This window comes from Serinus canaria, chromosome 8, assembly GCF_022539315.1.
Source record: "Serinus canaria isolate serCan28SL12 chromosome 8, serCan2020, whole genome shotgun sequence".
NCBI classification, from domain to species: domain Eukaryota; kingdom Metazoa; phylum Chordata; class Aves; order Passeriformes; family Fringillidae; genus Serinus; species Serinus canaria.
Genome location: NC_066322.1, coordinates 21485432 through 21629610, shown reverse-complemented (window position 1 = coordinate 21629610; position 144179 = coordinate 21485432). Strand labels below are relative to the sequence as shown.

Below are 144179 nucleotides of genomic sequence, written 5' to 3'. Positions count from 1 at the left end.
ACAAAACCAACAAAAAACCTAACGAGAAGTCTGTAAATTCTGGCTGTGCTGATGTGGAAATGAGAATATGATTCCTACTTCTGAAAACTCTTCCTTTTTGGCCCCCAGAGGGTTGAATAATCATGACTTTAGAAGCCTGTAAATTGCTTTATAAAAATCAATAATCATCTGCTGAAGGATATTAATTGCACTTTTTCACAAAGGGAAAAAGCTTCATAATATTTTATTGGTTTTTAATGGGCTCTTTGATACCACAGGAGGTAAGTGAAAAGCCTCTTTCTTTTGTTCAGGCACAGATCTAGCTTTTCAAAGGAGCGTATGTACCTATTTGAGTTTTAACTTCTCCCTTGTGTTGCGGGTTCAAATTAAAAGCAGGTGGCGTCCTTTTATTTAGTCCTTCTGTTTTACTTTCAGTGGCAAATATTTCTCTATTATATCATCTTTTCTAAGCTATATTGATGAATGTATGACATCTCTTCTGTTTCATTGCCATGCAAATTGAGAGGTTAACTCTGGGAGTTTGATCTTATTGACACGTAGCAGAAAAAATCAAGCTCCAAGTGCGTCGAAAAGATCCAGGACTGACCTGGCCAAGTCTGATATTTTTTGCTTGTTAAAGTAAGTATAGTGAGTACTCATTTTTCACTCTGCCTCATCTTTGCTTGGGAATAATGAGCCTTTGAGACTGTTTAATGGTGCCATTATTGCATTTTCCACATGCACTGTGTTGGGTCTCTAGGACAGGACGACAATTGGTTGTTATGCATAAGAGCTTTGCTCAATATACATTTCTGTCCACTCCATGCAAGAGGCAAAACCAGAGTCCTCTGGCCTGAAATCATAGAGAGTTGGAGGTGAAAAGATGGTCTTTGCATGGCTGAAGTTAAAAGCTGGAAATTTATAGTTTTTCAGTGGTGTGTTTTGACCCTACTCTCTCTGGGATCACAGTAACAGAGATCCACAAGGACAATGAGAATGTTTTCACCTTTTCCCTCCTTGTGGCACCTTCTTGTTAACAGAGACATGGACTTTACCTGGCTCCTAGGCTGAACCAGTAGGTGGGGTACCACCAGGAAAAAGTCAGGTTAGAGGAGGTGGGTCATGTCTGGCACTGATTGTTAAGCTCATGTTATGTTGTGAACTCAGAACTTTTGTGTGTTGTGGCTGTTGGGACACTCCAGAGCTGAACCATTCTCAACCATTGACAGCTATTTTCATCACCCTAGTGCTGCAGCATTGTGACTTACTTCAGGGACCAGACTTTGAGGACCAAAGGCCACAGAATTTTACCATCTACTGGAATTATAGGAAAGCTTGATTCTCCTGTCTGAAGTAATTCTGGTAACCTTATTTGGCCTTGTTTGGAGAACAAGTTTCTCTAGTATTTCTATTAACAGTGACACAGACTATTTACATATGAGGTGTGCCTGAACTATAGGAAACTTCAATATATTCCAGACAAGTCTAGGCTTTGTTATGGGCAAACATTCCTGGAATGTCTCCCATGGTTGTCAGAGCAACTTACAGCTGTAATCAAAACATTTATCACTCTTGCTGGGTTCTTCTGTTGGCCTCTGCAAACACTTCTTCCAGTAGAAATAAACAAAACATGACCTTTACTTGGAGTGACCCACACCAGTCAGAATACTGACTTGTTGAAGGCAGCCTGACCTGCAATTTGTCTGGCCAAGCCACTGGATGTTGCAGTTGTCCTCTGTTGTCTTCACTGATGTCTTCATTCCATCTCCTTGCTGCTGCTCCACTGGATGAACACAGTTGGTCAGTGGGTTCTTTGAGTGTTAGGAAGGTGATGGGAAAATGTTCTGATGGGTGTGGTTGACCAAGGAAGACTTTTCCTTGTTATTTTTTCTTGTTTAGGTAGAATAGTAAGGTATGTAATTAATCCTCATGGACTGGAAGAATCTCCTGTATGATTTTTTTGACTGTGCAGTCAAATAATCTCTAATGTAGGATTGTCTCCCTCAAGAGTCCATCACTGAACGTCTCCTAAATTGCTGACAACTCTGGAGGTTGTTCCATTGCCTGGGGATTTACTATCACAATTTTTCAAATGCTTTTCTTCCTAAGTGTGAAAATGGTGGTTTTCCTTGTGGTTTTGTGACTTAGTTAGGTTTTCTCTTTTTTTTTCCTCAGTAGAATATGCATATTCAATTTCATGTGGAAATTACTTTTGTTCAGTTGACTCAAAATTTCCCACTCCCATAAGCAAGGGCAGACAAAATATGGTCTAAAAATATTGAAAAAACAAACTAAAAAGCATTGCAAAAATAAATTTATTAGAAAATAAAGCTGCATTAGTATATTAATTAATTGTAGCCTAAGCTTTTTAAAATCAAACTCTATATTTAAATGTGAACATTCACAGAATCATAGAATGATTTGTATTGGAAGGGATCTTAAAAATCATCTAGTTCCAGTTCCTCTGCCATGTGGAAGGACATCTTCCACCTTCCACTAGACCAGGTTGCTCACAGCCCCATCCAACCTGGCCTTGCTTCATTCAGTTTCCCATCATTAAAAGCTTTGTTCACAGATCTCAAGTTTTCCTATGAAGTAATTTAATAATGAAGGAGAGCAAAAGAAGAGAGGAAACTACACCCATCAAAGATGTACTCAGAAGAAGACAGCTCCATCCTTAGCATTCCCTTCAGGGTGAAGATTTTGGTCCCATCCTGCAGGCATCATGTACACCATGGAGCAGGAAACAAACACTTGATTTCTCTTGTTCTCTGCCTTATGGTAGGAGTCCTGCAGAGATTTAGTGGTAAATATTTAACAAGGGGAACTCCCCTTTTCTTTTATGGTCTCATATTTTGTGAACTGACTAACATAATAAGGAAGCAAGAGTTCCCTTTGGTTAAAGCCCTCAGTTCCTCACAACTGGGAATTCTGATCCTCAGCCATTTCCATTGCAGGGCTCTCCCAGTATGCAGTTTGGTTTGCCTCATGTGGAAAACAAACCATTTATTTGGCAGGAAGGAAATCTCACAACTCATCTCAGAATTAGAGGGACAAAAATGGCTTTTTTAACAATCTATAGACAATGCTTTTAATTAATATTGTAATATTTTAATTTTTGTCAGTACTAGAGCTCCTTTAATACTTATTAGCAATCTAACACAGTTCTGTAACGTGCTCATGGAATGAGCTCAGTTCCACAGTAATTCCCACCTTGATGTATGGTACCAAATCCAAGGAAATATTTTACCTCATAGCATTGTATCACTACTAATTTTCAGTTTAATTAAAACAATTGAATGAGGTTGCCATACCATCAGAGAAATCAAATCTTCCTGGGGTGTCTCCAGGTATTCCATTCCTTCTACAGACATTCCATGTAGATTTTTGTGTATATGTTTTCTAGGAGCCTCTGTGTGGCCATCCCAAGCACACAGTGCCAAGAAAGATATTTTTCTCATTGTGCCCACTCTTTCATCTTGGTAGTTAAGAGCTGTAGTTAGTTAAGAGGCCAGAGAAATTCCTGGCACTCACAGGGGGCCTACAGCTATTTAAATGAGCACCTGTGTAGGTATTTTTGTTTTCTGGGAAACCATTGCACAACCTCCATGCACAAGCTCTGCTGGAGCTGGGTGTTTTAAGCACCTGACAAACAGGGTGTTGCTTTCAGCTCAGCGTGGTGTGCAAGCACCAGCCCACACCCTTGGCCTGTGTGGATCCGTGGCTCCTGGGGAACAGAGAGTTTACACCAGGATGAGCTGAGTCTGCAACACAGATGAACAAACTGTCATGCACAGGTTAAAACCTTGCTCACATATGGGTCATGATATATTTACCAATTTCTTGGTATTCTTCTCTACTGTGTGGAAGAAAATGCAGAACACAAACTGAATTCCAAATTGAAATTTGGTCAATCTGCGTGGGTGCTTCCCTGGCTCAAGGCCATGACCAGAGGTGAGATTGTTTGAAATTAGGGTCTCTGGTGTCACAGGGTGTGCGAGAACAATGTGGACAGTTGGATACACCAGTGTCTCATGTTGGTGCTCTTGGGGGCAGTTGTTTTTTCTTGTTTCCTTTAGTACTGTCCAGTGCTGTGAGTGCTGAGCTGTGTTTTTTGTGCTGTGGGTGAAGGGGGAATTTTTATTTTGAAGATTCTAGGAGATAAAAAGGCAAGTATTTTTTGACAGTTCTGTGGTTTGTCTCTAGGCACATTGGGTGCTGATTTTCATTCCTGTTACATCAAGGCAACTGTCTGAACTACAATCTAAACAGAAATTCCTCCAACAACAAACCACTAATGTCACATGTAGTTCCAGTTGTTCACACTTTCTTGTGCTCTGTCTTTCCATGAGATCTCACGTTCCCAACCCACTGCCTTGGGCTAATAGTTTGTAACAAAGCTCAATCTCTAAAATGTCCTATATAAATGGAGAAGGGAAGATCATAAAAGAGAAAGATGAAAACATTTACCACTCCAGCTCCCACACTCAGAGTCTCTCCTGAGTTTCCTGATTCATCAGCCAGTTAGGAGGGCATGCAGTCACCCATGCTGCCTGGCTGCTGTTGCTCTCTCCAATGCTACAGGGTACCATTCATCACAGACTGCTAGCTGAAGGATGCAGTGTCAATGCTGGCAATTGATCCAAGAAAACCTGCACGTTATTGTACCTCACTAAGGGCCCTCTTCTTTTCTGCCTTTCTTTGTAACTGAAAAAATTAACCCGTGAGGTGTTTTTGTTCAGATTGGAACAGGGAAAATAGTACCTGCAGGGGGAGGAAACATTGTGTGTTCAGCCCATCCTTATGTCCTAATCTTTATGTAAATTAAGGGGAAAAAATATTTGTTGTCTTGTGACATATGTGATTTAGAAGAAGGGAGAACTGGAGGGATTTTCAGCTAGAAAGAATATGTATTCCTGTGATAAAACTGAATTACTCAGAAGACAAAAGAGGCAGTTGAGATACAGCATTGATGTTTTGTACCACCATGTGCATTCTTGTGTTAGACCTTGGGGCAAATCCCAGGCAAATTCTGGGGAGGGACAGGGCTAAGGTGGAGTCAGAAATCTTCCTTTTCCTAGGTCAGTAATCCTAAACATAGTTGTTGTTCACAATAACACACTGTACAGCACCTACTCATCCAGACCTATGGGATATTCATGAAGTAAGGTACTATTAAACAGGGGCTCATGCTTTGACTGTGTGTTTGGAAATCTGGAAGTGAGAAAGCAAAGATTCATTATAATTCAGACTCCCTTGGAGGGGGGCAGGAAATGCAGAAGCAGCCAGTCTATAGGGCACCAATTTAAGTCATCCCAAGTCAACCATATCAACGCACACTTTGGTGTCCACTGGCTTAGGTATGTGCTTACCTCCAAGTAATTTGCTGAATCAGGACTGTCAACAGTGTCCTGTCGCTGGTCCCAGAAGGTACAATACCAAAGCAGGAAGTCAGGCAATTTTGAGGGGTTTTCTTTATAGCAAGCATTACATTTTATAGTGGTTTTCATTGAAAAATCTCAGCAAGCTAAGCTACAGTGATTAATTAAATTTTACAGCTACCCTGTGCACTATGTAAACAGTGCATTATTATTTTTTGCTTTAATAAAGAGCAAATGCAGGATGCGGAAAGGAAAGGATTTAGAAGTGTATCTGATCAGCTGGGGTGGCTCCTTCTCTCATTTGTAATCTCCCCTCTGACGCCTGGTAGGATCAGTATTGCCTTTTTTTGGTAACTAGAGTCAGATGGACAGTTTCATCCTAAAAGCTGGAGATCAGAGGTATACTCCTGGACAACAACCAGGACAGATATAAATCTAACCCAAAGGAGAGCAAAGTCCCCTTGTAAATGTAGTTAGGCTTTTTTAGTTCTTTTCTCCCTAAAATGAGCAGATTTTGGAGCTCATTGTAATCAGCATGACTATTTAGCCCCAAGGATACAAGTCTGAGTAGCAGATGTTGGAGGAGCCTTTGTGCCTTACTGCCTGTGGGCTGTACCTCAACATAACCCCTCCTTGTTAGCTCTCAAAAGAGCAGGGATAGCCATTCCTGCCTGCCTGTGGCTGAGGCGTGGAAGGTGTGGGAGGGAGCTCCCACCTGAAGTGTGTTGGAGGAAGGGCATACATGGGGATTCCTTTGGCTCAGCAGCTTCTGTGTGTCAAAGTCCTTGAACAAAATATGCTCTGCCCATCTCAGAGAGAATACAGATTTAGAAAAATATCACCAAAACCAAACAAAGAAAAAAGCAACAAAAGAGGGCTATTGAATATTTCAGAAATAACATAAATGTTTTCTCCATAACCCTTTGGAAACAAAATAAGCATACAACAGAAAACTCTTCTATCTGAGGGAACAGTTCCTGTGCTTTGTGCTGTTTTGAATGAGTCATTAGGGAAACAGCAAATATTCTAAATGAGCATCATGATTCTGGAATGGGTGGGTATCTAGTAGTGGGACTTGGAAAGAGTCTGAATGCAATAATGGAAGGCAAGCTTCACTAAGGTTTTTTAAATAGAAGGGCACAAAGGTCACGCAGAAAAAGGGAGATTAGCCTCTCCCCTGACCAGACACGTGGCTGCTTCTGTACATAGATAATATCCTGTACCTTGCAATAGATTCTGTAAAGTCCTTGCCTCCATGAGGAAAGAGTCAGGGTTTTGGTTTAATCATTGCAAGTGACAACTTCAGCTAGAGTGGCCAAGGAAGCAGATGCACAGATGGGTGTAACCTACTCTCATCCAGTGACTTACTCTGCTGCCTGGGAGCAAAGTGTCACTGCTCATGCTGTTGGTGGGATGCTCATCTTTGCATTTGCCTCTGTCAGCCAAAGGAAACCTCTCCTGGCAGAGCTGCCTGAAGTGTGTTGAGCTGGAAGCTGTTCTTGACATTATTTACATTCAGCTCATTGAATGAGCACACCTGTCACTGGAGGTGGTTTGTGGGCATCTCTGTCTTGTGTGCTCATAGCCAGGCCAACCTGGCCTCTCCAGGCCTGTTCCTTTCTTCCATTGTGTCTACACAGGGTGTTTTTTGCCCTGACTGTTGGACTTTGAGGTACTTCCATAATGTCTCATGCACTGTGCCAGAGGAGCACATGGAAAGATGCAAAGGGATTTCATAAAGCATGGGACAGATAAGTCCTTTATGGTAGTTGAATGCAGTTTTGTCTGTGTGTGGAAAAGCTTTTGTTCTGAATCTTGGTCACTCGTGGTCACAGGTTAGCTGGGCAAATGGAAATGTATCATTGTGGTACTGGTTCAGATACAGAGCCCAGAGCTGCAGCTTTCTTTCAAGCAGGACAGAGGGAAGGAGAATGGCTGGGAGGGTGATGGCAGGCTAACAAGAGAGGTATCAAGGAGTAAAGATCTGGAGTCAGATCCCAGTTTCCATGGGATGCAGGTGTGCCCGGGTGCCTGTTTCTGTTTGCTTTTTTCCACAGTGGAAGCAAGGGGTTGATGGGATTGTGGATACAGGGACAAGCATCCCCCAGATGGCAAAGGACCAAATGATATTGAATGTGGGAGGATTTGGCAGCACTGTAGTGGAATTACAGGTCTCATTTGTCAGAGCTCTCTAGGTGAAGTGCTGGAGTTCAGAGAGACTGTGGAAAAGCAGAGTCTGAAATGTGGCAGAGAGAATGCTGGAAAATGCAAAGCTCAGCCATCGGATTTGATGAGCAAGACTGTTTTTTTGGGAGGGCAGGGAATTTTTCAAGTAGGAAATTGCCACTGAGGTAATTCTGGCCATGCTTTAATACCTTGCTTAACTGAAATATTTACTTAACCGAAATATTATTTTCCATTTTATTTGGTTATGGTCTTAATCATTCACTGTCTTTATACAGTGCTTGAGGCTGAGTTTTACTGAGATGTGGCCCCAAGATGACTGGCACTAAGGTCCAAAAGAAGTGAGTGAGTCCTTTGCCTTTTCAGTAGAAAATTTGTGAGAATTATTTAAACCTGGAAAACATCAGAGAAATTAATATTAAATGTTGTTTATGAAGTAAAAGATGGTTCTCAAAGTGTTCTCTCCTGTTCGCCTTCTATGCTAGTGCTGTTTTAGGGATGTGACTGCCCAGACATCTCTCACATCTCAGGCACTGCAGGGCTGAACCTGGAGAGATGTGTTTGGCATCACAAGGCTGTGTGACCTCTGTGATTTTTGGATCTAGGTTTCCTGGACAGCTTTGGGAATGCCACGCTGAATCCTTTTTCTTGTTCTGAATTGGCTTTGGCTGCTCAGAGCCTGGTACGTGGTACCATCTGCCTGGCTTATTGAATGTGTGAGGGTGTATAGCTGCTCTGGAAAAAAGGGACATATGGAAAATGATATTTGGTGAATCCCAGGAAAGAAAAGTCACGGGAAACCACCTAATTACCAAGGCTTAATAGCCAGTGAATCGACAGTAAGGAGCTTGGTCCTGAGGTCCTGTGGCATAAATGTGTGATTACGTTAACGCCCCACTGCTACTGGGATACTTTTGTGTTTACAGGCCTTTCTCCCTTATTGCTAGAGGCCTTCAAACCCCAGATAGTCAAAATCTCTATTCAGTGCTGCCTGCTGGGCGTTTAACAAGGGTCCTTGTAACGGGACTCAGTACAAGTACAAACATGAATGAAGAGTGCAGGGGCCACCACAGCACCACAGGCTGCAAGGTAGCCAAATGGAGGCAGCCGCAGAAAAGCAGGATAAAGTAGACAATGACCCTCGGCGCCTCAAGGCATTGCTTCAAAAGGTGTCAACACCAATTAAATTGTAAAGGCTCTGTCAGCTTCTGAAAAGTTATCTAGGCAGGGACAGAAAGTACAGAATCAAAGGGGCTGCAATGAGGTTTTGTGTGTCTGGCAGCAGAGCGGGCGTACACATGCTCCTGGCAGTGTGGGATCCGGCTGGGAGCCTCCCCAAAAGCAGAGCCATGCTTGGGGTGGAAAAGAGGCAGGACAGTCAGTGTGGGGTCTCCTGTGCCACTGGTTTTTATCAACAGTGTGGGGAGTGTTTAATAACATGGACCAAGGTTGGTTAAAGAAAAAGCTGAATATTTCTCCGCCGTCTCAGTCAGGGGTTCTTACATTTGAAAACTGGATGCAGTGTCTTTCTTGATAAATTCTCTTTCTGTCTGCTCTGAGCATTTTTAATTTGCTTGTAATAAATAGCAGCTCTCAAATTTATTTTATTAATTGCTGTATAAATTTGCTCATTAGAAAAGGAAGAGGTGTTTTAGCAACTAATTTCTTTTTGTGGTTGGATATGTATAGCTCCTAAATTTTCAGGCTGCCTTTCTCCTTTACTCATGGGACTGTGACAGAATCCCATCCTGTTCTTTAAATGAAATGGTTGTAGGTGCAGGATGGAGGTACACATAGGCATTACTCTGTGCCTTATTGATGAGGCTGTTGTGATGCACACAGATGTGTACTGTGGTCTTTTCAGTGTGACAGCCAAGCTGTGGAGTCTAAGCCACAATGAAAGGGGGTAAAGACTCAGTTTGGTGCTCATATGTGGTAAGGGGGGAAGAAATGTGTGTCTTCTGTGTGTAGTGCCTAAATTTCTGTGCAAGAATGTGAAATGCTTCATTTATAAACTAGTTTAAATTGTCTGTACTAAAACAAAGCTTCTAACTCTAATATTTATTCTTGTCTTTTGCTCATAACAAAACTGCAAAAAGCTGTTTATGCTGTCTTTAAAACCCAATTTAAAATGGGAATTAAACCAAGAAATTCATATTGTTTTTAGTCTTAGAGTTTGCTCATGAAGCATTGTTACTGCAATTAAAATGGCTGGGTGATGTTGATATTAACTCATCTTTGTAGGTTTACACAGCAAATCAAAAAGATGGTTCATATTTTTTGTACAGTGACTCCTAAATATGTTATTTTGCCAAATCCTCCTTGGTATTGTAACAAATTGTTTAATGAGAAAACCAATTTGGGAGGAGGAATCTGAGTTGAAAGGTTTGGGAATACTGTTCAAATTAAAAGATATAGAGCTAAGGGCTCATTGCTGCATAATTTTAAAGCCTTTTCCAGAAAAGTATGAGAGTTGATGACAATAATATAAAAGCAACAATCAAATTTGCTGGAATACATTCCTCTATCTACAGACAATTTTTTTTTTCAGTGACTAGAAGTCTGGATGCTGTTTATTTTTAATTATCTGATTATTATCATGTCTTTGGAATTCATAATTTTTAAATGTCCCAGTGCCTGAGAAATCAAAAGGGTGCTTTCTGATGAAATTGAAGGAGGTGTCAGAAATACTCTGAGTGTCTTTTTCTGGATAGCAGCTCAATTTAGCAAATAATATAATCTTTTGAAACTTGAGCAGAAGTACTGTGGGGGTGGGTGGGAAGTCAGGCTGTATGTGGCAGTGTTAGGCAAACAGCAGAGGAAGGATGCTGAGGATCCCCTTCTCTGGCCTTGCCAAGACCAGACACTTCCTGGTGTGTGAGAGGAGAGCAGGTGTATTTTGTACCAGCTGTGAGGATGATTTCTCAAGTGTTTTGGGCAGTCAGCCATGCCCCATGGCTGTCCCAGCTGTGCCAGTGGTGGCAGCAGCTGGCTGGCCCAGCTGAGCAGCAGGGTGGGCTTTGGCACAAACACCCAGCTGATCTCCAAAACCCATCTGAAACTGAGCAGCCCTGACAAGGGAAGATCCCGTCACTTTTCCTTCTCTTATGGAAGAGCTGGCAGGGGAAGCTGGCCTTGGCAGCAAATTTCTCTCTGTGTGTGGGGATTTCCAAGCTTTGCATAGGAGTCAGGACAAGCTTTTGGCTCTGGCACCACACTGCATCTGAGGCAGCACCCCGTGCTGTAAGCACCTGAAATGCACAGGGAGCAGGAGCTGTGAGTACAGCTGTGTGCAGGCAGCTAGGAGGCTGGCAGGGAAACTGGAGCATGCTTGGACAGGTGCTGATGAGTATTTCTCCCCAAATGATGATGAAAGTGTGGCTGTGCTTTGTGTGGGGAATGAAGAGAGGGATGTGCCAGGGCTGCCATGTCTGCAGTTATCACAGGTGCTGCTCATGAGTCCCTCCCTGTGTAACTCACAGGGAAAGGGGGATCATCACCCCAGCTGCAGCTCAGTACCAATTTCATCCTGCCCATTTGTCAGCTGTTTCTAGGTAGCCAGGTGGGAGTGGAGAAGTGGGATTATTTCCACACTCCCTCTTAAAATGGTGTATTGAAAATTGCTGTCCTGTGCAAATGGGGAGAGTTCTCTGCTGCTGGCTCTGCTGGCTGGCTCAAAGGAAGCACGGCTGAGAGCTGGGCTGTGCTCCTGTCAGCCTCTGTATTCAGGAGACAGCACGGATCCTGTGCCTCATCTCCAAACTCCTCTTGTAAGCAACTTGTAGCAGGCTTCTCCAGTTTACAGGAGCAAAGGATTAGTGAGCAGAAGGCCACTGGATTATGGTAGAAGAGTAAAAATTTGTAAGGTTTTGCTGAGGTTTGGGGCAGAGTTCCTCAATCTAATGCTGGTTTGCTTTGTACTGATTAATTTTTAATGTGGAACAAAAGAGCTGAGAAGGAAGATATCATTTCCATATAGTGTTTTGCTGTATAAAGCAAAAGCATTGAAGAATGGTGAGAGCGTCAATTTTGTTGGTAAATAACATGATCAGCATTGCAATTGTTGCCCTTCTGTGGACATAGAAATTGTGCAAAGAGATCATGATTTTACTTCAAAGACAGAATGGTGCTGCTTCTTTTAAGAATTGTCACGGTGTGGGCATTCCTTGTGATTTAGGAAAGCTCCTCCGTCTGTCCTGGCCTGGGAGGAGAAGCAAGACCGTGCTGTCCCTCGGCCGTTGAGGGAGGGACTCCTGAGCGTCCGAGGGCTGCTCCCAGTGCCCTGCCTTTGTGCAGCCACGCAGCACAGAGCAGGTTTTACATGGCTGAATGCATTGTAAACTCTGTCACTTCAGGGTATCGCCCACTTAAACAACATCCTCATCATTTTTCTTAGGAAATGATCTGAGACAAAATATTGAATTATTTAGAGTACCGCTGGGAGAGGGAATTGATTCCTTGCTGTATCAGAGAGAAATAGCTGCTCTTTTGAGGCTTGATCCAAAGCCTGGAGAAGTCAATGAGAATCTTTCCATTGATTTCAATAGGCTTTAGATCATGCTCTTATTCACTCATCAGCTATTTCTCTTTAGTTTGAGCAAAACAATGCAGCCTTTCCTTGCAAGATACTTAGTTTGCTGTACCTAAAGAGAAATACATTCTGTCCTGTTCTGCTGAATATAAAAATCACTTATGGCTTGCCAAAATAAGTAAGTAGCAAACAGCTTCTTAACACTGCTGAAATTTAAATTTATCCCCTATGCATTTAGAATTTTTCTAACATGTGCACAGCTACTTGCATATGTACATTTTAAATTCAATATGTGATCTTGTGATAACGTTTTCTTTCTTTGCAATGAATTCCTCTTGTTTGGAATCAGAAGATGCATCCTACTTTTCCCAGGCTTTCACATGTGTTTCAGCCTCTTTGCTACCAAAGGAAAAACTGGAGTAGGCTTTCATTAGTTTCCACCTTCTATCCTGTTCCTGGGAAAGTCAAAATGTAGCATCTCCTTTGGAGAGCACTCAAATTTTCCATTTTGACACCAAGTCTGAAAGGAGCAGCCAAACTAGGCAGGGCTTCTGCAGCTGCCAGCAGCTTTTCCAGCAGCCTCTTTAAAACAGAGATGCAAAAGTTATTTTCTTGAATGTCTGACTTACACCCTCTCTTTTCTTGTGCTATGCATATTTAACCAAATTTAGCCACATGCAAAAACCACCATTCCTAAGTGTGCTTTCACAAGGGAGCCCGAGAACAGATCCACAGTACAATCTCAGTTTGTCGTCTATATAAAATGACTCAGAAATGGACCTAACACAAAATATAGTAGGAAAATAACAGTGAGTGCTACACTCCACGTTTGAGCTCTCAGGTTGTACTGGAGTCAGGAGCAAGGTGGATCCCTTGTTTACCATGGGCAGTGTGCCTGCTTCTGAGTGCAGGCAGCAGAACACACCTGAGAGCTCTTCGGAAGTTGATAGAAATCCAGCATAGGGTGCAATTAAGAGAAGGTGACAGCCCTGAGTTGTGCCTCAGCCTGCAGGGATGGCTGAGGGCTTGTGGCAGGGTGCAGCTTGGGCACTCTCAGGGCAAGCCTAAACCTGGGGAGGGAGCCAGAAACCCCAGCCAGCAATGGGCTCTGCAGCAAGAAGCAGGGCTTACAGAATTAGCTTCTGTTCTTCAGGAGAGCAATCTTTTCACTTTAATAATTTAATGTTTTCAGTAGGTTTTGCTTCTTATCTTGAAGGAAGTATTTTCAGTTATATAATTGTTCTCTCATCCAGAGGGACTCTAAACAGCATAGTTTTAGTATGCCCAACAATGTTTTTCAGAAAAGGGGTTGTATCAAATTGTAAGCATTTCAGAACATAAAGAAATCATGAAAGCAAGATGAGGATATCACAGCAGGGACAGAGACAGAGTGTAAAACCACCACCTGTGAAAACTGCTGCTTTTGGGAGCTATCTCCACCGTCAAAGGCTGGTGAAGAATTGCGGACCCTTTAAAGATAAACAATTGAAAATATTGTTGATATTGCCCTATGATGCCTACCTACATGTAAATTAATGGGAAGACTGGGCTGGGTTGAGGTTATTTTTGTTTTTAAGATGTGTAAAGTGAAAGTTGAAAGAAGAGAAGCAGAGGGTGGTTTCAAAAAAATGCCAGCTAATTTTCATAACCAGAGGGTTTCTGTCCAGGAAGAGGAAAAATAATAGCTTATATAAAATTTTGTAGCTTTATAAATATTTAATCATACCAAAATATCCATCAGAATTGATCACAGAACTGGTAACAGGAGCACATGTAAGTCTTGGTACAAGTTCTACTGAAGGTACTCTGATTATCACAGGTACTCTGATTGCTTGCACTGATTTTTCAGGGAGGGATGAGAGCAATGGAGATATTGCCCAAGATTTTGGGAAAGAAACCAAGATATTTCAGTTAGCAGTCCTTCCAGCTTGGCAGTCACAGGGCAAGGCATGGAGGCTGTACTACTGAGAAATGTTGCTGAGAAATTCTAAGAGTCATTTTGGGGGGAATTTATCAGCTCCCTTTGTCAGTGAACTGTATCCCTCTACTGAGACCTAGCAGAGAGCCTGTTTTGTGTTTCAACATTTCTGATGCTGCAGAGAGTGGATTGTAGCCTGTTAGTATGATATAAGCATGTTAATAGCTTTATCAACAAGAAGGGAAAGAAATTAATCCTCTTTGGATAGAATAATTAATCTTTGAAACCCTAAACTTGCCAGGATGTGATTATTTAGGCAAATGAATCAAAAAGGGTATAAACTGTTAAATAGCACAGTAATATTATAGAAAATTTAATTTTCAATGATTTTAAATAAACTCTGAACCAAACACATTTATTTAAAAAAAAATTCTTCAGCATTTCAGATGATGGTTATTTCTGTTAACCTCTTTAAATCTGGAACTTACTGGCAGGAACCTTTGTCATTTTTGGAGTTGCTCAAATCTGCTTTCTCTTTAAGTAGGTGATAGTTTAGCAGATAAAAAAAGAGTTTCTTTCCAAGAGTAGGAACAGGAGCAGTTGTGGCATGAGAGAGTGGTGGGTTTTTTTCCTACTCCATTCCTGCCTAAGCTGTCTCTTTCCCCTTGCTGCTTCCCTTGCACTGCAGTAGAGAAAGCAGAACAGCTTTCAAAACAAGCTGACAAACCTGGTCTCCAAAGCAGGCTGCCTTTATTCTGAGAATCATTTTCTGCTAATTAATTGACTTTTATTAAGAATTTTCTGTCCATGCCAGTGACTAAAGTTTGCAGTATTTGAATGAACCGTTCTACACGGATACACAGGCAGACTGAATTTAGAGCAAAAACAGCTTTATCATAAAACTGAATTTACTATTTCCTTGAAATATGAGAGTAAGAAGAAGATTACCAGACCAAAAATTTGGAGACATCTGCCTGAGTTTATGGATAACCAGTAAAGAGTCAAACTGAATTTCCTGGGAGTCAGCAGGGCTGGCTCGGGCTGAGCCAGCCTGGTGCTACGGCTGTGCTGAAATCTCTCTGGATAAGAGCTCGAAGGATGGGAAGCACTTGAGTCTCTTAACAGCACAAAGCCAGAGCTCTGATTTGTTTGCTTGTAAAATTTCTCCTTAAAAAAAAAAAAAAAAAAAAAATCAGAGCATTCAGTGGAGCTAAAAATCTGTCAGTGACTAATATTTTTGTAAATACAGAAAGAAATGAAAGATAATATTAGACTCAGAGATGTCTCATCATTTCTTTCTTTCTTTCTTTCTTTCTTTCTTTGACTGTATTATAAACTTCAACAAAACTGTGATTAGCCCCGGTTGTTTGTATATTTTGACAGCTTTATATATGTACTTTGTTATCCATTTGTCAGCTTATAACATTAAATAAATGAGCTGAAAATGGGGTATTTATTTTAATACTCCCTATTATACATTTATACTCAGTAAATTGGAAAGCTATCTGGGCCTTTTTTACTGTGTTTTTAGGAAAGTGTTCCTCCCAGGACTCATGGAAATTAACTCTTTGCTTAACATTTCAATTTTAGATGGAAATGTTAACCAAACTAGGGAATCTAACAGAAATTTTGATAGGGATGAAATTACTTTTAGTTCTTTCCTTCCTGTATAAGGTTAAATCTTACTCTCATTTAGATTAAATATATAAATGCCTCCATATGAAAATGAACCGTATTGATTTTGGGGTTTGGGGGGTTTTGGAATTTTTTGCCTGTAGGAAAGAAATTATATGGGGAAGGTTTAAAAATCCCTTGTTGAATAGATGCTTCACAATTAACAGTCATGATTTTGCCTCTGAACAATGGCTAGAATTCTGCATTATGATTGTTGATTATAAGAAAAATTTTTGCTTCATCATCTGTTTCCTTTTATTGTCTTATATGCAGTTATTTTCATTAGAATCTACAATTAATGAGTTTGCTGAGTTGAAATTCCTTGGTCGTGGGAAATATTTCATAATTACAAACATTCATATATCTGTCCTCCTATCTTTGGCATGTTCAGCCTAAAAATGTTCCTTATTATTTGTTGATTAATAATATTCAGATTTGGTTGGGCCAACACTGCTGACTTAGACCCACTGCCATTTTCAAAAATATGACTCTGAATTTTTTGCTGCTGGAGTCCATTTCTGGAAGGAGACCTAGATCATTAGCTGACGGGAAATGGCATAGTTACATTGAAAACAATTTTCACTAATTGATTATCTGGCTGATTCAATTTCCAGTCTTGGCTCCCACTTGGACCAGATGCAGTATTATCTCTCAATATAACTCATGGTTAAATTTTACTGAAACTATATCCCTATGAAATTTCTGTCTGTGCAACAGACTTAGTATTTATCTATCTATCTTGTTAAAATCTAAAATAAATTGGGGCAATCCCATCCCACATTCAGGAAAGTGTCCTATTTTTGGTCTCCATGCCAACTCTCTGGAGAAGTGTCTACTATTTTGTACTATCATTATGAGTACAATCTCTTGTTACAGATAATAAACCTGCTCTCCTTTATATCACCATAGCCTATCCATTTAAAAATTGTTTCATTTTTACTACACTAATGTTATTCTCACCATCTTGGCAACCCTGGGATAATAGCATAAATCAATGAATTATTATTTTTGTTTAAGGCATTTCTAATTTTTAATTAAAAAGAAAAGTCAGACTCTTGCTGATCACCTACAGGATTGTGACTCTCCATGGTTACCTGTCACTCAAAGAGATCTAGCTCTGAGGAATGCTAATTAGCACTGTTAAAGCACTGGTAATTGAACTGTGGAGACAGCCTGCAGAAGGAGGCTGTTTGCATTCAGCACTGCTTTGCCATTTAAATGGACGAGTACAGTCATGAAGGTACGGTGGATAAAAGCGAAAAAAGCACTCAGGCTGTAATTTTTCATTTTGACTTCAAAGTTGTTTACCAAAGTGTTTCCTAGAAACGAGTGCCCGCACCAAAAAAGTGTCAGGCGTAGCAACTTCGCTGACAACCTACGCCTAAAAAGTGCACAATGCCCTTCATCTCCAGCCTCCCTTGGTGCCTGCAGCAGCTGCTTGGAGCACTGGAACTCGAGATGCTGCCTGGGATGACCCACGCTGCTCCCCACTCAGGGCTGCCATTCTAGGCCAAAGATTAAATAATAAGGAAGCACCAAATTGAAAACAAGCCACAGAAAAACCCTGAAGGAAATTAGTGTTCCCACTGAGGTTGATGACTTTTCCAGATATTTCTTTGACTCCCAGTGCTGTGATATCCACATGTCCTAGAGTAAGGCACCTTTACGGGGTTTTTAGAGGCTTGCTGAGGTGAGGTAGGATGTCTCTTGACACAGTAGAAGTGAAACTCAGGGGCAGGCTGACTGTCTGGCACCTTCAGATGGGTTGATTTTTCTCTGAAGATAAATACTTAGCATCTCCTGAATATCTAAAACTTTTCTTAAAAGCACTCCAGAAGTGAGGTAGCCATGTCGTGCTGATCTTTGTCATTTCTTTGCTTGTGTGATCTGTGTTTCTTTTTCTGTTGTACAGCTTAATGTCTCAAACTTCTCCCCACACCTTCAAAGACTTTTATGTTTCTTTAGTTTAGCAAATATGAACAAACTGATTCAAAGTATGAAGCTGTACAGTGCAACACTTACATGAGTTATGCATTTAGATGCTTTGGGAATACTGATTTTAAAATGTGTCATTCTGCTAATAGAATCATAGAGTATCCTGTGTTGGAAGGGGTCTACATGGATCATCAAAGTCCACCTCCTGGCCCTGCAGAAGGCAATCCCATGAATCACATCATGTGCCTGGAAGTATGGTCCTCATGGATGAAATCCAATTTTTTCTGTTTGTCAGGTAAGGGTGTGCACATTATAATACCTGCAAGGTCATGAACTGGTCATTTGATTAGGTGAAGTGAGTATTTGCAGCATATGACAGTTATACTTTAATAAGCTATGAATATTTCAGAGACATACTAACTTAAGTATTTCAGGATACTTTTAAGTAAAAAAGCAAATATATGATAAGGCAGGAAGTTTCCAGGTATTATCACCACTGACAACTTAAATTTGAAATCTCTTTTCTCTTGAGTGGAAGACCTCATGTATACTCAATGGATGAAACTGACTTCAAATCTCAGTGAGTCCAGGACTTCACGGAGACATTTCAGTGTGTGAAACTGTCCAATGGGTAGCATGCGAATGCTGCCTCTCTGTATCCCCAGCTTTGCTTTTATTTATCAAAACCTGTTCCTGTATGAGATGTTCCAGTGCTTTTCATTTTAGTAGCTTTGTGGAAAACAGTATGGATGCACATCTTCCATGTTATGAGGAGATAAAAAGGTTGATATTTTCATGTTCGTGTGCTGGCACATTCACCATGTTTTTCTCTCACTGATGTTTCACAGGACACATCGTCTCTTTTAGGTGCTAACTGTGGCCTTTGCCAGCTGGGTGGAGAGGGACACACATACCTTTTCACACGATTTACACTTTGCTATTCCAAGATACTAGGGAAAAATTCACATCCCAAGGTGTTCTCAGGAGTATAATGGCAAATCACTGGCTTTTAATCTGAATCATCTTGGGTTGTTGCCTTGGGAGCACTGTCTTTTTTCACTTATTTGCAGGTTGGGTCTGGAAGGGGTAATGTCTTCCTCTCGTTTATGTCAAGCTGTTATTTGCTTAGAAGTTTCTCATGACTCTTTGTCTCTGAAGCACTTCTTCCATGCCAGGACCCAGTGAAGCGTGGGCAGGGTGCAGCGTGTGTTGAATACAGGGCATTGCACGGGCTTCAGACCCCAGTGAAGGGCACAGCCGAGCTCTTGACTGGTCATTTTTAGCATGGCATGGTTCCCCCAGTGGTGATACCAGGCTGAGCATCCCCACTGTGGAACTCCCTACCAGGAATGCCTCAGGGGGCTGTGGAGCTTTGCTGCTTCTCACCATGACTGGGCACCTGCTGGAGCCTCTGGCAGCTGTGCCCGCATCCCTGTGCTGGCAGGCACCTGAAAATCAGAAGGAATATTGCCCCTGTCAGTTAAGCCAGCAAAGAAAATCACTCTCAGAAGAGAATGTTCTGACTTAGCTACTCCAAAGAAAGGCTTTTGCCTCATTTTGATGGTCCAGGCATCCAGCCCTCAAATACATGACATTATCTATCCCCTGATTTTGAAAGCCTCCTAGTTAGAGCATAGGTTGGTGCCTATGAAGACCATATAGAACCTTTCCTGGGAATAGGGCTGACAAAGGAATGAGAGATGCTGTGTCGGGGTCTCCAGAGGCACACGGGCTCCCAAGGGCCAGTCCTTGTCTGGCAGGTGCAGTCTCTGCAGCCCATCGTGGTCTGGAGCAGTGACACAGCACAGCTCTTGGGTTATGGTGAGGTGTGGTTTTTGAGACTACAACAAAACTGACCTATCAGCAAATAGACTTCAAAGTCATTTCAATCAGATAGTGACCTACTGCATGTCCCAGTCATTCTAGTAGGGTGAGCTAATGTAGAAAGACTGATTATTGGAGATCTGTGACTACTGCAGGTCACCACATGCATCTCTGCAGCACTGCCAGTAAAATGCCATGTTGAAACAAAGAACTTCTTCCTCTGTGGCTTGAAGGTAACAGTATTGTATCAAATGTGGTTTTGCTCTTCCTCACCTGTCTCCAGTTAGACTCACACAAAGGACCTGAGTTTTGAGCTCAGGTAGTTTCTAAGTTTGCAAACCATTTGCAACTGTCAGTATCAGGTGCACTGAGCAGAGGAGCCATAATTCTGTGGGGAATGTGGTAATGTGGAATGCTGGAGTGATAAATATCCTGTTTATTTTCAACAGTGTTAAGAAAAAAAAAATTTGAAATAGGAAAATTAGACAGTGAGTATTAAATTGGCATTTTGCCTCTACTGACTTGCCAGAAAAAACATTGGTGCTATTAACAAACCCAAAGGCAAAAAGAACAGGTGACTTACCTGCTGTCACTCAGCAGGTGAAAACACTGCTGAGACACTTGTCCTAAACCCATGCCCAGTCCATTAGCTCAAGCTTCCTGACATGTAGGCTGTGAGCAGAGACAGATAATAGGAGCAAAAAAAATATCTGATGATTCATTATTTGTATCTGCCTAATCTTTTCCAGGGCAGAAAAGCCTTTCGCTCCTCAGAACTTGTCTGCAAAGGGATATTTGCTGTTATGATTCTGGCAGTGTAATAATTATATTGCATTCAAAGCAATTTAGTCTGAACTGCAGATAAGTACTTCAGTACTAAAAGCTGCAGCAGTGTGACTGTAGCAGGTTAGTGCCCTGTTACAGGCAGGATAATTGCCTCAGTAAATCTCCCCTATGTTGACAGACTCTTAGACAAGTCGAGTGTTTCTCATAAGTGGCCACATCTCAGAGCACCGACAAGCCCCCAGTGCCAGTGACACTGACAGTTGATTTTTGAGCAGTGATTTATGCAGACACCCCTAAAGCAGCACATGGCTGGATTTCACACCCACAGCGTGCTGTATGGTTGGGTGCCTTGCTTTGGGAATTGGGCAAAGCAATTGCATACAATGTGCTCCATAGAACAAACCAGTACAAAGGCACAGCTGTTTTGCACGAACAGTGATTTTCCAGTACTTTTTGCACCAAACGAAAGGTTTTGGTGTGTCCATTTTATTTGAATGCACAGAGGATGCTGAAGGCTGGATCCTTTGCTCCTGTAAATAGGCATTGCTCCATTCTCTTTGGTGCCTTTGTGTTACGCTGTCACCTGATAACATTTGGTTTAATTCTCTGGCAAAAATCTATAAAAGCCTTCTGCTTTTTCAAGTGAACACTAAGTAACTGTACCAGTTCAAAAATAGCTTAATATGAACACTAAGAACCCTTTGTCTGCTAATCACAAACAAACCTGAGTTTAGTTACATGTATATTTGTATTCTCGTATCAGTGTAGTTTTTGGAAACAGTGGTGTTTGATGTGAGCTGGGCTGAATTTCTGTGCAGGCACCCTTAGCTGCCCTGTGCAGCAGTGCTGCCCAGGGGCCTGTGTCACATCCTGCCAGGCTCCAGAGAGCCGTGTGCCTCAGTGCTGGGGTGGTTATTGTTCGATGTGCCAGCCTGATAGAACTTGTTATCCTCTTCAAATGGGGTTTACTCCAGCAGGGAGAAGGAAGGTGCAATATTCAGAGCTTCTGTGTCCCTCAAACTATTGCTTTTTGGGGTGTTCATGTGATGGAACAAGTGGTTCCTTGTGGATGATTGCTGAAGGCTGCTGGGCAGCTGGAGTTTGTGGTGATGTGCTGGGGGATGCAGCTGCAACCAAAGTGCTGCTCACCATTGACTGCTGTGCTGTGCCGGAGCAGGGACCCCAGCCCCAGCCCCCTGGGCTTCTGTCCCCCAGGAGCCTTGTTCCCTACCAAAGTCATCAGGTAGAAATGTGTTACTTCAGCAGGTACTGGCCCTGCTGAAGTAACAAAGCCACTCAGTGCAAAAATATTTGCATTGTGTTGTGCCGTGTGGTTAGAGCAGATCTCGCCCCATCACCTTTATTACTGAAAACTTTAGCCATTTGATTTGAATATCACATTTCCTCTTCTGATTGTTAAGCCATTCCTAAAATAGACTTGAAACCAATTTGCAGTTTTGTCCCTGGAGCTCTTACACTGCTTGTGGGACAAAGGGCTTTGTGTCAAAGAGATATCTACCTCCAGCACCAGGCTCAAAGAAAAAATGATAATAAAACACTTTAAGGAATGCATTTCACAGTTTATCCTTGGTGTGAATTGTTTCTTACACCGTGAACTTTTTGGACCGTAGGGCTGAGAATTTTGCTTCAAGTCTGTCATGGTTTACAGCCAATAAAGATCTCAGAGCAGACATGGCAAAGCTTCTGCTCTGAACTCCAGAGAACGTGGAAATGGAACTCTAATGAGTCCGTCTGTCCTGTGACAGCTTTCCCAGCAAAACAACAAACTGGCCATGCTCTGGTTGTGGACTGGAAACCCTGAGGGGATACTAATATGGCATGTACTCACTTCCTGATTAACCATACCTGCTGAAAAAGCTTTTTTATTCTTGGGATCTTATGAATTGCTCCAGTCTGAAGGATTATATTACAGAGCAGTTCACCAGTATGGCATTTCCTGGAACATATTTAAAGAAATATAGTGCAAGTGCATATATTGGCATAAAGTCTTCAACCTTCCTGTAAATGAAATATTACCAAACCCAGAAAACAACCCCTACAAAGAAAAAAGCCCCAAACCAGTAAGGGTCTCTGAGGTGTCTAAAACTAGGTGTGGACTAGGTCATAAAGTGCATTTTGTTAGTATGATACTCTCAGCTTGCTTCTGAAATCAGTTCAAATTGCTGTTCTACAGCTATGTGTTTCTGGGTTAATGCTGACATTAGCTCAGTGTTCCATTCAAGGAGTTAGATGCTTCTTTGCAATGAAATGCAGAATTTTGGCAAGCTGTCCACAGCTCTGTGGTTGCACATTTTTAAGGTGTCCATGCCTCTCAGGTTGAATTCAGTAGACTCTGGTACTAATCTGAGCGGGAGCTCCTATGGTTTTGTGAATATATTTCAACCCACTGGCTGTTCTACATCCTGGATACCTTTGAAGGATTGTTTTATAACTAGCAGATAGATATGAAGCCTTCTGAGGCTGGTGCGATTTGTTTTCATCACCTTCTGTGGATGTCTCTGCTACCAGGTGACTTCTTTCCTCCTGTGCTTTGTGCAGTCTTGCAAGAGTAGGTGCAGTAAAGCAAGGGCAGCTGCAGAGGTGAAGGAGTGTGGGTTGGGAAGGGCTCTGGAGGGACTGTGTGTTTTGGAGCACAGAATGCAGACAGAGAACTTAAAAAGATTTTCAGACTTTAGTTATAAATCAAAATATGTAAGTAAGCTCTTGAGAGAAGGTCCAGCAAACAAAGAGCTGTTCACAAAGAAATATCTGCGATAATTTTAAACTGAGGGAATAGAAGAGAGCTGTGGGTTTGGTGTGGTTGCTTATCACCAGAGATAGTGGCTAAATTGCAATACAGTCTGATTGATTCAGCCTTGTTTTCTTCATGTGAAATATTAATGAAAATTCACACATACCAAGTTTACATTTGTCAGATAAAATTCTCCCGGAATTACTTCCTGCACTTCTAAGGGCTGAGCAGCAGTGCTTCCAGTGAAAATACTGCTTCGGGCTTGAGACCAGTCATTGCAACTCTCTGGTATTATAGAAGCTATCTAAACTACAGCCAGCTGCAGGTACAGAAAAACTGGCAGTATCAGCAGTTCAGAAAGCTATGGAATGGTGCTAAAGGCATGTCCCTCTCTGCTGAGGTGTGGTGGTGGCAGCAGGGGGGTGCCAGCTTCATGATTCCCCCATGGGGTGCAGAAGCTGTGCAAAGGGACATGTGTTCTGGAGATCTTGAAAATGTGTTTCAGTCACTAGCCTTTCTGGCTAAACAAAATCCCCAGTGATATCCTGCTAGTGACACAAATTATGTTAACTTACCAAAGCCATGCCAGAGAGTTTAGTTTTCTCCTTTTAAGCAGCTAGTTTTAAAAGGATTGTATTCAACTTAAAGCTGGGAGCAAATTGCATAAAAAACCTGTATTGGTGAGGAGAAGAGCATAAGGGAAACAATCCCATTTTGATAATGAATGAAGTAAATATGAATGAATGAAATAAATTATTTAATACTGCTGCTGATCACTTTTTCCTGGCAACTGCATTGTGTAACATCAGCTCCCTCTTTGTTTGAGCAGAGCTGCAGATGCAGCTGGTGTATTTCAGGTGTACTCCCAAGCAGGTGGTGGCTCCTGTTTTGTAACTTTCTCTTTTGTTTTAAGCAGGCACAGGATGCTGTTTTAGTGAAGATGTTGAGCATGGCCTACAGACTCTTTGGCACCAACTGAAGATCATTTTTTGTACTGGTGGGAGTTAGAGGCCTCATGTTTCAACTAAGACCCCAGAGTCCTTGATATCATGCAAACATAAGTGTCTTCCTTCTACATGGGCACAGCCCTGTGACCATGGAAATCATTAGAGGAACCTCCTTGCAAGCTCAGAGGTTTGGCAATGGAACATTGGCAACAGGACTGTGCCAGTTGTCTGTGGCCTTTCCTGTCCCAATGTTTTGAAAGTTAGTAAATAGTGAGGAGGAACAGGAGGATGGATTTATACCTGAATGGATTCATACCTGGAAGCTCTTTGGAAATTGGGGCACAGAGAGACTTCCTACAAATACAGTTAGTTTTCTAATATTAAGTAATTGCTATTGTCACTTCCATTTTACAGGCAAGAGATGGAGAAGCTGTGTAAAAATTCAAGCTTACCATTGCAATGTTCCTTACAGAGCTGAGAGCAGATCATGAGACCCCTGAGTGTTGTACCAAGCTGAGGGATGGTCCAAAGAGGCAGGGAGGTAGTGGCAACACACTATCAGAAGAGGCATACAGAGCTGTAAAGTGAGCAGTGTCCATCATCCCCATGCATTACTAAGTCGAAAGGAGCCAGGAACTTCACAGACCTACAGCCAGCCTGAACCATTGCTCCACAGAAGTAAATGTTTTTCATTCAATATAAGGAAGCAGTAGGTTACTGTAATTGTACCTTGAACTTATTTACCAAGACTTGGAAATGTTGTTCACTCTTGCACAGTCATTGTGCCATTCCCAGCACAAATCTGGGAAAGGCAATATCAAGGGTTAAGTTTCCCATCTGATTCAGACCAGGGGTTTGTCTTCATGTCTGAAGCAAAGGTGGTCTGGGAGGATATGGCTATCCTCCCTATGGCTATCAGGCTGCTACAGACAGAGCAGACCTCTAGTTTTCCCTTTTTCCCCACAGTTCTTTCCCTGTCTGTGGAAAACTTAGCTTTACCCTGGCATTAGGCCTGGAACTGTCGTTGTGTCTCTCAGGTGACAATCCAAAATCTCTCTTTACTGTCCTCCCAGCCAATATATCTGCCATGGGTCCATGTAAGCACAGAAGAGCATCTGGAGGAAAAGATGTTCATGTGCAGAGGGCTCTGCTGTGGTGGTTTGGGCACATTGTTGAAAGGGCGGGTGTGGGTTCAGGGTGCCTCCTGTCCTTTGGAAGAATGGAGTTATTACCGAGTGTGTAAGTGGCCTCCACAATATCCTTTGATTTATAGCAAGCAGTTATTTTCCTTTCTTTAGACCACTTGGAAGTGAGCTAGGACAGCAGAAAGGCAGGCAAGAGTTATGCTGTTTACAGAAAGAAAAAGTTAAAAAAAGTTGAATTCAAAGCAATTCTACTGTTGTTTTCCAGTCCAGTTTTCAGACTGGAAACTGGCTGAAAAGTGACTGTGCATCTGGACATGAGGTTGTATGGCCCATGATTTTTAGAAGAGCCACAAGCGATTTTGCAGGTTTTCCATCAGAGTGTTGGTACAGACGGCAAGACTTCCACAGGGATTTGCTCCAGGTCTTCCCCTGTGCCTCTTGCAGGTGTCATGGGGAAGCCTGGAATAGCTGAGCCTCAGGGATGATTTAATTCCTTGCTTCTGCCCTGTCATTTAATCTGCCATTGTTCTGCCTTTTCCCTGCGAATATGGCTTCTGACAGTATGTTTGCTGCCTTCTCCATCAAGATCACTTGTGCCTTTCTCTAGGGACAAGTGACATAAAGCCCTTCTTGCTCAACAAGCAGGGCCCCTTGTGCTGCCATTACAGAGCTCTGACTGAATGCAAAACCCAAGCTGGTATTGCTCATACTTAATCAATTGTGTCACTGCTGAGGTATTGGTAATTCCTGAGTTGTGCCTGCTAGGCAGGCTAGGAAAATAGTAAGGAATGGTCAGGAAGAAAAATCACTTTGCAACAACAAGACGTGCAGAGTCTGAAGTGGTAAAAATTTATGGCATCTGCTCCTTGGGCCTGAGACAAGATGACTCCATGCAATGCAAGGTAAGCTCGTCTTTTTACTTTTGTGCTGCTTTCCTCTCTAAATTTCAAACATCAGAGTTTTCGCTTCTGTGCCATGGTTGAAACTGTTGATTGAATGCTTTCTTCTGTTGGGAAAATTTCTGGTTTTTGCATGGTAGGGCTATTGCTTCTCAGAGCAATACTTCTTTACTGAACATTTTAATTATTGCTTATTGAGAAGAGGATGAATGGAGCTTGAAGTCCATAGCACTAAAGCTACCCACAGAGAACCTAACTGTGCCTGTTACTGTGCTTAGATGATGTCAGCAGCATACCATTTACCTAACCCATAAATGTCACTGATGTGATTTGTGCTGCTGAAGATGATTTGGGGAGAAATTCTAACATGCAGCAAAAGAAAGAAACCTTTAAGGAACAGATGGACAGGCAGGATTTTCACACTCACTGTTCATATGCAAGAGCACAGAGAAGCCCATATTTAAGGCAGCAGATTTCTGCTGGGGCTGAGCACATCTTGCACATCCTTTGGCACCTGTGCCAAGGAACCACCTTCCCATGGCACGTTGTGCCCACAGCAAAGCCCTGTGTGAGCCTGGTGGGCGTGAAGAGGTGCCAGGTGGGTGCCAGCTCCATGCCTGCCAAAAGAGTCATCCTGCCAGCAGGCGTAGGGATGGCATGGCTGGGCCAGGGGAAGGGCACACACCCAGAAACACCAAAGGGCTCCTTTGAGCAGAGCTTGCTTCCTGCCTCTGCTGGAGCTGTGGGCTCATGCTGGGCTCCTTCAAGGATGTAGGGCACTGGTGAGGGATATGGGGAGGCTGCCTCTACCAGCCTTTGAATTCCAAGTAGAAATCTTGCTGTTTGAGTGGAAGAACAAGTCTTGCAAACTGTTGTGCTCTTGCCTCTTCTCAGCCTGTGGTTCCCTGGGTGGGCTCAGACCCCTGTGATTCTGAACCCGTGCTGCAGCAGCATCTGCAACTCTGCCTGCAGCTTCTCCCTCTGAGCTCCCTGCTGTGCTGCCCCTGGGTCCCCCTTCCAGTCCAGGGGAGCCTTCTACTTCAGAGGGACTGCTCAGAGCAAGGGGAGGTCAGAAGGAAAGTTGGGATATTTTTGATTTTTTTATTTTTACAGTCACACAGTCAGCCATGAGACAATGTAGGTCAGTGTCAGGGCAAGGCTGGGGACATTACAGGTGTAGCTGCTCTTTGTGCATCAGGGTGTCACACAGCATGTTCCACAGCCCATTTTATTTTTGGAGGGGTGGCGTGAGGGGAAAGTTACACCCTCTGAATTTAATTCCTGATTTATGTGTGTCAAGTTGAGTATATGGTTTTTTTTCCTTCTGTTTTCCCCCCTCTTTTTAGGGGATAAATTTATACTTTTTTCTGGTCTCCATCCTGTTTGACGAATTCATGGTGCCATCTGCTGATTAGAGATGGAATTAGCACGGAGTCCTGGTCGGGGATAGCATTCTGCACTACAAAACAGAACTTAATTGTGATTAAACAACATTTTTAAACATGGAAAGCAAAAAATACCTGGACTTTGTTTTCCTCACCAGAAAAGCTCAGCACCTCTAAAATGCCTTGACAGCTTTGGCATGTATTCCATATATATACTCCTTCGGAGGTACGGATCTTATTCCAGCTCTTCCTGTCTCTGGAGGAGCTGGAATAGGATACATACCTCCAAAATGTCATTCCAAAAGCACACTGGAGGCCGAAGGATTTCTCCTTGCCCCTGTGCTCAGAGCATTTGTATACTTCTGCCCCTGCTCTTCCCCTCAGATTGCTTTCAAAAACATTTGAGCTTTTCAGAAAAATGGAAGATTATGTTTTTTTCCCTTTAAAAAAATAAACAAAACAGCAGTAATAAAACACAGCAGATCAAAATGTATGCTTTGAATTTGTTTGTGAAGCAGACAAATTCTTTCCCTTTTTATCTGAAATCAGCAATATTACACAATATGATCACATGGGCAAATCTGCAACTTAAAAACCCCAAACAAGCCACCAGTGAGTGAGGCAAAACTGATCTTGTCTTTACATAGGTTATTTCTAAATTTCAGATTTCCAAGGCCCCAAACCTCTTGACTGGGCAACAAATAAATAATTTGCTGGTTCTACTGATGGTACATGAACAGGGATGAGCTTTCCTCCTTCAGATCTCTCCTCCAGCTGTCTCATGCTATTATTGTCTTTTCTTAGCTGACTGCTCCTTCTCTCCCAAGCTATCTATTTCTCCTGAAGCAGCCGGCTCTTCAGGAGTTTTTTTCTTGTCCCCAGACAGATGCATAGCATCGCCAACCTAAGAGTCTGGCAGTCAACCTGGAAAACAGGGTATGGGGCTAGAGTTAGAGATCCAGGACACCTCCATCCCCAGGTGGCTGTTGTCTTTTGACAGGCTCTCTATGAAAAGTGAGCAATAGAAAATGTGTGGGAAGCAATGGGAAGCATCCTTAAAAAATATAAGTACTTCACTGAAAGCAGAAGAGCTGAGAGGCTTAATTGAGATAATTTTGTCTTTGCTTCTGAAGTATCTGCTTACTTTTCCTTAAGAAGAAAACACAAAATGTACTCAAAATGGCAAACATTTTCCACATACGCTTTTAAAGCACTGCCCCCTTTTTGTCCTTTTTCTGTAAGCACAGTGATTGCTCATAATAGCTTGCCCGTGTTCCTAAGGTTAATAGATAAAATAGATAAGAGATAATAGTGTTCCATGTAGCGGTGCTTTAGGGAATACTGTGAATATTGAGGTAATTGGGGAAGTCTGTAACGGGGAACAGGGGGTCACTGAAGAGAAGTCAAGGTAAGATTAGAAAAGCTGAGCTGCAAATCTCAGGAATACCTGATAAAGGTCAGAACTAGAGGCCACCGGATCACTTTCTCTTGAAATACAGAGTCAAATGAAAAAAGGAGAGGGTAGGACTAGAGCAGCACCCATTATTTCTGACATCTAATTATTGTATACATTTTGTTATTTTAATAGGATTAGCCAGCAGTAATGGTAAAGCACAAGTCCCTTCCCTTTATATACCTGAGAGATTAGTCTGCCTACCAGCAGTGCAGTGGCATGCTTAGAGATGGGCATAAAAGATGACGGATTGGTTAAGAAATAACTTTGATGGTTTCCTTATCTCTTTGTACAATTAGGTTCAACTTTGAACAAGCTGTTAATGGCAGGTGGTGTTGAACCAGCTACAAGTAAAGAACAGGCTTGAATTATGCTATAAATGAACAGCCAGTATTTACATGAAGCATGTTTGGAATTTGGAGGGTCATTATTTTTAATCCAGGTCAGACCTATTAAATTAAAGTCTTTCAGTAAAAACAATGTAAATGGGATTTTTTTATAATGGCCCTTTTTAATCCCACCCTAGGGATAAACACATGGAATATTTTTTGCCTTCTAGTAAGTGTAAGAGGGGCAAGTTAGAATTACCTATGGCTTCTCAGTTCAAAATGTTCCTCAGTCATTCTGTTGTATCAAACCCCATACAAACTCTGTTGTTTAATAGGAATACTTTGTTTGATGACTCCTGGGTACCAGAGTGGTGGTGCAGGACTGCAGCGAGGGTGGGACTTGGAGCTGAGGTCAGAAGGGTGGATGGTTCCTGTCTGCAGGAGTTTGTAGCACAACGTGGCAACAGATGAATGGGACAGTCAGAAAACAGACTGAGATGCTGTTGGGTAGTAGCTTCAAAACACTATTTGTTTTAGGGCTGCCATGCTCTTTTAGCAGGATTACTAGGAGTGTAGAGAAGGAAAATGAAGCAATGTGATGCGTGTCTATGATGACTTCCTGTTAGAGAAGGAGAAAGTATGAAGATAATTATTTGGAAAAGTAATTAGAGGATATTGGAAACTGGATGCATAACTCAAGTGGAAATTAAGGAGTTTATGGTAGGAATAAATTAGGGTACACATTAGACATAAAGAAAAACAGATTGCACTTTGTGTGAGAAAAATGTTATCACTGATGAAAGTGATAAGCCAGTAAAGTTTTGGAGGGCCTTATTTTTGGTTTTTTTTTTTACTCTTCACAGTGGGCACTAGTGACTGTGCCAAAGAGACTAACCAAAAAACCATTACTACAGCATACCTGCACTCCCTTAGTGAGATACAAATGCTTAATTTGAGCAAAGATCCTGTGAAAGGCAGATGAAATCTGTATATAGAATTATGAAGAGATGACTTCAAGTTTTTCAGTTATGTCAGCAGTGTGATCTTCGTAAATAAGCCTTCTCTGTTTTATTAGAAAAATTACACAAAAAATAAAGGCTACCCCAATGGTTGGTGACAGCCCCCACTGTGCATAGGAGCCGTATATTGCACATCTAGCAATTTCCTTAGGGTAGTAGCCTGAGGCTTTAAGTCAAGAACTGGACCTCCTACAAACCCATGCTGTTGGAGTGTGCCTCCTCTCGTTTATAGGTCTGTGTTAAGATTGCTCTTTCAATTCCCAGCTCTTCCATAGGCACGCTGAAGTCTGAACACCAGGAGTAGCCTATAAGGTCAGCAAATGCCTCTGTATGCACCACTGATGTTCTTTTCTCCACAAACATTTGTAAGCACTGCAGTGCCAGCTCCTGGGCTGACTCCTGCCCTTGGCTGCTGTTGGTGCTCTGCATGCTCCAGTCTTACACTGGAGCTGCTGAAGGAAGCAGGGCACTGAAACACAAACTCAGGCAGGCTCGTTAGGTTACATGCACCTTCACACTGATCTTCACCTTACATGGACCTGAATTTACAAGGCAAAGGAATAGTTAAAAGTCTTGGAGCCAGTTGCAGAGGAGTGAAAAAAAGAAGAGGCGCATTAAACTTTGTCTGCAAGTCAACTGTAAACTGCATAGTGCCATTTTTGTTGTTAATGCTGTGAATTTTAATTGCATGCTGGCTTAACTTGTACACATTTAATCTTACCTTTTCCATATGGAAATAGAGAATGAATCTCAAGTTTAATTTAAATGCTGCACAAGATTTTGAGGAATGCTGGCATCCATGTTCATATGTGGGATACAAGCTTGCTCTCCATTTCAAGGAGAGGAAAGATATTTTCACTCTGAGGTATATCAGGGACTTGATTTTACTATCCACAAAGCAATTAATAACATATTAATATATATGACTACATTCGGTGTTTGCTGACAAGTCCACATGCTTCTGTGTACAACATATTTTCTTCTGAATACAACATCCTTCTTAACCACCAAAGAGTACAAATATTGGTCTTAGTGCTTGAACAAGTCACATGTCAAACCTGTGAATCATTCCTAAACACCATGCTTTACTGTGGAATTGCTGAATTTCTGTGCAGATCAGAGCTGTGACAAATTTCTATGTTTCACTGAACATGGCTGTATCCATTTGTTCTGTTCAAGCAGACTTAATCCAGAGAGTATTGCAGTGTTTCAGAATGAGTTCTCTTTATTAAAGCTATTCACATTGAAAATAATAGAGCAGCCCAAGTTTAAGCTTGAACTGATTGAAAAACTTTTCATGGAAAATTCTCTCAGAAAGTACCAGTTTTCCTGAGAGGCACTCCCACTTTGAAATTCTCTTTAGTTCTCTGGTGTACCCTGCAGCCCATGTCATTGACAGTGGGCTATTTGGGCAGCAGAGAGCCTGCACACAGACCTGGCACAAACTGTGACCATGCACTCATCCTTCTTGTGCCTTGTTAGGCTGCTGACCCTCTCCATCACAAGGTGTTTTTCTTGCTGAATCTAGTTTCAGATAGGAGCAATAGCATCAGCAGAGCAGCAGATGTGCTGGGACATTGTGCAACAGCACAGCACAACAAGTGCCTGAGACAGATGCAGAGCTCACAGATTTTCACAAAACTGTGTTGAGTGCTGCCCTGTTGGTGTCATCTGACTTACAGAGATTCCCAGCAGCTGACAGTCAAGCCTTTGGTGGTTTTCTCACAGTAGTTATACATAAACAAAAGTGTGGAAGGAATATTTCCAGGTCTAAAATCCTTTATGGTGAATATTGGCCCTTTTAGGCAGTGATTAAGTGGAAACTGGTGAATCACTCAGGCTTGAATTTGACACAAAAAAGTAGAAAAGTAGTTTTTGTTTATTTTTCCAAGGTAGATAAATACTTATGTTCAGAAAGAGAAACTGAATGAATAATGAAAATTACTTTAACTTCTTGAATACAAAGGATACATATGGGACGTATATATTTGTTCATATATATAAATGTATCAGTCGAAATTGTAGAAGTTAGTTGGAATTGGAAATGGGTGTACTTATGGAAATGGGTGAGGATTCTCTAGACTCTTTACCTTGGAGTAAATTATTGTCTCAACGTCACTTTTGTGGGTGACTCCAAAGGATGTGAAAGAAAAATGGTTTAAAAACAGGAGAAAAGTGCTGAAGGCTAATTTGCTTACTCCAGAGCTGAATGGAAAAGGCATTAGGGAAAATACTGTGAATGGATTTGGCAGCCTGTGCCATAAGAAACATTACCCGTAGCACATGCAGACAGAGCAGTTAAGTGTTAAGAGGAAACAATACTTTGTTTTTTTTCCTTGAAACTCATCTTAGTAGATATGTTGTTAAGAAGTGTAAATCTGTTATAAGACACAATTATTTAATTTATTAAACATTCTTTGCTGCTGCTAACAGCTGGGAAACCATGTGTAAGAGGGAAAACATATCCTCCTGATGCTTGGGGAGCTAGGTTTTTGGAAAGTCAAGGCTGTGTGTTCATGGGCTGATAGAAACAGCAGTGTTGATATGAGGTGCAGGGCAGCCACCCTTGGAGAAGAGATATGGATCAGAATTCATGGCACGAGCAATTCTGAGCACCCACATGCCCCGGCAGTCTCTCCTTGCTGCTCCATCTCTCTTCTGCACTTGGAGCTGCCTCCACACTTCACCCTTATTCCATTTAAAACACAGGTATGAGTCATCCTGCTGCCAGCAATGGGATTGCTCATTTCCCGTGAGTAAGTCTGCATGGAAACGACACTGACACAAAATGCTAGATTTATTTGCTGAAGACACACATGGTTAGATTACAGATATGTTAGATATCTGTTTTTATCTATCAGTCTCTTTTCTATCATAAATCAGTGTCACAGGATTGTTAAATAAATATTTACATGAAATACATAGAGAGGGTTATACAAATTAGGTTATATTGACATTGATCTGTTTTATATTAATATTTATGCTCTTTGGTTTCTTACAGGTGAATTATAAATACTGTGTTTCTTAAAGCAAGGTTTATTTAATAGCAAGTTTTGAGGTAATTTTCCTGGCATATTTTGTGGAAAGTTTGTTTTTGGAGCACAGCTCTACTCAAAAATCCTGTATTTCCAAAAGTGATATGGAAATTTGGTAGCATATTGGAGTCTGATGTCCCTGGAAATAAATCAGATCTGCGGCCAGAGGAACTTCCAGGAATCATCCAGAGTCAGGTAGTTCAGTTGTGGCATATCTTTCATAAAAGAAATGAGGAATCTCAGTAAGTTAATAAGCTTGCGAGTCATCAGATTTTCCATATGCAGTCATGTAGTGCAAATGCAATAGAGTGTATTAATAGTACTCCAATGTAACATTTTCCAAGTGTTTTGTAGTAATACTGGTTGGGTCATGTACTTCTAACAAGCATTAATGTTCCTCGGGGAAGACTCAGAGTATAAGTGCCTTATAGTACCATAAAATGTGAAATAATCAAATCTGTGAAGGACAGGCCACAGTGAAGCTGACAGGAATACATGATGCTTGTGTATTGTGGAATAGGAATTCCCTCTATTTCAATGAGGAGCTGGAGGAAATTATTTTGAAGAATATGCATTGTATATATGAAGCAGAATGTGATTTCACAAAATGCTCAAATTTCACAAAATGCTCAAATTTTCTACTTAATCACTGTATTTCCACTGATGGACCACATGGGCAAGGTTGATTCTTCCTTTTGTAAGAACTGTTCAAATGTTCAGCTGTTACTGTTCCCATGTCTTTAATTGATGGCAGTATTACCTGTCTGTCAGTATAGCTAACAGCCAGTGCTGCTGCAAATGATGGAAGGTATAGCTTAATAGCCTAACAATGTCTATAAATTTCAGCCCCAGACTCAGTCTGATGTCTGACCCTGTCCAAATTTGTACCCAAAGTTTGACTTTGTCCCCTGCTTCAGGGATACCCAATATATCCTTACACACAGACATCTTTCTTGCTTTGTCTGCAGCTAAGAATGCTTCTGGGCAAGGCTGTGAGTGAAAGTATGGATCTGCAGGTTCACATCTCCTGTGATTGTATGTCATGGCAGTCTGTTGTCACCTGCCCTGTGGTGGTTCCTGTTGCAGAGCATCCTGTCCCAACTTAGAGGGAAACATTCCTCACAGCCCTGGAGCTACAAAATCTTTTAAGTCAGGGACTGAAATACTTTGTGCTGTTAAAACTTCATACACACACACTTATACCCTACATATGATGATTTACAAGAACAACTTATGTTTTACAGATTGTATGAACTTCCAAGTATATTTTAATATGGAAAAATTTCAGTTAATATCATAATCCATATAATGGATTAACATCTGGTTCTGATTTCCCAAACCTCGGCTTCCAAACTCTTCAGAAATTAATGGGAAAGTCAGTAGACAACTTCAGCACAGAGCGTAGTATTAATTCTTCATGTCTGTTTCATTTTACTTTATTTAGACTTGAAAGATATTCTGTCTTACTGGCATGAGTTCAGAGATCTCCCCTCATCACCCATGAATGAGAACCACATCACTACATCCTCATATATTATAACTCAAAGGAGAATTTTGAGGGAGAACAGCCAGAGAAATTCAGCCCAATCCATGTCATGAGTTGTATAAAACAGTTCTTGTACTTTCTACTTTCCAAAGGGGATGATCCTTTGTTGTTATTTATGACCTAGTTGTTAATTGAGATACTTGAATCAGTGGATTTAGAATTAATTGATTAATAGAGGTCTTCATATCCAGACAGAAAGAGCCTTGTTAACCCCTGTCCAGTGAAGAATTGGGCCAATCTAGGAAACTCAGGTTTGTTGTTTCAGTCCTAATATGTCATGCTATGGGAGTTCTTCAATGGTAATTATGAAACAAAAGAGGAAGGTTTCTATAAGTGCTATCTATGTGTGGTTTTCTGTGTCTTAAAATGTTTGTGTTGTGACATGTGAGATATTGCCATTTTATTTGGCAACTGCATTGGTGCATACTAGGTAATACAGTGTCAGGGCACTGTGAGGACTGGGGGTTCATGTGGGTCTGGGAATAACCCCAGGAGATGAAAGGGCACTTGTAATAGTCCCTGGGAGGTGACTGCTAATTCAGAGTAACCATTTTTACCTTTCTTCAATGCATTAAAAAAAATTGAAATTAACCATCATTTTTTTTCCTTTTGCATGGAACAATTATTTGCCAATATCATGAGTATGTAACTGTCACATATGAGATATTTTGTGTCCTTATAAACTCAGCATGTGCTTTCTTGGCACCCCAAAATTCCATTGCTGCAGCTGGTAATTTACACTCTTCATTTAATATAATATGAAGTCTAGTTTGACCCTTACCTCTATACATCTAAAGTGATGGTATGACCATTTTTATTTTTTTTTTTTTTATGTCCAGAAGTAGGACTGAATGTAGAGGAGAGTAAATGCTCAGAGTGCTAAGGCTCAACATTTTTGCATGTTTAGTAATGATAGCTGGAGGCAAGGATGCTGAGGTAGCCCAGAGGGAACAGAGCAGTCCTGAGCACTGCAGTGAGACCCTGTGAGGTGTTAATGTCCACCTTGGTAACCCTTTAGGCTCACAGATATGTGTTTCACAGCTGAGCACTGCACTGGGGCTGCAGCCATGACCCAAGCTGGAGGCATGTGCCCCTGGACGGTGAGACAGCCCTGACTGTCCCCAGCTGTGCAGGAAGGTGTCTGCATTGGGTCCTGCACATGGGCTGGGACTAGAGTGCCTTCATCCTCTCAGTAAATCAAAACCTGTCACACATTGATTCAAAGCCCTCCTAAATAAATGAGCCTTTCAGCTGGTGTCAATAGGATTTCTAGTTTCTTTCCCATTCCTCAGCATCCTTGGGTCCCCAGAGAATATAATCAAGCACAGGAGACTGTAACAATCAGGGCTTGGAGATTATGTGGTATCCAGGCACAGTCTTGAGGAGTCGTGTTTGCTGACATTAGGTTGACTACAGCTTTACGGTCATTTTACACATGACAGCATGTCAACTGTGTAAACCTTGCTGGAACAGGAGATTGCCTATGACTAGCTGCTGTGAAATGGAAATGATTTGTCTGTCTCTACATGGACTGAAAATCATGGCTACTGTTTGCTAGTCATTGCTATTTCTCAAGCTTCTAATTTGGTGTAATTTTGTAGTGGAGACAAGGCATTAAAGGAGCTCAGAGTGCAGGTGTGTGTCAGATCCTCACTTCATCAGTGTCTCCCATCAGCCTCCCATCAGACTGAATGGGCTTCACCTTGAGAGCACATATCATATTGTATTTTCACAACTTCAGTAGCATTTATTCCAAGGGAAATCTGTGCTCCTGCACAGAGAAGTATTACCAAGGGTCGCTTAGAGTAACAGAAATGAGCTGTAGCTGATGTGATTTCTGGTGGACAACCTGTGGATTTAGGATTTAGCATAACTGGTGTAGAGTTTGAGCCCTTGGGTTCCTGTGCTTTCAGGGTAACTGTATGGAAATAATACATGTGCTATCCTGCCCCTTGAACCATAGCTATTTTGTAAATAATGATTATGCCTGTTCTCATTTTTCAGACTTAACAAAGCTATATAAAGTTTGTGGTGTAGTTAAATTTTAGTATAATAATTTAAGTATGGATTTAAGCATAGTTTTTTACAAGTTAACTACATTTTGCTTTAAACTAGCATAGAAAAATTGAAAATGCTTTGACCTATTATTTTTGACCAAAATCAAATGTTCCTGTATGGTCCATATCCTGACCACTCCGTGTGTCACAAGAAAAACAGAAATGTTCCATTTTAGTTTTTTGTGATATTCTATTTCATGTAACTTGAAGTATAGTAAAGATTAGGATAAACAGACCTTATGCAGCATAGCATCCAAGTACAGAAAAATTTATAAGACAAAAGGAACAAAGACTCCCACTGAAAACCTGCTGGTGTCAAATAATCATTTATTTTGCTGTTGTTGATTTGCCCCTGCCTAAATGACAGGGGCTTAGCTACAGGAAACAATATTCCAACAAATGCTTGTAAAACCCTGTATAATTCCTGTCACATCAAAAGCCTGTGTGAAATTGTGTGCTTTTGGCTTCAGTGCTCTTTTTTTCTCACACATACAGAAACAACACATGAGGAAGTATTTATGCTTATCAAAAAAGAAGGCTACTTTGCTTTGCAAACACAGCACATCAGTGAATCTTAAACTGCAGGTCTGAAGTTTGGGTGAATTTCAGGGCTGATGTCAAATATTGTGCTCAAGAGCTTTTTCATCATGCCCTCCATGTTCCTGTGGTAGCTGCTTGTGAGGTTTCGGATGGCTTCTGTTGTTTGCTCTTCTATTTTGGCAGAGAGGTTACCTTGGGACCCCATTACCTGAAAAGCAGAAGACCTCTGAGCAAAATGAGAGGCTATATAGAACCATGTTTATTGTACTTTTCTTCATCATGTAGCACAAGCATAACACAAACACATCATAGTGCTTCTGAACAGTGAGGGTTTGATCTGGGTTCAACTGTAGGCATAAAAACAGGATTAAAGGCAACTCTCATATGCTCATTAGCAATGGGAATCTCCCCATGTAATGAAAGTTTCCCAGCTCGCTGTGGGAAAAACATTGTGTATGTTTTGTCTCTTATATGGCTCGTTTTAATTTGTTTTCTATTTTAATGACTAGGCAGCTAAGTTCTATCACTATGTGCCTTCATTTGGCCTCACTGAGAGTGCCTGTGAGTGCAGCTAAGGACCAAACATGGAAAAGCCTTCCTGAAAATGCATAATTACAGTTTCAGAGTACTTGAAATGTCTTCAGCAGTTAGTGATGTATAACCCTCAACAGGCCTCAGACAAGGTCTTTTAATGTTACATTTTCTTATCTGGCGAAATACCAGACAGCTTCTGGCACAGTTAATATCAAGACATTCGCTTAGAATTTAATTGACTCTGGACTCACTGAACATTTTAGCAAGGTTATGTTATAAACAGATGCACACATTCCATATCTGTGACTTTGCTCCTTCCTCCCCCATTGCCCCAACATCCCTTGAATTCTTCCCTTATGGAAAAGTCCTTCAGATACCAGCAGAGAAATTGATTTCCAGCTAAAGAATTCCATGAGGGGAGAAGAAGACATTTCTGCATGCTGGCAGAGTAAGAAAGGAATAAGTAACATATTATTCTTGTTCTTGCCACGGTTCTCTGGGGTGGACTAGCAGGTGGAGCTAACCTATGATATATTAGTGGGGTACCTAGAGCATGACCAGAAACAAGGGAGGGGTCATTAACTCTATTTTCTGTGTGGTTTCAGCCCAACTTAGCCCTTAAAAGAAGGAAAAGCATCCTTTGCACAGGCCACCTTCCCTGTTCTCTTTATCAGTACCTGGCAACATAGTAAGACATTTGTCCATAATCCACATGTCAACCATTTTTCAGTTTGGAAGAAATGTAGGTTGTAGACATAATAATAAGTATTAGGAAAGGATTATAGTTTTTTATAATAACTATTTTTAGCTGACATTTTATTATAACTTTTAGACAAGTTGCAAGGGTTGTGTGTGGGAAAGGTTGTACAGCTTAGACCAGATTTATGGAACTGAATTTTTCCACTGGGGAAAGTAACCTTCTAGAGATCCCAGATGGTTGCATGTTATCCAGACACTAAATACTTTTGAAAAGCCTCAAGAAAAGTATTATAATTTTAAGAAGAGCTTCTGCAGAACTTCTTTTTCAGCTCATGCTAATGTCATTTGAGATAATAGTCTTATATAAACTCTTACTCTTCTATACATTTTTCTCTCTCTTCTTCAGCTTCTGAATTTGAGGACCTTTTTCTTGTAGAATGCAGGCAGTGCTGTGCTTAGCTTATGATTTTTGCTGACCTTGAAGGTTTTTCCCTTATTTTTCACATACAGGTTTTATGCTAGTGTCATTTCAAAGCTGATAAAATAATTACATTGGCTCAGAAGCCACAAAATTCAGAACTAGGCTGCACGTCTCCAAAGTTAGGTGACCTCTGAAAATAAGTGAAAAAGCAAAATTGGTTTGAGATCCAGGCAAAAAATTTTGCATGTTTTGAAAAAAGCTTTTCATATCATTATTCTAACCTCAATCTTTATTTTTCTGTTGCTGTTCTTAATTCTAGATGGATATGAAGCCTCCCATAGTATGAGAAAATTTGATCCTGTTTGGATAAAAGTGACACAAAGTAGGAGGAAGAATGGCATTAGAGGAGACTGTGACAGAATTAAAAATACTTGTGTCCAAATACCCAAGAAAGTAAACTGAGCATCAGAGCTTCCCTTGCACTGCCTTTGCTGGAGCTCCTGACTGCCTCCAGACACAGGTTAATAATGATGGCATTTGTCTGGGTAGGTGAATGTGCCACATAATGGGGTCAGGGAACATGGAGGACTGCAAGGATCTTGTACAACATGCTGTCAGTTGAGGAGCAATATGTGCTCTGTCCTGCTCGTGTGAAACATTCCGTTGACAAATAGTGGCCCTTCCCTGCAGCTTTAATTTGGTTGTGGTGAAAAAATGGAGTTCACAAAAAAGCAACATCTTTACTCTTCTGCTATCAAAACCTAGAACAAGAACTCTGGCTTGACTGAAAGGTGAACAGATGTTAGAGGTATTTATACTTTATTTTGGTGTCAGTAAACAACAGAAACTTCACACTTAAGACATTTCTACCTGGCCTGCCTGTGTGACAGAGTGTCTGGGTGTTGGCAGGGTATGATACCAATACTTTGTGTGTATAGATGTTTCTAATTGTTGCAATCCCTGCTGGAAAATGTTTTATGTGAAGTGTGACTGAAATGACAGGTTAGTAAAACAGATTTTGTTTCCTCTCTTTGTTGTGGTTTTTTTTTTTTTTTTTTTTTTTTCCCATTTCGTGTCTGCTTTTGCACAAAACTTTCTTTGTCTTTGCACGATACAACCTGGGGGGAAAAACAAGAATGTCGGAGGAAGGTCACCTGGTGAAAAGAGAATGGTTTGTGAATTTCATGGAAATACTAGAGAAAAATGCAAGGTGCCATAAATGTATAAAATGGCTTTATTCAGATAGGAAAATATTCTGTCAGACCACTTTTACTATAGAAACAGTGAAAAACTCTAAAGTTTTGGTGACTTCAGTTGACAAGGGATGCAGTATTATAGGTAATGAACAGAGACAGCTGAAGTGGAACAGAAATGGAAAAAAACATTTTAAACTTTTGTTTTTACTGACACATCCACGTTACTGAATCCTCCAGTTTCAGAATGGGAACTAGGTCTGTCTGTGGTTATAGAAAAAGGACCAAAAAGTATTTTTCCTTAAGGGACATACATCTTCAAAGCATAAACATGAATCAAATATGGAATCTGGACCATTTTAGTGGTGAATGTCCACAATTTCTTCTACAAATGCATTCAAAGCCTGTGAAAAAGTCCAAATGAAGCATATAGACACTGTAGATGACATCTCTGTGTTTAATCAGTATGATTAAACCATACTGGTTTCCAGGAGTCTCCAGGTAATACTCTGGGAAGCAATTTGGTTTACCATTGAGCAGTTTGGTAAGGCAAAAGAACACATGCAGGTTTCTTACTTACGCTTGTTTCCTTGCTTCTAAATTCCTTCTCCCTCTGTAGTCTGTAGTGGTCTATCTCAGCTGTGGCTTCTTCCTTGGCCTGCTTCAGCCTTTTACCCTTTCCTAGAGGGGCAAGAAAGAAGCATTTATTTCATACCTTCCCTGTATCCCCAAAGATGAATCTCTCCAAATCAGAGATATTTTAGCTGCCATAGTAGAACACTGACTTTTCTGAAAGTCTTGTCCATCAGATTTATTTGCACAAGAATGGTCAGAAGAGACAAAATGACTTATTTAGAATACTTTTTGATTGCTAGCCAGTCAGGCAGTAGGTAGCCCTCTTCTGAGACTAACTTCCCGTGCAGAAGCACACATCAAGTGAAGAGCTTCTTGGTTTGCTGACAACAGAAGTCTTTTTGCAAGTAGACATCTTCCTGCAACACAAATGCATTTTTTTCTAATCACAGCTTGGTGTTTAAATAAATATATCTCTTTTCTTCATCAGCAATAGTAGCAGCCAGATAACAGATTTTAGTTGTCACGGATGGGAAAAGACGTTATTCTGTAAGATTTCCTGTATTGATTGGTTGCCAGAATCCCTTCATCCCACACCAACTGGATTCTGCTTAGAGCTGGCAGATATCCAAAACAATGCACGATGTCTTAACCACTACCAAACTGAGTTGCAACTCTGAGGTTTTGTCCTTTCTTCCCCCACCCTTTTCTACTAACCTTTGTTAAATGCAGAGGTGGGTGACTAAGAGAAGGAGGTCAATTCTTTGCCAGTGCACAGAAACCATGAAAGGGATTAATATTATTTTTCTTTTCATTTTAAACAAGGTGATCTATAAGGTGACATCTAAAGGTGTAGTGGAAACTAGAGCCTTCCTCCTCACCAGGCTTGCTTGCATACCTAATTTTGTTTGCTGTGAACAGTTTGTTTTAGGTAAAACACTATGGGTTTATCAAATCAAGAGCCTGAAAGTCACTGCAGGACTGGACATAAGGTCCTTCCTGGATCTAGCAGAGTTGTCATGTAAAGAACAAGAGTAATGGTTTGATGGAAATGTGCTGTTTAAGGTTCTACATGAAGGAGCTGGCAAGCTTGTCATAAAACCCCTCTGGGCTTCTCTGTCATTTATAAAGTCAGTAAAGTTGCATGGAGCTCCTCAGGATTCTGCTATACTACCTTGTGAGGAAACTAATTTTTAACTGTACACCTCTTGCATGGAATGTTGGTATGCTGTACTTGAGACACCTGGGCTGGTGCTGATTTTTGGGGTCTCTTTCTGCTGTACAGCTAGAATTTTAGGAGCGGGGGGAATAAGGCTGCTCCCTTTTCGTAACAGGAGAAATATCTTCAGTTGCTGAAAAATTGCTTAGTTGCTTAAATTAGGATATCACAAGAACGTGAGAGTGGCGGCCTAGGCAGCTGAAAGAGCCATCTTGATCTCTTGTGGCACACTGATTTATTTACTTATGGTAACAACCTATTTAACACCACTGAGCAATAAGAACCATTTTTTTGGCTTTTTTTTTTTTTAAGACTCTAAATTCAAGCACAGAATACAAAAGAGACCTCTCTCCTTTCTTGAAATCCTAGGAAACATTCTTTGTCTAGGCTAGGAAGATGAACTTAAATATGTCTCATTTTCTCTCCCTAAACTGTTACACTGGTTTGGTTACACCTGAGCTGGGTTCTCAAGCCTTATCAGATGTGTAATATAGCAACTTGCTCCCACTGAGCATGGCATAATGAGGGAGCTGAAGCTTGGGAGAAAGACTGTTTTAATACATCTGAGATTCAGCAAAAGCCTTGGTAAAATACCTGAATCAGCAGGAAATTACTTCTCCAGCTGATTGCTCCTTCCAAAATAATTATCTGCAGATCGGTGAGTAGAAGCAGAGAGATGCACAAAATGGGAATTACCTTTTAAGTCTTGATTCCTAGACTGTTGGCTTATTGTGGAACCTTGGGGGTGGCATGTACACAGGCTTTCTACAGGAAGGAAAAGCCTACTGAGGAACTAAATAGCTTTATTGACTCCCAGTCCATCAGTGCAGGGCTCTCGTCTGTGGGAAATCATATTTCTCACAGTCCTTCTCCCATTGAGCCACTGTACTTATGTATAAAGGGGAGAGAGGCAGTTTTAAACCTAGTGGGTACTTTTCCAGAGTTTGTATTTGTTTGAAAAAGGCTGATTTCCCCCAGCTTCTGCCACTCACTGTATGAAGTGTTGGGACCAGGATGAGTGAACTGACAGATCTGTGTAAGAGCCTGACATAAGTCTGGACAACAAAATTTGGAACCAGGTTCAAGTCTGTATTTTGAAGTTTCCCTTATTCTCTTCTCCAAATTTGGAGCTGATCAGCCTTTTGTAGAGTTTCCACTCTGTAGAGTAGAGCTGGGGGGTGATTCTCTGGAGCTGGCAGTCAGGGGGAGTGACTACGATGAAGCTTTGCCAATTTCACCAGCTGAGGAACTGGATCTCTATAGCAAATTAAATTATTTCAAAATCAGTGGGATTTTAATTTCAAATTCCATCTGGGGGGCCATCTGTAGTAAATATGTTGCATATTTGGCCACCAGATAGATAAATATATCCATCTAAAATGCAGAAAATGGAAAGAGATTAACTACAAAACATCAGTTCAGTTGCCTCTGACAATGTAGATAGTGAACCAAAGAGTATATGCATACATACGTGTCAGCTCTTGACAGTGCTCTGCAGTAAGCACAATACATAGGGTGTCACTGTAGGGTGACAGTCCTTTCAGTTTTCCATGATGCTTTTAGGATTGGCACAGCAGGAACCTGCTGCTTCCTATTTAATTAAGTGGAAAAGCTGTGAGTAAATTACTGCTAGTCCAACAACGTTGTGGACAGAATCGGCAACTGCCAACATATGCGATGGTGCATATGCTGCACCTGATTAAGTTAAGCAGAAACTAGAGCTTAACCTGCTGTCCCACTAGGGACAAACCAAAATTAATTAATCAGTCTGTTGTTAACCACTTCTCTGCTACTGTAGTTGTGCAATACAGGACTGCCTTTTCAAAGCCTTACTGATCTGCTGGGCTGGTTCTCTGCAGAGCACAGCCAAGCTGAAATCAATCAACCTTATACAATGAAGGGTGGTGGAGCACTGAAATTTGGCCAAAATCATGCAAAAAGATGGCAAGAAGTGCAGGAGGATGGGCAAACCAGCCTGGCCCTATGACATTTCCTTAGGATCACAGAGGTGAGGTACAAAAAGCCCCAAATTTGAAGAGATTTTTTTGCCACAAAGGTCATGCTGTGGGGGCCAGGATTTCTGCTGGCTCTATGTTCCTCCTACTATCCTTGAAGATGGGGAGCAGCAAAGCAGCTGTGCTATGCCTGGCTGCTTTGTCCACAGCCTATAAGTTTTTAGGCATTGTGTTAAATTGGCCAAATTTTAAAAAACTTGCTGTGAGCAGTCAGCACTGTACAGGATTTTCTTGCCTAACATGGGAAGGTGTTATTAGCATGGAGAAAGGCTATATTCTTCTTTCTAGGTATTTCTGTGATGTTAACGAAACACTTTGCTCTGGTTAGATCCACAAGAACTGGTGTCTTTTAGGTTATTGGAGTTCTTTAGAGCTTGTAAAAAAGACAGTAGGAGGCAAAAATGTTGCATTCTAATTTGTTCAAACACTAAGTTATCTTACTTTCTAAAAACTGCAATGCTAAAATTGGAGTTTTGTTTTCAAACATATCATCTAGGCTCCTAGCTGAATTTCTGCAGAGAAATCAAGTCATTTGAAGAAGCTGCCAAAAATTAATCATATTTTCTTAAAATAGAACCATTTCAGTTGTCTTTGCTAAATTGTCTGGAAAATGGGATTTGGGGATGTGCATTGTGAGAAAACGATTTTGTACTTTTAATAAAATAGAGGCAGCTGAGCATTATGTATAGCTTTCTCAGTAAATAAAATATGTCTTGGATATTGTCCAAGAGAGCGCCATGGATATAATTCTGTTTGCAATATCTTATTTTGATTAACATTTGGTTTTAATCTGATTTTCTATAATCTTTCATCTGAGTTTTCTTTTTATTAGGCATGAGAAATTCAAGGGGATATATAAAAATCTATAGGAGCACGAGTTTTGCTAAGCCCAGTGTTCATGACATATTTGTTTCCCTTGGTTTACCCAAAAGGATTTTCAGGAATTGATGTCTTGGCGCTGACAATGCTCAGTTATTTCTGGGATCCAAATTGTGCCTAAAGTAAAAATGATAGATAAAGCAGAACCATGTTCAAGAGGTCAAAGGATTGCAGACTGGTTTGGCGTGTGTTTAATCAATCAAATAATTTCAGCCTGGCATGTGTTCATTTAATTAATTATTTAAAATATTAATAATTTTTCAGGTATAAATGATATCAGCTAATGATATCATGCCAGGGAAAAGGGTATTGAGCAAGGAGTAAGAGAAAGCATGTATAGAGGAGCTTTAGCATTATATTTTTGTTTTGTTTAGTGTGTATCAATATAATTTTATTTGCTAATTGTTTCAGTTACTTCAAGTGGCTTTTGCATTACTAACAACTGCACATATGTCAGCAAAACCTAGGCCCATTAACTGTTTATATACAATATTATGTGTGTTCACACTACATTTTGATTGGTTATGTGAGTATCAACTGTAAACACTGAAGGCTTTGCATCAGGGTAGTTTTGCTAGTCCCATTTCCTTGCAAATGCCTTTTCCTGGTGTGTCCCAGAAACAAGCTGCCACCTGATGTCCCAGTGACAGCACAGTGGCCAGACCCATCTGTGCAGTGGTATTGTGCAATGCCTGCTAGGGGCGACAAAGGAGGTCACGGGGCTGGGAGGGCTCAGTGCTTTCCCTGGCAGCCCAGACCTGCAGAGTGCAGGCCCTGAGCAGCAGCTGCTGATCCCTGCCGGTGCCAGGTGGATCTGAGCTGCCCATTCTGGGGTGAAGCAGCCCCTCCCTCCTTGTTCCACCCAGCTGTGTGTGCACAGGTCAGCCAACTGCACTGCACAGATCTGTTGCATTTCATGTATTGCCTTTCAGCTTAGCTTTCATGCTCAGAGACAAACTCTGCAATCCTTTGTTTTGGTCTAACTGCAGAATCAGTGTGGGGAAGAGACTGCTGAAGTAACCCCAACTTAGAATAGCCAGACTTGTCTCTAAAAGAATTCCTTTTGCCCTTGTCCCACAGTATTTAACTTATGCTGGCATAGTTATCTAAGGTGGTGTAGTGACAGTGCTATGAAAAATACTTAAATTAGGGACAACATGGGCATTTTGTTTTGTAGCTTCACTGCAAACTTCTTGCAATGTCGAATATAATGGTGGTCTAGGTAGAATTATACTGGTATATTACATGTAATGCTTGGTTTAGAGCAAAATCCAGGGTGGACTTATTTAAACTGGTTGCCCTTCATCAGCTAAGTTTGGAAATTCTTGAGGTTTTCCATGGAATCACACTGAAGTGCTGAGGCTGGAAGGAGTCCATAGGATGCACTCCCTGATGCAAGGGCAGCTTAATTGGGGCCATATCCAGTGGGTTGTGAATGTCTCTGAGAATGGAGATTCCCCAGCTCTGGGCAGCCTGTTCCTCCCTCGCTGCCACTGGGTTGTTTTCTTATGTTTAAATTTTTGTGTATTGAAATCTTAATTTTCCTTAATAATTTTTGCATTTTTATAAATGCAAAAAAAAAAAAGTGATCTTAAAAGTAATAGAAAAGAAAGCCATAGTGATATCTTTTTACAATGAATAATTTTACTGATAGCAAAATTCTTAATAGCTGTTTTCCTGTAGCTGGTTAATAACTCCTACTGGTGTGTTAGTGTTGAGGTAAACACTGGCAGTGGTTTAATTCAAGTTTCTGACTCAGAGGTGTCTGAAGATACTTGATCTGTAAGAAATCCTGTTCTTATCACAAGCACTCCAAGTGAGGCTGAGGTGGTGACAAGGGAGTGTGTCTTTTGCAGAGCAGAGTAAATGCATCCATAACTGTGTCTGGATTCTGCAAGACATTCATCTTTGGTCATCGCTTTTATGTTATAATTACTCTTTTCATTTTTGGAGTTTCCTAATTTATGAAGCTTCCTTTTTAATTGACTGTTATAGAAAAAGCTAAAGTGACTCTTCTGGTTTTAAAAACAAGCAAAAATGAAATTACAGAAACAAAACAAACCCACAAAACAAAAAATAAACCAAAAAGCCCCAAACCCAAAAGTAATCCACTTCAAGCTAAGGCCTGATTCTGCAATCTGTGTTCAGGCCAAACTCCTCCTTCCACTGAGGCTATGCCTTTGCAGGTAGTGTGCTCTCTTGCTTTGAGGGGCAGTGTGTTTCCTCTGCCCTCCATGAGAAGGGAAAAAACCATCCCTCCCAGAGCTCCTAGTTTGGCTGTGTAAGAGGTCAAAACACTACTCAACTATCCCTTGCCTTCAGGTTTCTGCCTGAGAGGTCTGTTTTATGAAGGTGGGAGGATTTGTTTTAATCTCTATTGTGTCTGCAAGGCACAGGCAGTGCCTGGGTGCTTAGGGAGGGGACTTGCCTTTCTATTTATTTTTGTGTGCTGCTGTACAAATTGATACATCACACTAAAGACTAATGAGCACAAACCAAAGCTGATTCACGTGCAGAAGGGATATGGAAACTACACAAATTATTCTGTTTAGCTTCCATTCCTCCCTGGAAAACAAAATATATTCCTATAATTGCACTCTTGCTCCACATGACATCATTGTCATCCATTTTCTTTGCATTCTGCTGCTGGTTTCTGAAGCAAGATCACTCCGGAAAACAGTATTAATGTTTCAGTGCTAGTGCAGGTCAATGACTCATGTGGTTGTACCTGCACCCAGGAGAATAATTGCTTGTACCATGTAATAAAACTTTGGTGAATGATCTATTACAGTACTGAGAGTGCTCATGGTTTTACTGTGACTTGGATTACTGTCAGGGTGTTGAAGTCTCCCCTTAGTTTTCATATAATTTTTGAAGCCTGGGTTCAATTACGAGAAGTTACTGGATTTTGCAAGTAGAGAGGAACACAAAAAAATTTTTAGCAAGACCTGTTAAGAAAAATCAAGAGTTTGGAGTCTAGTCTTCTAGAGCTGGCATGTAGGATTTTAATTTAAATAGCAAGGCAGTAATGGCATGATCAACACTGAGATAAAGGAAGAACAAATGCAGCTGACAGGATGAATATAACAAAGAAAACATTTTTTAATGTAATAAGGCACATGCACACATAGGCACAAGAACACAGGGTTTTAAGCAAACTCTGAATGTTCAGGTTTGAGTTAATGCCTGGCTGCAGTCAAGGCACAGTACTAGTGCATGTATACAGATGAAAGAATCTTTTCCTGTGAGCTACTGTAATTCTGAAGGGCTTGCACTTGAGGAGTACAGTAAAACCAGGCCAACTACTTACTTTTTTTGGCTTCCTCCAGTTTGTCCTTGGCACGTTTTTCTGCCTGCAAAAGCTGCTGGATTCCCTGAGACTGGCTGGTCATGCTGCTTGCTGGGGATGGTGAACTTCTGTGGAGACTGGAGCTCAGAGGGAGTTTTATACAGCTGCCAGGCTCTTCCTTGTGTTTTATGTTCTGTGTGTTATTGCAACAAGCTTCCAGATTGTACCAACCCAGCTGGCTGTGCCTGGATTGCTGCTGGGCACGCAGGCCTGGGAGTGCAGTCAGAAAATTATGGCAGTGAGGCTGAAGGGAATGTCCTCCTCTCCTCAGGGTCACAGAGAACTTGAAGTCTCTGATTAACACACTGGGGCAAAAAAGAGCACTTCAAATGGCTTATATTTTAATGGGGATTTTTTTTTTTAGGCTCTTATTTCTGAAGCAGAGTACAATTAATCTTGTCTAGGAACTGGAGGGAAAAAATATTTTCTTGGCATTTTTTTAAAATAAAACTTCCCCACAAATGAAGAATCAAGTTCATTCAACAATTAATTTTGGTTGAACACCAAAAACTGCTTGCAGGCTTCTGTTTAATGTTACTTCTTAACACTACTTACTAGGGTTTTCACTTTAAAAAAATTTTTCAATGGGAATGAATTCACTGGGGACTAAAGTTTAAAAAAGCATTTAGTGATTGAGGTATGCTCTTGTAATCTGCCATGACAGAGGTGACTGGAGATGAGATGGAGTGAGAAACTCTGGGATTAGCTCTAAGATCCAGACTCTTGCAAGGTATGAACGGTGGACTAGGTTTTACTTTCAAGTCATAACGCACACAACAGTCAAATGCTTGTGTGTGGCTGTAAATGCTCATCCCATTCCCTACAGAAGGAAAGAGCGGTTTGTGAGCTACTGCAGGAATAAGCAGCATGTTCATCTTCTGAATCCTCATTAAAAAACCTAAAAAATCCCACCTGTTACAGGTGCTTCAGCCATTGCATAGCAGAGGAAATGTCACATTGCATAATTAAGATAGATTTATTTTTTGTAAAAAAATACCTCACAGCATGAGTAAAGTATATTTATTACAGGCTCTTGATAGAGCTCTGCCAGGACTGGAGGTCACCTCCTGGTATAAATGTTTTTTTCATGCTGCAATTTTATACACATAGTTATGTATTTATACATGTGATATGATTTCTGCATAATTATGCATAAAATACATTTATATAAAAAATATTTGGTGCTCTCTGTTAATGGCTCTTATTCTAGGGCCTTTTGTTTTCTGGGGCTTCCTAGGGCAGCTGCGTCATGCTGCTACTTTGCTGTGCTAGGCTGTTACCTGATCCTGACAAGGAAATGTGTACTACATGAAGTAGTCTATGAAGGCTTTTTTTTCCCTGCTAAATAGCTGTAGGTTTGAGAGAAAATGGAAGGAGAACCCTCTGGCCCTATTATTGTCCTTGCCAGTGCCCTGAATGACAGCAGCACTGAGATCTGGAAAAGGAGTTTGTTTTGTTTTCTGTTCTAATGTTTCTGTGCTAATGTTTCTAAAGTCAAATTTCACTCAAGCTCCGCCTTTCTTACAGTGTACTAAACACTGAGTTTATTTCTTCATCCAGAAGCTGTGTGAGATGCCTGCTCATCTCCAGCACTGAAACCAGAGGTTCACTCTGGTTCACTCTGGACAGCAGACATGGCACTGTTTTTAGAAGATATTAATGTATAGCCTTGAAATTATTTTATTCAGACACAGAAGAAGTGATGATCAATTCTACAGAAAATGTGGAAACTGTAGAGTTAGAGAGCCATTTGCCACTGTGATTCAGCTACGAGTGATATTACTGGCAGAGAAAAGCAGAAGTGGAAAATGAAAATAAAAAATGAAGAGATCTGGTTTACTTGGGGCAGGAAACTTGAGCTCAGAACTTTAAAGCAGAAGTTACTTAAAAATTAAATAGGAAGTGGAAATGTCAGGCTCGTCTCAGACATCAAAAGTATATCCCTTTCCAGGCAAAGGGTCTTGTCAAGCAAATCTCATGGCAGCAAGAAATGTTACAAAACTACTGGCAAATTAAAGTGCTTCAGTTTCTGGACTTGGCTGAAAGCATTATGGGTGAGACCCCTTGAATTTTCAGAGCAGTTCTCAATAATTATAGTATTTGGGCATCACTAAGGATCTGAATTTTGACATTTACAATCTATTAATTAATATTTCACAGAAATTGGTTCTCTATGATGAATTTTTATGGGAAAAAGATAAAATCTTCAAGAGATTATGAAGTTCTTCCATTGTGAAAAAACTAATATATTCCTTGGGCAGATCATTTGAGCTGCACATGTCACAGTTCACACTTCTAATGTTTTTCTGACTTTAAAAAAAAGTCTCAGTTTATAATTTTCCTTGTGGCTGGTTTCCATACAGTGGGGTGGTATGCCATGCTGGCCCTCATGGCATCAGGCAGGTACCAGTGCACATCTGCTGGGGAGAAGATGATAATTTATTTTGGCTGGTGCTTATACACATTTTTTTAGACTCCACACGAAGTATTGCCACTACAGAGCTAATTTCAAAGCTTGTCTGATGATGTTGGTGATGACCTCAGACTATGCTGACATGGCACCTCTATGTATTCCCCCTCATGGATAATTCATTAAAATAAAGTAGGTTGAGCCATGGACTGGCCAAACAGGCTCCTACTTCATCACGCAAACCAGTAAGAAACTTCTCTGTGTCGTAGTTGCTGGCTTTCTTTCCAAGTCAGCTCCAGACTCATTTAATTAGAAAAGAGAAGCTGATGTGGTGATTGGTGATGGGGGCAGGAGAGGTGTTACCAAAGTGAGAGAGGGCAGAGAAAGGAGTTGTTTTTTTTTTTTTTAAGTCTCTTTTTTCTTCTCAGCATTTTGTCTATCTATCTTGGCCTCCAGAATTTCCTGAGCCTTTTCTGGTTATCCCAACAGACAGAAGGGAAAAATGGGCTCAGTTCTGTCATTCTTACTCTTTCAAAGCAAAGCTGTAGAACAAGAGCTCTTGAAGAGTGTTACAAGGGATAAAAGACCCTGCTGAGCTCTCCCTGCTGACCCACAGCTTGAACAGCAGACACACTCTAAATCAGGCATTTTGAGTTTTGATGCAGACTGCACAGCTGCTATTTTATCTCTGCAGTGGGAAGGCCAGGGCCAGTGGCTGAATTCACCCCAGGTAATTCAGATTATTTGGAAAAAATCTGCTTGCTGTAACTCAGATTGAGCCTTATCTAGCACGAGTTTACCACCTTCTCAATCCACCTACTATTGAGCAGTAAAGGTAGTGCTGTGGCATCCTTTTATTGTGGTTGAAGTGTGCACAGACTCTCCTGCATGTAGGAGGGCAGCAGGCAGGGTTTCCACTGAAACGTGTTGAACTTGAAGGTCTCCCATGCATTGTGTCTGTGGCTGTACTTCCCAAGGCAAACACTTTTGAAATCTCTTTTTTTTTATAATTAGGAACCGAATTCTTTCCAAATGAGCTGCTATGACTGCTAAGTAGCACACTCGGCTCAGGCTGCAGCTTCGGAACAGCAACATTGATTCACTGATAAAGCCTTAAGATCAGCAGTGTGCCAGGCAGGGCAGCTGCCTCGGTGCTTTGATGGGTCTGAGTGCCTTTTGTTTCGTTGCTCTAGAAAGGCCTAAGTGAGGAAAAGCCAGGTGCACACCTGCATGGCTTCCTGCAGCACAGTGGGGACTGTTCCTCCTGAAAATAGAGCACCCTCTGATGCAGTAGGATCTGTCATGCTGAGAAAGAGAGATGGGCTCCTGTTAGCGTCAATAGCAAAAGGTCTTTGTACACAAATTGGTAAGTATGCCATAAAAATCATCACACATATCTGAAAATCCTGGCTTTTTCTCTCTGAATTCAAAACCCCTGTTTGCTTACATTAGAATAAAAAGTTATTAACTTTGTACTGAAGTTATAATTATGTCTGCAAGCTAAGATTCTTGCAGCAGCCATTTTCTAACACTGACAGTTTGACTCTGATGACATCACCACAGCTGACTTCAGCAGCCTGAATTTCACCCATCAGCCTGAAAAATATGTGAACAAAAAGGTATGCAAAGATGAATAAATATTAAAATATTGCTAGAGGCAGCTTGCTGCCACACTGTCTGGGTGAGCTTATTGACTGCTGGCCAAGTCTGCAAAACAGCCCCAGCTTCAGCTGGTATAGCACTCTGATGACCCTATATTGAACACTTACTTTAAACCAGCTCATATTTTTTCCTGAATGTAGCGTGTGTCTTAATGGAAGTAATTTTTTTTGCAGCTATAGGGGGTTTCACATTTAGAGACTGCCAGTGTGAGCTGTATATTTAATTACTTTTCCTAAAGATCTCTTCAACACCCAGGAGAAAAGACACTTTTTTAATTCTTAAGTGTCCTTTTTTTTTACAGTCTCACTACTCATGTGATAATTCAGCTAGAGCAAATATTAATTTTAAAAAAGTGCAAAAGAAAATGCAGCAGGAAAAAAGCCATAGTTTCTGTGTCTGCAACTTCCAGCCTAATTTATAATTTCACTGTCATTATGGTTATTTCCTATTCTCAGTTTATGGTGTGATCACCTCAGCCAGCAAATCCCCAGCCAGCAGATCACAGACTCCCCCACAGTGGCATGGGGGAGAGAATCAGAAGAGCAATGGTGAGAAAATGTGTGCGTCACGGTATAAAAGCAGTTTTAAAAAGGAGGAAAAAGGGTAGGAGGACACAAACTGACCAAAAAGAAGTCACCTCTGACCTCCCACAAGCAGACCAGTGCCTAGTGAGCCTCCAAAGAGGGAGTACCCAGTTCTGTGGCTGAGCTGGCACTATGTGACACCCAGCACCCCTCTGGGCAGCCCGTGGTGCTGTCCTGGCTGTGCCCGCTCCCAGCCTCCTGCCAGCCCCGTGGGGCACAGAGCTGAGGAGCAGGGAAAGCCCTGACACCCTGCAAGCCCCATTCAGCAACACCTCCGACACTGGTGTGCTATCAGCACAGATTTAGTTGCAAGCTGGCAAGGTGCAGGTTGCGATGAAGCAATTAACCCCAGCCTCAGCACACAGCTTCATTTTAAGGAGTTTTTTTTTTTCTTTCCCCAGTGCAGCTATTTGCTGTCTTCTTTCCCATTCTTCTGCACCATGACAGTGCCTCTTCCCTTATTATATTCTTTATTATATCCTCTCTATGATTCTTCACATTGCTGCCTTTCCCAAAAGAAGTTTGTAACGTCACCAGTGTATTTGTGCACGCAGGCAGGCAGGGAGGGGAAGTGGAGAGCCATGTAAGTATATTTTGAACTGTGTAGGCTAACCAGCAACTCATATCTGTGTCACAGTTCAACATTCACTTGAAGAAAACTGAGTGTACTATATCAGAAAAGTTCAGCTCTGTCTCAATTTAGACTTGACAAGATCAACAAAGATACCAGAAAGAAAATGGTTCAACTTTGCAGCCTAGAGGAGCTGAATCTGTGGTCCTCTGCATTGTACTTAGGTGCTGTTGCTTTCTGTATAGCTTAAGGTTGTTTAATCAATTTTCTAACTTCTAACAAAATCTTAATTTTCTACTCAGTCTTTTCATTGTATTTCATTCCAGCTCTGTGCAACACCAGGTTAAACTAAAAGTGAGAAAAAGGAGTAAGAATTTCCTTTCTTGTAGTGAAAGTATTAATACCTCAATAGGAAGAAGGAAAGTTTATTTGGAAAGGTAAGAAAGAAAAGATGAGGTGGAAAAAATGAGAAATACTGGCAACCTTTCCCTTAAGACTAGAGTAGAAGTTGCTTTAGCTAAGGTACTCTGTAAATTTTCCTGATACAATTCTGAAGGTGAATGGGGTGTTTTTCTCCTTACTTTGTAAAATCAATTTTTAATTAGTGCTCCTAAACACTACCACTTTCCACTGACCTCCAGGATTTTTGATGTAATTAAAAAATAAAAATAGAACTTATCTTCCCTTCATAAAAGAAATCAGAACATTAACTAATTTTAGCCTATCCACCACTTTACATCACGTCTCTGGTATTTCTGTTCCTTGTTTCTCTTGCTTGTCACGTGGCTGTGAGAGTAGTGAGTCTTGTCTCAGGCAGTTCCTCATTTTAGAGAGGGAAAGATTTTTATTGTCAAGCCTTTGTGCAAAAAAAGTGGAAACGCTTTCTTTTTTTTTCCTTTTTTTGCCATCCTCTTGGTAGCTTATAGGGCCTTGGGTTTCCCTTTGCAGAAGGTAATTCTGCTGGTGAGGATCTCTGTGTGATTTAAGGTAGAGCCTCTTACAGGCTTGAAAAGAAGGTCAGAATTCACGATTAGTTCTGCTTTTCTTTCAAACACTCCACTTGCCAGCACCGGCAGAGCATGTGAAGCTAAGCACCACTACAGCGTGTTAAACACGTCCGGAACCCGGCTGCCCACAGGGCTGCGTGCGGGGCCGTGGCTGCACCTCCCGCTCGCCTTCCCCTGCCCGGGGAGCCCTTTCCGCTTGGCTCCTCCCGGGGCCGGGCCGCTGGGCAGGAGCGGGCAGGAAAGGCAGCCTGGGGCTGTCCTGCTGGGGAGGAGCGGGCAGGGAAGGCAGCCTTGGCCTGTCCTGCTGGGGAGGAGCGGGCAGGGAAGGCAGCCTTGGCCTGTCCTGCTGGGGAGGAGCGCGCAGGGAAGGCAGCCAGAGCCGGGGCCGGGCCGGGCTGCCGGCGCTGGGAGCGGGGTGGGAGCGGAGCTGCGGGAGCCGCCGCAGGCGAGCGGGGCCCTCACAACACCTCCCTGCGGAAGGACCAGGCTCGGCTCCGAACCGTGCTTCAGCCCGGGCTTTTTTGAAATTCTCCTTGGCGTGGGATGGGAAGTAACAGGAGTGGTGATCCAAAGATAGGTCAGAGGTGGTTGGTGTCGTTGTCCTGGAAGTGCAATAGACTGAAAAGGTGCATTTCTGACAACAATTATGCTTACAACGGTGAGCCGTGGAGCGTGGGCCACCGTGGGAGAGCTCCCTGTGGGCCTCCCTCACAGCTCCTGCGCGGGGAGTCGGCTCTGTATTTCTGTGGTTATGGCACAAAAGTTCTAGGGGTCAAACTTTGTCTGGGAGAACAAAGAGGAACAAAGATTTTACAGAAGAACATTTTGGAAGATCCTTGTCTATCCCAGGGAATATTTTCTGGCTCTACAGAGAGCCACAGGATTTTTGCTATCACACAGCGTTTAAAGGGGAGCCTCACTGCTATCTGTGCTATTTCGAAGTCATAACAACAACGAGCTGAATAACTTTGAAAAATCAATATTTTTTAATGTGAAATGGAACTTCATTTATATGCAGTTAATATGAAAAGTTTGCTCTAGTAAATATGTGGTCTGATAGGAGCTGCTGGAATCAAAAATAAAGGCAAATTATTATAAATTTGGCAATTCTGAGCAGCTGCCCTTTTTATCTTTGAAATAAATGTCTGGATTTTTTTTTTTTTTGAAAAAAAATTAAATTAGGCTACTATGAAAGCACAAAAGTAGTCTGTCTATTTCTGTCTGAGGATATTGTGAATATTTGCACTGCTCTTTTTTGACGGTATGGGTAATGGCAGAAGCAGCATGGATTAAACCTTTCTCACAGAGCATGGCATAGGCTGTAATAGAAGAAAAAGTCATTGCTTTGAAAAACCTCAAAAGCTACATTAAAAAAAGAGGCTTCATGCTTATGGGTATGGTAACCCTTCATAAAAGGCTACACAGTCTTGGCTCTCAAAACACTCTTGAAATTAAATTAAATCCATTGAAATTCTTTAGTAAAGGCCTAAGAAGTAATAGCTTTTATTCTGTCAGTGTACCCTACTGGATCTTTCCCTTCCAAGCCACCTGAGATCTTCCTCTTAATAGCAGAGATGATTGTAGACTTGTGTCCCAGAATCCACAACATTACAGCAGTTCATCTGTGCATTTCACTTCTCCCCCTTTCGAGATAGGGGGTGAATACTGTATGCAAAGTACTGAGAGTCTCAGAAAATACTCTTTTTCTGCCTCTTTCTGGCCACTTGACTCCTCTTCACCTTCAGAACAAAACCAGCTCTGCTTTTATGAAATAAGCCGTGACAGTATGAGCAGCCGTTCCTGCATTTTGCCCATGCCAGCAGCTGCTCAGGGCCTCATGCTGAGTCTGACATTCAGGCAGGTTTCTGCTCCCAGCTGCAGGTGTAGCACTCCAGCCCTTTTGCTCGCTCCTACAGCCATATTTTTAATGAATCCCATATGGGAAGAAGAGGGACAGACATGGTGATGAAAAGACAAGGCTTTCACTTTGCGAGCTTCAGTGAGGTGCAGGGGCTCACCTGCATATGTCAAATAAATGTTGTGCTACAGTGTCAAGTGGGGATGTTGTGCAAACTGACTGTAATAGCAACAGGTTGATATATTTTTCATAATGTGCATATTATGTCCCATATCCTCCAGGAAAAAACCCCAACAGGAATGTGTGCTGCTACCCTGGGGACTGCTCTGAAGCATTACTGGTAAAGCACTATAATTTCCTTGAAATTTCCAGGTATAAATTACCCCCTCTTATTGTAATATCTTTGATGTCAGTGTTTTCTTCCGAATCTCTCACATTTCTGTTTTTGCAGCTCTGCAGTATGTGAAACACCTGTTGTTATAAGCAGTGATGATACTGAAGAAATAACAAGGCTCTACAGCATAGAAACCTGTGTCAATAGGTATGTGAATTAACGGGTAGGAGGGGAGCTGACGGTAAGTTCAGAAACCTGACTCTTTACAGTAACCTTGACTTCCTCTATATAAAATTTTGCTGGTTTTAAGTTTGCAGGTTAAATATATAAAGGGATGACTTGGCTGTGGGAACTTTCCCCTTTCTCAGACAGTATCTGATAAGCTTGCTACCAACAAATCAAAGGTTTGTGTGAAAATATGCTTATGCCTGTGGTTAGGTGTGTGTTATCCTGTTATTTGGCTTATAAATCTTCATAGCAGCTTTGCAGCCTACCTTGTCAAAGAACCTGTTTGTTTTAAAAAACTGACCTAAATAATAATTTTGCAAGGAAAACCCCCAGAGTTCTCTGCAGGAACATGTTTTGAACACATTGATTCCTACTCAAAAATGAAAGTGGTTTAGTTCCACACCTACCAGCAGTTTGCTTGACCCCTGAGGCAGCAGCAAAGAGGCATCCTCAGCCCCCAGGGTCAACAGCCATGAGTGCTGTGGCATGACAGGGCCTCTACTGCAGTCTGTGGACAGCCTTGTCTGTGCCCTGGCCTAGAGAGGATACAGAAGTGACTCAGTCCTTTCCTGTACCCCATGATGTCTCTCTGCTTGTCTAACAGCTGCAGGTAGCAATGGGGAAAAACTGTTGAGGTTTCATTTTTAAGGTTTGTTCAAGGCATATAAAGAAGGAAAACTCCACATGCATCTAGGCTGTAACTGTTAGAGTTGCTCTCGCTTGCACTAATATCCATGTGGGGAAATTGAGAGGCCTTATGGGCTGTATTTCTTCATCTGTAATCACCCAGAGCTCAGTTAAATGTTTTCAGGCTCATGGTTTTCAGTCATGTTACTGAATCACAGGCTCTGCACAGCAACCATACAGCAGCAGGCTTTAAAAGTCCAGCAGAGCAAAGTCTAAGTACTGGGGAATGGCTTGAAGATGTCATTGCATTTACTACAGTGATTACACAGACTCTGAAAGTTCATTTTAGTAGTAGCTGAGGTGGCAGTAGGCCCTGTGTTTGGAGGAAACCCTCATATTAAAAAGAATGTTTCACAGCAGAAGTGTTTCAGACTCCCATGTGAATACGAAATAGGATCCAGAATGGCATCAATTGAAGCCTTTGCTTCGCTTTTAAAATTTCAGAATTCACCATCTAAGTGTCTAGAAGAAACAATGTCACTTCAGAGTCCCAGAATTTCAGAGCTATCTTGTTAATTATGCTGAGAATAATTAGGAGATGCTTGTGACTGTAATCTTTCTGGTCAAATAAGTAGTTTTTGCATCTACAGAACCTTTATTCTTTCATAGCTTTGTATGCTGAGCATACAAAAATTAAGGTTTTTCCTTCAAACAAAGATAACTGAGCAATCTGAACCTCATTTTAGTCTGATATCTCAGCTTAATTTTCAATTTAATGATGTTCAGAAAGTTGCTCAATGGAGATAGATTATGGTGAATGTGTAGAGAAAAATATTTTTATATTTTTTCCCCTTCAAATATACAACGTGATTTTAAAGAGTTTCAAGCAATCAGTCAGAGTGATTGATTTATTGGGAACTGATTGATGGTCATTATTTGAATTATTTGAGATAGTTTCAAAAATGAATACAATTTTTTATTTAAATATAGATTCCCTGTTACTGAAGGAGGTGAATGGAAATGAATTTAGATATTGAGTAGTCTTATCTGACTTCTTGGATGTTCTTACCACATGGACAAGCATTGCCAGATTAAAATATATTATTGTATGTAGGCTGAATGATTCTTCAGTGTTCAGCGGGAAGAGATTTCTTTGATGAAGTCTAGAGAGCTCCCAAACAAAAACACCAGACACTCATTCTACCATGTTTTGCAGTGTGGGATCTTTCTTCAGTTGATACTGGGCAGTTAGGAATCAGGGAAGAATCTTCATTAGATGTGTGGTGGTTGGTGTGAGCATGTGCTCATGCATCATGTCCACAGCAATGTTGATGAAAAACTCTACCAGTCTTACTCTGTTGCAAAAATAATTTTCAGTATCTAGCCCGCTCTCTGAAACATCTTCAGGATGATTCCAGAGATAAGGAGAAACATAAAGGTGGGATTCAGAAGGCAAAAGTTGTTCATAAACTAGAAGGGGAAAATTCTTTTTAAAATCAATAAAAAACCCCCAACAAAATAAATGCATTGATCACTTTGAACTACCTAGCTAGACCTGCTGCTTATTTCTGTCTTCTGGCTGTTCTACCCCTCTCTTCCTGAAATATCATTTTAGTGAGTTCACAAAGCTGATTTAAAGCATAAGACACCATGGAGTCCTATCTCAGGGAAGCCTTAGCTGATGATAGCAAAGAGTGTGTTGGTTTCAATGTATTCTAACTAAAACTAAGAAGGATGGGATAGGCTTCTCATCTGGATAGCTCTGTGTGGAATGGTGCATGAATATGCAAGCAAATATATGTGTCTAAAGAGACATAGGTTTAGTCATATAAATGTCAGAAAAAGCTGCTCAAATACATGGTAATAGGTTTTTAGTGTTTATTTGGTTCATTATAAATACAGATTTTCTTTCATATGGACTGTATTTTCAAGTTCTTTTTCTTTCTGTCCTTCACCTCACTGAGTATTTAATTTCTTTCCACCTAAGACCAGCAGGAAGTCTGTAAAATTGTTTTTTTTTTTTAGAAAGAACTATAGGATTTGTTCTATAGTTTTAGTGTAGGTGAAAGAAATAATGTATTTTTTTGAAAAAAACCCCAAGGAAAATGGGGACCATTTTGTTTAATACTCCACCACTGTTTTGAGTAATTGCCTTGTACAGTTTGCAAGTCTTTCCACTTTATGTAAATCATTAACTTCTGGAAATCCCTTATAGCTGTGAGGTGGGGCCTTTTGAAGGAGGTGTTCTTTTGAAGGTTCAAGGGTCTCTTAAACACACATTTTCTTTCTTCAAAGTAAATCTTGTAGCCTCCCTGTCACAAATCCTTCTTGTTAGGAAATTCTGCTTGAAGAACTGTTTGAATTTCAATATCAAGTATTTCAAACAAATACATGTAATGCCTCAATACATATTTCTTAGGGTCAGTCAGTGGCCCTAAATGAGAAAGGGAACCTCTGATAATTTGAATTCTATTCCCAGCAACTCTTTGAAGAAAAGAATAAAATAAAATCTGAGCTTTGTTTATAGTTACTCCTGAAAACCAGGAAGGGGGAAGTAACTGTAAAGTAAACTTCCAATTTTTGAAGCTGCTTTCTCTGCTTCTTTATTCTGTGCTCCCATTCCCTCTATTTTTGTAAGATGAGTGAGGAGTGAAAAACTGTAACAGAAAATAATGCAGTAACTTAAAGGTAGGTTTTGGTCTTGACTCCTAAACAGAAGGAAGAATTAAGTATAAGCATATGTGTTATTATCAGTTTAAGCTGTCAAGTGAATAACAGTTAGATTTGAGTTTTCTGTAGTGAAATCCTGTTCTAGAAAATTTTAATGATTGCAGGACAAGTGGTCTGTTTACACATCACTGAAAAAGTGAGTCCATAAGACTGTAAAGCATTTATCTCTGAATTTTTATTGAAGCTAAGAATGGATATTTTTCTTGATATAAATTTGAAAATTTGGAAATGTTATGATGCAAAGATTGTGTATGCTACAAAAGGTACTTGTAAAATTTGGATATGGAGAAAAAGAATATCATACTCTCAAGAAATTTGCATAATAAAAGCTAGAATTTTGCTCAGTGTCTCTGCATCTGTGGATGTGAGGAAGTGCATAGCTCATCTTGGTTTTAAAGCCTTTAGCTATGAGACAATTAAGGAAGAACTTAGATTTCTTAAAAGATTGTCTGGTTTATGTTATGAGATGATACAGCTCAAGGACACCTTGTTAAGAAAACCAGAAGTGTACTTCTTCTTTAAGTCCAGCCTCATTTTTACAGTCAGGGTCTCCAGGAAACAAAATCGTAAATCTGGAATGTTATAAAATACTTACCCATAATTCAAGGTCGGGTTATAAATCTAAGTTGCCGTGTCTCTTGCTAGATATATATTTGCTCTGGTTCTTAGAGCTAAAAGCTTTCAAGAAGAGACCCTTTAAATGCTATTGACATTAATTTTAGCAGCAAATTTGAACATGACCTTTGCTGAGCTGGTTGGTATGAGCTGCTTGAAACAAGTATATGCTCAAAGGTTTTTGTGCAGCATGGAACACAAAACATTTAAAGGATCCTCTTTGCCTGACAACCCTTCCATAGAAAAATGGCAACTATTCAGCAACTTCATCCATCCTTTCATACTCATATACATGTATGTACCTGGAGATACACTGAGAATCCTGTGGATCATTGCCCTTTTGGAACACTTCTTGGGACTTCACAAATGCCTGTGGAGCTGAGGGTAGAGCACAGAAGCCTGACATCTAGGTGGAGCTGGGTGTAGTAAAAGCACATTGCATTGTACCGGTGTCTGTTCTTTCTCTGCTCAGATTTGTACCAGCATCCTACTTGCATATGCAGAGCTCTCAGTGACCACCTCTTCTTGCTCCATGATCTGCTTTTCTTCTCTGCTCTCCTCTTCCCTCTCCTCTCCTTCCCTCCCACTCACAATTGCATTGTTCTGCCAGAACACAAGTGTGCTGCACAGGGCTGGCTGCCAAAGGGTGCCTTTCTCTGAGCACTGCTATGTCCAGGGACAGCTGGGGAGAAAAGAAAGCCTCTGTCAGTGCTCGTCCCCAGCTTTGGAGAAGGGCAACACAACTACCAGTGTACATCATCAGTGATGAAAGTGTTCAAATTATTCCACATAACCCTGCAGAAATGGCCATAAAGTGACAGCTGTATCTTTTTAAACAGAGGAAACTCAACCTTACTCTTCAGCAGGTAAGGGGAGGAAGAGATACTGGTAACAGTGTATACCACAGGTAGATTAAAATATGTGATTGAAGTACAAGATACACTGAAACACAAAATGCATCCCATCAAAGGTGCTGCCCAAAAGGGTTTTTGGGAGGGCTTTGTAGTGGATAATTTTGCTCCATACAAAAGTCCTATCATGTCAAAAGGGAGGTATTGACAAGCTGAAAGAGCAGCCAGGGGCCAGGAAGAGTGAGAGATGTGCTCTCAGCACTTGGACTGGACAGAACTTCGAACGTCTGCACACTTCTGCAACATCTCCCCTGTCCCAGAGCAGGGTTTGTAGGTCCTGCAGCACCTGGGATTCAGTGTCAAGTGTGCTTTAGTTCAGTGCAAACTTCAAATCACCCTGTGTATCATGACAAGAGCTAAGAAAGCAGCTTATCAGTTGAGGAAAACCTGAGGCATCTGTCTCTCAAAGTTTTGCCAAATCTGTAATATAGTCTTTAGATGAGAATATGCATGGTATTTATCTGTCTCTGTACTTTTCTGCTTTCAGTAAGAAAGTGCTGGCACCTGTGACAGACAGATTGGTGAAAAGGAGCTTGGTACCTCTGATGTACAGAATGAAAGCTGAGATATCAGATAGGTTGTCCCCAAAGGATCAATCCTTTCATCCAAACAATCCAAAGATAAGAAGGCATGCACTCACCTCAGGTGTTTCAGTATGTTAAACTGAGGTTGGGGATTGAGGGCTGGGATATCAACACTGCTGTTTTCAGCTCCCAGAGTATTCCTTACTTCAGGGACCCACAGTGGGCTGCATTAAAATGCCTTAGCTGATGTCCAGAAAGTCCATCTGCAAAGAGAGCTACCAGAGACAACATAAATGAAATTATAGCTTCACTGGTGTAGCTGGAATTTCACTTAGCTGGAAAAGAAGGTTCTATTCAGTTCCTCAGTTATGAATTTTTTACAGCTCTGCACCATTTCTGGGCTTTGGTAATTATCATACAGGAACCACAAAGTGAAACCAGCTTGAAAAGCTGATTCACAGGCCAAGTTGAGGCAAGAACAAGAAGCAGCAGTCAGAAAATTTTTATTGTTTTTCAGCTATAGCTTTATTTGGTCTAATAGTCTTAATCTGACAGTCTTGAAAAACGCTGCTAGTGACCTTTCCCAACAGTAAAGTTATTAAACATATCTGATGTTGCAGTTAAACAAAACTTCTTTCAGCTACATACATATTTTACAAATAAAAAGTACTGTCAGTAGTTTAAGTGGGTATTTGTTGGGATTCAAGATAAATAATCTATTTGAACTTTGGGGTTTTGTTTTTCCTTTTGAGCTCTTACTTGTTTGTCTAATGGTTGTAGGTGGTTTGGATGATTGGTAGATAACTTATAAAACTGGTTTCACAAAATTTAACTATTGCAGATCATGAAAACCAAACTATTTTGCCCCTTAATTAGTCTGAATGTTAATGAAAGCATAGAACTATTTAAAATAGGTAATTAAGAATAGATGCATGATCTTCAGAGAGACCCCATGGTTATACAAAGAATATGTACATTTTCAGCTGCTCAACTGTCTAACATGAGCTAGGACATGTATGCAACCCAGGCTTTCTCAAAACTACTTTTTCTACTTCCTGTTACCTCTTGGAGTAGAGCAGAGGCCATTGTGGAAGCAGCAGAGAAAAGCTCTTCCCACCTTGTTTTTGAACTTCTCTTTTCTCACCCTGCTCATGTTCCTCATGCAAAAATATGCTTGGAGCTTGTTTTCCTCAGGACTGGTATTTTGGTGCCCAAAAATTGTAGCAGTATGTGAAAGGTATTTCCAGCTAGAAGAGAGTGAATGTAAGTCTGACCCTACAGATTCATGATTCAAGAAGGTGAACTCTCTGTGAAGAGTACTCAGACATTTCAGGATTTTTTTTAAGACTGATGTGGGAAGTTTGGAGAAGGGAAGGTTCTGAGAGCAAGGAATAGCACCAGGGATTCTTTGATTAGGGACAGTGGGTGGCAGGCAGGTCATGTTTTGTTTGCTATCATCTGTATTTAATTTATTCCTGTTTACAGTAGAAGAAGGAAAGGAAAACGAACATGTTATTTGCTTTTTTTTTGAAAAATTTGTGAATCTGTATTTTTCCATGGTCTCCTTCCCCTAAAATGACAATGTGCTGATAGAGTGGGTAAAGTCTCTCAAAAAATTCACCCCTCCAGAATGTGTGTCTGTTGATCAGAGTGGAGCAACTTTCTGAACCTCAGTAAACTGAAAATTAAGCTGGGATATGAAACTAAAATGAGATTGATTGCTCAGCATAGCTTTGTCTCAAGGAAAAACCTTACATTTTGTTTACCAGGTTGTAGGTTTGACAGACTGACTTGGTTCTAGGAACCAGCACTTTATTTTTGGTTTGCATCAAAACAAATTTTAAATAATGCCTCTGTATTTTAACACAGAATCTCATGAACTCTAAAGAGGATCTATTTATGAGAAGAAGACAAAAACAGACAGAGACTCTTGCTAAATAATTGTTGCATGAAGTTTCATCTTCTGTGATATTTCCTAACGTACTAAGTGTAGGAAGTAACACTTGCTATAAGGCAGAAAGAGGATGTGCAAGTATTTTATGCTGATCTGGGGAGTGAGATTACATTACCAAGTTGGTATATCAGCCTGAGCTTGGTATGGGAAAAATGAGCAGTTCTTGCTAATAATGTATGTTGCCAGCATTTTATCACTTTTTAGAATAAAACTTAAGAAACAATAGTAATACTATGTATTTTGCTTTTTTTTTTTTTTTTTTTTTTTTTTAGAGAGACTAGATTTTTGGCAGTATATAAATGAGCACATACTATAAAACAGTTGTGAAATTGTGGTGTTTCTTAGGGTCCTGTTTTATAAGAAACATGGTAAGGCTTTTGTTTCTTGAAACAAATGAATCTGATACTGTTTTGCTTCTCTTGTGATTCAGTGGTTTACATACTCTGAGAATTCCAGGTGTTTGGGGAATACCACAGCATGGGATTACCAACTTCCCCTCTGCCCCTGCCACCATCCTTTTTTGGTTATTTTTGGCTCTTCCATTGCACTATATGCACAGATTGTATGTATTTATAAGGCCTCAGCAGTATGTTTCTTGAGCTTTGTGACCCAGTTAAAATAGGCAAGTTGTGCTAAATGTCTTCGAGTGCTTATTATGAAATGTCTTATAGTGAAATAGAAATTAGCTACAAAACCCAAATAACAAAAAAAATCTATTTATTTCAGTGCTTGACTTCTCAGTGCTGTCTTTTCTCTTACCTGTTGTAAATCACTCAAACATTTGCTTGACTCTGCCAAAATTTGTCGTGCAGAAGTCTACTGTTTATGATTGTTATTTTAAAAGTATATGTCCAATATTTTTGCACCTCTGTTAGCTGACTCTAATTATGCCCATTAACAAGAAGTGATAAAGAAATATTTTCAATTACATGAATGACTTTTGCATTCCTCTTTTTCTTTAAAGTTTAGAATTTATTGCCTTTGCTAAATATTCTGTTGTTTTTTTAGTGTGAGAATAAACCAAAACATCCAGTGCATCTTTAGACAGACTTTTTTTTTTATTTTCCCAGAGTATCAGCACTATGAACTTGTGACATTTTAAGATGGCTTGTAATGTGTGTGAAACAAATGAACTGAATGGCTTAGAGACATGGAAACAGAGGGAGGGAGATACAGACCCTGATGTACAAGGTAAATAAATCAGTGGGATCAGTTTGAGTTCCTAACTGTTTCAAAGTCAAAGATGACTATTGTGAGCTTAGATTATAGAAATTTTCCAGACTCTTGTAGATTTATAGCAGTAGTTTCTTGACAAGCCACTGAAGAAGAAGTAATGCCTGCCACATGCTTATCCTTGGAGACATCTCTCTAACCCTTTTGGACAGCCCCAGAGAGAAAAATCTGTCACAATGTGTCGAAGGGCAGGAGATGGGCTATCAGAAGATGACCGACAGCATCACTGTGAGCAGACCAGCCTTCTAGGTAAAGATTTGTGGTTTATGCTTATAAATACCTTGCTCAAAGGCATTTTGTGCTTCTATACAGTAATGACTACAATCAACTGTGGGACTGCATGTCCATCCAAAACATAATCATAGCTGGGATGTTAGAAAAACATTTGCTATAGAGTAATCCTATGTTTTATTGGAAAAATGCATACAAATACTCTTGGCTATAAGCACTGTCATCTGACAAGATAGTGAAACACCAGGACAACTTGTAGACCCCAGCTAATAGGCTATGACAATCAATCTGGCACTCCAGGTGAGGAGCAGTCTGGGTGGAAGCAGGATACAGTGGTGGAAGCAAAGAAAACAGAAGTTAAAATCACTGAAGATACCTGCTTGGGAAGAACAGAAGAGGGGACAGAGAACTCACAGAAAGCAAGCTGATCTGCTCATTTACAGCAGAGACTAGAGAGCAATTAGCTCTCTAGTCTCTGCTGTAGCACATTGTAGGATATGCAATATGCCGTAGCATATTGTAGGAAGATAGCCCGAAACATGGAGTCAGTAGCCTGCCCTGACCCTGGTCCTGGTCTGCTTCAGCTGAAGTTGAGCATTAAAAAAAAGATGAAAAAAAAAAAGCCCACCTTGTGTATTACCTTCAGAATAAACAGACTGGTCTTTATATTTGGTGTAGGGCATGCAGGAAGCAATGTTCAAGAGATAAGGAAATACCCAGTGACCTGCAATGAAACCAGAAAGTAAAGACTTTGGAAAAGACTGTAAGCATTTTCTACTTTTTCTTTGTGGGTTCTTTTGTGCTGGCAGGTGCTATTATTGCTTTACTCGTGTTCTGTCAGGCCTTCTGCAAACATAGCCCAACTGTGACTTTATGGTGCAGGTAAGACAGCATTTACTCCAGAGTGTTATGTAATTAATTATAATTCTGCATATAATTTGGGAAAATTAACCAGCAGGTATAGTACCAAGCCATCAGCAAGTAACCAGTTTAGCTGAAGGCAGGGCGGATTTTGTGAAGGTGATATGGGAGACCCTGCACAGAGGGAGCTTGTTTAGTACTTCCAGCTGGGGTGGTATTCCTGAATTTCAGCCTGATTGTTCAGAGGACAATGCCCGGCCTGGAATTCAGCTCCCTGCCCTTTGAAATTGTGGTTCTTCATTTGTTAAGACAGTCATATGAGTGCCTTTAGAACCCAGAAGTTGGTACTAGGAAATGAAACTGGGGGGGGGGGGGGGAAGGAGAATCGGACTAAGAGGGGGAAAAAATCTGCCACTGCTGAAGAGCTCTTCAGAATGAGAGTTCAAGAAGTGGTCCAGGGGAAGCAAATATTCAATTAATTGTCATCCCTTGTTTTCATTTGCCCTTTCAAAGTGAATCGTGGAAGGATAAAAAAAAAAGATGCTATGGGTAAAAATGATTATTTGATGTTTTATAATATAAAATTATCTCATTCACCAGGCAATATTTGAACACCTTATAAAAAGCTAAATCCTGAGCTGTTCTCAGCATCCAGCACTCATTCAGAACCAGGAGGCAGAGTAGTTGTTCAGCACAAATCTAACAAATCCCAGTTCTTATGGTTATGCTGACACTGTTTAAGGGTAGCAGATTCTAAGTGGGCATGATAAAAGCAGCTATTCAAGAATGTTCATTTCACAATAACTGAGCCCACTGTTATCCTGCATTGATTTTATGTGTAAGCAAGAAGTAGGTGCCTGGCACTTCCAACAGCTTCTTGTAGGTTTATTGCTCATTTTGGGCCAGATTGTGCAGAGTGCCTCAGGGATACCAGAATACGTTCTCTGTCCTGAGCAGGTACAGCACAGATCATGCAGGCAACATATGAAGTGAAGATGTCAAATCATCATTGCCTGAGGGTTGATAGCAGCAGAGCAGTATGCTTGCACAAAGAGCTCTATTGTTTACTCTTGACCTTAAAATAATTTGATCCAATATGACACTTTAAGTAGAAATGTTTTCTTTCTTCAGGAAATAGTTCTTGGCAATTGAAAACAAGCCTGAAAAAGTATGTAAAAAATAGATTCCTTAGCAAATGTTCAGTGAAACATTGAGACTGTTATATGTTTTCTAGCATGAACAATGTTTTCACTGTAAGACTTGTCAAATTAATTTTACTGGATAAAATGCATAATGCAGGTAGCCCCCTTGATTTAAACAAAGCTGCCCTTGGGATAAATTTATCCTCTGTCCCTTAGTGTTTGCAAAAGCATGTGACTTCAGTTTCTGTGAACTGCTTTATTCTGATATGCAGTGTGCTGAGCATCACTGTAACTGAGCTGAGTCATATGAGATTACTTCAGTGAAAGGGAAATTATGCAAAAAGAAATCTGCATTACTTTAAATACAAACAATGTATGGAGTATGTAGAATTTTTTTTTATTTAGTTACATGCTTTGTAATTTATTCTTTCAAGGCCTCTGAACAAAAGGAAAACACAGGTGAGTTCTTGAGAATACATTGTTTGAGAAAACTAATTCATACTACATTTTGTAAACACATTAGCACAAAACAGCATTAGGTTTAGGTACCAGTGAAGAACACTATTGCCTGAAATAATCCTCCCCCTCCACGCCATTATACCCTCCAAAAACCAAATAAGTCCCAGTTAAAATGCTTTGTGATGCATACCAAAGTGAAACCATAATGACTTTGATAATCTGGACTTGGAAGGTTGTGTTGTGGGAGGAATGTGAATGCAGCAGAGTTATCTGGCTAAACTCTTAGGGAATTGAACACAGGGTGAAACTGAGCAGCATGAAAACATATGAAGAGTGAACAAACAGAGTGAGGTTTCACTGGCATCTTTCAGTCCTGCTTTCTGTGTTAAATGTGTGGCATTAAACATGGTGAGCACCAGTGGTCATTAGTGGGTGGCACAGGCCCCGTAGGTGTCAGAGTGCAGGGGAAGTCTGGCTCTTGGTATCTGGTGGCAGATGCAGGGTGGGCCAGTCTTTGGGGGCACCCTGTGACAATCCAACCTGAGATACAGATTTATTTGACTTGTGGCTTTATCAAGATGCTGTTTATACCATGGTTACTGCTACTGTTGCCTTGCTTTAATCTTTCCAGTCTATTTCCTCCTGGCTCAGTAGTACCAGGCAGAGACAGGGAATTGTTTGGGGAACACTCTTGGAGTAGAAAAAGGGAATCTCAGAGAAATATCTCATGGTTGAAGATTTCATGCTCTCCCTTCCTGGAGGGTTAATAGTGGTGAGCTTCATGGATGTTCTCTACTTTGCTCTTCCCTTCACTGGAATAGGAAGCAGGTCCTTAGCTTCTCCCCAAAGAATAGTAAGGTATTTTTTAGCTGCATTAGCTTATGGTGGAGTTTTTCTGGGTGTGTCATGCATGTGTGCTTGCTCTCTCCCTCTCTCTGTCACACCCTGCAGTCTGATGCCTCTGGGCCACACCCCTTAGAGCTACAGAAACACCTCCTGGTAGAAAGCAAGTTAGCAGGGACTGTGGAGGCTATGAGAGACCTTGGTGTCTCAGCTAGCTCTAAGACTGTTTGGGATCTGGGCAGAACTTTTGCACGGTCTGGCATCAGTCACTGAGCAGCTACAGCAGTTTAGTTTGATGTCTTATGAGAGGCTGTGCATGTAGATGGGTGTGTGGAGCGTTTTGAGGATCACAGCTCCTGGCTCCAATGCTGTGGTCTTACTAGCAGTGAGAGAACCAGACTATCCCTCCCAGGTTACCCAGGGGGATGAGTACAAAAGAGAAAGACTTCCAAAGAAATGGGTAACTTAAGCAGCTGCACATTTTTAATGTCATTTTAGAAATCTTTATTAATACAAGTGGATGGTTCTGGCTTTGATTCTTTCCAGGACAGGGGAAGGATACTGCTCTGGTTACATACTGACATAATCATGTTGGCCAATTAAAAATTCAGGCTCTGTCCTGAGAAAGGGTTTATTTTAACAGTCCATTGTTTAATGTGCAAATAGATTAAATTAATTCTCCCCTCAAAGGGAAAGTTTTGGGTTTAACCTTGGGAAAGAAGATTGCAGTTTTTATGTCTGGAAAAAGACTTCACGAGTTCTAACAGAATCACAGAATGTTAAAGGTTGGAAAGGCACTTGAAGATCATCCAGTCTCAACCCTCCTTTAGTGAACAGGGATATCTCCCACTAGACCAGGCTGCCCAAGGCCTTATCCAACCTGGCCTTGAACACTGCCAGTGTTTGGACATCCACAATGTCCCTGGACAACCTGTTCCAATAACCACCTTCACACTAAAGAATTTCTTCCTAATATCTAACCTAAATTTCTCTTCTTTCAACTTGTACCTGTTATTCCTTGTCCTGTCACTACAGTTCTTGATGAAGAGTCCTTTGGCTTCCCTCTAAGGCCCCTTCAGACGAGGTCTTCACACAACTTTCCCAGCCCCAACAGCCCCAACTTTCCCAGCCCCAACAGCCCCAACTTTCCCAGCCTTTTTTCATAGGGAAGATGCTCCAATCCTCTTATCAACTTTGTGACCCTCCTCTGGACTTGCTCCAACAGTTCCGTGCCCTTCTTATGTAAATTTGTAACTTTGGTCATTAATTTTAACAGCTGATGGTTTATGGTTAGCAGTATATGTGGAACAGTGTGTGATGTTCTCACTAAATAATAGATAGGGCATGGTGCAATATTTCAGCACTGTGCAAGCTCTGTAAATATCATACAGCCAGAAACATCCATTCTGCAGGAATTTGTCTTGGGGTCACAACTAGAGGAGTTGAGTGAAGATTGTATAAAACTACCAGGGAAGGTCAAGTGAGAATGGAGCCTGGTTCTCTTTGAGAACCTTTATGAGAAATTCTTCACAGGATGTCATGCACTCTGCTCATCAGATGCACGTCAGCCATGCTGGTATGCTGCTTTTGTCTACAATAAAAGGGACTAAGATTTCAGGGCTGTAGGCAGTGTATGGCTATAGTCCAAATTTAATTTGTGACAACTCCAGGATGATGAAGTTATATCAAAATTAGTCTCTGGAGATTCAGAACAATATCATTGGATCAGTTTTGTTCTGAACAAATTTATAATATAATTATTATTGCAGCCACTTTGTATGGAGATATACTGCTTAATGAAAGCTAAGATTTTGGTCTGTGTTGTAAGATTTGACTCAAAGTTGTAGAAGATCTATTTAATCTGACGAGGAGTTTGATTCAGTCATGTCATTTGTGAATTATTATATGAAATTTTGCAACTTTTTCCTGTGTATTGTCCGGAAGTCTGTGAAGGACTTATGAATAGGCAGCACAAAGGTATTCTCTTTCCTTCTTTATCTGTCTTATGGCAGGGTTCTGCTGGTTCTTTTAGAACCTTGGATATTTTCAATAAGAGAAGCAATTGAACATTTCTTCCCCTTGTAATCTGCTATATAAGGGACATGTTGAGAACTGCCTCAGTGCATGCAGTGAGGGAAAATGTCTTTGCTGTACCTTGTATTAAGTCCATGAAAGTGACAATAATTGTCCTGCACTGTCATGGTAAAGAATTGTATTGAGTTCTCCAATTCTAAACATTACAGAAAACAGAATTGGACTGCCTCTATCCATTTGTTATGACTGCCAGAAGAACATCCTTGTAGAAATATTCAGAAATATATCCCACCAAATCCCAAAATAGGTAGGGTTGGAATGGGCCTCTAGAGATCATCTAGTTCAACCCCATGTCTAAATGGTTTTCATTTAATCATCAGTTACTTCACCTGAAAATGCATTTTTATGAAGGCCTTGTTGTCAGAACAAGGGTTTTGGTGACTCGTGGTTAGAGTTTCTCTTTCTTTCAACAGAAATCTCAAGAAACATGTATGGGAATCTGTGAATGTGTGCAGAAAAGTGCACATGAAGGGAAAAAAATGACTTTGCTAAATCCAGTCCTATGAAAAGTGAAGTCTTGTGTAGCTCCTAAGTACAGAGGGAGAAATAGCTGAAAATAATCTACTTTAGTTGAATTAAGGAAGCTAAGTATTACTGCAGGAACCTAAGAAAAACCCCTTTGACTTCCTGGAAACTGAAAGAAGTTTTTTTGAAGAAGTAATTCAAACATGTCTCTGACATCACTACAGTGCATTGCGACTTTGCGAGTGGTTAGTTAGGGTAACAGAGGAAGCAACTCCTTCACAGATAAGCAGGCAGTGTAGTGTATGTGCCCAGTTAGTCTCCTTCTGGGTTCAAGTTTTGTGAAGAAATTCTTTTGCAGACAGATAACATTTATTTTACTTTCCAGAGAGAGACACATGCTGTTTCATAAGGATACGCCTGATTTCCAGAAATAACCATGTTTTTGTGGCTTAAACTCTTAGCATTTGGTGTTGCATTTCTGGGACAGGATGCTTTTCTCAAAGGTAGGTCGCAACTGATCTTTCTTTCTTTCATTTTGGTCCCTCAATTGTGGTGTCCTCTGTAGATGTAAAACCAGTGGAAAGCTTTGCAAAGTGCAAAAATACCATCCTGGTTCAGAAATTAGCATACAATTGTATGCAGTAGTCAGGAAGACTGGTGCATCATGTACAAGGCTAAAATGTCTCCCGCGTGGTCCCCTGTGAGAGTTAGATGGACCATTAAAAAAAAAAAAAAACCACATTTGTAGCTGAATTTCAAAAAGAATACATTTAGGTCTTCTATAACCTGTTCCATGTAGTTTTCATCTTCAGCTTCATCTCACGATGTAGTACTGGTTTTCTGTGTTTAAATTCTTCAAGAAAAAAGTCTTTCCATCAATGTTAGCCACTCCCTGATTACAGAATCTGCTTACAGTTCCTCAAGTTCTGATTTTTTTACTTTATTTTTAAGGGGGTTAGTAACAAGTTCTAAAAGTTGTAAATTGATCTCTACTATTGGTAAATTACTTATTTTGTAAGACATTATTTATTTACTTTGTAAAAACTGCTCTTTAAATAGTCTTTGGAATATTTAATTACCCCACTGCTGGTGAATTTGTTGCTTGACTTTTTAAGAGAAAGATCGAGCTCAAGAGGATGATCTTGCAAAACATGTTAGATGTTACAGATAAATAGAGTAGCAAGAAAAGCAATTAGTCTTGAGGTAATACTTAATATAAATAAAATATTTCTTTCTGTTCAAGAAAATATTTTCTTCAGGAGAAAATGCAACATTTTGATGTATCTTCCATCAGTTTAGCTAGTAATGTAATTTGGGATAGTTGATGGCAGACACAAAGTGGCTTGAAATATTTTTTCTGAAATGGCAGCCAGTTATATGCAGGGCTGAAATATCTTTTCATTTACATTGAATTTATTCATACTTCTACCCTCATGTCACTATAGTAACTCCAGGTTTATACTGATGTAAGCAACAAAATGATCTGCCTTTAGTAGATAACCAGCTAAGAAGAGCATTTGAAGCCTGAGCATTAGTTCTCTTGTCCCTCAAAGTCTCTGAACAGAGACAGCACTGCATAAATCTGGTTGATAGCTGCTGGAGATTATAAGAAAACAAGTGAATGCTGTACTGTAGAGGAAAAGAACAAAATCTCTTGCTTTTCCTGTAGTTTTTTTTTCTTATCTGCTGTCCTACTTTCCATTTTATAAGTCCTTCTGAGACTTCCCACTGCTACCTTTTCTCCAGAAGAGGCAGGTTACTGTCTGCTCTCTCAGCCACCTCCACAGTCACTCAACATGTTAGCTGACAGAGAGAGGGCTGGAAGACAGAGAAGTGGGTAGTAGCATTTTATTTCAAGTAATAGTTATTTTTCTCTGTTCACACCCAGTAGTCTGACTTGAGCCCAGTTCATCCCTGCATTTTCTGAACTGAAGAGCCTCAAGGAAATAGTTTAACTTCTCTCTACTACACTTAATTAAATCTCATGCTGTAGTATCAAGTATACAACACCATATAGGCCTTGTTTTTAAGATGTAGTTTGGCAGAGATTGCATCTTCTCTCAGGGTGACAGCGCCATTATACTTCATATTTGCTGTGCAGATTGCTCTGCCTTGTGGCCAAGGGACACTGGGCAGTCTCCTAGGGAGGGGTTTGTTAATGGAGGAGCAGCATTTTGAAAGAGTGGTGTAGGATTTGGCTTCGTGGCAGTCACTTTTCAGGCACTTGATTGTAAGAGTTTGGTGGGCATTGGGACTTCTTTTGTTATTACCAAAATTATTTTCCAGCAGCCTGTTGTACCTAGTGATTTTTAAAACTTAGCAGGAGAAATTTTAAAGTTGTCTTACTTCCTCCACAAGCTCAAACATCCTATAGAACATCACTTATTTCCTGTAATCACCAAGCCACATTTAAGAGTATCAAACTACATTAAACCAAACAAAATAGAAGAAGATAGATTCTGCACAAAAGCCTTTTCACTGTGTAAGTCCCTCAAATAAAAAGCATGTATCCAACTAATTTTTCTGATATGAAAGAGATATGTGGTGGTAATCAAACACCCCAAAAAAACCGACCAGTACCCCAAAGCTCTCTCCCAAAAACCCCTAACTCGAGCCAAAAAAGCCAGAAAAACATCTTTGCTTCCCTTTAGAAAAAAGAATTGCTTGCAGAACAAGCACTGTTTCCATTAGATCATTATTTCAAGTTCCCCCCTCCTCCACAAAAGTTTTAGCAATTTGACAGCTTTCAAAAGCTTTCACCCACTTCTGAGCCACTTCCTTGATTTCAGGAAACTAAATAATTGCTTGATAGTTTTGGGTGTGACTTATTTTTTCTTTACTCAAGTTAAAAATATCAAGCTTCAGCAGGCCCTCTGTGCTGGTTTTGTCTGGGATAGTGCTAATTTTGGACACAGCAGATAGTATGGGTTTGTGCTGAAAACTGTGTTGATAATAGAGGCAGATAACCACCACCTGACTTCCCATCCTTTAGTGTAATACACAGGTGCTACTGCAGAGTGTTCATAAGATGTCCACCACATGTCCAGTGAGTCCATTGAGTCCATGACTTTGGGCTCTGTGTTGTTGTAATACTCAGGACAGGAGAGGTGGTTTGTTTTGTGGTTATTGGGCAACAAAGCCAGCTCAGTTTAGGTTCCTTGCACTTGCTCTGTTTCTTGTGAGGCTTTTCTTCCATAGGTTTGGGTGGTTCTTGTTGTAGTATTTCCTATAATATGCAATTCAAATCATGGGTTACAACAATTTAAAGGTATTTCTACTACAATCTCTTACCCACTCCCTATCTGGTTTAACATTGCAATGAACTCTTCCCCTGCCATTATTCCAGCTTGGATTTACTCATAGACTGCAGTCTCTTAGGGCTGGACGTACTCCAAGTGGAGCCTTGTCTATGAGGCAGTCTCTTCAGGGACACACCTGCTGGTCTATGGCTTTATCCACAGCCACAGAGGCTCTGAGGGACAGCTGTTCCAGCACAGCCCTGTCCATGGGCCTTAGTGCCTTTGGAGATAGACCTGCCCCAGCACGGCCTCACCCACAGCCACTGTCCCCTCAGAAAGCAAACCTGCCCAGGCTGGCCTTGCTCCTGGCTGCAGTCCCTGCAGGCTGTTCCTGCTCTGCTGTGGTTTTGTCCATGGCTACATGATTTCAGTTGCTCCAGCACGGCCTCATGAACAGCTGCTAGTCCTTCAAGGTGTACCTGCTGCAGCACGGAGCTGGCCATGGGCCCTGACACCTTCAGAGGTGCCCCTGTTGTGGCACTGACACAGCCATGGCCACAGGCACTTCCAGATGTACCTGCTTTGGCATGGAATTATTCATGGCCAGGGAAGCTTCAGGGTATCCTCCTCCCACCTGGGCTCACCCATAGGTCACAGTCCCTTTGACTCAAGCTCACACTGGGGTTCCAGCATGTGCAGTACAGCAGCACAGAAACAGCAGCGATGCCCCGACCATGTGCCAGTCCCTGTGCATCACCATGGCTGTCCTCAAAATGTCCCCAAGCACAGCAGAGGGAGGGGATCAGCAGCACAACAGAGGGAAAGCATAAAACAGCCACAGATGAGCACTGCACTGATGTACTGGAAGGCACCAAGCCCAGGGCAAGCACAGGAGTCTGCCCAAAGCAGCCAAAGAGCAATAACAGCTATAAATTCCATCTAACACATTCCAATCAAAGCTGTTATCTTGAACCTTCTGAGCCCCATGTTGGGCATCAGAATGAACTGTTGTGGTTCAACCTGAGCTGGTAACTCAGCCCTACATAGCTGCATGCCCACTGCCTCCCAGTGGGACTGGGTAGAAGAGTAAAAGTGAGAAAAATCATGGGTTGAGATAAAGACAGTTTAATAAGTAAAGAAGAACCAAAGGTAAGGAATTTATTCACTGCTTCTTCTGGGCAGGCAGGTGTTCAGTCATCCGCAGGAAAGCAGGGCACCATCCCATGTAATGGTTACTCAGGAACAAAAATGCCATCACTCTGAATGTTCACACTTCCTCCTTCCTTCAGCTCCCAATACTGAGCATGATGCCATATGTAATGTCTCTTTGGGCAGTGGGGTCACTTGTCCCAGCTGTGTCCTCTCTCAGCTTGTTGTGCACCCACAATCTCCTCCCTCAGTGGGGTGGTATGAGAAGCAGGAAAAGCAGAAAATTGACTGTGTAAGCACTGCTCAGCAGTAATGAAAACATCTCTGGATTATTGACCCCATTTTTCATCACAAATCCAAACATTGCCCCAAGATAGGAGATGTGAAGAAAATGAACTCTACCCCAGTCAAAACCAGCACACACCTGAAATTCTGGTCATGTAGTCTCCATGCTCAAGAGTAGTGCAAGTTTCCAGCTGGAAGTGTTGCATTTTATTTTCAGATAGCTTATCCTATGGCTCTGATTTTCCATGAAAATCTTTTTCACAGGTCGAAATTGTCTGGCCAACTGAATTTTCTAAGCAGTGGGACTTAGTAATATTTGTTCATTTTATGTGTAGGATAAAATATAAGGGGAATTGCTCTGGCAGGAGAATGTATTTAAAGGTAGAAGAAAGTGAAGACTATCACCGCTGATGCTGTCCTCTTAGAGATGCCCTACTGCAGGTTCTGTTTGAGACAGTTCTTTTTTGTTGTACTGGTGCACTCAAGGGTTTCAGAAATGCATACCCCAGAGTCCTGCACTCACGAATAGAGTCCTGCACTCAAATTTACAACAAATGTCCTGCTTTACACGCTGTGCACAACCCCAATGCTTTATTCCCAGTGAATGGAGGCAGGGAGTGGTGTGCATGCAGGTGGCTGGCAGCTCTGCTCACTCCCTGGGCTGGCCAGACACAACTGCTGAACTGGAAGCAGTTCAGTTTCATTATGGTGTCATACCTAAGCTACAGGCAGGACATAAGTTGGTTGGAGCTCAGCAGAACAACTGGCTGAACAACTTTGTTTCTGGACTGAAATTAGATACAGATTTGGACTAAATATGTGATTGATTTTTTTTTTTTTTTTACTCATTAACCTAGACTGTTCAAACATAACAAGCAGATGGCTGGGTTGTTGTCACCGACATAGTTTATGAAAAATCCTTTACTTAGGAATTTTCCTTTCCTGAGAGCTGAAAAGCCTCAGGAACAACGGTAAACAATTCTTATCTGCTGCTGTGGAATGCCACGGGAAAATCTGTGATTGGCCCCGTCAGACTGTTTGCAATTAAGAGCCTATCACAATTCACCTGTTTGGCCCGTCTCGGGCTGAGAAGACTTCAGTTTACACATTCTTTACTATTCTTAGCTTAGCTTTGTAGTGAAATCCTTCTCTTTATTCTGTTAGTATAGTTTTTATATCTTATATATCATATCATAATAAATCAAGCCTTCTGATGCATGGAGTCTACTGTCTCATCTCTTCCCTCCTCCTGAGACCCCAGAAAACCGCTGTAATAGGTTGTGGATGTGCTGTAGGTATATCTGTTGATGCAGACAGGACAAGAGACATTGGTTCTGGACTAGTGAGTCTGTCTTACATTGTAGGGAAAAGACAAGTTCTAGTCATTTTTATTCACTCACATCAGTATATTGATATACTAAGAATATTTTACCCGTATAGACCTAAAGCCAAAAAAACTCATGCAGAGACCAGTTCTAAAGAGGGTCCAGCTCTTGGTGGCTTCATATTTGGAACGACTTGTTTAGTTTAGTGGAACCTTGAAATTTTAGTTTCAATTTGGTGAATTTATATATTAAGGTTCTGAAGAACAAATCAACAGTAAGCATGTTAAAAACACTGTATATATAATGAAATAAGGCAGAAGAAATGGGGGGAGGAAACAGGATGAAGTGACTTTCCAAATGTGCTGAGTGTCAGGAATCAAGCTCTGTTTTTCTGACTCCCATGACCTCTCTTCAGAACTGCCTGCTAGTCCAGTAGCATTTGTATGCATTAATCCAGCAGCAGTCTCCACGCTGAAGATGGGAATACATTGTATATATTCTGTTTTCCTTTGCTGTGCAGCTGCATTGTGGTATTTACTGTATCCTGCTAGGAGCTAGGAGAGAACAGCAGGCCATGGAAATGTTCCTTCTCTGTTTACATTCTCTATCTGCTTTAAGAGTTAATATTCATAAGCATAAACTTGGTCCCCCAGGAAGGCAGAAGAAATTCACCCACGTTGAACTCTGCTGACATGGCTTCACTTTACTCAGTCAACTACCTGGTGTAGTTAGCTCAAGTATCTCTGAAGTGTCTGCATGTCAGAGAAGGGCAGACTTAGTCATTCTGCCTTCTTTGGGAGGCTGTTCCTCCTCTGCTGCAGTCCCAGGGTGAGAACCAAAGTGGGGAGAGCACAGCACGGGGGTGGCTGCAGAGATGGAATCCAAACCAGCAGAGGAGTGAGAAGTGCTGCAGGAAGGTGTGAAGTGCTGGACAAGGCTTGCTAGCAAGAGTTCAGCTTAGGAAGGTGTGAAGTGCTGGACAAAGCTTGCTAGCAAGAGTTCAGCTCTGTGGCTGTGAGTTCCTCTGAGCCCCAGCAGAGGCTGTGTGTTACAGGAGTGCATGGCTTGGCAGGGCTTGCCCGGGTGTTTGTGCCTGCTCAGAGCAGATGGGCTCACCGAGCTGGCTGCTGGCACTGTGACTGCCAGCTCTGCCTGTGAGACAGCAATTGTCCCCAAGCTCTGCTGCTTTCTGCATCCTCCTGAGATACCCATCGCTCACACTGATTTATCTTAAATCCTATATAACAGAAATCAAGCAGGTTTTTTCTTTCAGACAAACTTATGAAGTGCATCCAGTATATTTTGGAGGAAGTAGTTGACTCTCTTCAAAGCTCAGTTTAGGCCCTAAAGCACTTCTGTGGAAAAAAAAAAAAAAGAAAAGGTGAGAAGTTTTAAAGAGTGGCAAAACCCTGACTTCCTCCTGTAAATATCAAGATTAAAATAACAGATAGAGTTACGAAAGTTGTTTGTTTTCCTGCAACTTGACTGTTCTTTTAGCCCGCATGTCCTGATGTATTTCCAAGCTATCCATGCACTTGCAAACAGGTCTTTTTCACTGGTGTTTCAGTAACTGTTTCAGCATTTTATCTATTTCTAGGCTTTTTTCCCTTTCAAGTGAAGCAGTTTGGGGCCTTCAATGCCAGGATTTTAGAAACTAGCTGTGAGCACTTCAGTGCTAGCTTATATTATCCATAGTGTTGTATAGCTAACAGGATCCACTTCTTTTCTTTTATACCACTACTTTGCAGTACTGTTCTTGCAGTTATTCCCTCTGTGTCAGTGCCTTCTCGGCTGGCCTGCTTGCTTAGGTTTCTATTCTTTAGTTTCAAAGACTTCTCTCACAATCTGTCTGTTCTTCATTCATAATCCCACTGCCTTGCAAAGAGCTCTAGAGGTACCTTTTTTTAGGGCATGAATGACTTTTTTGTTGTTTCAAAAATGTGGACTCCACGGAGGAATATTTTTAATTGCCTTTTGAAATAGATTCTTTTCCTGACAGTAAGAGAAATAATCAAAATAGCTGTCTAATAGAAAAATGAAGCCATACAATGAAGCTCTTTGTAAAATATATAAGGAAATAGTAGTTCGTTAACTGGAGCATATGTCCTGTATGAGTTGAAAGATTTTTACACTCAGAGAAGTATATAATACAGAACTCAACTGAGATGTTACAAAAGTACAGGGCTACCATTGCCTTTACAGATAATCACCTACACTGAAAAACTGAATTGAATATTTAAGATAGTATTAAGCCTTGAATTGTTTATGGAGGCTTGTAAGTTAAGATTTATGTAGGGGAAAAATAGGGTAAGATAAACAACAAAGTAGAGTCAGGCTTCTAGAATAAGATCTAAGAGACAGAAGTCAGCTGCAGTCTAGGCAGTCTCAGAAACTCCTGGTGTGAAGTGTTGCTTTCATTTCTCCAGACTTCAGTTTCATCATCTGTCACATTGAAGATAGTAACACTTACCTTGCCGAAAATGCAGAGTTCTAATTCCTTAATTATTTACACGTATGCCTGTGTCTTGCAACATGAAAACTACCACCAGTTAATGTGATGAAACTGGCTGTGCATTAGAGTATTTTGGGTGGAGGATCTGAGCAAAGAAAGCAAAAGTATGGGGCAAAGGACTTGTACATAAATTTATACCTTTTTCTCAGTCCTAAGGCACAGGTATTGTCAATGGGGAGCTGATAGTTTTATGCTGAGTAAGAACAACCCATACTGTGCTTAACCCTAGCAAATCTGAAATTCTGTAAAACATGATCACATCAAGTGTAGTTTCTATTTTACCCATTATTGGGTGAAATATCTGAAGCTGGTGAATGAGTTCTTGAGACACCAGAACAGGACCACCAGCCTTTTATTTCCTGTGTCAGTGGATGAGCTGAGGTGTGCTAAACAGACCACAGCTGCAAAAGGATTCATGTTATAAAGAATCCTCCACACCTAAGGGTAAATACAATAGGAAGCCTGTCTAGTAAATTAGGTGTTTTAGGAGTCTCAGTGGTAGCAGTTATAAACCTGAACAACTGTTCTAGAGAAGTGCAGGCCAAGTTGACTTTGTCAGCATATAATATAAAATCGTACACTCACATAAGCAAAGGAAAGATGACCAGTGCTGCTACTGCAGCAGTTTGATTAACCTCTTAAGATAGATCTTTGATGTCTAAAATGAATGCAAAATCACATGTGTACACATCTTAGAGAAACCTTCCAGTTTTAATGAGTTTTGGATAGAGTATCTGGAGGATTTCTTTATTCATATCATACTTTTTTGGAAGACTTTAAATGATGAAACATATTTTTTAAATTATGTGGAATTTTTTTTTACTTGGTCCCTGATGGCAGTAAGAGATTATTGCCCTAGATCTCTTGTATGCAGTACACAAGGTCCCTCCTCCCAAAATGCAGTCTGTGAATATGCATGCCTGTGCAATGTGTGTGAGTGGAAGGGTTATATTTGGGAAGGTAATACCTCAGACTGTCTAACAAGTATAGAAAAAAGCTTGACTTGGTTTGCAGCTTCATTAATGCTGCTGTGCTCAACTGTGCTGCCTCAACAGAAGTGAAAGATCTTTCTACATCCTGCACACACCTGCAGTCTGGTGTCTTAGTCTGAGGTAAGAAATGTGGTTAAAGTTTGAGGGAAAGATGTGAAAGAGCAGAAAGAAATATGCGTTAGTAGACATTAGTAGCATTTCTGATTTTGCTGTCTGTCTGCTAATGAAATGACAGAAATAAATGTTTCTGAGAGACATCCAATATTCCTGCTCTTAGAAAAAAATGTATGAGTAATAACAGTTTAACCCAGTGTCAGCTTCCTCTCTACAGTTTAGAAGATTTACAGTGGAATGGTGCTGAATACAAGGGAGGCACCTCAAGGAAATGAATGTAAATTCTGTAAAGAGTTATATAACCTTGACAGTAACGGATCAAGGCTTTGTCATATTCAGACATGAAACTTTCATAAAATCCTGTGTTGTTTGGCTTGCCAAATTTAGCATTTTTTACTTTTCTGCACACTGATCGGTTTGGCCATGAGGATTTTGAAGTGATAAAATAGTTTTACTGTGTACTAATATCATAGTAAAACTGTCATAATTTTACTATGATATTATTTATAGAAGCATACAGTTCTGGAACTCACCTACAGATGCCTTTTGAATCAACACATGATGCATTAAATTAATTATAAATCACAGAACAGTTCAGGAGAAAAATGCCAAGATATGTGGATCAATTGTTCCAAAAGTTAATAAAAAAGCAACAGCTGCATTTGTCTTCCTCCTGTAATTAATGCTGGGTTCAATGGCCTGCTAAGATGCAGTTTAGCACTGCCCTGAATAAATAGACAAATGTTTGGTGCAGTAGCTGGTTGAAGTTTTTGTGTTAATATTGGAAAGAAAACCATTTACAATGTGGATGTCGTCAAGTGTGTTGTCATTGCAGGAGAGTGCCTTAAATGGCAAGGGAAGGACTTGCCTGCAAACCATGGCTTCTAAAAACCACACTTTTCACCAAGCAAGGGAGACATTTTCATAACAAAATGCATGTCAGAAATGCCATTTTCAACTGATCTCACTGCAGCTGATGCTCTCTGTTTCTCTTCACAACAGAATTGCTGCTCACCTGAGTCTCACCTCGGTGGTGACGTCAGTGGAAAGTCTGGAAAGGCTTTTCAGTGTCTTACAGAATTTATTTTATAGTTCTGGTTTTGCTAGTTTGGGTTTTGGTTTTGGGTTTTTTGGGGTTTTTTTCCCCCTTCTTTTTTTTCTCTTTTCTCTCCTTTAAACCTACTTGGGGGTCTTGGACTCCAAGTCCCTGAGAAACCTGTTTGGAAGAGATATCCCTGGCTTTGACTGTGAGCTCCAAAACACTCAGGAAATGTTTTTACATAGAATAAAGTGATCAGATTTTCAGAGGACCTCCATGTGTTGGTCACTGAGACAATGGGAAAAATTGTGGTGTTCAGCTGCAAGTTAATGTTTTCTGAAAGTTTTTCTGGATACTTGGAAAAGAAAGAAAGAGCTACTTAGGAAGTCAGGAAGGAGTTGCTCCTCTGTGTGGTTGTGACTATCTTACTGCTCTGTTTATAGGAAGGCTATTTTCCATAGCTGTGGTCTTGCTGGGCCAGGTGCTGCACAAATGTAGGATGAAGTATGGTCCTGTCCTCAAAGGATTTCTGATCTGATTCTGAACAGCGTGGATATTTCTTTAAAGGGAATGCTATAGAGGTGAGAGGAAAGACTGATAATGGAAAAAGTGATAGCAGCATATGTGGCCAGCCAGAGAACTTGCATAATCTCCTGTGCTATTTATTTCCTTTTCTGAGAAAGGGACATACAACACCTCAAAATATTCAAAGCAACATACAATACATTATTCCCAGGATTCAAGATAAACTGTCCTACACAGGCCCATGTATTGCACATATCATCACACTGTGCTCTTAAAACCTTTATACATGGCAAAAAGTGGTGTAAGTATTCCTGGGATAACACTTTATGGTAAAACTACTGTGGGTAAAGAGGTAGCTCTTCTCTTGCTGCGTGGAAACCAAAAATCAGGTCACATGCAAAGGCACTATATTTATTTGCAATGATTATTTTCTCCAGCTGTTTAATCCTTTCATTAACATATTGCATTCTCCCATCAGAGAGTGAACTACAGTAAACAAACAACAGAGTGTGTGGATGATGTGTTACAAACACACACACATGTCTGGTATGGGAGAGCATGTAATCCCACCCTCCTGATTCTCAGTTCTTGTAGCTGTTCCTCTACCTGCAGCAGATGAGCTATCATGAACAGCATCTGGATGTGGAAGAGAGGTTCCACATTCTGTTCTGTTCAGTTCAAAAAAATTTCAGGTTGCATTCAGCACTTTCATATCTAAGTGCTCATAAATAGTAATAACAATAATAAATTGTTTTGACTTGTGATTGACCTAGCTGATTTATTTAGACTGTAAAAAAAAAATCATGTTTTCTGATTATCAGAGCATGAATTCTGTAGATGCAAGATCTGGAGATACAAGCTCTGCAATTAATTCAAGTGTGACCTGGATCTGTAATACAGTACAGAATATCTTTCTACAGATATCTACTGAACACTGCTGAGGGTTGGGGTGTTTTGGTTTGCTTTTTGATTGTTTGGTTTTTGTGGAATTAATTGTTTTTAATTTGCAGTGTGTGATTTCACGGTCATAAGGACTTTTGGGTTCTAGATGGCTGCAAGTTTTAGTGAAAAGGTTTTGTCATGAAATGTTAAGCATTTGGAATGGGTCTGTTTGCAAATGCAGTAGTTGATCATAAGATACAGCTGTAAGCAGAGCCTTGAATGGAGATGCATTGTGTAATATGTGTGTAATAACTGTTTACTAATATAATCTTTCTGTAAAATCTGGTCTCTGTCTGTTATGACAGCCTTTCCTCGAGATAATGAGTAACCATAGGGGAAAGAAAGCAGGTACAGTAACCCTACACACTTTTAAAAAATTGCTTTAGATCTCTAAGGTAGTGTCTGAAGAGCACTGCAATGATTGAGTGATAAAGCTGACATATGGCTGATACCAGATCTTTGCAGTGGTGGTGGATGCAATCAGTATCTTCACTGAAAGAAGTTCTTCAGAACTTCAGAAAGGGGTTTTTCCTTTACTGGATTCTCTTTTCTGTGAAGAGAATGAAAATCTGTTCAGTGTTTTATATCTATGTTGCTCAATGCTGTGTTGCTGTGCAGTTCAGGCCATATTTACAGAATTGCTACTGAAAACTTTCTACAACTAGAAATACTTGTTTCTTTTTCTATTTTTTTGAAGCTGCTGCTGCTCATTTTCTCTAGCTAAGTGCAACACACATATAGATTTCCATACCTGTGATGATAAAATGGCCCAAAGAGAAGATCGGTCTAATAATCAGAAAAATTAACTGAACTTAGGGGTGCTTTAAGGAGAGGGGTTCTTGTCTCCGATTAATTTTCAGTTTTGAAAGGTCACCACTTTTGTCAGTCAGACTGGTATAATTAAGAACCTGTTAAATGCAGACCAATTAATGATTGCTGCATGTAAATTTTAGTGTGAGTACATTTTGTAACATCATACAAGAATTCGGTGATGAGATCTGGAATATTAATCCTGTTACCTAAGCCACCATTTCCCTACTTAGCTGTAAGATCTCTGTGTTCTCAGGGCTCTTTGCCTCCCTCACTTCATGGCTCAAGCACAGAATCAGCTCTGCAGGTGAAAGACATCTTCACCACCTGTTCTGGAGCCGTGTTCTAAGCCAGACCAAAAGAGCAGTCTGTGATCGTGGAAGAAACCTCTCTGTGGATGTTCAGCAGTGTTAGGAAAGGAAAAGGACTGGTGCTTTTGCACTGGCAATACAAATAGATATTTGCCAGCTCTTGAGTAATTGCCTTTGCTCCCTAGACAATGACTTTTGGAACAGCTTATGTGTGTATGATTTTATTATAAAAAGCAGTCTTGATGCTGGTAAGCATTATTTATTAAAGGAAATGCAAAAGAAAAGAGCTTTGGGACACTTGTTCATCATAGCAATTTGTCACCTCATAGAGCTGATAGGAACTATTTCTACTTCATAAATGGACTTCACTGCTCCTTTCTGAATATCTTACTGTTCCACAGAGCTCAGAACACTTTAGCAAGTAAAAGCTTTGTACTTTATAAAAAGTCATTGTTTTCTTTCCCTGTAAGTCAGGGAGTTTCTCATGAAAGAAGTAAATTAGTACTGCAGGCACAATCACCTTTTGGCATTAGTCTAAAGAGGATGAAAACCTACTGGCTTATCTCCAGCATTTCTTCAGTGATAGCATTTTTTTCGTCCTTTTCTCTTTTTTGTCTTTTCTTTTTTAAAACTAGTGCTCAGTGTCCCATACTCATACTTTCTCATAGCTGTCAGAACTAGTGCAGAAGTCTAGTTAGCCCTTCCTGGCTGATTTCCTACTCAGCCCTTTGTGCCCTGCCACCAGCTCCAAAGCCAGGGAAGAGCTGATTGGAGGGCCACAGTGGAAGAAGCTGTGGAATCTGCTACCAGTGTAATTCTGAGCATGCTTGGAAACAGTCATGGAAATAATGCACTTCATTTTCTTAGTGGTTATATCTGATCTGTTTTGAGGGAAGAGCACTAACACTCTTGAACTGATTCATCAGGATAGGTAGCATCTTGTCTCTAGATGAGTATGGAAAGTTACCTGACCTTTGATGGATATTTTGATAAAAGCAGACACACAGGCCTAGGCCCAGTTTCCAGGAAGTGTAGGCAGAACATTCTCATTCTTCCAGTCTAAGAAAGAGTATAGGCAATTCTTACAGGTGTGGGGGGAGGAATTCTGCTCAGAGAAAGGATTATAGTGCCTCTTCAGAAGATTCTTACCCAGAGAAGCTCTCATGTTTGTAAGTTTTGCCTAAAACAACATGGCTTATCTTTAAAATCAGTGTTAATAATGTTTCAGTGTCTTACTTATTTAAATCTGTGCCATTAAAAAACCAGAGTTATTCACTAGTTTAAATTTGGTCAAATTTATTAGGATTCCTTATAGAGAATTTAAACTACATCATTTATCATGCCAGAGACACAAGGCTTGATCTCTTGGCCACCCCACAGACACCATTCAGGATTCACAAGCCATGAAAAGTATGTATTTGCAGAAATCAGATCACTTATTTATTTCAGTAAGTGCTGATAAACATTATTTATTAAAGGAAATGCAAAAGAAAAGAGCTTTGGGACACCTGTTCATTATAGCAAATTGTCACCTCATAGAGATGATATAAAATATTTCTACTTCATAAATGGACTTCAGTGCACCTTTCTGAATATCTTACTGTTCCACAGAGCTCAGAACACTTTATCAAGTAAAATTTATTATTTCTGTGTTAAACAGAATAATTCAGATAGTTGACTTTAAAAAGGTCACTTGAAAAGCTGCTGATCAAAAAGAAATGCTCTGGAGCTTTTGCTGAGTAAGAAGCCAAAAAAAAAAAAAAAAAAAAAGGATCAGAAGTGAAGACAAAAGAAGGAGCATTTTTTACTCCAAACATTGAAGTTGATTATTTGTGACTGTAATTTCATAAAGGAAGTCACATTCTTTGCAGCAAACTGAAGCAAAAGCCATATTGAACAACCCAAACTGAGAGTATAAGACTGATTAATGCATGAAATGAACCATTAATTTAATGAACCCTGTTGGTCAATCAGCAGCATGGTAGGAGGCCTGTACATCACCTCAGCCAGCTGCAGAAATCCTGGGTCAGCCTTCTGCATAAAGTACTTGTCATCCAAGTAAGGGTAGACATGAAAACTTGATGTGAAATTCAGCAAAGATTACTGCAGGAGGACTTGAGGGCATTAATTCTTCTTCCTGGGAGATGATTGTTTCATCTTCAACAGAAAATTTCTGCCTAATTCCAGTCAGAGGTATCAAATTGAGCACAAATAAAAGAGTTGCTTGGACAGTTGTTTCAGATCATAGGGTGGCATTTTTTAATGAACGTGAGCAAGAGTAAATCAAGACCAGAGTAATAACAGTGATGTCTCAGTAATTTTATAGCAGGGCTCAGTATGTTCACAGTTCCATTTATTTTCTGATCTGGAATTATTGTGGCATTGCAGGAGGCAAATGCAAATGAGAATTAACATGATCAGGGTGATGGTAGGTCTTAGTGAGGCAGATTGTTATAGAAGTAACCATGTACCTTTCTTGTGAAATAAGTCCAACCCCCAAATCAAAACAGCTGTGCTGGTGATGCAGAGTCCTGATCCAGGACTTAAGTCAGAGTGACACATTTCTTTGAGTCCTCTTTCAATCTAAGGGACTGTAAAGGCCTTTTCACTGGAGGTGGAAGGTGCTGCAGAGTGTCTGTTGCAGTGTTGGTGCAGTCATAGAGGAAGATAAAAAGTCTCACTACAGGAAATGTGATCATTAGGGAAATGATCTGTCACAAAATTCATTGTGATGCCGCATTTCAGAACAAAAAGTGCTTCAAAGCTTTTGGCTCAAAAACAAGCTGAAACCCAAATCCCTATGACTTCTTGTCATATAGAGACAGGAGATTTCACTCATAATAATCCTGGGAATGGCTGACAGTGTGTGATGCTGAGTTTTTGAAATGTTAGATGTTTCTTGACCACAGATTCCATCTAGATGCTTCACAATGCAGTTGCTGGAGGAGAAACCAATTTGATTGCAAATACATCCCAGCTTGGTCCCTCTACTCATTATCTTTATGGTACACTTGCTTTTCATATTCCTGCTGTTGTTTTAATATTGAAAATTCTTTCTGAATTTCAGCTCTTTCATGATTATTTACTAAATATAATTAGATTTAATATTGTTTTATTGTCCAGTGCTTGCAGTCTTACTGGTGAATCTTTCTAATATGGTTTTGATGGACTTATTAATATAATGATCAAGTTGGCAAGCACCAGCCCAGCTTGTGCCTTCTTCATAGGTGAAGCCTTGTTATGGGGAAAACAGAGGAAGTAAAAAAAAATTGCTTAGTTTCTCAATTTGGATAGGAGTTGTCTGCATGCTACAGAAACAAAAATGAAATATAAACACCACAGTGGGCATATTTTCCACATCTAGGAGGTTCAAAGGATTCTGTGGAGATGCAGGGGTTGTTCATCTTCTGAAAAAAAGTTCTGACCACTTTTCTGCTTACAAAGGTTAGAGGCATTTCAAGGGCACACCCAGGTCCATTACACTACCTTTGTGCTGTCAGCAGATTAACAATTAAATAGAATGAATTTTCTGTATTTCTTTCCACTGGCATTTATGATCTGTCTGTCAAGGCAACTTTATTGAAATCAACTGATTTTTGCTGTTTTCTAATATTTGTAATTTTGTTATGCAGATAATATTTTTTATTTAATAATAAGGGTTTTTTAATGCAAATTAGAGAAACTGTATTAATAGGGATCTTTTCAAAAAGCTTAATAATGCAAACCATGAAAAAATAAAAAAAAATCCATAAAATGATAAGGTAGGAGAGGAGAATGGTGTGACATCCTTGCCTGGCTGTCAGCCCTCTGGCTGTCCAAGAAGTCATCCTGACACATGTGGCTGCTTCCATCTCTCCTGCAGATTTAGGCTTCCTTCATGTAGAGCCAGTGTGGCAGATGGAGGTGCTTCCCCTTTGGTGTCAGGTGCTTGGTCTGGACCTGCAATCTTGGTAGCATTGTCAGGATTGTTGGTATAGTGATATTCATCCATTTCTACTGATGCAAGAAGGATGGAACTTGAGGCCATTTGGATGCCTTTCATCATACTCTAAGGCAGTGTGCAATTTTTCCAGTAATTGATTTGCTCTTGCTGTAGTAAGTCACCACTTTTTACCTTAAAAACCCCTATGACTTGGATTCATGTCATGTTTTAATGCTTTTTGATGCTTTTTCACACATAATATATTCTACTTTAAAAAAGCACAAGTAACAATGTGTAGCTGCAGTGATTTGTTTTAATGGTCTGAAAAATCCTCCATTCCCAGTGCTTGGGAGTGCACACTAATTGAGTTTTCATTCTTCTTTATGAGGACAAGGCACACATTTGTAGAATCTCACTGCAAACACCATTAAGTTAGACTGGAAATTGGGCATACAAAGAAACAGAGTTAATTCACTCAGTTGTATCAAGCTCCCAGCATACCTAACCAAAGGACTGCTTGCACAGTTTAAGGCAGTGGCAGAGATATACCATGAAGAGCTTCTGTATTATAAGTAGTATTTGGAGTTAGTATTGTAAAAATACATGCACAGTCAGTATTGGAAAGTGAGAGATGTGAGTATGTTACATATATCCAATGTATTGAAAATGTATATGCTATCTTCTGGGTGTAATTTAAACAGTAAAAGTTACATCTCCTTTGAAATCCCCAGTGCTATTTCTGCAGAATATGAGCTCCAGTCTTCTCTGGGACAAGAGTTTAAAAGTTAGCTCTAGGAGAAAGCATTTTAGAATGTTAGGAAAGAAAGTATACAAATATAAACTGAAATCCTAGAACCTGTCAGGAAATTATGACAACACTGTGCATGTGTGTGCCTCAGGCTAAATGGAGAGGGAGCAGTAAAGTCAGAGAAAAAAATAAAGGCTGAGTGTTTGTGTAGGTAGTAGTGGTTTTCTGAAGATGAAAATCCATCTACAGTGATACTAACTAAAGATTATATCTACTACTGTAGATAAAATTCAAAGTAATTATTACCAAAATGAAGAAATTAATTCAGGAAATCATATAAGCCATAATTAATTAACAAATTATTCCAATGTATGAGAAAGGCTGTGAATAACTCGATGGGTCTGCTAGATTGTTAAAAAATACTAGAAGCAATAAAACTGGAGACTAAAGTGCCTTTTTACCAAGTTTTCATGCAGTCAGCCCCAGAGAGGTTCCTGTTCAGTGCTGGAAAGTATAAGGCAACAGTAGAAGGCAGGGTTGGCTACAATCTATTAGTAATGTGAGGAGATGGCCCAGCAGTTCAGGAGCACAAGGTGTTTGCTTCTGGGAGCACTTGGGAAGAGCAGAAATGGGACCTGTTGCCTTCTTTTTTTCTTTTTTTCTTTTTAAACTAATGCTGGATTTTCTTTTAGGAAAGAAAAGCTTATGAATAAGCTTATAAAGAAAGCTTGTGGATTTTGTCTTTGGGAAGTAAGTTTCAGAGCTGAATGGTGTGGAGTTCACCCAACGTTTATTGAAGAACTTATTAATATGAAATTCCAATTTAAAAACCCAAACAAAACAACAAAACAGCTGCCTGAGCATCAGCTGCTGTTGTAGAGGTAGCCAGGGGATCATCATTTCAGTAATGGTGGCTCTTTAGATAGATCAAATGAAGCTTCAGTAGTTAAAAAGACTTGAAATAATAATAGCAGAAGGATGAAAGAAAAAAGTGCTTTGGATGTTTGTACCGGGCAGCTCAGCTCATCCTGGCCCAGAACAGTGTCTGGGTATTCTGTGCAATGCTCACAGAAGGGAAATGACAGCCTTTGTTCTTAGATATTTGCCATCTCATAGTGTACCATAGTGTACCATGAAGTTTGTGTCATTGTGATGGTTGCCTGTGTTGTGCTTTGTAGCTAAAAAAGCACTCTAAAAATGAAAAAAGTAATGAATCATTAGGGCAACTACACTTTCTGGTTCTTTAGTTTTGCAAAATTCTGTGTCTTCAAACGCTGTAGGCTGAAGTGTTAATGCTTCTGTACATTTCCATCATTCCTCTTACCTCAGTGAGGAAGTTTACTCATTTGTGGGTTGACAGCCTTGCCTGGGAATGGGAAGGTGCTTGCTGGCAATGCAAGCTGAGAACTGCTTTGCTAAGTGCAGACCAGTGCTCTGCTAAATGGAGATAAAATTCAAGCACCCACATCCTGTCACACCATTTAGTTCTTGCTGACTGCCATATACCAGGAAGTTGAAATAAGTCTATTAGTTCCAAACACTGTTAAAAAACAGCAAAGACTAAAAAGTTATGCTTGATTTGCCTTGTACTGTGTACAGGTGAAAGTGTGCCTTGGGAGCTTAACCCTCTGCTCATGCAACTCTTCCTGGTGGTGGCAGAGGAGGAGCAAAACCAGCTCTGGCTACTTCTCTGCCATATTAGGTTTGAAGGTGAACAGGAGTAAATTCACAAAACTGGTAGCTAATGGAACTCTTCTTGTACATCTGTAATCATTATTTGCTGCCAGTTCCTGTGTCTGTTACCCTTCTACAAATGTTGAATATGCAGCTTAAAATTATTGAAAAATTCAATTGTGTTTGATTTTTTAAATACATACATGTTTCAGATGAAATTATTGACAGGGAAGTAGGCATTCTCCTTTTATTACTCTATAATGTTAGCAACTTTAATTAAACTTTAGCAATAAATTATTAAATAGGGCAGAGTGGGTCTATTTTGGAAATTCTTCTGAAATCAGTATGTCATTTAAAAAGAAATACAATTTTTAATTGAGCTTCTTGTTTTACCTGAAGTCAAACCATATTATCCCAGTGAAAACTGGTCAAGACCAGGAAGATAAACATGGTAATATGGTTATGCCTCACAGGCTTGCTGGGCAAGCAAATCTGAACTACACTCTCTGTAGGAGACAGACCTAATCCTTGTGATCTTACCACCTCTGAATTTCAGAATTTCTGATCAAGTTGGCAGAGACATAGCAAACCATCAGGGCTTCCTAAATGGCAGTCTGGGTGGTGGGTCTGAAGCAGCTGTCAGTTCCTAGTGAAACTCTGGTGCAAGTCAGTTTTTGACTACTGAGTTAGACTAAACACATCTTTCAGATTGTGCTGTGGAGGCACCATCAGAGTTGTGTTTCCTGGACTGTATTGTAAGCTGATGCACAATGATAAGATAATGAGGAGCCAGGCAGGTAGGGACCAGGTTCCTGAACATGAGGCCATTGCAGTTTAGAGGTCGGCTGCTGAAGGAGCATCGAGTCAGGAGCTCCTACATTGGCTGGCAGCCAGGGCAGGAGGCAAAAAAGAGGGCAGAAAGCCGCCAATCACATACAGCTTTTGCAGTTTTAAGCTGCACAACAGAGAGTAGCATTGTTGGGTGGATGTGCAGAAGGCACTGGAACCCTGCAGCACCTGCCCCAACCCCCCCCTCTGAGCCCATTCATGTGTCAGCCATGCTTCATAAGCTGTTGTCAGTTTCAGCATTAGCACAGAGCCTGGGAAGGAAAGGAGGCAGGCATTTTGTCAAACTCATACTACAGACCAAACACATATAGCAAGGGTTTTATCTGCTTTTAAGTGTTAAAATAATTCCCCTGCCCCTTCCTGCTGAGGTGGTGGACTGCAGTGGGTTTTATCTGCTTTATGTGATGTCTCTATATCTCTGCCAAAGCAAAACTTAGAGCAGACTAATGGATAAATACCAGCATTGTCTCTCAGCTTTGTCCCATAAGGTCTGAAGGCAGAAACAAGACAATGGGAACCCTCCCATAGTTAAGCCACTCAAACCTAACCTGAAGCTGATTTAAATTGAAAAGGGAGTTAGATGGTGTGGCTGACTGACTGTGATGAGTCATAGCCAAAAAGGACAAGATTCCACAGTACAGCAATGCCAGGCAGAGAGGCCCCTGAACAAGCAGTAACTCAACTACTGGCGGAAGCAGGACTTTTTACAGCCGCATTCAGGAGTGCAGTGCCAAAGCTCATTAACTTTGATGAGGTAAAAGATGACTTTCATTAGCAGCTGCCAGTAACTTCAAACTGAAAGACAAAACAAGCTTGGCAGTTAAGCTGTTTTAGCACTGTGCGCCTTTGCACAAGTAAAAGCACTTGCACTTCTGGCTAGAGGGCCAATGCTCTGGCAAAAGGCCGGTATTCCTCATGTAATGTAGACTAAAGCCATGGTCAAGTAGATTGCAATGGTTCTAATGTGAGAAGTTCCTCATGATACCAAGTGCTGTGGGATCCCACTGAGCCATCAGCAGCTCATCTCTGCAGAGCCAGCTCCTGTTTCTGCTAGTTGCCAATCACTCATGATGTGGGATTGAGCAGGGAGGATCTCAGCTCAGTGTTGGAGATGTTGTGGACATTAGTGGCATTTCTTGCATTCATTGGAAAATTATTTTAATAAGTTCTGTTTCCATTCACCAGAGAATCCTGTTCCTTTGGCATGGCTGTTGGCCCCATACATGTGCCAAAAATGAATTGACAGCCTTTAATTCAATTTTCTTTTACACCATCTGCTATGGCCCTGGAGGATTAGCTATTCTACCCTAACAGAAACACATTATATCCTTGGTACAGGGTTCCATTCCCTGATCATTGTGTTCCTTATTTTCTTGAAAGTTCAAAAGTCTTTGTAAAGCTTTCTTTTGACCCTGTCAACCTTAAAAACAGTCGGACACAACTTTCATTGCACTATTTCAGACTGCTTTATGCTCTTGTCACTGCAGATAATGTTCGTCTGTCCTTAATTTCTTTCGGTCTTGCTTATGTAAATGTATATAGAGAACATATTTTATATCCAAAAGGAAAGAATGATCACAGTGTGTTAACAAGGCAGAATTTATTATTCATCAGCAAATGAGCAGAGCGTCTTGACCATGGAATTTCTTGACCCATTATCCTTGATCATGGAATATCCTACAAAAGGATCTTATGTGGCAAAATGGAAATCCAGAAAGTAGAGTTTTACTCGTTTTGTAGATTTTTCGAAGTTTCTGCTCATGAGAGTATTCTTGATTATCCTGCCTAAAATGCTGCAGTCTGTCTTTCTCAGTTGCCTTGCTAGTGTTGGGCACCATTACAAATGGTGTTTCATATTTTTAATATGAATTAAACTACCTTGAAAGTTTCAGTTTCAGCATCAAGTATAATGAAAACTGAAAAATTTGATAAAGAATTTGAGTGAGGGTGCTGTAGGTTGTGCAGGGCTTTGATCATAGTTCAGTTTATCCAAGTACTCCTAACTGTTTACATGCTGTTATGGAACAGCCCATGGAAATCCAGGTGATCCCACACTTGAGTTGATCTCCATGCACCAAATGGAGGTACAGAGAAGGCTCATGAGCCAATAGAACTGAGTGCTGAATTAAGGACTGTCAGTGCCCACTTCCTGCCTCTGTGTGCTGCTGGGGGGTTATTAAGAGATCTGTTACATACCTGACCCTATAGAAGTCTTGACATACATTATCTTTCTTCAAAAGATGATCTTTTTTCAAGCTATACTTAATTCCTACTCAAGTAAATGACAAATAACAAATTTCTGTGTTTCCTTGAACACCTACCAGAAGGTTTTGTCTTTTTTAGTTTGTTTGTATTATCAATTTGTGGGGCATACATATGAAATGCAAAACAATAGGTGCTGAATAATTTCTTCAAGTGCCTTAGTGTACACAACTGAAAAAAAACTTATATATTTCCATATTAGAAAAAAAAGAGCAGTAAGTTTTACCAGTTCATGTGGCCATGCATTCACCACTATTTCAAACAAATACTGTAAAAGTATAGATTTAGAAAAGCCTTACCCACATTTGCACGTGCTTGTGTCTTTCTGCTTCAACTTTTCCATCTGTCATCACAGCAGACAGTACACACACACTGCTTCCAAACTGCTCCATCTATGGGGATGTGTGTGTACAAACTCATACTTGTGTTACAAATCCAGTTGGGTTTCTGACCACCCACCTCCAAGTGGGAGTTGTTATTGTCATAAGATATGTAATGCTGCTATATACACATTTCTTATTATTAGACATAAGAAATGTTTACAGGTCTGTGATATTTCCCAGCTTATGAATAGCTGTGCCTATATAGAGTGTAAAATTATTTGGAGCATGAAATTGGATGTTCTCTTAACTTTGGCCTGAGGGCTTTCCGTGGGCCCCTATACATTGAAAGGTCCATATAATACTTTTCCTAAATAAATTCCTGTCTAGCATCCTTATCCTTTGATTTTCCTTTTATTTCCCAGACCATTCATTTAATACTTTTAAAATAAAAAAATTAAAATAAAAAAGGAAACTTGAAATGCTGATGAAAACTGCTTGCCACAAAAGATGCAAGGCAAAAGATGGAAGGACAGACTATTTATGTTCTTTTTGCCTTGAATTATTTAAAGAGATACTGAAATCAGTCTTGTTTAAATCTTGAGGAACACAAGCTTTAGATTTTTGCTGGAATGTGGGACACCACAATCCCTGTGAGCAGAGTGGAGTCCTTCCGTTCTGTGCCTTTTTTTCCTGAAACATTCAGCATACAGTCTTTTAGAAAAGGATGATCAGCATAGGATTTAAAGAAAACTTGGATGAACTGTTTTCACCTCTCTTTGCTTGTGATTATCAGGTGTTTTTTTAAATTTGGATCTCACATCTCCTGTTTGTTATAATGAAAATAGCAAATGGAGAAAGAGGAAAAAAAGAACACATTTAAAATGCAGTGAAAGGCCCATTGCTGGGTACCAAAATTACTGATCTGGTTTCAAAAGAAAAATAAAGGAGAGGGGATCAAGAAATCACTTTCACTTAATGTTTTTATTGAATTCCAAAGGAGTTGTGTGGACTCTGCTCTCTTCTGAAATCCATTCGTCATTTCTTTTGACATGACATGAAGTAAGGGCCCCTTCATGACCTGCTCAGCTGCTCAGCTTCCCTGAAGGGACAGAGCCCAGGTTTTGCAATCTAGATTTTGAGATAGTGAGAGACTTTTGTAAGTGTGTGCAGGGCATTCTGGGGAGCTCAAGTTCAAGGAGTTTCTCTCTTTGCAGCCTGTTCCTGTTTATGCAATCAGACGGATGTGGGCATATTTTTTATGTCACTTTCAGATCCCTTGTCTGTGAAATTCATAATTTTATATTAATTTCTAGTTGCAATATGCCATTATCTCCACTTTGCATGGGATGTTAGAGAGACATGGACATGGAGGGTACCTACAGCCACTCATGCAGTTAAATGAGTAAAAAGTGGAATTCCTGTGTAGGTCTTGGTCACAGTTCCAATTTTTTTCACTCTAGCTGAGGACAAGATGGATTTCAGGTCACACATCAAATATAGGACATTTTGATTAATTGAAGTAGTGTAATTTCTGCCTTTCAGAAGCAGAATCCCAGAGTTAACTAAGTTGGGCAAGACCTTTGAGATCATTGAATCTAACCTATGATGTAACACCACCTTGTCATCTAGACCATGGAATTAAGTACCATATCCAACCTTTTCTTAAACAACTCCAGGGAAATAATAAAAAAATGAATGATAAATTTTAACAGGCAGTGTTCTGGAAGATAATGATATGCATCACTGAATGATTTACTTTTCAAATGAGTTTTGCATGAATAATGCTGGTAGAATCTGACCCTTACATGATGTTTCCTATCAGCATGTTGTGTGTATAGATTACTGTGTTTTAAATGGCACCCTAACAAGAATGCAGTTGATTTAGCTGTTGGTCAGTGAATTCTGGCTGTCAGAGTATTTTATTAACAATAAAAATGTTATTCAGTAGCATTTTTGATGAAGGATATTCAATTCTGATAAATTTTGGCCTGAATGTCTGGAGGAAAAAGAAAAAGTGAAGATAGTAGCCAAGTAAAATCAGTGTCCCTTGAAACAAAGGGACATTGCTGGCTGCAGCTGGCAGCCCCGGGAGGGCGAGGAAGCTGCCCAGCAGGCAGAGTTGGTATGGGAATAGTTCTCCACTGAGCTGCACGATTTTTTCCCCTCTGTACTCCCTATGCTTTCAAGAAACAGAAGCTAGTTGTCTATCAGCCAGTGCTGGTTAGGATCTTCTCTTCATGCTGGAAGAAATCTGGGTCATAGAAGATGACTGAGACTAGCAGGATAGTTTAGAGCATTGCTGCTTGGAGATGTGAGGCTGGGACTTCACTTCATGGAGCACAGGGACTGCTGAGGGTCCTGTTAAGCTTGGAGCAAGAAGTCACAGAAATAAAAATGACAGATCACTGGAAAAGGAAATTTTTGTGCCACATCTTTATTCTGATTTGTGAATCTTTCAGAGGCTGAGGCTGTGCAGGCAAAGTAACTGGGCACAATAAAACCCAGCACTGTGACTGGAGATACTTGTGCATTCTCTGCTGTGGAATAGAGCAGCTAGTTTTCTTTAGGCCTGAACTGAACAATCATCAGATTATTCAATTAAAATGTAATGTTTAATTTTGTGAGTAGATAAAGGCAGATCCTCACTCAGATCTTCACTCTGACTCCAATGTGCCCATTTGAACTACAGGACCTGTTCTCATCCAAGAAAGCAGCTGAATCCCCCAGCCCCAGCATTTGACTCTGTAATAGGAATGTTTCAGAAGCACCAAACATCACTCTATCACTCAGAGCAGCACTCCTTTGAGCCAGTTGCCATCTCCTAGAAGTATCAGAAATGTTGTTTTCACAGCAGTGTTTGAAAAGTATGATTTTTGCAGCAGTACTGATTACCTCAGTGAAGGGAAAAACTCTGAGAACGGTGCAGCTGCAGGTGTACATTCACCTGTGTCACTAGGCCAGAGAAGCTCTGTGACTGCAGCTTTGGGGGCTCTGGATTCTTTCTTTTTAAAAAGCTTGATCTTTTTGAAAATCACTGATTAGAGTCCTCACTGATATAATGCTTCCAGTAAGTAAAGAGCTGTTGATCCAAGGATTTCATGCTAATAGAACTCTGAGAAACAGAAGGTATTTCTGATTTCAATAGGCTTTATATTATCAGTGGCTAAAATGCTGATCTTAGAATCCCAGACTCTCAGAAAGACTTGGGTTAGACTAGACCTAAAGCATCATTTACTTGCAGCCTCCCCTACTCTTCAAATGGTACTAAACTGTTTAAGGTTTGAATTTGAGCTAATGAAAGACAGTTTAGAGAAGTATTTCCAGGTTGATTTTGTTTTTTAGAGCGAAGGATCCATTTTCTATAGCTGGCAAAATTACATAAAAAGTTATATTCAATCAGGAAGATGCAGAAAACCAGATAATGCTTTAATCTTGAAGAAACCTAAAGATATCTGTCTCTGAGAAGCAGAGAAGTGAGTCAGATATTTAAATAAGCCGTGGTCCACTGAAGGGCCTGAAATTAAGTTTGCCCCTTGCCTCACACTCTCACCAAGTCAGTCAGTCAGGCTACTCAGCTGTAGCCTCTTTTTCTGATCAAAACTCTTGAGAACTGAGCTGCCTTCTGCTATTCTCCACAGCTTCCCATGACCGATAGAGTCAGCAATTGCAAAAACTGTGGGAGTACAAATTGAGAGGATGATAAAATAGGTTTAAGTTCTTTCCTCCTGCTTGCCATAAACAATACACATTCAGCAAATCCAAAGCCATTCTGTCAGTGCCATTAAGCAGAGCAATATGGAACAAGTGTTTCTGTTCAAGGTAGATGGGGGAAAGGAAGATCAAGGAAGGCTCCAGCAGGGCTGGAAAAGTCATGACTGAAGTTAGAGGAAAGTTAGACTGAAGTTAGAGCTCAGGCCCTGGGGAGCAGAGAAGTTTAGCATGGGAACAACTTGAATCTGGCTCAAGACTTTCTGTGCATAAATACTGAAAATATATCAAGGGCAAAGCAAATAGTAACACAGATTTTTTGCACGTGGCATAAAATTGTCAAACAAATATCACAGCCAATCTTTTATTCTTCATGTATAGGTGTTTTTTAATGACTGGAGAGTACCCAGCATTTCGCAGCTGAAGGAACTGTTACATCAGGGTTTGATATTCTCCTCTCTTGCAGACAATTCACATGGTGACAAGGACTCCCTGCAAAGCAGTTTGGACTTCATCCCAAAGATTGCCACCCCTCACTGTATCATATTAATGAACCTGTACAACTGAAAATAATTACAAATGCAAATGTGATGAAAAGGAGTTTAATAGGGATGTTTCATGACTGCACTAGAGAAGTGGTTTAGCACTAAGATAAGTCTGATTGCTTGGGCATGTGGGTGCTATGGTAACTCCGTTTGCATTTGGAAGCACTTAAGCTCAAAACCACAGTATGCTGCACCCTCTTCCTTTTGAGCAGGGTTCTGTAGAAGAAAGGCAGAAGTAAACAGCATGAGAGAAACCACAGGGCAGCAAGGGCGTCGTTAGCTGTAGCTGTACGAGTGGGTTACTGCAAAGCCGTCCTGTGAAGACTGAAAATGTAATTTAAAGTATGGTGCAAGTGATTGAAATCCCCTCCTTCTGACTGCTAAACACACAATATTCCTGGGTATTTATTTTAGGTTTTCAGGAACTGTGTTAGCAAAAGGAATTTGATTTGCTGCTTTTGGTTTTTGTTCTACTTCAGGTTTATGGTTTTGAGAAATTCCACATATCACTGGTAACAAGTATTACTTCCATTAATGTTTCTTCAGGGAAATTTCTCTTTTACTCTGTGTTTTTATTTTCTTTTGGAAAAATTATACTCCTATGTTTATTTTGCATAATCAGAACCAGAAAAATACTTTTTAAAAAAAACGGTCAGAAATAGTCAACATGTATTGTAACATTGTGTTCCTCCTTGTATCTGTCAGTTGTAAATTCTTAATTCTCTCCCTTTCTTCTGGTTGTTCCCCTTGTACTTGATTGCTGGCTAATTTGAATTTTTTGCCTTCTCCATAGCTGTAAATGCTGATTAATGCTCACAGCTGACTCAGAAGTTGAGGAGGATAGGGATAACTCCGGTCTTGGAAGGTGGAGAGCAAGGAGAGGGATCTAGAACAGGCATTAATTTCAGAGGTCAATTTTCACTAAAAGCCTAACACCACATCCTATCACTGGCTGTAGTTAGAGCAGCACTCACTCCTGAGCTGGGCTCCGCAGGCAGACCACGCCTTCCCACTGCAAGTCAGCCCTCAGCACTGGTAGGTGCTTGGGAACAAAAAGGCCTTTGACTCTCAGATAATGCTTGAGCCAAAGGTTAAAGGGGTAGAAAAGAGTGCCAGGATGAGGCTCTTGGGCAGTGATGCACTGTGTGAAGGAGTTGCTATGGGAGGCAATTATTAATGGACTTGTACAAAAAGAAATATTTTGAGAAATCAGATAGAAACTATTTTAATTATAATTCTGAACAGTCAGAATGACATTAAATCCAGATATCAAAAGCAAAAAGTTGGCATTTCTTAATCAGAAAATTTTAGAATTTCTGTTGAATTAAATTTACAGTTTCAACATTTTATCCCTAATTTCTGGTGAAAATAAATATTGTAAATATTGCCTGTGAAAAAGAAATTTGCTTGATTTTCAAAAAGCAGCAGTTTGTCCAGAAACTGGGAATATTATTAGTTTTTTCTTCCCCAGAATTAGAGATAAAGAATAAAGTGTAATTCTGTAGTCTCTGGTTATGAAAGCATTCCAGCACATGTGATCCCACCTATAAAATTTGAGGGGTCCTCTGTGCTACAGAATTACTCAGATCTCTCAGTGTTTGTTAGTCTATTCTTAAGTGTGCCCAGATTTGTTTATAAAGTAGCAATGGATCCCTTGGTTTTGTGTTTTCAGCAAAAATAACAGTAACATCTCTGGCCCTGATGCTCATTTACTTTAAGGTCTCATTAGCTGGTTCTGGCAGCACCCGGGAGCTTTAAAGTAGGTGTGAATTACATCCTATCCCACTTGAAGTTGAAAAATAAATCAAAGGGCGGCTGGCAGCATTTTTTAAGGCTCCTTGCCTTACTCACCCTTCACCTCCCACCAGGAACTGTTCTTTTTTTGCAATTTGGCGTTGGCTTGCAGGGGAGCTGCAATGTCTGTGCTGTTTGCTAGGAGACCCCCTCAAAGAGCTTTACTCCATCTGAACAAGTAGACCACATCCTGTTGCTTTCTGTGCAGATGTGAAGAGCCCTGACCCTGCTGAAGCAGTGCTGTTCAGCTGTGAAAAGAGGGAAGGCAGAATCTGGACTTACATTGGTTGCTTGGTGTAAAATGCTGCCTGGTGGGGGTTGCTGGGGTCTGTCCAATATACTAAAGGCTGGAGAGATCCTGGGAAAAGGGCAGCAGCTCTGCAGAATCAGTAAGCATTTTTCCTGGCTGCAAAACGTGGCTGCCAACTGTTTTACAGAGACAAGGCTGAGAGGAAGGATTACTTCCTCTGCCCCCTCCCAGCTCTGGCAAAGACACGAGGAGTACAGCTGGATGTGAAGAGCCAGCTGGTGTGGAACCATGCTAGATAAAACACCAAATGCACTATTAGCAGAAGAGCATCCTCCTTCCCACATTGCTCTGTGCTGCGTCTGTGGAGGAATGCAGTCCTGCAGCAATCCTGTGCTCAGAGCAGACAGCCTCAGCTGCTGCCATGCAAGTGTAGCCTCCTGGCCAGTCCAGCAGGAAATTCAAAACCAGGTCCATTTTACTCACGGTGTAAATTAAGCAGCAGAATGGAATTAAAAGACATGTTCCATGTCATCAGCTAATGGATTTCTGCCCCTATAAACATGGTAATATTTTTAGGCTCTTAATGCTGATTCAACAGGATCTCCATCTTATCAGCTGGAGTTTGTGTTATTAATAGTACATGCACACAGGAAATGTGTGCTGGTTCTTCCTGCTGCTCGAGAAGAGATCACACCCTGGACTTCCTTGAAACACATTTTTATCTTTTAACATATTGTAGGTCCCTGTTGTGTTCTGTTGAGTTGCTTGGTCCTGCCAAGGGAAAACATTTTCCTAAGACAGCAAAAAGCTGTCTCCTTATACAATTGGACCTCTTATACAGGTGCAACCAGACCACTGCACTGAGTACAGAGTCAGTACTGCCGAGGTGATGCAGCAGCTCCTGTACCTCCAGATGTGACCCAGAGAGCCTACTGTCCTAGGGGTTTGAGAGGTTGGCTTTTTGTTTTGGTGGCCTGGATTCTTTCATAATTTTTCCATTTGCTCTTCTTGTTGAATATCGAAAGTACTACATAACGCAGTACTCCCATGTTTCACTCACAGGGCTAGTACATCTTTGGGCTTTCAGGAGAGAGAGTGGTGAACTCATTTGTTTTAGGAGTATTTTGTTCTCATCGCAAACCTTTCTTTGAAGCAGCAGCTGCATTCTGTCCACCGACTAGTAGGAAGGAGAATGGAAGCGATTAGCCAGGCTCCCATCTGCCTGTGGGATGAACTGCTGGTTGTACCTTTTTCCAGGGCATGTGATAAAGGCCAGATCTGCTCAAACATTACTGATGAATCATTTGAAATCTTTTAGGTATGTCAGCAGGAACCAACTGGGGGTAAATCAAGAGAAGGGAGAGTGAAGCTTAAAAAACTTACTACAGTAGTAGGAACTTTTTCTATACTCTAATTCTTCCATATGGGTTATCTGATGTTATCCTTGTTATCCTACACATATCATCTTAAGAATTGTCTTATGGTTGGATGCAGTTTAGGCTCTGAGAAAAGTTTTGGGGTAGTTCCCATTTAAACTCAGACCAACTTGCTTAGTTTGGCAATCATCAAGCTTTCATACTGCACAGCATGTGTTTGTGGGATTGGACATCCTCATTTCATTTTAAAGATATTTGTGGATTTCAGCTTTCAAGTTTCTAGAGTTATGATTTAGAGTATAAACATGAGCAGACAGTTTTGTCTTTGAGGTTAACTTGGTTAGCCTGAGGTTAGCTCAGACATTTGTCAGTGCTGGGACATTTTTTGGAAAATAATAGTAGCAATATACCTATTAATCTCAGAGTAACAGAGTCTGGAGTGTTGGGATGCTTCTTGATTTTCCTTCATTTTACCCAGTACATGATTTACCCAGTACAAGATTTCATGGGGAAATGCATTTGCTTTTCTTTTTCAGAGGATTTTTTAGTGTTCTGGTGCCACCTATTGAATTCTTTTCAACTGCATCCTATTCCATTGCTATAATAAAGCATATCAGGGAATAGAATCAGAGGAGAGCAGGAGACCCTTGAAATGCTTAGAAGGGCATAAAACTGCCATGAAGTTCTGTTAAAATGATAGCACTTAGTTATAGGTAGGAAAAAAAGGGCAGTGTCAGACTATTATTTCCCATACTGTTTTAAGACACTGCTCTGAGCAAGGCAGTGGGACCAGGTGACCTCTTGAGGTCTCTTCTAACCTGGATTTCTGTGATTATGTGTGATGTTCAGCTTCTCTCACTGGGAGTGGGCAATAAACCTTTCACTCTACTTAAGCTATTACCATTATTCTAACTTTACAAGAGGGAGGATGGGGAAAATGATTTTCACAGGAAGCTTGAGAAAATGAATGAGGCAACACAACACCGACAAGCTTATGATCCCCCTGATCTTTTATTGTCTCACTTTACTTGGAAGAGGCAATCTTGATGTGTATAATTTTTTCTATTATGTTTGCATCAGAGATTAGTAAATAGCTTGAAAAGTATTTCTGAATGTTTCACTAATCTGAGCAGAGTTTAATTTAGGACTTTGTCTGCAACTTCTTTTATTGTGTTCCTGGAAAAGTTTCTAAGTGAATGTCAATCTGTGACAATGCTCACAGAAAGTTAATATTTGGCTTGAGGTATATTTGATGTGCTAAACCAAAGTAAGATTTGGAAAAGGAGGGGTAATAATTGATTCTTCAGCTAATAAGCCTTTTGAAAAAAGAAAATCACATTATGGAATTTAAAAATTATTAACTGCCAGCTATCAAACACTACATTGAAAACCATGAAAATACATTGAAAATTTATTGCTTATGGTAAATACGAATGGATATGAAGGGTTCCTTGGCAGCTTAATGCGTATAGTTACAGATCATGCAGTTGTTGTAAAGAAATGTTGCAGACAGGAGGTTTCAGGTGCTGAAGGTACATTGAAAGTTCAAAAGATCACCTATATTTTTGTTTCTTATCTGTAACCTCTCTTAGGTTAGGAAGCTTCATGTGCTAACGTTCTGTAACTTTGGAAAGAATGCATGGTCTGTGTTTCAATGAAGGAAAAAGATATAAATGAATTAACATGCTAGACCTGTTAATATAGTGGTTAATACCGTGGCTTCTACACCCATGTTATTCAATCTGTTCTCAGTCTGCTACATTTTAGAGCTTACATTCTTCCAATTAAGAGCAATGTTATTTTGATAGTTTCATATGATTTCAGGCAAACCTCACAGACCCATGTCCTCATCTCATGGACCAGATTTTAGGCAACACCCTTCCCCACTTCTGTAAAGAAATAAACACTGCATTTCTGCTTTTAGCGAAACTTCATTTGACTTCTGTTGATACTTTTTCTGTAAGGTACCAGGCTACTGGCTTTTTTCCAAATTGTCTGTTGTATTAAGAGATCTTGCATAATGTACAGTGCACAACAAATTAAGTTGCTGACTAGAAAAGCATTTGCAAGACTTTAGCTTTTGTGTGCATTCAAATTCATATAACGGCTTAGACACACTTCATGACAGTTCTGAGCACCAAGAAATTCTCACTCCCTGCAGGTGACATTGCCATCACTGGTTGTGTGTTTTTAATGGCTATTGTCAGCCTTCTGAACTGTCCATATGAGGTGGAGAATCCATGGTGGCCACTGAGCAGCCAACACTGCTGCTGCTTGTCAATAAGGAGAAAATCCCTGGAGTCCCAGGGTATCTGCTTATGTTGATCTTCTGTGTCAGAGAGGAGGGACATGGTTTTGATGCTGACACATGAACAGGATACTGATGTATCCCTCACAAGTATGGCAGTTTCTCACATAAACCTGGCTTTTTGCTTTAAAGGTTGAAGGAGTTTATTTTCAAAAGAGTAAAGATACAGCAGTTGCAAAGTGCCATGTAGTGAAGCTGAAATAACAGGGAAATGATAAACAGGGAAGTTCTATCTGAAAAACACATGCCACAAGAAAGAGATAAATAAACATAATAGGAAAGATCTGGTAGAAAAAGAGCAAAAGAAGGAGGAAGGAAGAGCCAAACAGGTGGCTGGAAGTTTGTTGGATGGGGCCCTGAGCAGCCTGATCTGCTAGGTGGCATCCCAGCCCATGGCAAGGGTGTTTCAACTAGATGATGTTTAAGATTCTCTCTAACCCAGACCATTCTGTGATTTTGTGACTGAATACTTGGTATTTTGGGCATCTGGTTGTTGCTATATCCACTAAAGATAACTTAAGAATGTGTAATTTCCTGGGGAAAGCTTAGCTGATATTTGGGAGGAAGGAATGTGTCTTTATATTTTTGGCAAATTCCTTGAAAGTTTAAGTTACACTTTTCCTCTCTCTTCTCTTTTTCAGGGGAGGAGACAACGACCACACCTGATACTGGTAAGAAACAATTTACATGGCAGAATTACATAGATTTTTTTTTTCTTGACAGTTTCTTCTTTCATTTTCTCACACACAATTACCTCACAGAGTAAGGTAATTCACCCAAAAAAATGAAATATGCTGTCTCAATAGGCAGGAATATCAGACAAGTCTGGTTTTGAGTAATGTATTTAGGTATATTTCAAAACACAGCATTTAGCATGAAAGGCACATTCCTAACCAAAAATGAATACACTCACTGGTTGTTCATCTGACACCTGTTGAATTACCTGCATTTTGAATGTTTGATGTGCCTTTGCTTCGTTAAAAATTCCCAGCGTCTCGGTATGGGAGTGCTGCAGCACTGCTCCCTGGTGGTGTGGGCAGCTCTGTCCCTCCTCGGCCGGGCCCACTGGATGGAGCATGACCGACCCTGCTGTACTCTCACCGCAGGTGCCAGCCTCGCACACAGCACGCACTTCTCCCCCAGCACGGCCCCGAGCAGCCCGGCACGCAGCAGCGGCTCCGCTGCCCTCGCCGCACGCACTCCCTCTGCCTTCGGGGATGCTCCTGCAGGTTTGCTCTCTTCCCTTGGAAGCCACGTGCTGCTCTCAAAACTCTAGGGGAAACCGAAGTCGTTCAGCACCAGGGTAGCCTTTTCCAGCTCATTTTCATCAAATGGAAAAGGTGTCTGTGCTTTGGCATGGCGGCAATGCCAGGATAATGTGCAGGACCTGGTATTGGAGGGCTGAGTCTTGCAGCCACCACAGTAGCATCAAAATACCAGCTGCTGTCAACAAGACTGCCCCCAAAGCAAGAGCAGTAGGAATGAGCCTAAAAGAGAATATAGAGACCAGTCAGTGGTTTATAAACAGGGAGATAAATAATGAAGTATAGTAAGAAATACAGTGAGTGAGCAAGGTACATGACCCAGCAAACGAGTGCTACCCAGAGTTGCTGTCTGTGAAACAGCACAAGCACTATTCGTAATTGTGTTTTACTGTAAGAATATAGCAAAATGTTCTAGTTTTTCCCAGTTCACAGATTGTGATACTATTTTTATTTTGACTTCATCTGGAATTATGACTAAGTATTGACCAAAAAATTGTCATTGTACATAGCAAAATTAATGTGTAAGTGGTATACTCCTAAAAATTTGCTTTCTATTTAAATACTCTTTTTAAAAAATTAATATATTAACATCACTTTTCCTTCAGCAGTCTTCTCTAAACTACAAAAATCCCCTAAGAAATAGAACAAAAAGAGAGAAGTGCTCTAGTGTAAGACATTTCTGATGGCAAAGCCATATGGAAGAATGAATTTCACTTTTTAATGCTGATATGTTGTTTATTTTCTTACAGATGATTACAATTCAACATCCTTGCACAGCACCACCTCATCAGTCAACACGCCAGCAGGCACTGGGATCAGCCCCACTCCCAGCTCCACTTACACAATAGGTGACAAACTTGCACACAGTTACCACAGTTCTGATACATCAAGCACAGAAAATGGATTTGAATGAGGCAATTCATTTGGAGTGTTTTAAACCTAAGCATACAAATTCGACATGCAACTGCATTAAAATTAAGGATGTTTTTAGGAACCTTACTAACTTTTTATGAGTAATATTAAAGATACCAGATTTGTTACTTGTTAAGAAAGTGCAAAATGGAAATTATTTCTACATAGTGGCATATAGCAGGAGGGAAATCTGTAAATTATGGTGTAGTACTTCTCTTGTTATTCACAGAAATTTGCCCAAGCAGCAAAAAAGTGTGAATACATCTGAGATCTGTGTGCCTCTGTGTCTTCGAGTGTCTTCCCTTTGGTTTCACACAGCAGTAATACAGTAATTCTTGGGATCTAGTATTACAGTGATTTTAGTTGCCATTGGGCTGTAAGGAATTAGTTAGGTCAGCAAAATACATGTATGTGCTTGTGCAAAGTACATCCAGGAGCTGGACACTTTCCATCTTGAACTGTCCTTCGAGTAGCTGTAGGCTGCTGCTGCTCTTTGACAAACTGAACTTCGCTTTTACTTGTGGGTGTTCTGCCCCTTTCTGTCTTGGTCAATCTCCAGTGGTCCCTCTGTTTGCCCTCTCCTTAGGGCCACCATCCAGCTGGTGACTGCCAGCCTGGAGGCAGACAAATCTAGGGCCTACCTTCTATGAAAAAATTAGATATTGGTGTGTTTTAGTGACACCTTTACCTTGGGATATATTAAGTAACTGTTTTCAGGATGAAGTCCTTTGCTCAAGCTTCTCTACAGAAAATACCAGCAAAAATTTCTTTTGGCTGTTCTGGTGTAAAAGTAGTCACTAAACAATCGATACTGTTGTATAAATCTCTTTCCAAAGGTAAGAGTGGCAGTGCAGAAAGCAGGTAAATTTTATTTCTTTGGTGACATTTTATACAGCTCAGTTACCCATTCCATAGCGTAGATATCCTGGAAAGCTGCTGTAGTTTATCATACTGCTACAAGAATGTGTGACTTTGGAATAATCTTGTGTAATTTTGTACTCAGAAATGTCACTAATAACCAGTTTGATTTCTAGTTCATTGATGTCATTGAAAAACTGTGAAAGACAGATGATCGCTAAAATAACTAGTTAAAGAATGGGTTTATGAATAGCTGATGTTTTTTTCTTCCCTATTTCAAATGTGAGAGGATGCTAAATACATTTACTTGTATTGAATATATTGAAAAAATGTTTGGGGCAGTACTTGTCACCCTTCTCCAATGCTTTGTGGAAAAAATACCCAATCTGCTATGACAGACCTTCATATTGTTTCCTTTTTTTTTAGAACCTACCACAGTGATACCTGAAGCAACTTGTGGTAAGAACCATACCCCTTATTCTCTCCTTCAGTCTTGAAATGTGACCAAATAGTAAACTCAAATACAGAAAATTGGTAAAGCTGATAAAGCAGCAAAGAAATAAAACTGATCAATTAGCATATAAAACTGATCAGTTGGTTATTTTATGAAATGTCTTCCAGTTCTGGAAGAAGTAAGATTAAAGTTATTTAACAATTCTGGTCTTTTCACCTCCATTTACAGTAGCTTTTCTTTTAGCTATTATTGAAGACGTAAAAGACTCTAAGAACAACTCTAACATGGCTGAAGTTTTCCTGAAAATTCACACAAAAGACACAGAATACATTATTCTGGGGGATGACAGAAACAGAACTGTGAGTTCCAGCAACCGTTCCATAGAGCTTCCGAAATGCCGGAGTTACACTGTCAAAGTTAAAAATGGCAGGTGTACAGATGGTACTTCTTCTTCTTTTCTTGTTCCAAAAGGTAGGTGTACAAGGCTTTTAGTAGTTTATTTTCTTCTTTTTTTAAACATTTATTTTTACATGCAGTAATTCAGCTTCCCCAGGTTTCTTTGTCTATTCTTGTTGCTTTTCAGTTTTCATATTTTGTCAATGGTTTGCAAGCTATTCTGAAGTTGTATATTAAAGCTTCTCAGTATTTTCTTAAAGAACAGTGAAAACAAACCGTAGTTTTTTTATTCTAAAGAAAAAAGGGAACTTTAACTGCATTGAGCATATGCGCTGTGGTAAACAATAACAAGACCAGCCACCACTTCAAAGCTGGTGTTAATGCTGAATGTCTGCACTAAAACATTAATTTATTATTTGAATACCTGTGTGTCTTTGTCTCATGAAGGCTTTTTCAATTTTTGCTTTCCATTTCTTATTAAATTCTTTGTATATTATTCTATGCTGATTGTATCTTCATATTGCAGAGCAAGTCAAAAAACATAAATTAACTGTTATTTGAAGACTCAATACAGCCAATGTCACAATGATGTATAATATTCTTCCATTCCAGTCACCAGGGAATCTCTTAAAGTCGAGGAGACAAACAGCACACGAGCCTTGTTATGTTGGAGTAGCTCACTTGCCTGTGCTACGGTGACTGTTACCTGCCATGAGACAGTATTTTCATTTCCTCCAATGCATTCTGAAAGTGGGTTATTTATTTATTTCTCTTTAAAAGCATTGTTGATGTTGTCTTTTGGAGAAAGACTGGCAGATTTAAATTGATTGTGCCAGTCTGAGGAAAGGGTAGCTCAGAATTCCTGGGATTGCCAGTTGGAGGGCTACCATCCCCAAGTGCAGATCTGGGAAAGTTCAAACCCAGAGACCTCTTTTGCTGAGTTGACCAGTTTAAAAAGTTGCACAAATTCTGGAGATTTTGAGGTCCTGTTTGATTTTCTGAAAGGGTGCTGAACAGTTTGGAAATGCTGCAGTCGTGCTGTGAGCTGACCCCTTGCAAGGTGCCTTGGCCACTGGCTGTGCAGGCTCCTGGATGTGAGGTCAGGCTCTCTCCTCTTGGAGTCAGCCAGTTTGAGGACATGCTGGCTCAGAGGTACCTAGTGTGATAGGGCAGGTATGGCTGCTGAATGGCCTTCTTTTTCTGACCCCAGAAAAATGGATGATGAATGTCTGGGGCTGGAGATTTCCTGCTTCAGGGAGCTGAAGAGCTAGGAAACCATTCCAGTGTTCTGCCTGACTCCCCATGACATGTTCTGATTTCTGTAGGAAAGTTGTTTCCTTAGAAAGTCGAACTTTACTGATGAAAATAAAGGACTATGAAAACTAAGTTAGTATGCAAGAACCTCAAATCTAGTTATTGGATTGGGTTGAACATTTTTCTGTTTGGAATATCGTGATAGTTTATTACAAATTATATGAAATAAATGCAGTAGAGAAAATCTCAGAATGGTGCCACAGACTTTAGGAGCTGTGAAAAATATTGATAAAGGTCTTCTTGTGTCTACAGATTCAAATTCTCCTGATAAAAATCAAATTTGTGATGTGCTGAAAAATTTATTACCAAACCGTCTGTATAACTGCATTGGATCCATAGGTTTTAATGGAAACAGTGTTGCCAACCCAAACTTCACCCTACTTACAGACTATGGTGGTAAGTGTAATGCTTACTTTTGGTTTACATTCCACGTATTTCTGGGAACTCCTACTATGAAACCCATTATTATCAAAGCTTATCTTGAACCCCAGGGTTTCCTGGGGTTCAAGATAAGCTTTGAGCAGCATTCTCTGCCACACTCAGCTTCTCCTTCAGCTCCTCCTTCCTGGTCTCTTGCCCTAGTGGTTGTTCTTACATTGCAGTCACTCTCTCAGTCTTCCAGTCTGAGTCTTTCTTTCGTTCCATCAGGGACTGTGATTGTTTTTTGTTGTTGTTTTGGAGACTGGGAACTATATGGAATGGTCAACTATAGGGAATTTTGAATGATGATGCACATATAAAAATAGTGCAGACCTAGTCTGAGACAAGTCTTAAATACTCGATTTGAAGACATTGGACAATTTTAGTAAAATGTGATGTTGCTGTATTCACCTTGTCCTGAATTAATTAAATTTTTGAAATTACTGTAATATGATGCTTTTACATATACTCGGTTTATACTTATGTATACCTTCTTGAAATAGAGTACAAAAAAATTACATGTTATTTTTAGTGTCAGATGAAATTTAATCTAATTAATCAAAATAGGTCAAAAGAGGAATGCTTTTATTTTCATTTATCGCAAATTATTGTTATTTTTCTTTTACAACAGTTCCGGAAGCACCACAAAACCTTCAAATAGTACATAAAAATACCACAGGTGTAACAGTTAATTGGACAGCACCTGGGGACACTTCCAATGGTCCCATAGATGGCTACTTAGTGCAATTCTTCGTGGAAGGCGAACGTAAGTAATTAAATAATTCATTGCATGTACATAATTACAGAGCACCAGGCATAATGCACTAAGTCCTATTGGACTCTCTTTACACTGCAGTTTATTTTAGACAAATGTTAAAATTTCCTTCCTTTAAGGTTGTTCCAGTTGAATTTTCAGTTGAGATTATTCTGTTAACCATGTCAGGACATGACCCTGTCAACCTTCAGTTGGCACAAGTGCATGGCAGTTAGGCATAAACATGTTTAGATGATTATAGCCAGGGGATTGTCTTCTGCTAAATGGCCACTGCTTCTAGATATGCTGGTCTAGGCCATCTTACATTTCAATGAATCTTTATATGTAAATACTCTCTATGTGTTTATGTATTTCCTCTTCTTCATGAGCCTACACTTAGCATAAGTAAGCAAAGCAAAGCAACCAGATTAAGGTAATTAAAATAGAAGTATACGTGACAGTGGTTTCAGGTAGCTCTGATAAAGTGTAAGAGTTCCTGTACTCCTAACATAGACTTAATTAATATGATTAATTTCATTTTTCAGGGCATCCTGTTCGACAAGTCAACACAACTCACTGTACTTACTATGAATTTCATCCTTATACCAGAGCTTCTGTGTCTGTCACTCCATATACAATCAACAAACACAATGAAATGGTGAAAGGTAGCAGTGAGAGCCGTGAATTTACGACAGATGCAGCAGGTAAATCTGCTTGCTAACTGTTATGACCTAGGCTGGTACAAACACAAAGAATTTCTACGTTCCTAGTGTAGTTCATTGTATTTTATACACAGTATTACTATTAGCCAAGAAACTGATTAAAATTAAAATAATTATACTGACATTCATATAATCAGTGTCCCTTTTAAAATTACTTAAAGTTGATCTATTTTTAATTATGCACTTCATATTGTTATTTTTCTTATATATATAATTTTAAAAAGATTTCCTCAATTTGAAATTCTTGTGAAGTCTTTAGGAAGCATTATATCCCAATATAAAGAAAAAAATTTGAATTAAACAAAAAGATAATTTAAAAAGTTTAATATTTTCTTTGTGGCATGAAAGCTACAAAGATGTGCAGCCTGTACCTTCTGTTGTGTAGTTACCTGTGTGCTTGAAGTAGACCCAGGCTAAACCAACACTGTCCATCTGCAATGGATGTCAGTCAGTGTCAGTTTGGATGTACCTGTACACAGCTTCCAACATTAGGTTAAAGATGACAAAATGTGTGCAAACCCTTCTGTTGACAGAAAGGTCTGTGCACCTTTTTGGGGCTATCATTTCAAATGTATAGTTTGAAATATACAGAGATCAGAATTGTCACCTGAAACCCCACAAAAAAAAAAAAAAGGTGATAAATTAATTTACTGATAAATATAAACAGGTTGATCTGAGAAAGTGATGTCAAATGAGAAAGTGATGTCAGATGTAAGAGAGATTTGCCATCATACTATTTTTGCAGTCTGTCAGTAGAGCATTTCAGTTCCACTTCACATATTTTTCAGCTTAGATAAGCTCATGATTAAGTCAAAGCTGATTATTTATCTTGTTACTTATCTCATTGAATTAGGACTGAAATTTTTAAGGAAGAAAATATATGAAGTTATTGAGAGAAGACAGGAAACAGACATGAGCACATACAGCTTGAAATGTTGAGTTTGAAATAATGAGAATAGAGCAAGTAACCCTGTTTTTTGTCTACAGTACCAGAAGAAGTGAGTCACATTAAAGCAATATTGACAGCTGATAATGCTGTCCAGATTACATGCAAAAAACAAAAAGAATTTGGACCACATGCACAATTTATATTGGTTTGGGAGAATGATAGACAAACTGAAAACAAAAGCAAATGTGAATTTATCAGAGAAAATCTCTTTTACCTGACAAACTATACGTTTAAGGTAAGTTAGTTTATTGTATTAAAATATATAAAATATTGCTGCATTTTCACTGTTTAAGTATATTATGCTTCATTTTAGGGGAAAAAGGCAAATATGGTGGCAGAGAAGTCAATTTATAATCTATAGACCTCAGGTGTAAAAAAGTAATTATTATTTTGGAACTAAAATGCATATGTGCCTAACCTATCAAGCAATCCCTGGTGTGCTATTCCACACAGGTTCTAACAGCAAGAAAAATGCAAGCAGAATAGATTGTTTGTACTTGGCTCAGGAGAAGTTTGGGGTTTCCACAAGATTAAAACAGTTTCTTGAGTATGACTGGTATTTTAGTTTTTGAAACATATTCCATTTGATGGATGAAGATTTTTGGTTCTTCAGGGCCTAATGAGTGTAAAGGAGTTCAGATCCTTTTGCATGCCATTACATCAGCCTCTTACAAGCCAGTCCTTGTGTCCATGCAAAATATAGCATCCTCTGTTTTCACACTTCACTTTCCTGAAGGCTTCCTGCCATTTTCTCTTCTGTCAGGCATTTCACCCTTTTGGGGTTGCCTGCAAAACCAATGGTCTTGTGTGATTCCCTTAATATGGCCAGTAGGAATATTTCTTATATCCTGATAGCTCCTCTCAGTAAAGTTTAGGCAAGGAAGTAACCAGTAAGAGTGATGGAGTTTTATTACTTTGAGGAAGCAGTTTCGCTAATTCCCCACAGTCTTTTCCTCCTTCTCTGATTTTACCTGCAAAAATGCATTATCAGGGAACTTGAGTAATCTCAGTTTCATGTCAATATTTTGTCAGGATTTTCCCAACAGATGCTGCTCAGAGAGCTTTATATTTGAAAAATAAAGATGAGGTCCTATAGGAGCAAAAGATTCTTGCATTGTCCTAGTAGCACAGGACCATTGTGCTATTTAAGGGTTTTTGTTCACCACTTTCAGTGAGCAGTTTTCCTTACAGAAGGAATTTGCTTCTGCACCTCTAAATCCTGGCTTCTGCTTTGCAGATATTTTGCTTAATTCTTTCCCAAAAAACAGGAAAAGCCTTATGGGCTTAGCTGGTAATGAAAGGACTCTGGTCAAGTTATAGAAAACTCACAAGGAAAAAAAACCCCAGTGTGAAATATTTGACTGCAAGCAGTCTTTTAGATCTGACAGGAATTTCTATTAAGGAAATATAAAAGATCAAATAAATATTAAATATATGACAAAACAAACACAATTGAACAAAGTAAGTGTTTTAACACCATTTAAAGTACCCAAAAGTTAATGATGCAAGAAAACACCATATTTAATTAAACTTCTATGAATTACCGACCCATACATAAGTGTGTACTAAAATCATCAAATTCAGTGGAGTATTTGTATATTTACTGTTGCAGCAAATGATGTTTTTATATATTGCACAGCTATTTTTCAGATTTGAGAGGCTTAATAAAAGATAAAATTGATTTTACTTTGAGATGCATCTGATTTTTTATTTTTTAAAGTGTGTTTCCTATTTTTCTAAATTCTTTTTCCTATCATCTCCATATTTCTGAATCCAGATCTTGCTGTAACTTGGGTAGAAACCTGAGCTGCACCATAAATGTCACTACAGAGATCGACAGCAGACACTGCTGTCAATGATGTTGTCAGTAGATGGATGAATTTGAAAAATCCATTGTAATTTGTTTTTTAAGAACTGTAGGCAGAAATTTTTACTTGTCATATCTGAACATCTCTATTACTGTCACCCATTGCCTGCAGATCTTCGTCTTTAATGGAATACACAATGGGAAAGAAGTAGTGGGGAGTATAAAAACCAGATGTAAGTAAATATGTACAGCATTTTTCCCTATTGATTTTAGCATAATATAATTAATGTAAATTGTCAATCCAGTTAAATTGCTCCTAATTAAAAATCCAAACTTCCTGTTTTATAGTTAATATTTGATCTGCCTTTAAAAAATATCCCCATTCAGTATTAATGTAGCAGTTCATGTTGACAAGTCATTAATCATAACTTAGAATTATTACACAGCTGTGGTTTCTTCAGGAAACATTCAAATGCAAGTAGAAATTAATTTCTCTGACTGACATGATTCACTTTTGGATTATTTTCCTGTGTTCGGATCCTGCATTTCAGGAGCTGAACATCTGTGACTTGGCAGAGATTCCCAATTCCCAGATCAGGAACAGCTGAGAGCTGCACTGTACAGGTCACACAGAGCAGGAGACAAGCACAGTAATGCTGAACCAGTGAGTTGTAGCATTTTGACAGGTGGACATGGAGAATTTAAGGAAAAGTTTTCTAAATGAAAACATAAAATTCCCTCCTCTACTTTGGCATAGCAAACTCAAACCTGTTTAGTTTTTTTCTCAAAAAGGACCCCAAACCAAAAATTGATGAGCACTGATTCTAGGGAGTATACAGGTTTAATTTTTTAAAATAATTTTAAAATATTAAATGTGTTGTTTTTCTGTTGGTAGATAATTCTAGAGCCTTGATTATATTTTTGGCATTCTTGATCATTGTGACTGTAATTGCTTTACTGCTGGTTCTGTACAAAATCTATGATCTTCACCAAAAAAAGCTTAGGTAAGCCTCATGTTTGTCTTCCTCTCTTACACAAATGGAAGGGGCATGGGTGCGGCTTTTGGTTTTTGCACCAGATTTCACAGTGGGTAGTGACAAAATGTTACAAATTTGATGTTTCATTAATCCTGGGAAAAGATATCCTTTTACCTTTAAATCATTTTAAAAGAAACTAATTTTTTGGTGTTTGTCAAACAAAACAAATATAACGACATGGATTTAAAATCTCGCTGCTCTACCCTTGTTTGAGGCACAGAACAAAATGAGTAGCCCTCTTGTTTCACAGACAGCACTCTTGTTTCACTGATTTTATTAACTTATTATTATATATATCTTACTGGTCAAAGCATTTACAGGTGCTTTTGCTTCTTACAGCAATTCTTCTGAAGGCGTGAACCTTGTTGCAGGTGAGTATCTTTATATATTTAGCAATTCATATTTATTCCTATTTAGCAAATGGAAATTAAAGGTCTCAGGTCTTACTACCGACTTTGGGTTATTTGCATTCTAGGTTGCATACACAGATTACAGATCTCAACATTATAACACCTTATATGGAGGACAAAAAGACTTCAGTAAATACATAGAAGTATTTATACTTTAGTGAACTGAAAGTTCATCAGTGTCCGAAAAATTCTTATTTATTAGTCAATTAAAAACTCACTTATAGTTATCCCAGACAATGTTTGTGATATGTTTAACAGTGAGAATAAGTCCAGAATAAAAAACATAATTTCCCTTTTCTTTGCATCTTTTTCCAAAACAAGAGACTGAACATTAGCCAGTTAATTTTACTGAAAAAATTTGAAGACTTTCAAATCCCAAAGACTGAAAATTTTGTGCACCTTTTTGCACAAAATTTCAAAGCTTGGGAAGAAAGACAAGATCAGTCAATACCAGAAAGCTTAAAGAAAAAAATAATTTAGAGCACTAAAATTCACAGAAACTAACTACATTAAATGGGAAGTAGGACTTTGTTGAAATTCAAACCATTTGCTTAGACACAACTTTTCAATGTAAATGAAAAATTAATATATGTCTAGTAAGAGGTGTTAAAACTTGTTCAGTTGTTATTTTTTCATTCAAGATGATATTGCAGATTATTGCAACTCAGAACACAAACTGGAAAACATGTGGAAAGTCAGGTGATACATGTTCTATTTTAATCACTGACACTGGCTGACCAGAACTGAGGCAGGAGGCAAGGCTGTGTAACTGTCATGGCTGTTGAGGCAGTTGCTGTGCCCTGAACATGGCAGTCACCACTTTGTGCAAAAGTATTGATGTGCTGTCCCTGCACGTGGCCTCCTCCAGAGGTGTCTCCAGTCACGCAGCAGAGCTGGAAAAGTTCTCTTATTCCCACAGCCTGTTTGCTCACAGCTGGCTCAGGCAACACCAGTTTTAGAAAAATAAATGCACCAAGTTAAAAGAAAGAGTTTAGTTCTATTGTTAATTTATCTGGCAGTTTTAGAATCACATTTACTGAAGTGTGATGTAAGTTTTCAACGTCAGTAACAATAAACATTTGACTTATTTGCACAGTTAAAGATGATGATAAGCAACTTCTCAACATAGAGCCAATACCCTCAGAGCTATTGCTGGACACATACAAGAGGAAGATTGCAGATGAAGGAAGGCTCTTCTTGGAGGAATTTCAGGTTTGTCCTTCCCTCAAAGTATACCACAGGTTTTTATCCAGGTGATTGGAAGAATTCCATCCAGGAGCATGTTTGAAGTACATGTACTAGTTAGAAAGAAAGAAATAATCTAGAAATGTCATATAGTCCAAGTTAAGGTCAAATAGTCCTCAGTTAATTTTGCTACCAATCTCTCCCCATTGTAAGATGAAAATACTCTTTTTCCTGAAGGTGTTCTTCAGCAAAAGTATAAAGTATGCAGTCTAAGTACCTCTCATCCTAAAGTGCCTTTTAAGACATATTTTTAAACGTTGTCTTACTGTGTACCCATGGGGATATAAAAAATATTTAATTGTGGAGATATATACCAACTATATTAAAGAGAAGAATTTTTTTTAAACTTTAGATACAAGAAATATATGAAGTAATATCTTCTGAAGTATAGTGTTACCTTCCAGATTCAGTAATTCCAAACTATTTCCATATTCATTTGACTATTTTAAATCTAGGCTTAACTAATAAAATAAATTTTGTATTTTACAGAGTATTCCTAGAGTCTTCAGTAAATTTTCTATAAAGGAGGCCAAAAAGAGCCATAATCAGAACAAAAACCGTTACATTGATATTCTTCCATGTGAGTATATTGTTGAAATGTTTTAGATATGTTTGATTTGTCACTGCCTTGAGATAATATAATTATTTTGGTTTAAATGATTTCAACAGATGACCATAACCGTGTTGAGCTCTCAGAGATGCCAGGAGATCCAGGATCAGACTATATCAATGCAAGTTATATTGATGTGAGTGACTTTTACTTTAAAAAAGTCTTAGACACCATGGAAGAAATCCTGTAGTCTGTGCTGTTGAAGCATCAGTACCTTGGAAGATTTCCATTGGGGTTGCTTTCATCTTTGTAATGTATTTGATATTATTGAATTTTTGCATATTGAATTTATTTTTAAAGTTGCATATAATTTAGATTGTTCATGCTTTCTTTCTAAAAGTTAATAACAATGTACTTTTCACAGGGCTTCAAAGAACCAAGAAAGTATATTGCTGCACAAGGTAATTTATAATCTTAAAAGAATATGCTTTATTTATTCAACCTTTTTTTGAGTAGTAAAATCCTATTAGTAATCTTAAAGGAAAAATGAAAATCTGACATTTTGAAATATAATATGACAAAGTTTTCAATGAATTTTTGCTTTGGGAATTTTGTGGCAATTACTTCAAAGTCAGATTTCTCATGCTGTATAATTTTACACCAAAAGTTTTCAGATTTCATAGCTATGCACTGAAGATACAGATGAGAGTTTTTAAAGCTATAGCAATGGCAGCAGCCATAATGAAAACAAGTGTGTGGCTGTTACTTGAATGATCTCTGGTTAGCTCTTCAGTTTGCCTGGCTAAGCATGCAGGTGTTTTTCCATGTGGCTGCACTCTGAAGAAGTCCCTTAAATTATCTCCTCCTAGGCCCCAAGGATGAAACCACAGATGATTTCTGGAGAATGATCTGGGAACAGAAGGCAACCATTATTGTCATGGTGACTCGCTGTGAGGAAGGAAAGAGGGTGAGAAATACACGTCCTTCCTTCCTTCTGTCTATTCCTCCTCCTTTTTCCTGAAAACAGAGCTTATTACTGTGCTGTGCTGAATTACATACTCTTCAGTACTTGTTTTTCATTCTTTGCTGTTCTCTCATTGTGGCAGAACCTGTGTTGGAAAGCATGCCAAAATAATGTTGCCTTATGAATTACCAGTCTCACCAGAAAATATCACTTTAGTCACAGCAGTATGTAGCAGAGGGTGAGCTTCCAAATTACAGCTAATTAATCCAGAAAAGGGCTCAAGGTAGAACTGTAGCTCTTCATAGATCTGTCAGGAAAGGTATGGTTTCTATTTTTCTCCTGTCTATTCTGATAACCTGGCCGTGCCCTCAGTAAATCCTAGAAAGAATATTTTATCTCTGTTGCCTTTTTTTAAAGTAGAAGGCTAGGTGCTTCTGGCCTGCTTTTGTTCCTTATTCCAGGTACAGCAAGAAGAAGGGGAAATGCTGTTTTAGCTGCAGTTAAAGATGTTGACAGCCTGCAGATCTACAGCACACCCAAGCTGATGTTATAGGCAGACAGGAGCAGCAGCCCTCATTGAAAACTGAAAAGCACGGCATGGAAGTTGCTGCAAACATTTCTCCAGCCATCAGGCAACAGTAGCAATCACTCTTCATTGTTTCAACTAGTGTACAGGATTTTTTTCCTCCACTGTACATCTGAAATTAAATTCTATGGACATAAATTTCAGGTCAGAGACCTGAGTTGTTGGATATATGGAACTGAAAAGTTGGAAAAGCTATACTGAGTTGCCATCTATTTTAAATTAGGCCTTTTTCTAGCTCTGTTTTCTGCCACATCCCCACATCACTTCCTTCATCTCTTCACAGAACAAATGTGCCCAGTACTGGCCATCAATGGAGAATGGGACTGCAACGTATGGGGACATCATTGTGAAGATCTATGAAAGTAAAACATGTCCAGACTATGTCATTCAGAAGCTGCACATCACAAATGTAAGTTGATTCAAAAGTGTGAGACTGACTGGAACTGGAGTGTCGATTTGGAGTCTGTGTTTTAAGAGACAAGAGCCAGCTCTCAATGGAAGATGCTTTGCTGTCTTTCCTAAGCATCATATAGCTTCAGGGAAAACTTAGATGTAGGTGCAATTTTTTGCAAGAAATATGAGTTAGATATATATTTCCCAACTTCAAAAGGTATTTTTACTTAATCCTCTGGAATCTACATTTAGGATTATACAATTAATATGCTGCTAAGTGGAAAAAAATGAATATATACACTGCAGTGTCTTTATATATTTAGTTTGTTTTCTAACACAAGAAATTTGCTGCTTTGTGTGTATGTCAGCATAACCCTCTGCAACTAAAATCAGTGCAACTCATTTGTAACCAATATTTACCCTTCTGATAATTGTACAGTGGGACAATCACAAATTCTGGTAATCTGGAGTGTGTTTATAAATATAAGTGTTTTAAAATCACCATTTAGAAATGTGTAAAGTCATTAAGGCTGGATAATTGCTCTCTTTCACACATCTGAAGTCACATTAGTTGCCCTATGTGTAATTGAGAGCAAAATTTGCATCAAAGGCTAAATGTTCATCTCAGGCCCTTTGCAAAAATATTTCAATGATAATAAATGGAGCCTAAATCATAGCTAAAAGCATTCAGACTCCAAAAGTAAATCTGCTGGCAGATCTTCAGCAAAGCAACAAAATCTGCCCATCTTGATTCATGATTACAGCTGGAAATTCCTATTCTGTTGTCTCATTTTGCATTGGAATTTACTCAGGAAGTGGTCTGATTAAAAGAAAGCTGTAACTTTGTGTGGTCAGTGAGCAGATCAGGATGTTAAAAATTACCTATTTAGAAAGACACTGCTGTGTCCCTTAAGGAATGTGACTTTAGAAATGAGTGCAGCAGGTTGAGGGCTGACATTTTTAGGACTGTCTGCTCTTTGTTCAGCTGACATCATATCAATAAAGATAAAATGGATATTGGATGGGGAATTGAAGAGTGGTCCATGGCAAGAAAGTGGAGAATTCTGCAGTTCTGGCAGAAGAGTGATGTATAATTACTGAAACAATGGCAAACAACTGTATGAATAGCTCAGCCACATTTGGATAGCTCAACTACAAGTAAGAATTTTGAGGTTAATTAGTGGAAAAATGCCTGTAGAGGCATATAAAATCTTGGCCAGTAAAGGAATGTCATTGAAGGGTTTTTCTAATTTATTTTTATAATCATGGTTATTGAAATTTATGTCCTCTCTTTTAGTCTAGCAGAAACATACCAAAGTCCACTTAAGACTCACATGCTTTGGGCTTTAATGTAGTCACTTAGACTTATGTATACAACTATATACACATACTAATGGATATATAGATTGATATATATTAAAAAGCACACTTCACTTTTTCTAGGGAAGAGAAAGGACAGCTGGAAGAGATGTCACTCATATCCAGTTCACAAGCTGGCCAGACCATGGAGTCCCTGAGGATCCACATCTCCTTCTCAAACTCCGACGCAGGGTTAATGCCCTCAGCAACTTTTTTAGTGGTCCGATCGTGGTTCATTGCAGGTAAATATATATTATTCTTTAAAAAGGTTGGTAATGTTAAATGACTGAAATGAAGCTATTCAGAACAGGGATCTGGCAAAAATCTTTGTCTGATCCCAGATTTTGTGACTTAAACACTTGCAAATGAGGCAGCAAAAGATACACAAGGCCTGTTTTTGAAGGATATGAAAGAAATTCAGGTTGATAAAACCTGAGGATACACAGACATTTGAAAAACAGCCAGATCAATGTTGGGCTGCTCTGGCTATAAGCACCATATTTGGCCATGTTGGCCTTGCTTTCACTAAAAGATACTAAAAATGCAAACTCATCATTGTTTGTGTTGCTAATTAATGCCATTGCCTGTGGATAACCAAGTCCCTCTGTGCACGGCAGTGCCGGCGTTGGGCGCACTGGGACCTACATCGGGATCGATGCCATGCTGGAGGGGCTGGACGCGGAAGGCAGAGTGGATGTTTATGGATACATTGTGAAACTGCGGCGGCAGCGATGCCTCATGGTCCAAGTAGAGGTATCTCCCTGAGGCTCCTGTCACCACTCTCCTGTTCTAGGGCTTCAGCAGTATTTCTCACAAGGGCACTGCTCAGTTCAATTGAAGCTGTTCATAGAAAATATAGCTCTGAAAAGTATTAAAAGGGAAAAAACTTCCAACATAATTTTTTGATTTTAAGAACTTCAACTTTTTAAGTTCAGACTTTAGAAGAGGAAGCCAAGGAGAACAGCTTTTTGGCATACAATTCATAAATGCAAAACTGAGCTTACAGAGTCAAAATTCTAAAATACATCTGCCCCAGTGCAATTTTCATAAGTGTTGAGTACAACAAAAGTTATGGACTGATGCATTGCATGTTTTAACTTATTTCAGCATTTTAAAGTTGTAACACTTGAATTTGATATCTGTTTAATGTTAATGCTTAATAATACTTATGATATTATCACAGGAGCAATAGCTTTTAATAATGATTTTAAAAAGTTATGTGATTTTTTTTTTTTTTACTCTTTAATAACTTCATATGTAAACTCTTCAAATGGGAAACAACAGTCACAGTACATCCTTATTCATCAAGCACTGGTGGAATACAATCAGTATGGAGAAACCGAGATCAGTCTCTCAGAACTGCATTCCTCCCTTAATGACCTGAAAAGAAAAGACCACCCGAGTGAGCCTTCTCTGCTGGAGGCAGAGTTCAAGGTAAATAAGCTTTGCATTCCAGTTGCCCTTCCTTCCCTCTTAAAAATTGCCTTGCACAATAGTCATGAGCTAGAGAGATACCACAGGTAACAGATCATTTAGGTGCTATGTTATTTCTCTGGCACAGAAAGTTTCTTTACCTTCATGAAGAAAAGCTGTATGCTGATGAAGTTTTATTTCTGCTTTGGTGTTAATATTTTTAAGACGGATGGAGCTCACAGAATGATTACGTGTGTCTGTGTTCATGATTTCCTGTGCCACTGTACGTGGTGTAGCAGGCATTTTTACATGGTAGTTCAGATGGTACCAAAGTTTAAAGAACCTAAAGTAAGGAGAGAGACACTGCAGGATGAAGAGTGGGTGTGAGATTCCTGAGAAAGCAATGATCTCAAGAACCATTTTAATCAAGCATAATATCAAATATCCTCTTTCTTCAGCGATTGCCTTCCTATAAGGGGTGGCGTACACAGAACATTGGGAATCGTGATGAAAATAAAAGCAAAAATAGGAATGCCAACATAATTCCTTGTAAGTATTTTCCATTGCCTTATTTTTATCTATTTTCTTCTATTAGAAAAATTTTGAAAAAATTAGCAAATCACCTTATAGAGTAGTATTTGATTAGTTTTCTGAACACTGTAAAATTCTAAACTTCTTATAGTGATTAAAAAAGAAGAGATGAGTTTTTACCAATGTGAATTATTGAGAGTCTTTATTTCAAACAAGGTGGCCTTGGTTCTGCAGTCTGTTGTGAAAGGACTGGCGTTTTCTATTCCCTGACCCCCACAAATGCCATACCCAGGGGGTGTGCTGTGACAGTGACACTTTGTCTCACACAGATGACTTCAACCGAGTGCCCATCAGGTATGAAGAAGATTGCAGTAAGGAGGGTGAGCATGATTCAGAGGAGTCCTCGGATGAGGACAGTGACTGTGAAGAATCCAGCAGATACATCAATGCTTCCTTCATAACTGTATGTATTGAGAGCATCCACTAAACGCATTTCACAAGCTTTCAGCTCAAACTCCTATTCTCTTGTTGGCATTACAATAGATAAGAATTGAGTTGAGGAAGGAAGGAAGACAGAACTGATGGCTGATTGGCAAATCCATCTATGTTTAAAACCTTTAGCCTTCAGCTGGCCACATGATAACATATATTTCCATTAGTGGGCATCTGTCTACTGGTGGAACCAGATTAATATTGTCACTGTTAATGAAATGTGACTACAGTTATTCACATGGACCAAACCCTACCAGTGAAAATTGGAGCCAACAATTTTTTTGTACCATTATATATTCAAAGAAGAACAATTATTGGTCATAAATGAAGTAACTGATTTTAATGGAATTACTAGCTAAGTTCCATTTATCTGAATCCTTTGAAATGCTGCACAGTTAGGATACCTATTCAGAGTAAATGTATCTTTATTTTTAGGAGAATTGACTGGCGCACCAACTTTGTGTGGTATAAACAGAATTTCTTAGTGGTAAAATCAAATGGCTGTGTAAAACAGAATGCTTTACCCCTTAAAAATATGCTTTTCAAAAAATGGCAGGGTGAGATCTCAGCCACTGTAGCATCAATATATCTTGTTGTCAGTCTGAAGTGATATTCTTAGGAGGACTGAGGTTAGTGTCATTTGGGTTGTAGAACTCCTGTACAACCGATGTCTACTGTGAAAGGCATGTTTTCCCTGTAAAAAAACAGCATTAATTTATTTCATGGGATATTCCTTAAATTATGAGTTCTATTGTTTGACAATCACATTTCAAATGAATTAAAGAAAAAGATTATTTCTTTTCTAGGGTTACTGGGGTCCAAAAGCCATGATTGCAACACAGGGACCACTGCAGGAAACTATCTCTGACTTCTGGCAAATGGTGTTCCAAAGAAAAGTCAAAGTCATTGTTATGCTGACAGAGCTGAAGGAGGGAGATCAGGTGGGGGCATTGTCTGCACACTGAATATCCTCTGCATGCAAACAAAACTGCACTGCACACTCTCATTCTCTTGCTCAAATGTTTTCCATAGCATGAGGAATTTGCATTTCCAATATATTTCGCCCTATCATTTACCTACTTAATTTACTTTCCAATGAATTTTTCAGGGAAAAGTGTATGATGCTATATTTTAAAATACCATGAAACTCCTTTATAGTCAGTACAGTCTCTAAGTGCATGTGGAAGGCACAGTAAAAAGAGATTTAAGTAGTAATCACTGACTTTTATCCATTTTAGGAACTCTGTGCACAGTACTGGGGAGAAGGAAAGCAAACGTATGATGGCATAGAAGTTCAAATGGCAGATGTCAACTCTGGTCCTGGCTATACCATACGTGCATTTGATGTTGCACATCTGAAGGTGAAAGTTTCTTTGCAAATTCTGAAATGTGGTTTTCAAGGAGTTTTTAAATTTAAAACTAAACGTATAAACTTAGCCTCAAGAAAGAGAAGAAACAGTTCCCTCTGCAGTTCTAAGAACTCCTGCTCTAAGAAATGGAAATATTTTTCTCTTCCAGACCAACAGTCAATCATGAGAAATGCTATAAATTATCTCAAGATTTCTATTTAGTGAACTGCTGAGATGATGGTAGGGGAGTCTCAGGAGATCAGCTGTCTTTTGTACTTTGAACAAAGCTTGGACGTCTGCCTACCTCATATTCATGAGGCAGAGCCATCATCCTGCAGTTCCTCAGGAATATAGTTTTCCTTTGTTAATCAGCAGCAATAGAGTTGCTGTGTGAATCCGTATTATATCCTGAACATTAACCACATCTCCACTGCTGTTTTGCAGACAAAAGAAACTCAGAAGGTGTATCAGTATCAGTACCATCAATGGAGTGGCTGTGATGTTCCAGAAACCCCCAAAGATTTAGTCAGCATGATTCTCAACATTAAACAAAAACTTCCAGCCAGACAAGTCACTGAGGACAGCAGGAGAACCCGCAGTGTCCCACTGCTTGTCCACTGCTGGTGGGTCTGAATTCAGCACACACATTCACCTAGCTCTAAGGTCTGGGTGTACATAGCAACCATAATTTTGGGATTATTACCTTTTCTCACAAGCCTTTCCGTGTGTCTGGAGACTCAACTCTCCCAAGAAGATTCCTTGAATTGCTCAAGCTTGTTCTTTTGGATTGTAGTGATGAAAAGAAAGCACACTTTTCTTGGGCAAGTGTGGGCACAGAGCAGGTGCTATGAGCAGCTCCCCTTGGCTGGTGCACCTATTTTGTGGGGAAATGCTAGGTCAGAGTGCACTTGCAGGATGCATTAGTGAATATCCAGTAGAGTTTTTAGGATCATCTCTCACTCCAGGATACAGGTGCACTTTTCTATGACCATTTCCAGGAATAGCCTTGCATGCCATCTAAACCAGAAGATAATCCTGCTAACAGCAGTTGAAACTGGAAGTCTCAAATTTTGAATTTCCTTCTTCCCTTAAGTGGTACTTCAGGTGCAGGTAGTCTCTAGATAAACTATGTCCTGTGTGCATCCTACATGGATACTTAATTGTGATAATTTCAGTTCAGTAAAAAATGCTTTGGAAATATAATTCAGTATAAAGTTTTAAAAATATATCTAACATTTAGTCAGAAAAGTTCTGATTTTACTTCGTAAATTTACATGTATATTTTGCATTATCCTCTAGTGATGGATCACAGCAGACTGGTGTATTTTGTGCTTTAATGACCCTTTTGGAAAGTGCAGAGACAGAAGAAGTAATAGATGTTTTCCAAGTAGTAAAATCACTTCGTCGCACCAGGCTGGGAATAGTCTCCACATTTGTAAGTAAATCTTATGAATTAATAGCAAAAAAAAAGAGAGATTACTTACCATGATCACTAATATCCCCATAACCTTGGGCATAATTTCTGTATAGGGAGCACTGATTCTAATCAGAGCATTCACACTCACCACCATTTGGGCAGCAGCACTTGCTGGTAGGAATGAAGGAGTCTGAGATATCCAGAGCTGCAGTTCTGTACTGCCTTTGGCAAAGGGTGTATAATATCAAATTACAAATTGCATAAATTGCTGTTCCTGCAGGTGGTTCATGATGTACATGCAGTGTCCCCTCTGCAGATGGGAGATGAACTCCTTGTGCAGGCTGGCAGCCACTGAATGTTTTGTTTAGTCACCCCAGAGGAACTGTGGCACACACTGTACAGTTGCCACAAACCAGACCTGGGTATCATCAGTATAGTCAGGTTATTACATGACCTTCCATACTCAGTATAATACATGTTGTTTGCAACCTAGGTACTCTAAAAACTGTATTTTTGGTACTTTATGAACCAAAGGACACTGAGTGACAGCTTGGAATATCTGATGCAGACAGATTCAGAAAAGTTATGTACACATGAAGTCAGAATAAACCATAGGAGCAACACTCTCTATGCCAAAAACTGTGGAAGTGCTTCATATACAGTCTTGCCTGTCCAACTGAATGCTACATTCCTAAAATGTAGGAGAAAAAAGAAAGAATGGATTAATTCTTGGACTCAGAGCATTCCATTAATCCTAACTTCTTCTCTTTTTTTTTAAGGAACAATACCAATTTCTGTATGACACCATTGCCAGCACCTACCCTGCACAGAATGGACAAATAAAGAAGAGCAGCCAGCAGGAAGATAAAGTTGAATTTTGCAGTGAAGTAGGAAAATCAGATCAGGAAACTGATTTGATCACAACTGATCTTGCTCCACCACGGCCAGAGGAAATTGAGCCACCTGAAATATGTGATGGTTCTAAGGCTGCAGATAGCACTAAGGAAACAGAAAGTTCTACAAATGGCCCCACAACTGCAGTTCTAACTTAGAGGCAGACTAAAAAAGTGCTTTTTTGCCTGCAAAAAATCTTAAGCAAAATGGGAGGTATAGGAGTTCTTATTCTTCCCACTTTTTTTTGTTTTAATGATAGTTATTTTTGGTTTTTGAAAGGTACAAATTTAAAGGAATACTTGAAAATTTTAGAGAGTGACAAAGAACTGTGGAATTTTAATTTTTGTGTGGATTTGCATTGAATACTTCTTCAGAAAACTTCACTATTTTTATACTTTTCCTTTTAAAACTTGTACAGTGTAATACTATGCTGAGGAGTGCGAAGCAAAATTTTTTCTTTCTGTAACAAGAAAAAAAGCAACTCAGAACAAGATTATTGAGTTGCAAGAACAGGTCTATCCTCAAAACTACTAGCAAGTAAGTGAACCTATAGGTAAGCATATATTCTAGTATTTCAGGACTAATGAGAGCATTAATAATACTCTTGGGACTTGTGGGAGTTTGCCAAACAGTTTTAAGAGTTTATAATTTATATCACGTGGCAATTCCAAGGAATTCCAACTTACATGGGATGTGTAAGTCCTCCCATATCAATGCAGAATTGAAATTTTGCATTTTTCTAAGTGTCCTCAAGGTGTCCTTATTGCTCCACATATATTAATCTGATACTCCTATAGGAGTTTGGAGATGGGCATTTGATCATTGAAATGGTTCTGGTGGAAAACATATCCTGTTTACTCTTAGAGCTTAAAATACTGACTGCTTTCATATCCATTTCTTATGCTTACATTTATTTAAAGGACCACTTCCCTGAATGCCTCCAACCTCTTTTCAGAATTGGAAAATACTTTGAGAATTTTACTTTTAGATTTTCATTGGTACCGGATATTTTTTTTTTCATAATGATGTTTTGTATGTTACAATTTTGATCTTTTTACTATTTCTTGCTGGATTTTAGTCTACTGTTTTCAGAACAAATAAAAACGGTAATTAATAGTTGACAAGATGAAAATTATTTTGCTCTTTAGTACTATGCAAACTGATAATTTCCTTCTAAATGTATAAAATCTTGTGCTGTCTCATACATGGATAAAATTTTAAAATGTCAGTAGGAAAACACATCATTTAATTCTTCTAAAACTGTGAGTGTACCCAGGTAAGTGTCATGACTCTCTCAGAACGGAGAAAAGAGGCTTTTATTTTGCTTGAAGCCATCAAAAGAGCAGTCACGCAACAGATCCATTGCTCCAAGTTTATCACTGCTCATTCCTAATTTCTCATTACAAAACATAATTGAAATCACTTAGAGAGCTGTCTAAACAACATGTACAGTCACACTTGGTTAAAACCTTGATTTAATTGTGCTGTTAGCCTAGATCAAATATATCATTCACAATTATCAGCTCAGACAAGTGCTTGCTGGCAGTCTTGCTTCAGAAAGTGGCAGCAAGCAGACACAGAGCAGGGGGATTCCCCTTGGCTGTCAGCTGAACTCCTTTTCAGCAAGGAGCTGTGTTAGGTGATAAACTAACAAAGCTGAAGGAGTCATGTGTGGAGGGAAAGCTCTAGGGACCACATGGGAAGATAATCTAAAAGATATTGTAGGCCCAAAATCTGTTGGCTAGTTTTAGAGGAACTAAAAATAAAATTTTAAATTTAGCATCCCTTGAACATCAAAGTATAAAGACCCTTGGATGCAGATTAGCTCACTGGTGTTCATTACATGCCAGAGAACAATAAATTTATTTTCCATTGTTTAAGATTTGGCAGCTGTAAAACCTCTCTTTCACATAGAAAAACTAAGTAGTGGGTGCTGCTGTCTAATGTAAGGCTGTGGAGACAGAGGCTAGTCACACTTTTAAAAATAACTGAAAGTGTTTCCAAAATCAAAAATTACACCAAACGTTTCTTGTTTTAAATCTGAGGGCAATCATATACTTCAATTCCTTGAAAAAAGATTCCTGTGTTTTTTAGGCTCCTGCAGCACTTAGGCTGTAAAAATCTTGCGTGATTTTGATTTGTTTAATTATTTTCTAGAATGATTTCAATGTTCTTTTGCTGGTATTTTTTAAAAGAGAAGAATGCCAAGTTAACTCTTGATTTATGCATGTACTTTGAAAGGGAAATCCTTAAATTTTCCTTTGTGCATGTCTTCATTTTTAGAGAAAAGGAGCTTTACACTGAAACTGCCCTCATGTGCCTAATGTGAACCACTTTTGCAGTAAAGTCCCTTACAGTCCAGTCACAAGGAGGTAAACTGAGCTCTTGGCTTTTAATTATTTTCAAATTAAAGAACATATTGTAGAATTAAACCTCATTAAATCCCAGTTCAGTGATTGAAGGAGCCTGTCTTAACACAGTTTAGAAGTTCTGATTGCTTCCAGGAACTCTCCACGTGTGTGCCAGGGATGCTTTTTTGCCTTCTGTATTGTCCTTTGTTTCCTGAACATCCATGAGGTGGTGACACAGAGCTTCCAGAAGGTGGTCCTTATGCTGGATGCTGCACAGTCACTTGGTTTATTCACTTGTAGGATTAATCTCACATTCCTCTGGAACAGGGCAAAACATTTTACAGGTGAGACACGAACCCCGAGCTAGAAAGCTTTGCTAGAAACTGCTTTAGCTTTGTCAGGGCAAGAACAATAGTGTAGCACACTGGCTTTGCATAGCTTGAAAGTTGAGAAACAGTCTCAAAGTAAGATGAAAAATGTTTATCTCATGAAGTACAGCTAAACCACAGAAAGCATGCTAACCACTGCCTCAAGCTGAGCAAACCCCTCCTGGAGAATGGTTTAGAATCTGAAGTCCAGGATAAAAACAACTAAGCAACAGATGAGCTGAGAGAGGACTTTGAGCAACAACAAAAAAAAAGGTAATCAAGTGCTTATGTGACCAGAGGGACTAAATTTCTCCCACGATTTGCTGGGTAGATGCTGACATAAAGGTGGGTATGTAAAAATTACAGTGCTGTGTTAGTGGAATCCAGTGTGGGAAGATGGGGAAGAGGAAGGACCTCAGAGTCTACACAAGATTCTGCTCTCAGGTAACTGCAATGAGGAGTGAAGTGTGTGTGCTTTTGTTTAGTTTTTTCCTGTTTCTTGTGCTCTGTAGTGAAGAAGGCTGCTATATTAAGACCTTTTCAGAGGCTGTACATTATGATGCAACACAAACAGGGCCTGTACACAGAGCCCTGGCAGTCGGGGTTCCGGGAGATGGCAGAAGCCCTGCTGCTCTCCCACAGCCCAGCTGCCAGGGCTGGATTTGTGCTCCTGAGGGAATGGTTGTGCCTGCTCCTTTCCCCTGCACTTGTGCAGACAGTGTCCACCAGCCCGCTCTCCACCTCGGAGCCGGCTGGTGCTCCACAGCACATGCTCCAGAGGCACTGAGCTCACTCCCACTGGAAAAGGGAGGGCATTCTGCCCCTTGTCCCCAGCGGATGGGCTGGGCACAGCTGGTGGCCACACGCAGGAGCCGAGGGTCGGGGCAGGCCTGGAAGGTCCCTATCTGTCCCAGCCCTGTGCCCCTGTTACCCCCTGTGCAGGAGGGCTGCTGGGGGAGTGAGGTAGGCAGTGCGTTCTGGGCTTTGCTGCAGGCCAGGAAGGCTGGGTGGAATAATCTGGTGTGAGAGGCACAAACTGTGCTGAGTCTGAGCCACAGAAAGTGCTGAGGCTAAGAGTTACAAAGGGAAGAAAAATCCTGACATCGTGAGCTGTTAGTTTGTGCGAGATAGCAGATAAAGTTAAGTGAGTGGTGCCTCCAGACAGGTGTTTCATTAAGCAAGAAATTTTATATTTAACATTCCTCAGAAAAACTCTCCAGCACCAATGCTCATCTCTTTGACAAGGAATCTTACTTCTGTAAAGACCCAGGGTTTTTTCTGACATGGTACATTCTACAGATTGCCTCTAAAAGAAAATCAGAAATTCCCTGAGGGTTCTACACAGCTGTACCACATCTATTTTTCCATTCGTAAAGCAACTGTTTGCCAAGAACCAATGTGCTGGTTTTGGACTAGGGAGAACTACAACAGAAGAATAGAGAGTTTCAGTTACAGAATACAGAACATTTCTATGTACATCAGCTCTACTTCAGAAAAATCTCAGATAAAGTCTTCAGATAAATATGATTCAATTATTTCGAAGGTACGGCAACAGAGAATATTTTATACAAAAGCTTAAGTCAATCTGTTTTTTCAGTGCAAAAGGAAGGAACATGATTCTAAATGTACTGTGCAATTGATGCTCAAAAGTCTTCCTTATAGTGATAAAAAATTATTTAGGGAGGATACTTGCTACAAGTTATAAAAAAATATATCTTTAAATAGTTTTAGCTTTAACGAGTTATGTCCTGAGACTCAGAATTGCCAGCATCAGCAATGCATAACATTACTAAACTTTCTAAAATTAAGATAATAAATCTTTTTCAGAGCATTAGGCATGGATCTATTTACAGCTGGGCATCTCTTCAATCCCCCATCTGTGTAGTGCCCTGGCAGGCAGTACTAACACAGCCGTAAGTGTGACTGTCTGACACACAGAGGGAAAAATAAAAGGCAGTTTATTTTGGATCAGTTTCAGCACTCAGATTCAAATTTTTGCTTTTGGAGATGAACCCCCTGATAGCCTGACCTTGCCTGGCAGTCAGCTGGGAGTCAGAGCTTGCGCATGTCAGTGCTCCACAGAGTCCTTGGGGCAGCCCTTGTGTATTTTCAGAGCTTCCCGGCAGGCTGTGCTGAAACTCTTCAAACGCCTTTTGTTCACTTCCAAGCCTCCTGCAGTGCATCCAGCTTGCTCCATTTCAGTAACATGGAGCCATTTGAGGTAACAAAGATGGCATTTGTTTATGCAGCACTGCAGAGCTTGTGTCTCCCCAGGACCAAGCTCCAGTTCAGACACAGAGGGTGTGCATGTGTGTGTGTGTGTGTGCGCATGCATCGCTCATTGCCTCAAGTGTGAGATTCCATCCCCAGCCAGAAATCCATGAGCTGCTGATTTGGCAGCTGCCTGGCTTAAAGGAAGGAAAATTGAGAAACAAGGATGATATGGTGATCCTGTACTAACTTTTTTTTTGTGAGGCATTGCAGCTGGTGGTCTTTATAAGCTGTTTTCAGAGATAAATTTGCAAAAAGTAAATTACAGGTGAGGTGCAGGAGACTGCATGGCTACAGAGCACTCCTGTTGTCACAGACTAAATCAGCACTGGCATCAGAGGCTACCAAATACGTATTTGTCAGCTCTCCTGATATTGCAATAGAAGTCAGTGTGCATGTTCTTCAACTGCAGAGAAAAATGGTAAAAAAATGACAACAGAAAGTTACCACTGGAAGATGGTGTTCTTGCCAAATGTGGACATTTGGTAAGATATGTCAATTTTGAATATTTTTTCTTGAAGAATAGTGAATAATTTTAATCCTATTTTCATAATATTAATATGTCACTTTGAGAATACAATATCTTGTTTTATGTTTAGCACTATAGTTCCTTTTACTACTGCTTTTTTCTGAAATACTCAAATATATTATTTTTAATACATCATTATGTCACTGAAACCACTTCAAGACTAAAACAGTTCAGTATCATTAAGTGTTTCCTTTTTCTAGGCTGCTTTCTTAATATAATTTCTATTCAGCAATAAAATGAAATTCTGACTTCATATATTGATTTAGCATAAATAAAATTCTCACAGAACAGGAATTCAATTTCTTAAATGGCATTAGTAAATTATTCCATAAAGACTTATGTCTTGTTTCTAAGAGAGCAAGGCATTTCCACTATCAAATGACACCTTGCTGTGCTCCACACACAGTGGAAAGACTTTCTGTGGCAGTGCAGGGCAGACAAGGCTCAAAGCCCCCTCACAGACAGCTCTGCTCTCGTCTTCACAGTCCAATTTGTTGAAGACTCTGACTCTTCCTTCTGTAGCTTTTCTCAGTTACTGGATTGTGATATCTTACCATCTGAATAATTGTATCAGGTTTCTAGGTTTTCTTCTGATTCGGAAGCTCCAGCATTTCACTGACTTGAAAAGCTATCTGTTTTCCACAACAGCCTTCTGTTTCCATCTCCCAGCCCAGCTCTGTCCCCATGCTCCCTGTCCCTTTCCCCCCATCCTGGGTGTCAAGGAGCAGCAAGAGCTGTCTGCCCTGCCAGGGAAGTAGAGCTGAGCTCGAGGACAAACAGGAGAGGGCCGGCCCTACATGGACGCAGTCTCACTGTGCTCGAGAAGGGTGAGCAGAGCAGGGCTGAGACAGTGACCAGCCTCAGTTCTGGCAGGTTGCATGATTCCATGGGCCCTGCTTTACTGCTTCAGAGAAAAATGCAGATATTTTAGGTCTTGTATGTGTAGATGACAGAAAAACTACTGATTCCTGTAAAATCAATGCCACAGGTACCAACTTCATATTTGGACTCAAACTCCAAATTTTATTGAGAAAAAAATATTAGTTTGGGATTACCTGTTCAGGTAGAGGTGAGAAAGAAGCAAGTAATTTGAATTTATTGCCTTACAGATATGATGCTCATGGATATTTTCATTCAAGGCCCATTTCCATTCAGAGCTACGTCTGCATCTTCTGCCTCTATCATCTGGTCAGCTGAGGTTTTATTCTGAAAGTTCATCTCATACAGGATAGGAAAGAAACAGCCACAAAGTAGATACCATGTTCTCTGCAGTTCCATCATGCAGGAACAGCTTTCTGATGGGGTTTTGTGAGCTACAGCTTCAGGCTTGCTAATTTTAAATTCCTAATTCAAAATTCTAAAGTCATGAACGGTGCACTGCTGCACAGAAATGCATTAAAAAGCGCCTCATATCATTTTCTGGTCTTTTGTTGAAGCACAAAACTATATAATGTGCTTTATAAATACTGCTGTTTTCTGAGAAAGCTGTTTCCCCCTTTTTTGTTTTTAACAGATGGGAGAGTTGGGATATGAGTTACTTCTCCTTTTTTCCTCATTATACCCAGACAGGGAGGAAAAGGTTCCTTGTCCAAACAGATGAATGTACCCAGACAACATCACAACTCATGACAGGCTACACTACAAGCAGGTGGTTAAGTCTGGGCTACAGTAAATTTTGGTCTTAATCTGTTTTGAGTTTTAAAAGCCTTGAAGCCTAGGCCTCTGTTCTAGTCTAATACAGAGTAGAGAGGCACAGCTATGAACTGACAACATGCATGAAATCGTGATCTCAGCCCTGTTCATACAGGAAAAGTCTGTGCTGCTGTCATGGCAGTAGCTCTGAAAATCAAACTGCTTGGCAGCAGCTGAGCACCATGAATGTAGATTGGTTTCGAGGACATCAGGACACATTTACGAGGTTGTTTGTACTTGTAAATGTCATTTTGGTGCATACATTCCACAGTCTTCCTGTAGGCACCTCCTCCTAGTGAGCAGCTTCCTCAAAAGGAAGCAGAGCCATCCTGAGGCCAGCAGTGGTGCCAGCTGCATGGCAGGATGCTCCTGGCAGGAGGCACTGTGGGAGAAGGAGAAAGGCAGCTTGAACTGAGGTGGCCCCACACTCACAAAGAAATGCTCTGGAGGCATCAGATGAATGCCATTAGCAGCCAGTTCAAGCTCTTCTCCCTTTTCTCCTCCAGAGTGTTTGATGGAGCAGGTGGGTATGGGCTTCTGTATATATGTGGATTTTTTGTTTTGCTTTTCTTCTTTTCTGCATTGCATTTTTTTTAAAATTGCATCTAGCACTCTATTTAAGCTTTTGCTAGTAGCTAAAAATATAAATAAATCAGGAGTTTGTTTAGTTTAATTCCTGGTACTGCAAGTTTTTGCATCCAACTGTCATTATGAATCAGTTATTTCTTTGCTCAAAACCATCAAGTATAGCAGCATCCAAGGTAAATACCTAAGTAAAACAAGTTTGATAAATTAAGTAGTTAAAACTTCAGAAATCTAAGATAAATAGGAAGGAGAGAATATTTTTATAAGGTTTATTCAGGCTTCCTTGGCAAGACCTTGATCTACAGTAGACATCCCAGCCAGTACTTTCCCCTGCAACCTGACACTCTTGGCTGAGAGACATCACAAACACAACCGAGTGACCATGTGATGGTAACTGCTCTGAACAGCTACAACTGTGTGCTGATGGCTCCTCTGAAGTGGTTCACAAGCTGAGATCACATGTAAAGGCCAGTTAGAAGGTAGCCTGGATAACCCAGCCCAGGAATGAGAACAGGATATGTCTCCGTGGCAGGGTAGCAGGCTGTATGCAAGAAATAAATGCAGGTGTCCAGCTATTCTGCTGGACCTCTAGATTGGAAAAAAGACACACGAGATTTAGAGAGGAAGAGTTCTCTTTTTTTAGCCAATTATATAATTTTATAGCAGCATTTAAGGGAAAAAATGCAGTGTGCACTTATTATTTTTATTGCAAATTAATGAAATAATCTGATAGGAAGGAACACATTCTCTCCCTTTGCTCCCTCAGACTGGCTCCCTACTTTCTGTCCTGTAAAACTGCAGCATAAATACTCTGTCAGTCTGCCCCTGATCCTCAAAAGATCAAAGTAGCCTCTTCATAGAGGACTGAACTGTGCAGGGCCAGCAGTACATGCTACGATAAATATCTGAGCATCCATTGTTTATCAAGGACTAAGGAGAGCAGAAGGTTATATTAAAGAAGAAAGGAGCAAATTTTCCTGCTGTGAATGCTTTGAGGTAAAGGACAAACCCAATATGTCAGAGTTCAGCACTGGAAAGGAGAGCTCTTGAAAGAGAAGATGTTTCTTTCTGTCCAAAGAGGGGATGCTGTGACAGTAAGTGTGTCATCCTAGTCCTCTGTTAAAGAGCATTTTAGATGACGTTAACCAGACTTTGGAGGGCAGCTGTTATGAAGCACAGCTCAAGAAACTGTGCTGCCTCAAGGCCTTGGAGCAGCCTTTTTACTTTTATATCTTGGCTAATGAATAGGCTGCCCTTTGGCAACTGTTATATAAGTGAGAGCTTTTTAAACCCAATGCATTTCACATTCTCTTGAAAAACAAAATTTTTGACCCAACAGGATAATGCGTAAGCAATTCCCTGAGTTATAGCCTTCTCTGCGTTTTCCCAGTGTGGGTTTTTGCTCCATAAAGCACATTGTGAGCATGGGGAAAGCAGTTCCATGGGCAAACGGCTTTTGCAATATTGCTTAGAAGTGTCCAGTGATGTCAATATGATCACAGCATTCTTCTGAGCCAGGATTCTGTCCTATATCAACTGAAATTAGTGGGATCATTTCCAATGAATTTGCTGTGCAGTAAGTTGGGATTTGAATAAGAGAAGCAAGTATGAATAGATTATATTCAACATATTTTTCTCCTCAGTACCAGAGAAACTGATACTCACAAATACTGCCTCTATGCAGAAAGTTTCCCTTCTTTAATAAGCTCTTTCTTCTCCCCAAAACTAAGGGGAAAACAGGTCATCCACATAAAAATGTGCATTTGGCACACTACTTGTCTTGAAACAATTCAGTTCTTGGATTCTGCTGCCCTGTAAGTGGAGAACAGATCTGGGTACACTTGTAGTGGACTCTGTTAACATTAATGTTCTGCTTCTTTAAGGGAAAACATGGTAAAAATAATAATCTGTTTCAAGTTTTACCTGGAGTCCACTGTTAAATTGGTCCTTGGCCAATGGCAATCTAAGAATATGCTTTCCTGCTAATTTGGTTCAGTGATAGGATTGCTTGCCAGCAGTACACAGTGGGGGAAACTCAATGTGGTTAGCCCTGGTTACCTGGCAAACAGGCATGCAGTTTGAACAGCCAGTGAGAAAATCCTATTGACCTGCTTATACTGCTTTTTAGAGTCATACACTTGTCTATTTTTCAGTGCTCTCTTCCTCTGCATTAGTTGCTCCTTGGGATTATTTTTTATGCATGTAAAAGATCAAAGCAAGAAGAAACCTAAATTTGCTCTTACAAGTGGCTCCTGTTACATCAGGATTGAGACCAGTAGACTAAAAATTATCATGTAATTTAAAAAATCCCAAACACCACCATCATAGATACAACTTCTGGTGCCTTATTTTTGGATAGTACCAATTACATGAGCATAGTTGGAGGACACACAAGTACCTGTTCCTTGTGTCAAAACCAGGCAAGTGTAATTAAATGTGCTGTTCTGGTGGGCTTGAAACCTATTTGCAATCAAGCAAACCAGTGAGCTTTTCAGCAGAATTGGCTTTCTCCCCTCAGGAGAGGTTGAGCACTGGGACAGTAGCCACATTTCACTGCTGCTCCTGACTGAGGCACGTTGACAGAGACGTGTGGGAGTTTACACAGGGTCCACTGGCAATAAGCCTTGTTCTGGCCAGGATTAATCTCCAATTTTTATGAGCACTAAACTTCACTAAAATTTACCCCCAAATTTAAAAAATATCAAGAATGTACTACTAAAGCAAATTTTTTACATAAATAAATATTTATTAAATCTTTTTTGGCATGGATGAGGAGAATGCAGTGTTGGTGCCAAAGCCTTCATGGCCTCCTGGATGTACCTGGTGTTAACTCTTTCACAGGAAAGGGGAAGTGATGAATCACCCACTGATTTGCAGTTTCTTTTTATTTCCCATCTAACTTGAGCAAAAATGCCAAAATCTTGAATGCTATTAAGAGGCTTAGTACATTGTATGTGAAATGTGAGATGCAGCATCTGACAGTCCTGCAGTGGAGCGCAGCACAGGGGCTTCCCAGCCAATGCCGAGCCAGGTGCACTTGGAGCTCAGGAATCAGATGCAGCATAGCAATGCTATTCCAGCAGTCTCATCAGAATTAATTAGCCTGGCTGAGAGGCAGGACAGATTTTGCCTGAGCAGACTGCACAGACAGAGTAGCTATAGAGCCTGGTACCTGAGCCAGTTTATTTGGAGCAATACGGAAGTGCTGTCAGTGCTGAGAAAAGGGTACTGACTTAAATGGTGCCAGATCACACTGTTTATTAGATCAGTTGTCTCAATGGCATATGCAGAAGGCTGTATCTAAAACAGGTTTTCTCCTATGCTTTTCCTTTTTGGTGAAGATTCAAGAGAGGAAAGAGTCTGAGTATCCCACTTGAAAAAACATTCCCGGTGAATTCAACAAAAAAGGTTAAGTTGTAGTAAAGCAGTTCCTTTTCCCATCTCATATGCAAGTACATCTATTAAGAATGGAAGTAGAAGTAGGAACATATAGATATGCATTAAAGTATCAGAGATCTCCAAGATTAATCTGTACACTCACTAATCTATAATAATTCAATTTTACTCAGTGGAACCCTTTAAAGGAATGTTTGGCAAACAGTATGCCTATATTTTATTCCTGAAGTCTACATAGCTAAGTAATAGTTAAGGATATAGAGTCACATTCATAGCTTCCAGGAGAAAGGAATTTGGGAACCTAATCTGAAGTTAAGACCTTTCCAGGTAACGTGAGCCTTTCATCTAATGGGGTTCTTGTGTATATGAGCTGTTATTGCCAGGCACAGTAACCCCAGCTATGAGCAAGGGCTGACCTGGAGAGATATCTGCTCCCCAGGGAACACTGGTGGAGGACTCAGCTCCTTCCTCTGCCCTTGTCTTCGCTGTGATTCTCAGCAAGTCACTGGAAAATAAGACACAAAGACTATTTGGAAAGTGAGGAATATAATACTTTGAACTAGGGGTAAGTGTTAAGATAAAAAAACATTGAAAGACTGTGAAGTTATCTTCAGTAACTGGGGAACAAGCAAGCATTTTAGAAAAAAACCCCACACTGTTATGTGGCTTGTTTTTGTGACAATCAAAGAGGAAGCAGGACAAAAATGTGAGTATGAGAAAGTATTTCATATATACATAAATACCTATAACTGATGGGATCAGGAGAGAGGCACTGCTCTAGTAGGCTAATCCCTGACTGCATCTTTCACACTGTACAGGTACTGCTTGATCCTACAACAAAGCCTGTGTTCACAGGTGAGATTTCTGTATAGCTATATACCACACGCAGCTGCTGCTGCATTACAAAGTGCTCAAGGCCAGATGCTGCTGTAGTTTGGCAGAGTGGGTACAGAATAGGAATTAGGACTTCAGAGCTATCCATTAAATTTACATGTCTGTTTCAATTCACTTAATGGAATAAAAATCCAAGACTGAAGATCTCAACTACAAATCCCTGGAGAAATACAAGGTAAGATTTAGGTAGCTCAGAAAGGAGCAGATACTGTCTGCAGTTTTCTGTGCAAAAATGTGCTGTAAAAATTCAGTGTTACCTAAAGGGGAAAAAAAAAAAGAACAACCCAGAAAAAGAACAACCCAAACATTTTTATGAGAAGCAGCACTAATGGGGGGACATGTTAACAGGAGTGCTGATTCATACCATTAATGTGGGCAGGCAGTAACCGTGGAGAGGGAAAGATCTGTTGGAACATGCTTCTCTTGAAAACACGCCTAAATTAAGAGGTTGTCAGAGACATGTGTTTCACAGTGTTGGCAACCCAGGTGTAACAAATTTCCAAGATGACTATTAGTGAGTACTAACAGCTATAAAAGCACTTCTAATTTCTTGCTGAATATGGAGGCTTAACTGGAAGTGAGAACTACAGGTAGAAGTGAAGAGCATTCAGGATACACATGCAGAGGAATGGCCATTAGCAGAGAACACATAAATTGCAGAATGGGGTCCAAATCAAGTTATTTGATTTAAGAAAAAGACCCAGGAATTATGAGAGTGGAAAGACCATCTCACACTTTCCTACTGCAGAACTTTTTGCTTTCTGTGTCAGGCATTTGTCTTTGACACCAGATCTTGCATCTGGTTTGTTATGGGCAATGCCTATCTTCCTTTATTTGTTTTTCTTTTGATATGTTTTAGAATAATTATAATTGCCCTGTGAAAGAAATACACATGCTCTCTTACCACTTTTATTTTCTGAGTGCTTAATTTCTTTTCATTTATGGACCTGTTTTTGTACTGCAAAGGAACCAAAGACTTGATAGGGTTTTGTTTCCTGAATGTGACTGATGCCTGAGAAAACTCCTTTTCTATTTCAGTAGGGCTGCTTTGAGGAGCAGAAATGGGAATTAAATATGACTTTCAAGAATTTTGGTCTTCAACTTCATTAATCTCTTCTTATAGTTAGTAGCCAATGATCTGCAGTGGTAGAACATTTAAGCACATGACATGAAGGAAAACAGCTATTTGTGTATTTTAATAACTTTGAGGTATCTTGCTAGTAAAACATTCAGTCCTTTCACCTTGCTGAACTTTTAGTTAGGGTGGAAGAGAAAAGGTAAAACATTTGATGCTAAACATTGAGACAGGGTTCAAGGATGTTTATTTTACCTATTGGCTCATTATTGGCATGAAAAGCTTCAAGTGATGCTAAGTTTGGCTACTTTCTTTTCAACAAGCAGCCCCACTCCTAGCTGTACTTATGGCATCCAAAGATGTGAGACTGATTCATGATACTGAATAGTGAAAAATATTTTTTGGTACCTTAAAGAAGTGTTTTCATGGTAATTATAAAGAGCTGACCTGTTCCCAAAGCAGGGCATCAAGGAAGGTGAAAATATTGCAACTCAGACTTTGAAAATGGAAGTCTCCACACCACATCTGAAATGCATGAAGTGTTTTTTCTAGAAAGTACTCTGTCAATCACTGGTGCTGATAGCAGAACTCTACCAGCCAAGGAGATCAGGTAATGTCAGCTCCATGATAATCAGCCTTGAGCAAATGCTGGGGGCTCTTTTTTATTGCTTTTTTAAAAGAATCATTCTGCACTCCACACTTATGTAATTATACAGGTTTTATTAATTTACAATTTCATTGATTTTATGTATCTGATTTAAAGTGTTAATCAACATTGTGTCTGGAAACCATTTGGAAATGCACCTTGTTTAGAAAAAATCTCTGAAGGACAACAGGAACGTTCATTCCCATGAGTTTTCCATCTCAAACACATAAGTGTTTGCAGTATAAAGGAATCTATAGCACCTATATCTGTGTCTTTTCTGGGGAAGAGAGAGCATCAGAAATTAAATTACAATCCACTGTGTTGCAATGGTTGGTAGGGGGAGCAGGGGCAGTGTTTTGGGGGTATCTTCCCTGAGAAGGTGCTGGAAGCTTCTCTGGAGGCAGTGCCAGCCACCTCCAAGATGGATCTGCTGCTGGCTGAGGCCAAGTGCATCAGCAACAGTGGTAGTGCCTCTGGGATAAGATATTTGCAAATGGGAGGGAAACACTGTGCAGTTGCATATGGAGAGAGGAAAAAGGCGTGAGAATATGTGAGAGAAGCAGCTCTGCAGACACCGAGGTCAGTGAGGAAGGAGGGGCAGGAGGTGCCCCAGGCACTTGAGCAGAGATTACCCTGCAGCCCCTGGTGCAGCCCATGGTGAGGCTGCTGTGCCCTGCAGCCCAGGGAGGTCCACAGGGAGCAGAGATCCACCTGCAGCCCATAGAGGAGCCCACACCAGAGCAGATGGACGCCCAAAAGAGGCTCTGCTCTCATAGAAAGCCCATACTGGAGCAGGCTCCTGGCAAGAACAGTGGCCCCATGGGGGGAAGAGGCTGCACTGGAACAGGTTTGCTGACAGGAGTTTTGAGCCTCCTGGGGCCCACGCTGGAGCAGCCTGTTCCCAAGGGACTGCACCCCATGGAAGGGACCCATGCTGGCACAGGGGAAGAGTGTAAGGAGTCCCCCTCCTGAGGAGCATGTAGTAGCCAAGATAATGTGTGATCAACTGAAAGCAGCCTCTGTTCCCCATCACCCTGCACTGCTGGCAGGGAGGAGGTAGAGAAATCAGGAGTGAAGGAATAAGGAAGGGCTGGAGGAAAGCTGTTTTAAGATTTCTCCTTATCCTACTCCAGTTTCATTACTAAGAATTTAATTTCCCCAGGTCAAGTTCTGCCTGTCCACAGTGCTCACTGCTGTGTGATCTCTGTCCTCTCTCGACCCAGGAGACTTTCATTACATTTTCTCTGCCCTGCCCAGCTGAGGAGAAGAGTGACTGAGTGGCACTGGTGGGCACCTGGTGCTCAGACAGAGTACACCCACTGCACATATGTCTCTGACCACTTAAAAAGAATTTGCTAATGTTGTCTCAGGAAGATAGACAGGAGAGGACTTGTGGGTCCCACTCTTTCCTCTTGTATACTTTCTAGATAACATTTGTCATGGGTGGCTGTTTCTGGTTTCAATGTCAGGCTTGCAGAGCCTCGTGATCCCATGTCTATGCTTTTAGATGGATCCACAAATCATGGTGTGACAGAATAAACTTTTTTTTTTGCTGCAGGGTACAATTTTCTGATGGGTCTGCACTGCCCATCTCATAGAAGCTTTTGTCAAAAAAAATGTCTTTGCTATTCAGGGTGTTTTGACCCTGAACTGCTTTGGGCACAGCAAGAATAAGCAGCTGGAGAAGGAGGCAAAAGGCAGGCAAAAAATGTCTGCTGTGAGCTGGGCTGCCCAAAATGAAGGAAAGCCCTAACCTGCCTAAGAGGAAGGAACGCAAAAGTACAGGTCTTTGACAGAAGTAGAAGCTCTCGACTGTTGCCAGGAATTTTACATCACTTGCTGATTGACATTATGTCTGCTGAGTGTTTGCCCATGGACCTTAGCTCCAGGATGTCTCCCTCTCTCAGAGACAACAGCCCCCAAGCACCTGCACCAGCCTTTGCAACATTCACCTCTGTGCAGGCACAGGCAGTCCAAGAGAGGGATGCCAGGACACCCAGCCCTTGATTCTGGGAAAAAAAGGGCATCAGCAGGCAACATCTAAGTCAGGCAGGGGTCAGGAGGTGAGGCAGGATCAAGTCAAAGACTAGGAAAGCTTATGCAGGATGAGTGTGGAGCAAACACCATGCCTGATGTTCCCAGTGTGGATGTGTTTAGAATGCCTTACGGCTCTGAACTTAAAAGTATTTTAAAGGGATTGTATATATATCCTTTCTTGTACTTTATGAAGCTATTTATAGTTGTTGAATTCCAGGAGTTTGGGATTTAAAAAACCAAAAACCCCAAAGCAATTCTAGAAGTAGCCTTTATTTTCTTCAGTCTGTGTCACATGGATAACACAGAGTTACCCATATTACTGTTTTAAATTGGCATATTCTACTGAAAATTAGTCAGGAGCTACCCTGAAATACCTCCTGAATCCATCAGAGCTAATGCAGATTTACACTAACATTACTCAAAGGAGAAATTGGCCATTTTTGGACATCAGTGATTTCTAAGCAGAGAGATATGTTGTATCTCCAACAGGGCTTCAGAACTCCTCATTAATGAGATTTATGAAACTTGAAGAGAAAACAGACTGGTGAGCAACAACTTTAATCTTTGCAATCTGTGGAAGCTGGTGATACATACCTTTTACATTTAATAACAAAATACCTGCCTGGAGCACCTTTTACACTTTAGCTTGTACGTGCATTGTGTCATAGTATTTTATTCTAATTTCTATCAGATAAATTTACTGTCCGTATACAGGAAGAGTTTTTACAATGCTTAGTAAAGCTCTGAGTCCCTGAGACTGGTTAGCTCTAAGTAGGGCACTCCCTGCAATAACTTTCCATCACTGCATCCAACATTCTTTGTCTCCTTTGAAAATCATGGCTGATTAAAAGTCTAATGCAACAGCTGTTTGTGATCATATGATTGATATGTTTTCTAGACAGATGCTGAGTATTAGATGCAGAAACATTTTTACAGTGCTCAAGAAATTTGGAATTGATATTTTTTAAAGCCACAGTAGGACAGAGCTGCTAGACAATGCAGATTCTTTAAAGACATAATTAAGAATTGGTGTAACTCAAAAGATTGATCACACCACTCAAAAAACCTGCCCCCATGGTTTTCAGGAAGCAAAATTATAAAATTATTTTCACGAATCAGAAAGTACTCTGAAAACTTTTAACAATGCACTATGCCCATAGATCACTGCACAACGTAATTTCTTTTTGGTGTTTAATATTGGAGGTGAATTGTGAAAAAAGCTCAGTGGTTTGCTCCCATTAGCTGGCCACTATGAGAACAGCTGCTCCTGGCAAGACCAGGTGGAGCACAAGTAGGGA

At 40.1% G+C, this 144179-nt stretch overlaps 2 protein-coding genes across 4 annotated transcripts; one reads left to right on the top strand and one right to left on the bottom strand.

Moving 5' to 3' along the window:
• Positions 1 to 37182: 37182 nt before the first annotated feature.
• Positions 37183 to 48324, bottom strand: ATP6V1G3 (ATPase H+ transporting V1 subunit G3). The gene is made up of 3 exons (XM_009088465.3): positions 48163 to 48324; positions 40747 to 40847; positions 37183 to 37527 (listed from the first exon to the last, which is right to left on the bottom strand). Exons 1-3 carry the CDS (start codon positions 48242 to 48244, stop codon positions 37354 to 37356), a joined length of 357 nt encoding a protein of 118 aa, XP_009086713.1. The 5' UTR covers positions 48245 to 48324; the 3' UTR covers positions 37183 to 37353.
• Positions 48325 to 71753: 23429 nt separating this feature from the next.
• Positions 71754 to 128170, top strand: PTPRC (protein tyrosine phosphatase receptor type C). 3 transcript variants are annotated; one of them, XM_018912076.3, is made up of 31 exons: positions 71754 to 71844; positions 71930 to 72047; positions 105188 to 105217; positions 105653 to 105775; positions 106561 to 106659; positions 108008 to 108040; positions 108279 to 108506; positions 109044 to 109181; positions 109998 to 110141; positions 110797 to 110931; positions 111465 to 111623; positions 112629 to 112825; positions 114570 to 114630; positions 115293 to 115401; positions 115774 to 115805; positions 116941 to 117056; positions 117579 to 117669; positions 117759 to 117835; positions 118064 to 118100; positions 118509 to 118606; positions 119473 to 119598; positions 121026 to 121183; positions 121559 to 121694; positions 122226 to 122375; positions 122813 to 122903; positions 123215 to 123348; positions 124184 to 124318; positions 124616 to 124738; positions 125171 to 125349; positions 126026 to 126161; positions 126923 to 128170. In XM_018912076.3, the coding sequence occupies exons 2-31, from the start codon at positions 71981 to 71983 to the stop codon at positions 127193 to 127195; spliced, it is 3615 nt and encodes a 1204-aa protein (XP_018767621.3). In that variant the 5' UTR covers positions 71754 to 71844; positions 71930 to 71980; the 3' UTR covers positions 127196 to 128170. The 3 variants fall into 3 exon arrangements, with proteins under 3 accessions (XP_018767621.3, XP_018767622.3, XP_009086714.3); XM_018912077.3 differs by lacking the exon at positions 105653 to 105775 and having other exon boundaries at positions 71804 to 72047; positions 126923 to 128169; XM_009088466.4 differs by lacking the exons at positions 105653 to 105775; positions 106561 to 106659 and having other exon boundaries at positions 71804 to 72047; positions 126923 to 128169.
• The last annotated feature ends 16009 nt before the right edge of the window (positions 128171 to 144179 follow it).

Coding starts and splice junctions, on each gene's coding strand:
- ATP6V1G3 (XM_009088465.3), bottom strand. CDS start 48,244: ATGACCAGCCAGTCTCAGGGAATCCAGCAGCTTTTGCAGGCAGAAAAA. Junction 40,848..48,162: donor ACTGGAGGAAGCCAAAAAAA/GTAAGTAGTTGG, acceptor TTGCCCCTCTAG/GAAAGGGTAAAAGGCTGAAG. Junction 37,528..40,746: donor TTAGAAGCAAGGAAACAAGC/GTAAGTAAGAAA, acceptor TCTGCTTTTCAG/GTAATGGGGTCCCAAGGTAA.
- PTPRC (XM_018912076.3), top strand. CDS start 71,981: ATGTTTTTGTGGCTTAAACTCTTAGCATTTGGTGTTGCATTTCTGGGA. Junction 72,048..105,187: donor ACAGGATGCTTTTCTCAAAG/GTAGGTCGCAAC, acceptor TCTCTTTTTCAG/GGGAGGAGACAACGACCACA. Junction 108,041..108,278: donor GATACCTGAAGCAACTTGTG/GTAAGAACCATA, acceptor CTTTTCTTTTAG/CTATTATTGAAGACGTAAAA.